Here is a 114,570-nt window from a genome sequence, read left to right as displayed (position 1 = left end):
GGTTGAATTGTGATCCTTTTAGAAGTTTGATTCATGTGCTCAATTTAAATTAACTCAAGAACGATATTGGTTTGATAAACAATAAAAGGAGAATGTTCTTCATTAGTAATATAACAATAAAAACTTCACGATGTGATCAATGTTAAGTGAGTGATAACTAAATGGAGATAAGAGAAAGAAAGATCGCATATAAAAAGTATATTGGTTCACCCAACTCGGGCTAGTCCGGTCTTCACAACCGTGAGATTTTCAATATGTGCTTCAGAACCAACAATGTTCTCCTTTACACCTTGATCAATTACAATCTTCACCTTTCAACCTAGAAAGGATTTTTACAATCACCTTTCTTCCTTGAAAGGATTTTTACAAACACACTCAATCTAACATAAAAGATAGACTTGAGTAACAAATGATGTGTATGATAAAAGTGTTTAGGATCTTGAAACTTCTCAATATTTGTTTGAGATAAAAGAAAGATAATTTCAGTAATTAATGATCCAAAGATATAGTGAAGAGAGCTAGAGTTTGCTTGAAGAGTTCTTGACTTGTTATTACTTAAACAAGTGTTGGTAGATTTGTAAAATGAACTATTGCCTTCATCTTCCAATTGATCTTTAATTTATAGATGATAAAAAGCTTTGAATATTCATTTTAAAATGAATATAGTCATTGGGCATACTTCCCAAGTGTTAGATATATTTTAAAGCAATTAGACATGTGTTAACTTGTTGTCCATAACGTTCTCGACAATCGAAGAACGTTATTGCTTTTGGGTTTGATGGAAAACATGAATGACTTATTTAGTAGTTGTCTAGTGTTAGTCATTTGTCTCATAAACATGATGTGTTTTCTATAAAAAGGTGCACCAGCAGTGTCCTTGTTGTCATGGTTGTCCTTGCTCATATCTCATCAATTTGGAGATCAATCTTGAGGTTGTTTTTCCTCATTTGGACATTCAACTTAAGTTATGGACTTCACTATTGATTTGAGCAATCTTGATACTCTTTAAAAGCGAATAACCAGAATGTTAGTTTGTAAAACAAGAATATTCTTCGTTTATATTTTGTATGAGTGTAGAATTTTGATACTTCTGATAGTTGTTGCATGCCAAGCTTTTCTGTTTTGTACGTGTGTTAGTGATGCGGTGACTTTATCATTTTTGTCTAGTTTGTACTTGCTTACTTTAGCCATCAACTTTGGGGATTAGTCTTGCTTTTTATTCTTGATGCATTATTTTGATTTTTTGTTGATCTTATGGAAAAAATATGTACAAAATGATATTGAGTATATAATTATGTTCCTTTGTAATGAATATTGATGATTTGCAATGTAGATTGATGCATTTTCGTAGCCCAGATCAATCTTGAATTATAGAAGACTTTGTTCTTTGTAAATCAGAATGTTCTTGAATTAATGTTGTCAAAATCAAAACATTCTTCGTTTTTCAGACTGTTGTCCAGAATGATCTTCATTTTTCAGACTGCTGTCCAGAATGATCTTCGTTTTTCAAACTACTGTCCAAATTGATCTTCATTTTTCAGAATGCTGTCAAGAATGTTCTTCATTTTTTTGTTTAATAACCAAAACATTATTCGTTTCTCAGATTTGATCTTGCTTATTTCAAATGATCTTGCTTTTGTGTTATAGCACAGTGAGATCATTTATTGATTGTTGTATGAATGTATTTGATCACCCACTTCATGAAGATGTTATCATGAAGATGTAATCATCATTCTCTTGAATGATTGATATATGATACATTTCTTTTAAGATTATTTAATTATTGAGTGGATACTTATGCACTTTGATAAAGTGAATGGCTTCTTGTTTGTTCACTTATGCAATTCATGTTCCTTAAACAAAACTCAAGTGCAATCATTAGTAGACCACCATTCATAAAACTTAATCATTTATTTCACAAGGTTTGTTTTCATTAAAACATACATCAAAAAGCTTTTTACCTCAACAACTCTTTTAATAAACCATATTTTTTAACAAGAAAGTTTGAATCATATAAAAGATTATCAAATTATTTTTCCATCTATTCACATAAAGGACAGAGTTCAGAGATGGTTACCTCATTATTTTCTAAGTTTTCCATTAAGCACATGTTGGCTTGTGACATTACTTTTTCTTCTTTAATATTTCCATTAACACTTGTTAGGTGCTCAACATTAGAGACATAGATCTAACTCCAATTGAAGTAGCAATGTCAATCACAAGAAATGAGGGGTTGAATTGTGACCCTTTTAAATTTTTTATTCATGTACTTAATTTAAATTAACTCAAGATCATTTTTTATTGAAACATAATGTTCTGGATATGTTATAATGAAATGTGATTTATGTGTGAAAATAATTAAAGATAAAGAATAGAAAGATTTCACACAAAAAGTATATTTGTTCACTCATCTCGGGCTAGTACAGTCCTCACAACCATGAGATTTTCACTATGTGCTTCAAAACCAGAATGTTCTCCTTCACACATTTTCTCTTGATCCCACATTGATCAATTAATATCTTCGCCTTTCAACCTAAAAAGAATTTTTACAATCACATTTCATCCTTGAAATAATTTTTACAAACACATTCATTCTAACATAAAAGATAGACTTGAGTTACAAATGATGTATACGATAAAAGTGTTTGGGATCTTGAAACTTCTCAACACTTGTTTGAGATAAATAAAGATAAATTCAGTAAATGATGATTCACAAATATAGTGAATAGAGTTGGAGTTTACTTGAAGATTTTTTGACTTGTTACTACTTGAACAAGTGTTGATAGATTTGTAAATTGAATTCTTGCCTTCATCTTCCAATTGATCTTCAATTTATAGATGATAAAAGGCTTTAAATATTCAGTTTAAATTGAATATAGTCGTTGAACACACTTCCCAAGTGTCATATACATTTTAAAACAATTAAGCATTTGTTTATATTGTTGTTTAGAACGTTATTAACAAACAAAAAATGTTATTGCTTTTGGGTTTGATGGAAAATGTGAATCTCGAGTGAGTAAATGAGCTATGAAATATTAGTTGGTATTGCTCCAAATCAGAATTATGCAGAGTTTTTTGCAGAATAATGTAAGTACAATGTACTTGCGCCATTGCTCACAACTCATCAATTTGGAGACTTTTTTTCCTCCTTTGGGCATTCAGCTCAAGTTCTGGGCTTCACCATTGATTTGAGAAGTCTTTATACTCTTTAAATTATGGTTTGGAATATGGAAAATGATTAACTTTAATTATGTCTTTAAAATAGAATAACCATATTGTTCTCTTGTAAAACCAAAACCTTCTTGGTTTTGTGTTGTATAGAAAATGTGGATGAGGTATTTTGTAGCTGTCTAGTGTCAGTCATTTGTCTCAAAAGTATGATGTACTTTCTATAAAAAGGTGCAATAACAATGTTCTTGTAGTCCTAGATGTCCTTGCTCACAACTCATCAATCTAGAGATTGATCTTGATATTGTTTGATTCTTTTGGCATTTAGCTATACTTTTTTGTCTTGAGTATTGTTTTGGGTAGTCTAGACATGTGTTTATCTTAAGGTGTGGACTATAGAAAATGATTCATTTTACTTCTGCTCATAAATGAAATAACCAAAATGATATTCATTTTTCCAGACTTCTGCTTTTAATAAACCAGAATGATAATGGATTTTCTAATATGGTCATTTGATAACTAGAATGATCATTTGATAAACCAGAATAATCTTGTCATCAATTTCCAATTTAGTTAAGACATGGTTTGTTTTGATTTATAACATGGTGTGATCATTGATTGTTGTATGAATGTAATTGATCACCTTTTCATTCCAAGATGTAATAATCATTCTCTTGAATAATTGATACATGATATATTCTTTTTGAGATTCTTTCATTATTGAGTAGATATTGTTGATACAAAATCTCAATTTAATGTTTTGATGAAAACAAACAAAAAGTTAATTAAAAATGTTAATTATGATTCTAAGTGTTTTGGTATTTAACATGTGTGTTTAAGTGTATTAATCAAAGATATGATCCAAGTAAAGCAAGAATACATCATCATGAAAAGCAAAATTTGAACAAACAAGAAAGGAGAAAATTCTTAGTAAAATCTGGAAAACGGAGAATGTTCTCCAGTTTCATAATAATCATCACAGCTCAAAAACCAATCAATCTCCACTAGTTAAAAGAAGTTTTAGTCTCTGGATTTTACATCTATATCATCAGCACTTGGCAAGGAACAAACTGAGATGATTAGATTCAAAGAAACTACTCAAATCACAAAGAGAGAATATCACGAATTAGCAAGACCAACAGATTTTTTACAACATTTTGATCAATTTGGACAGTAGTGGAATGATCGTCACAACTCCAAAATCAATCAATCTCCATTAGTTCAAAGAAGATTATGCCTCTAAATTTCATGCTAATGTTATCAATACTTGGCAATGAACAATTTTAGTCAAAGAAGGCATTCGAATCACAAAGAGAGAAGTTCACGAATTAGCAAGACCAGACAGATCTGAACATTCTTGACAACATTTTGATCAAATTGGACAGCACTACAACATCAGCCTCCAGACTGATACACATTCTTCATCTTGTTATATTTGATCTTCTGCAGCAAACATCTTTCTCCAGAATGACCAGACCAGTCTCCAGATTGATTATCAATCTCCGTTTCTGCAGAATTTCAGCATTGATCTCCTTACTTCTGCAGAAGTTTATAATCATTCACCAAACTATTTTGGATAGAATCAAGGCTCCCGATTGAAGCTGTAACATCAATGATTAAGTGATAAGCTTCAAAGATCCTTAAAACTGAAAGAATCACGAGCTAAGCAAGGTTGTAACAGACACAGTCAAACAGATTCAAAATCATTCAAAGGCTGGATTATTTTTAATCTCAAAATATTGGTTTGGTCAAATCTGACAGAGCACTACCAACAACTCTTTTGACCAATATTAAATGCTCTAAAAAGCCTGTAAAAGGAAGGCCAAACTCAAGGAAAAATCAGAGCTTCAAGTACTAAGAAAATTCATTACTCATTTCAATCACACTTGAATTTCTCTCACACACATACATTAAATCAATTCTGATTTTTCCCATTCGATTCCTAGAATCATTCTCGTGTATTTTTCTGTCAAAGAATCAGAACTCAAACAAGTATTGAGCCTTCTCAGATTCTACCAAAGCAATCTCATCATTATTGTAAAACTCAAACTATAAGAGTTTAATATAGTTTGAGTAGATTGTAAGAAATCCTATCAAGGTTGATAGGCGATTTGATTGAACTCCTTTATGGGTAGAAAAGTTTTAACTTTGTAGCAGATCAAGGTTGATCTGAACTAGGTGTTGTAAAACCAAGAAGGTTCTTTGTTTTAAACACTTAGTGGAAAATCTCACGGTTGTGAGGACTGGACGTAACCCGGGTTGGGTGAACCAGGATATATCGTTGTGTGGAATTTTTAAAAGGGACATTTACAATTCAAACCCCCCTTCCTTGTAAATCGACATTTTTACTTCAGATACTTATGTACTTTGATGATGTAAATGACTTTTTGTTTGTTCACTTATGCAATTCATGTTCCTTAATTAAAATTCAAGTGCAATCATTAGTCGATCACCATTCATAAAACGCAATCATTTATTTCATAAGGTTTGATGTCATTAAAACATACATAAAAAATATTTTTACCTCAACATAGTGTAGGATTTTATTGGCTAACGTTCATTTGAAGGTTAATATAGCAGATAAGTGGTCGAAGAATAATATGCAGGGATGATTGTATTAAGTAAGGGAGGCTTATTTTGTGCTTCGTAGGGAGTTTGTCGTTGGTGTCATCGCACCTCCATTTCAAGACCTAGTATGGAATCCTTTTGTCCAATCAAAAGTATCATTATTTTGTGTGGAGGTTGTTTCAAAATAGGTTGCGTACAAAGGATAATTTGTTCTGTCAAGTAATCATTTCTTTAGAAGATCAACAATGTGTAGCAGGGTGCGAGGAAGTTGAAACAACTCGTCATTTGTTCTTTGTGTGTCCTATGTTTAGATATTTGAGGTATGATGTTTTGAATTAGTTTGAACTATCGGGTGTGTTTCATATGGATGCAATCAATCACGCTGACAAATTTGATGGTCTTTTTCATGCGATCATATAATGCGTCAAATAATCAATTTAGTTTGATTTGTAGTGACGTGGACAATTTCAAAATCAATAAATGAGGCGATTTTCCGTTCACGTGTTTTGAATGTTAAACCTTATTATTGAGCAGGTTAAACCTTTAACATGGAGGTAAATCAAATTACATATAAAAGGATTTTGTTAGGGGTATAACCATTGGTGCTTTGGAGTACATTGGCATCGCTTCTAGTTAATTATTTTGCTTATTGTTGAGTAGTTTAGTTTTGTGATTCTGATTTGTTTTGGTCATATGATATAAACATTGTAAAATTTCATTTGTACTTATTCTAAGCACTTCTTGTACTTAGAATACTTCTTTAAGATATTCATTTTTGACTTGTTCAAAAGAATATTTTTTTAAAAGTCTATTTAGCTAAAAAGGTCAATAATATACAAAACTATAATCTAAAAAATATAAAAAAGAATTATTGTTATTAATTATACTTCATATTCTGTATTATATTGTTAATTTGGTAATATTTTTAATAATTTAAACATATTAATCTATATCTATTTTTGATATATTTATATAAAATTATTATGAAATAAAGTTTAAATAGAAGACTTTTTAATAATAAATTCTCCAAAATAATTTTCTTTGATTTTAGTTTTTTCATGAGAAAATATTATAAAAAATTAAACCAAATTAGATTGCACATTTTTCGTTGGTTCTAATTTTTTTTATCTTAAAAAAAAACAAACCAAACTATGTTGTTACACTCTTAGTCAAATTTTGTTGAATATGAAAAATTATAATAGATTAAAAAAAAAACTTTCATAAAACAAATTTTAAATTTGTATAAATGTCAATAATATTGAACCAAAGAAAAAAACTTTTTATTCAATAGTATGATTAGATCTGTATGAATAAAAACTTTTCGATACAGATCGATAGTATAGATTTTTTATTCAATAGTATGATTAGATCTGTGAAAACTTTTTATTCAATTGTATAAATGTCAATAAAATTTTAAATTTTCCATTCCCCACAACTGTAACCATATTATCAACTAACGAACTATTATGACCCCTTCCACCTCACTCCAAAATAGAAAAAAAATATTTCTCCACCACATCGAATTTTTTATCCACTATTAGAGGTGGGAATAGAACAAACTAAATTAGATTTTTAAAAATATTAGTCTAATTTACGATTAATTTTTTATGTCTAAGTCTGATCAACGATTCTTTATTTTCGGTTTAGTTTGATCTTTTTTAAAGTTTGACATGACCTAAAAATCTATTTAAAAATCTATTTTATATTAAAATATTTAAATAATATATTTTATATTTTTTAATTAGATTAAACTATACCTTAATAAGCTTAAAGAAAAATAAACATAAAAAAAAACCAATAAAATTATACCTTCTTTTTACTCAATAATACTAATTCTCTAACAAATAAAAATATTAATATAATCAAATCTTTATAGGTGATTTATAATAGGTATTTTTATAAGTATGAATACATCATATTTAAATTAATCTAGAATTTTTATTAAACGAATCAAGTTAGATCCAATAACTTATTTAGTTTTATCCAATAAATTTTATTTCCTTATTCACCCCTACACTAAAATTGTTTTAATAAAGATGTATACGAGAACTTCGACATTTTATTATTCCATCCTAGCAACTAAGCAACATGGACTCTTTAAACCATACTTTTTAAGAGTTGTCAAAATAGGTTAGTTTTAATGGGTTAGTCCTCCCAGCCCGTTAAACACACATGGCTTGAGCTTAATAATTTTAGTTTGGTTTTTTCACGACTTGTTAACCCGGTCCAAATAAACTTATTACCCATCAGATTAACCTGTATGAGTATGAGGTAACCCGCTACCCGCATAACCAATTTAAAAAAAAGAAAAAAGAAAAATTGACCCATTAAAAAAAGGTCCAAAAGATATTCAACCTATATATATATATTATTTTTAGTTGGTTATATATTTTTAACAATCGATTTTTTTTATTTTTCTAAGTGGACAATCATCTAACACTTTGGAAAATGTTAACATTTCTCTAGGAGTCTAAAGACACTTATTTTAGAGTCACTTTAGAACTATTTAACAATTTATTTGAATTTAGTTTGAGTTTGGATTATATTAGACAAATCTAAATTCATTTGGGTTACCCGCCCAACCCGCAAGCTGTCTAAGGCCGAGCTCATATAGTATTTTATCGGTTCATATTAAAATAGGGTTTTTTTTTGTCCAATCCGAAACAACCCGCAACCCTTTAGGGCCGACCCTATATGGGTCGAGTAGCCGGTTTTGACAATTCTATACTTTTCCATATTTTAATACTATCTTTTCTTTTTTGTTTTTCATTTATCTTTCTCTCTTATTTATTTTCCAATTTTTAATATATATTTTTATCTACTATTTGTATAAAATAAAAACATTTAAATATATCACTTTTTGATTTTAGTCTATAACTTTTTATTTATTTAGTCTTCGTAAAATCAGAGACAATCAATTTTAGACCCTAAAAAGGAGCTTATAAAATTAGATGATACGTAGGCTTATAAATACACGACAACACATAATTTTTTATGATATATTAAAAATTAAAACATTTTATATTATTAATTAGTACAATTATTTTTTGATCATTTAATAATTAGTGTTATTTTATAAAGAAAATATAAATAAAAATTAAAAAAAGGATTTAGGAGTTTCTGAAAAACTCTTCATTATTTTGATTTTTTTAATGTTCATCTTGACGTTAGGGACTAAAGTTGTAAGACCTTAAATTTTCTAAACTCTAATTTATGCAATTTTATTGTTTTTTTTTTGTTGAACTGCTTAAACTATTAGCCCAATTTTTATTTTATGAAATTAAGTACCAAAGTATAATTTTATTAGAGTATAATTTAACTAAGTTACGAAAAATTTATTACCGAACAACATTTTAAAATGTCACTTGTTGCTGATAAATTCATCTGTCAATTGAGTTGCGACGAGAGTATATATTTTTATTAAATTAGATTGAGAAATTGAGAGGTCTTTTGGAGAAATAACCGAGAGGAGAAAGTTAGAGCATGATCTTGTGAAGCTAGTGGTGTTCTTAAATTAGTGAGTTCCACTTTCCTTCTCATTTTCTTATGCTAGGTTGAATCACCATGGGAGATGGGTAAACTTCCAAATTTATTCTTCAGAAATCAATCTCCACAATTTTTGTTAGATTAAAAAAAAAAGGAGGGGTCATGTGTTCTTCTATTCTATTTGGTGCTTGTGTTGTTGTTGTTGTTGTGATTGATGTTTTAAAAAAAAAATATATTAATCCTTGTTGTTAATGTTGTTAGTAATGGTTAAAAAAGAAATTGATTTTTGATGTGTTTGAGTTATGTAATGAGTTATTTGTCAAATAAATGAGTTTGAACTGAAGTTGAAATTTTACAAGAAAATTTAGAGTTGTGAAAAAGTTCAAATTTTAACTAAGTAATGAGTTTGAGCAAATAGTTACATTGTGAAATTAATATGTTTAGAGTTAAAAATGTTACTCTTTTAATTACTTTTGGACTGAGCTTAATGAAAAAGTTTAAAGTACTTTATTAACTCAAATTTGTTTATGCTCTAATGGTTGAGTGATATAACTTGAAAGGTAAAAAAAAAAATTGAATTGTCGAGTATGTGTGGTTTGGAAAATATTCATTTTTATTTAGTTTTATATAAATAATGTGTCGCTTGGTTTTAAAAGTTTTGTGTGGGAAAGATATTTAATTTTGGAATTATGATATAGTTGGATGAATTTTGGCGGCAAATAAATTTTTATGAATCTTTCTCTTTATGTAGTCAGCTTATTGAGTCTCAAAAAGGAATGAAGACCGTTGACACTGAGTTAGCGGTGGGGAGAACTCTGAAATATTAATTTTGTTGTGGTGATTAAAGAAAAATGATTTTTCTTAGTTTATGTCTTTCCAAAAATAGTTGTTATGATTGATGATAAAAAAATGTATACATGTGGTTATCAAAACTTTGAACTTGTATTTTAAGAAAAATTAGTGAATTGTGATTTCAAGTTTTTATATGTATACTTTCAATTTTTATAAAAATTTGCATGATTTTAATTAAAGTTTCAAGTTTATTAAGTAAAGGTTAAAGTTTTGAATTAGAATTTCATTTTTTAAGATTCCAAGTTTTATGAATTAAAATATAAACTTTGTTGAATATATATATATATATATATATATATTGAAAAAAAATGAAACTATTTCAAAGAGTTAGAACTTTGAAACTAGAAAAATATGTGTTGATATTTTTTTATGTGGTTATGTTGTTATGAGGTAAATACTTTGATTGAACATTTAGTCTTTAAAAATGTAGTAGATCAAACTTATAGTTATTTGAAAAAAAAAACAAAAAAAAGAGTTATGACAAATTTGAGAAAATTTATAGTTGTGTGAAAATTTTTGAGAAAAATAATTTAAAACGTTTCCAATAAATATTAGTGAATTCTTTGAAAAATTGAAGAATGTTGATTTCTAAAAATATATTTTTATATGTTCAAAGTGTGTATTGTGAATAATAATACTATTAGTTTTTACTCGTTATAAACTCTTTTAGTGAAATATACTCTAAGGGGGTTAGGAGTAAGAAAAGATTTGTAAGGTAGTTAAAGTTTCAAAGATTAATTTGACTAAGACAAACACTATTTGATTGAATGTGTCGACACGAGCAAGATTTTTTGTTGTGTTTAATTGTGGTAATGATAACTGTTGAAAAAGCTATAATTAAGGTAAAGGCTTCTTCCAAATTTTTAGTTTGCACATAGAAACTTTATATGTGTGGTTGATGTGTGAATATGTGATGATTAATATTGATGCGATTATGCATTCTTGAATGATAGTACGTGTTGCTACATGTTATGAATTTTATTGATGAGAATATGTTTTGAGTATGTTATGTGAAAAGTATGAAAAATTATTAGTGTGTAATGAGTATTAAAATGGGATTCTTTTAATAGTTGTATTTACATAATAATTGTTGACAAAAAGTCACAGTATGCATTTCATAGTTTGTGGTGATCGTGATGAGCCACATGATGGTTCCATGAGTTGATTGGTCCACTTATCCTTACGAGGATTTATTTGTCGTGTAGCTCTGTGATAGATTGCACTCTAGTAAATTGTGTTCGGTAATTAGTATTATTCTGTGAGAGGCGGTACATTTATGATTTACGTCCCTCAAGGAGGGTTTGGAAATTCTGAAATAATGTGCATTGGCATATAAGCATTGCATTAGGGTGTTTGACGTACGAGTCATGTTTGTTATAATATGATATTTGTATATACATACTTTGTTATTGTTTGTTATCATGCCGTAATTGCTAAGTGTTATTGTTTGTCTTTATGACATAATTGTTAAATGTTATTTGTTAAGTTTGGTTGGTGACCCTTTACATTATTATGAAAATTGGGCTTTGCCCTCAGATGATACCCGAGTTCGTTCTACCGATTATTACCTTGACGATGGAAACATCATTAGACTTTCTTGACTGGCATTCGCCGACTACTTGAGCGTTCGAGCTCATCTCAAGCAAGGCTACATATACGGGTCGAGTTAGAGCTCCCACTTTCGGTAGTGAGCTGTTTTGAGATTCATGCGCCGCTTATGTTACTTATGTTGTGGGTGGAGCTGACTTCTGAGGAGCCTGATCCATCTATGACTGACGATGAGAAGGAAATTACTTAAAGGAGAGATATTGCGTCAAAATGAACTTGTGCAGTGTGTGGAGGTCACCCTTGTTACTGTAGTTGTTAGTGGATGATCATATTAGTTTTTTTGTTGTATGGGGTCTTAATATCTTTCTTTTGGTGGTTGTAATTATTTTGTTTTGAGATGATTGTGTCTATAACATATATTGACAATTGACTTTTGTTTGGTGGATTCATGTTCCATTTTTTGACGTGATCATGGGGAGATAACATTCTTGGAGCAGTACTTCTGTGCAAGTGTCTACTGAGAATACCCGATGAGTATGAGTGTTATCTGATATGTCTCATAGCCTCGATGTATTTTCTATTTGTATACTTTGGATTATTGTCCCAAAAACTATTTTAGCTTGTTTGTATATATGATGTAATTATTTACGACTTTTGTCGTTTTGTGTTATAATGTATTATTTTATTAAGTTGTTTTTTTTTAATGCAGTCGCAAAGTTAAAAATCGAAGTGTTACAAAAATCGATCGTCTTTGATTTTATAGGAACTAAATCCAAACAAAAAAATTTAAAAAGACTAAAATCAAAATCTGACATATTTGCATAAACAAATACATATTTAAACCAAATAAAAACTATGACAAACAAAATTATAGATAACATTTCTTCAAATGTTTACATGTCTAATTTTTAATTTAAAATTGGCTATTCATATTATACTCAAATTATTATTTTAAACATTATTTCTCATAATTGCATTGATTTTTCCTCTCTTCTAAAATCCTAATATTATTTTTCTTATTTGTTTATATAAGATATGTTTGTTACTTTAATAACATATATTTTATTATTGTCTTTGTTTTTTCACTTCTCTTATTTTCCTCTATTTTCATTGCCAATTTTTATCATTTTTATTTTTTTTTGTATTTGTACTAAAATAAAAATTATCATATAAAATTTATATCGAATTATCATAGAAAATTTATATCTATCGGTTCTTCAAATATTTAAATGTCTACTTTGCAAGTTAAAACTGGCAATTTGTATTGTACTCAAATTATTAATCGCAATACTATTTCTCACAATTGTAGTCATTTTTTTCTTCTCTTCCATCATTTTAATAATATTTTTTTAGATAGAATACATTTTCTCGTTACTTAAATAAGATATATTTTATTGCTATATTTCTTTTTTTTTTTCACTTCTTTTCATTTGCACTTTTATTTCATATCCAATTTTTATTATCTATTTGGCATAATTGCTCCAATTGTCTCTTAACTTAATTTTAGTAAATACTTCAGTTCTGAATCTCTTTTTTTCTTCTCGATTTGGTTCTTTATTTAATTTTAAGTAACATTTTGATCATTTATATCTTAAAATGTCAGCAATATTATCATTTCTTTACATAAACTTAAAAAATTCATCAAAATCTTCCAACAAAATCTATAAAATTCAATACTAATTTTAAAAATAAACTCATATTTCCATCTCCAACAACATCAAATAAAGAATAAAAATATGAGTTTATTTGAAAATTTGAGTATTGAATTTGATGAAATTTGATTTTATATTGAAGATGATAATTAATTTTATGAATTTTATTTGAAAATTTAGATGAATTTTTATAAAAAAAAAGATAGTTGATATTTTAAAATATCAAATATCAAATTGTTACTTAAAATTAAATAAATGACCAAATAAAAAAAAATAAATAAATGATTGAATGTTAGTTAAGGAATGAAGTCTTACCTTAAAAGAAGATAAATGACCGAATAATTCCAATACATCCCATTTTTTACAACAATAATTTAAATATACGTAATTGGAAATTTATATATAAAAAAATATTTTTTTTTACTTTATCATATCATAAAATAGGGATGTGATCCTCTGAAATTTATTTTCTCCTTTAAGAAGTCGTATACCAAAGATGCAATCATGTGTTATATTATTTATATTTTTTTTAATAAATGTTAAATTAACAAATAAACTATAATAAAAATCATTAAAAAGATTAAATTATATTAATAAAATTAAATAAAATATATTAAATAAAAAAAATACATCAAAGTTATGCGGTTGAGTAGATGTGCCAAATAAAAATAAATACTATAATATTTTAACAATTCCCTTTTATTTTTGCAGTTTTGCAGCCTATTCCAAATAAATTAACTACTTTATTCTATTTTGTTAACCATTTTTTATTTTATTTTCCTTTCTCACATCCTATTGCAAATAAATTAACAACTTCATCTTATTTTTAAAATATGAATTAGCATATATGTTTGTTTAAAAATAAATCAGACACTGAGAATAAAACGCACACATATAGTTAGTGGATTATTATCGGGTAGTCGATATAATTTATGTATTTTATTCTTAACGTCTAATTTATTTTTAATATAATAAACATATCTTCTTTTTATTTTATGTAAAAAAAATAAAATTTGAGTATATTTTATACTCAAACAACGTGAACATGCTAAATTTTTTGAACGTAAATAACCATATATATGTTAATTTATATTTTAATAAATGAACTTGACCGTAAAATACGAGACAATCAATTTGTAAAACATGATGAAATTGCTAATTTTATTTATTAAATAAAATTGAAAGATACGAGAAAGTTGATTGCATAATAAAATGAAATTGCTAATTTATTTGTAATAGTATACAAAATAGGAGGAATTTGTTAAAATATTATAACTTATTTTTATAAATTTTTTTTCATCTATGTGCACTTTGAAACTCATATAAGAATGTTTTTTTTTTACATTCATAAAGTGGTTGCAAGGCGAGAATGTGAACAAAATCAAAAGTCACATTGTTTTTTATTTATTTATATATTTATTTATAACAAATGAAAAATATATTGTATATTTTTTTTCAAAAGAGGATATAGATAAAAAAAAGTCCAAATTTTTTACATGTCTAATTTACAAGTTAAAATTGGCAATTTGCATTGCACTCAAATTATTAATCTCAAGACAACTTCTCACAATCGCATCATTTCTCTCTTTCTCTCACAATTTTAATATTGTTTTTCTTAGTTGTTTTGATGGAATACATTTTCTTATTATTTTAGAAACAAATATTTTTTGCATGACCTACATGGAGTCAAATAATTTAATTAATTAAATAATTTTATTTCATCATATTGTGTCTATTGAATATCTTTATAGTTTAATATGTTCATGAAAGTATCCCAAAGAATATTGCTGTGACATAAAAAAGTGCTGATTGACATGTTTATATAGGATTATTGTGAATAGCTGAATTTTAGTGTCGATAAAAGATGAAGAAGATAATAAATGTTGATGTGTTTTTTATTTTCCTAGGTTTGAAGAATCTTAATAACTAAATGTGTTTTCTTTATTAAAAAATATTACTAATAATCCTACACAACTTGTTAATTGAAGTTTTGTAATGACACATACATGTTTTTAAAAGATGATTTTGTAAATATATTAAAATATAAAAGACCTAAAGAAGAAAACAAATTAGATAAATCATAAATTTATGAATATTTTAAAAGATAAATAATCCAAATAATAAAAAAGAAGATAAAAGACATAAGTATTAAAGTAAATAAGATAAAAGATCCATCATCTAATTTTACATATAATTTATTATATAAATCATAAATAAAATAAAAAAGTTTCATGAGTCAATTTGATAAAAGTTGATGTTTCATACTTAAAAATACAAAATTTAGTTTTTTTTTAATTTATTTTAAACTAGTCAAAATTTATTTTGACAAGAGATTAATTAAAAATAAAAAACTTTTGTTAAGACTAACCAAATAAAACTTGAATTTAAAAATCGAAATAATAGTCCAATCTATATTTCAAATTACCTTTCAATCGTATATTATTACATATAAATTTAGGTATCGATAAATATAAACCTAGATTAACTTATAAAAAAAAGATAAACCTAGATTTATTTTAAATAATTAAAAAGATACATTTTTTATTTATAAATATTATATTTTTCTTTGGTATTAAATCGAAGTTGAAGTGAACATCTTCAACAAGTAACAACATTTAAATAGCTTGTTTCCTAGCAGTGAGTCTTTCAATAGTCTTTACTTTACCCACTTCAAACTACAATCGAAATCCCCAAAAACATCTCCAACATGAAGATCACTGTCATGACTTCCGATGAACAAATTCTCACCTTGGATGTGGATCCTAACGAATCTGTATTCATCAAACTTCTTTTATTTTCTCTTTACTTTTTATCTTCAAATTTTTATTTTTTTCTCATCACTGATTTTAATTTGCCCCTTTTATTTGATATAGGTGGAAAACGTTAAGGCATTACTTGAGGTTGAGGTGAGTTAGTTCCCCAATATTCATCTTGTTTCCCCCCGTAAATTAACAATTTTTTTTTTAAAATTTTTTTTATTAAAAAGTTTATTTTTTGTCAGTTTTCAATTCTTATGTTGGTGCCAATTATGGGTCATATGGTTTTTTTTTTTCTATTAAAACCTAGAGATGAAATCCTATATGAGATTATGTTTTTCATCATGTTGGTGGTTGGTTGATTTATGTGTTTATTAAATTTTAGATGACAAATGTTGGATCTGATATGGTTTTAATTTGTCTGTCTTTTTTTTTCTTTTTAACTTTTTTTTGGGGGTGTTTGTTGCTAATTTGGTTGGTTTTCTTATTGTGTTTGTTTGATTGCTAAACTTGTGCTTTTGAATTTGAATAGACAAGTGTGCCTCTTCAGCAACAACAGATTCTGTTCAATGGGAATGAGGTGAGAAATTCTCAGAAGTTGAGTGCCCTTGGTGTTAAGGATGATGATTTGCTAATGATGACGGTCTCTGGCGCTGGTGCTGCTCCTGCTTCTAGGTATACCTTTTCATTCATGTTAGTTAAATTGCATCCTTGTGAGATAATGCATTGTTTACCGGTATTCTCAAATCAGTATATTCCCCATCGTCTTTATGATTTCTCCAAAAATATGAGATGGTAGCAATGTCTGCAAGCTGTTTGGTTGTTCTTAGATGTTAATTGTGAACTAACCTAGTTAGACATGATATACTTTAATCGTTAAGAATACCAAGATTATCTTGTTAATTGATGTAACCAATTGCTATTGTTCCACGATATGCTATTAAGTACAAAATATTGTCAAATAGAAACTATAGCGGCACTATAACGAATTGCTATTATACGCGATTGACAACACTAGAATTAGGGATATAAGGATGACTTGGTAGTTGAGGTGGAGGAGTTAAAGAGTGGAGTGATAAGGAGGTTCAGAGTTCTATTTCACCCACAAAATAACACTAGCATACAAACATTTTCCATTTAAAAAAAAAAGTGCATGAATTTGGAAATCAAGTAATACTTTTCCAATTAAGGAGGGGGAAGTATGCAAGGTGCTTAGTTGGTATCCCTTGAAAATGGGCTTATTATTATTTTTTTCTTCAAAATTTTAACATGTTTCTATAATTTGTTCTGTTTTCTCTTTTCCCACCATCCACGTAATGTGAATAAATGTGAAAATAATTAACAAATAAATAGAGAAGTCATTGATTGCTGTCTGACTGGTGGGCTATTGACATGACGCTCCTCTTTCTTTATATATTGTATATAAATTTTTGGAAACATGTTATTTTATATTGAAAACTTCAATAACTTGATAACTTTTTTGATGAATTTAAATTATTTCAGTGGATTATCATCTACCAATGATTTGAGCTTCAATACTGATGGATCTGCTGTAAACCCTGGTGCTTTTCAGCAGCACTTTAGACGCGATTCTAATTTGATGGGTCAGCTCTTTCAGGTAAATTGATGTTTCTTTTATTACATATGCGGTTCTTATCCTTAATAAAATTGTTGAAATATATTCCTTTCCTATTGATTAGCTATTTAAATGTAAATGTAAATGTAATTCAATTTCAAATATTTGATAGTTTTAATCATTTTCAATGCTTGCTCGTTATTTGGTTCTTTCGTTTTTGGTATTGGCTATATTCTGACCTAATTTATAATGAAACATACAGAATGACCCGGAGTTGGCACAAGCTATTCTGGGGAATGATCTCAATAAAATCCAAGAAATTTTACGTTTGCGTCATCGCCAAAGAGATGAATTACGGCGTCAGAAAGAAGAAGAGATGGTAAGTTGACTATATGAATATGATGACTATTGCTTCTCTTCATTTGTCAAGAGGTTCAATTGTATCAATACAAACTGCTTCATTCTTATTCCTTGTGTTTTTCATTATTCTGTTGTTATATTTTCCTTGTAAATTTATTTGAATTCTTTTTTACAGGCTCTTCTTTTTGCCGATCCTTTTGATGTTGAAGCACAAAAGAAGATTGAAGCTGCCATCCGCCAGGTCACTTTTTTCTCTCGTTTTGTTAAGACATTCAAACAATTTATTAGCCTCCACATAATAGCTTCAGTATTTTGCCTATTTGGTAAACATTTGGCATAATATAAGTTTCACGAGTAATTAGTTGTGATTTATTAGCCTCCGCATAATAGCTTAAGTATTTGTTAATGTTTTCAACCACCCTTTCCCAGTTCACTGTATTGTGGTTGTTTTATTATGAAATAACAGCATTTCAACTATTTTACAGAAAGGAATTGACGAAAATTGGGAAGCTGCACTTGAACATAATCCGGAAGCTTTTGCTAGAGTGGTATGTATGATTCTTTAACTTTTGTATTTAATACTAATAGATTTGTTGTTTTCACATAATAAAATCCAAGCTGTAATATTTCAGGTCATGTTGTATGTTGACATGGAGGTTAACGGCGTACCACTGAAGGTAAGAGGCCGATCACAAGAGCATTCATCTTCAAGTTCAGGGTTTCATAAGTAGATAGGTTAAAAATATTATAATTTCTTTTAGGCATTAATTGGATTTTCACTGTTTCAGGCATTTGTTGATAGTGGAGCCCAGTCGACCATTATATCAAAAAGCTGCGCTGAGCGTTTAGGGTATGCACTTCAGTTTGACTGGAATTTGCTTCCAAGACATCTATAAGACTAGGATATAATTAAGTTTAATATGTAGCATATATGCACGCTATTGAATTGAGGAAGTAAAATTTGTCGTAATTGCTTGTGTATTATGTTCTTTTTGTGAATTAAGTATAAAACAGATAGTTTAGAGAAGGATTAAAAGGAAAAAAATTGCAGTCATTCAAGGACTATTATATATGCCCATCCATTTTTGTAATTGCTGTATAAAAGAGCTTGAAGTATGATTTTAGAGTTTGTTAAGCCTGTGAGCTATGCAATTAAATTGACTAGGGGTAGTTGCAAGGTAAGTTCATGAATGACTTTGACAATCAGTACTGCTTAAATCTAGCAGATAGACATTAAAGGATCAATCTATTCTGTTATAATAAACTGCATCTTTTATGAAGTTTTATCTCTAAACCGTTGTTAGTTTTTGTATCTCTTAAGGATCTCTCTCTGGTTATGCTGTGTGCTTTATATTTTTTATTTTGATATGCAAAAGTGTTCGTAGCAGGATCAAACCCTGGACTTCCTAAGTAATACTTCTTAGGTGTCCAAACCAAACCATTAGGCTAATCCTTGGGGGATAATGCTGTGCTTTGTGAGTTGCCAGATTTCAGAATATTGAATTATTTTGATGGTTGTATTATGTTGTAGATTGTTGAGACTCTTAGATCAGCGTTATAGAGGAGTGGCTCATGGAGTTGGCCAATCGGAAATATTGGGTCGGATACATGTAGCTCCAATCAAGGTAATGTTTTAACAGATCTTATGGAGAGAGAATTTGGTGTTGCTGAAGTTGTGTGTTTCTTGTTGCTTTTTGGTATTGGTAGATAATTTTAAAAACTATAATCTATTTTGGAGTTCAATCATATTTGGTGTTGTATTTATTTATTTTTTCTTATTTAGCGAGCAAAATTAACAGAAGTCTAAACCTTTTGTTTGATATAACTTACTGATTCAAATTGTATTAATAATATATGCTTTCCTTATGTGTATGGATTTATTTCCTGCAGATTGGGAATATATTTTACCCTTGTTCATTCTTAGTTCTGGATTCTCCCAATATGGAGTTTCTCTTTGGTCTGGATATGCTCAGAAAGCATCAGGTACCATCCTCAGTTTCAACCTTGGATATCATCACTTTCTGAAATTACACCATGCTGTTATATTCTTATCGACGTGGTTCATGTCTGCAGTGTATAATTGATTTAAAAGAAAATGTTTTGCGAGTCGGTGGTGGAGAAGTTTCTGTGCCATTTTTGCAAGGTTGGTTATCCTATATGTGGATTTGTAACGATGACTATTTTTTTCATTATTTTGCATTCGATTTTCAACTCGATTTTTTTGTAGATTTATACATATATAATTAACCTTCTTTTCTGTTACGTTCAGAGAAAGACATACCATCTCAGTTTTTAGATGAGCAGAAGTATTCTAAGGAAGCTTCAAGCTCAGGAAACCCTCTCCCAGTAAGTATACTTTTAACTATATGCTTTTCTTAAAGCGACAGTGTTGATGAAAAGAATGATAATGCTGTGTTGTGGCATTCTTTCAGGTTACATCAGGTGGCAATAATCCATCACAAGGTGGCACATCTTCTGGTTAGTACTAAAGAATTTTTGAATTTGTACTGTGGGTGAAATCATTTTTATTTATTTTGGGATTGAAATATGCTGAAAATATTCATTTTGTATTAGTCCTATTTTGGGGTTCACTGGCTAGACTTCCATTAAAATTTCACCATAGAATTTTGTTAGGCTTCCAATTAATCTTAATAATAATTACTCTTTCTAGGATAGTGCTGGTTAGTCTTATTATTACACAATGTAAATGAGGGAGAAATTTGCTTTGTAGTTTTTATATAATCAAATTTGTTTTGTTTTGTTGCCTATGTGAAATTTCACTTATTTTGAACTCTGGTCAGATAAGAGCAGATGTTAACAACATGCTTGATTGTTATTGTTCACTTATTTTTCAGGTGGAGCTTCTGGTGACAGGTCTAAGGTATGCTGTTAAATATCAACAATTGTTTCATCTTTGTAGTTTATTATCCTTTTCAGATTTTGTACTTACTTGGCTATACTTATTGCTTTCATTCCATTTAGAGCTATTGTTTTTTTTAATGAGCACCTGCTTGATCCTCCAAAGATTAGTGTGTTATCACATTAATTTTTTGAAGATTTTAGTCGCTAAATTAGATTCAAAATTCTATAATGTCATCATATTTGTTACCGTGGAGGACTTAAGTGGTGAGGTAAAGCAACAAATTTGATGGCTATTTTATTTTTTTGAAGGACTAGTTTAGAGGTAAAAAAATCTTCCAAAAACTAATGTGATGGATGACATGTTGATCTTTGAATGATTAAATACATGATTTACTCACAGTGAGGTGTATATATTTTAATGTCGATCAAATTGATCTATAGTGCAAAATATAGTAAGCAGCACATCAAGATCCAATCTTAACAGTTTGTGGCAATCCTCTCTGATGTCACATGTTTATTTGCTTACCTAAAAAAGAAAAAACAGTACTTCAAGATCCAATCTTTTGAGATTTAAAATGGAAAGCTAGTTTTAAGACTGAATAATTGTTATTTTACTGTTAAACTTTAACCTCACTTGCTTGTGCTATAAACCAAAGATTTATTTGGCAGAGCTTATTTGAACTTATTTTATAACATTAGTGTTTAGAAGAGTTTCTGAAAATAATTTATGATACATCGTCACTAAGTTGTTTTTCAGCTTATTTTTATAAGTTTATTCTGCCAGGTCATTGTCATAAGTTGTTCTCAACTTCTACAAAGTTGACCCTATTTCCTTGTTGGTTATACTAATAACTTAAAACGCTTAAAATTAAGCTGTGTACCCAAACGCTCTCCAAATTCATGATAACTCCACGATTGAAACATGTTTGATGTGCGAACGTGATTTATTTTTATAATTAACAAATTATTTCACTTTGAATTAATGTTCCTTGATGTAATCCTTATGGTTAATTTGCTTTGCAGGACTCTGCATTTGAAGCCAAAGTTGCAAAGCTTGTTGAGCTAGGATTTGGAAGAGAAGCAGTTATACAAGCTCTTAAATTATTCAATGGCAATGAGGAACAAGCAGCTGGGTTTCTTTTTGGGGGCTGAAAAGTGCATTTCGTATTTGAAAAAAGGATTAATCAATTTATTACTTCACTTGATTTTTGTTTTTTGCTAATTTCATTTCAAATTGTAAAAACAAGTTATAGGCCTGATGATTACATATACAGTCCATTGTTCATACTGTAAGGAATGTTTCTATTTGATTGATAAACTAACTTATTGTTTCTCAATGCACTCCGTGCTCATTTTAGCGACCTAATATTCGAATAAGGTACCGATAATGAAAGTTTTTTCTCCACTAATAATAATAACAACTGCCACCATTACTCATCAGCTACCTATAACAACCGCCACTATCATCTTCCACCACTACCATCAGTTGACCACCCACCTTCGACCACTGCCGCCATCGACCGACCATTGTCGCCACTACTGACCATTATCTCCAATCATCTTCATCATCATCACTCACCTATCTCTGGTCGCTGCCAGCACCACCAACCACCACCACCATCAATCACTACAGTTACTGTCGATCATGCACCAATCATCACCTCCAACTATCAAGTATCTCATTTGATAGCTGCAACCATATTTGTCTGTGACCGTAGTGATGGACCGAACATGACCACTTTTGACTACCACTACCATCAATGACCACCCACCTCCGGTCACCATCTCCCATCTCCACCCATCATTATAGCCACTATCAGTCATGTTCTGATCACCACCTCCAACAATCAACTATCTCTTTTGACCGCTGCAACCATATTTGACGATAGATTACTACTGCGATAATCATCTTTCACTACAAATTACTAAAATTATTATAATTAAATAAATCACAATTTTACAATATTTAAATTATTTTAAAATAATTAAAATTTAATATTTTAATATTTCATTTTTAATTATTTTTATTTGTCAATATTTTTTTTATATGTGATGAATTTATAATGAGACATGATAAATAGAGATCAATTCAAATAAAATAAAAATTGAAACTTAACTAAAAATAAAAAATTAAACTTGAAAATTAAAATGGGAAATTTATTTTAATTTTTAAAAAATGAAAAACAAAAAACAAAAAATCACCCAGATCAGATCTAAGTGTTTTTCACTACATGAAAAATTTAAATTCCTTTTTTTATTAGAAAAAAATGAAGTTCCAAATCTTAGTTTGAAGTCATAATTTATCTATCTTGGAGACAAAAGTCTATTTCAAAAACATCTAAGCACTAAAATGATGATCAAATTAACTTGATGTTTAAAATCTTAATGCTCACAAAAGCGAATATTTGAACTTAAAGTAATCTCTTATTATAATCAGATATCATTTTTTCAAAACCTGATTATTTCTTTTAAATTAAAAGCTGCTTTTTTTTCCTTCATAAAATTGGAAGGCTTTTATTTTAATCTTTCATTTCTGGTTCGCATTTCGAGATGACAATTATATTGAGATTCAATAGGTATCTGTAAAAAAAAAAAACCATAATGGATAGAGTAAAAATCTGCATAATAGATATAGACACGTGAACGGATAAGTATCTCTAAAATTAGGCGGGTATAGGTGCAGGTACTGGTACTATACTACCCACCCCGCTCCACACCCGCACTTATATAAATATATTATTTATAATATTATATTAATATTTAGTTTAATTAATTGATTTCTTTTATGTTTTAACATATTTAGTATCGTTGAACAACTACAATATTTATAATCAAAAGATAAACGTTTGCAAACTTTTTAAGAATTTGATTTTGATAAAAAGGTAAATAATTATGACTTTATAACTAAGAGTTATGTCTTATTAATCGTGCCTTTATAATTATACTTGCAACTTTCTCTCAATTTTTCTAAAGATCTCAAATAATTATGCTGTATGACTTGCAATTTCATAAAATATTATTATTGATATTTGAATGTGTATTATAACGTATTCATTTAAAATGTTTTAGTTAAAAAATATTTTAGTTTATAATATTTTATAATTAAATTTAAAATATTTAAATAATTTTTAAATTTAATTACAACAATATGATTTATTTATCCAATAAAGTTCGGACACGAGTATAAGTATCTGCGATACTTTATTTTCCCTTTCAAATGCATCATTCATCAACCACGTTTCCTATCGAGACAAGCCAATAAATATTGGTGAATTTTGGTTGTAGGGCATCGGTGAGTAGAGATGACAACTAGACCCAGATCCAGTGGTACCCGCAAAAAAACCTACAGTGGGTAGGGATAAAATCCGCATAATGGATATGGACATGGGGACGGGTAATTACCTGCAAAAATAAGCGGATATGGGTGTTGGACATGGGGACAGGTAATTACCTGCAAAAATAAGCGGATATGGGTGTGAACACGGATACTATAGTACTCACTCCGCCCCACACCCGTACTTATATAAATATATTACTTATTTATTTATTTATTTATTATATTAGTATATAGTGTAATTAATTGTTTTCTTTTATATTTTAACATCTATAAATAATTGTGATTTTATAACTAATAGTTATGCCTTATTAATCGTGACTTTATAGTTATACTTGCAACTTTGTATCAATTATCTCAAATAATATTGTCGTATGACTTGCAATTTTATAAAATATTATTATGAATATTTAAATATGTATTGTAACTAATATTCATTTGAAATGTTGACTTAAAAAATATTTTAATTTATAATATTTTATAATTGGATTTAAAATATTTAAATAACTTTTAAATTTAATCACAAATATATTATTTATTTATTGATTTTTTTAGTTAAAACATGAGTAATGGGTTCAAATACTTAGGTACCAAGAAGATAAATGTACGTGTAATAAAATTGATACCCAAGAGGATAACGTCACTATAATAAAAATTGCTATTATAAATAAAAAATTAATTACACTTAATTATATTTCTTAATATCCATAAAAATATATATTTTTATTTATAACAGTGACAGCGGGAAGAATTATTTAAGGAGGAAGAATTATTTGAGTCACTATGTGTGGGAGCCTCAAATCCTTAGCACCTAGTTATAAAATAGTTACTTGGTCTAGAATACAATCACATAAAATTTGACATATTTTACCACTGTTCTCCCTTTTCAAAAAGGGAAAAATAATTGTCATCAAATACAAAAAAATAAATAAAAAAGAAACAGTAATTCTTTCATTACAAGACAGGATAAAACAAAATTTGATATTACTGTAACAATCACTCAGCAAACATTCCTAAATAACTCTATAATTCTTCACTATAAGATCAAAACCTCTCTGCCAGCCTAGCAGAAACCGCTCTCAATTTGGAATAGACCTTTCCTGCTGGTGATCCCATAATTAGGTAACAAAGAGAATCCCTAGCAATCTTGATGTTTGCAAAAGATCCCAGAATGTGAATTTTGGTGTCAGCAATCACAATTCTTGTCTTGGATGCATTCTCAATTGCAAACTTGGTTTTACCACCTTTTCCGGACAATCTTCCAATAGCACGGGACAAGTGATCACCTCGAAGTGTCTTAACATCTTTGATTTCAAAGGACTCGACATAGAGCTCATCCAAACGCAGAAGGGCAATAGCATCTATGACATCAAAACCCAACATGAAAGCATGAACAAAATCAGCACATTTTTGCAGGTTACTGATGTCAGGTGTATCATGCCTTGTCTTCAGCTCAACTTTTCGAGCCTTCAAATTCATTCGGAGGTCAATTTTCATCTGCTCATATACAGGAGTATAGATGTCCATCCAAACTTTCTTGAGAGGTGTATAACGATGTGGTGGAACTGATACCTTGCGGAACTGAACCTGACCACTAGACATCTCATGAGGTTTAAGAGGCTCAAACTTTGGTTTTGGAGGCAAAACTTTTTCTTCAGATGGGACAGCGTCAACTTCCATCGAAGATGATGCCTCGTTTGATTGCATTTTGCAACTGTTTAAAGAACACAAAAAACATGATTAAAATTCTAAAGATGTAATGTTAATAAGCAAAACCAACTATCTAAGTAGTTCTAGATATCAACAGAGAATATCAGTGAACAAACTCCTACTACTACTTGCATGATATTTGGGGAAGCTATTCTTTAACATAATTTTAAATTATTTTCATTACAGTAAACAAACACAAAATAACTTTTGTTTTCCTTAAAAATCCCAAATACACAATATCTAAACTATAGAACATCAAAATCACTTTTTCTTAGAATCTATACCAAACAAGTCTAAATCTTATGCTAAGATATAAAAAAAAATACATTTAACCCAATTTATAATTTTTGAAACATAAGACGGAGAAACCAGCATCAATTCAGATTCTATTAACAGAATAATTAGAAATATAGAGACAACCCAGAACCAAACCAACTGATCTCTCTCTTTCCAGCTTAGCCTACCGCTCCGTGGGCTTCTATACCCCTGGTGTACGAAAGCAGCGAAGGAAGAGGAGCTCAACACAAAGAAAAGCGGCGCTTTCGTTTAACATGCTATGGTCTCAACGCACTTATGAGATAGTGACGAGTTTCACGGGCTCTAAGCCCGGCCCGCGCGCGGTTAGGAAGATTGGCCGCAATCTGAGCGGAACCGCCCACCCTACCCTACCACCTATAGGCGGCTGTAGAACGATTTAGCAATAATGGAATTAAAAAAAAAACAAATGTTCACAACGAAAATAACACACCACATTTGGGAACTCAAAGCAAATCCTATATCAAAATTAATAGAACTTTGTAGTGTGAATTTCATCAAACATATACTATGCAAATTTTTAAAATCATCATAAAATAGAAATATTAAAAAGAAGTAAAACCTGAATAAACTGAATTGGTGATTTAGGTTGTGACGAATACGACGCCAACTGCGAGCCCTTTGCTTTCTTTAAAGCGATTTGATTTTTCCTTCAAAACTGGGCGAAGCAACAGAGAGAGGTTTGGTTGTTTAACTAGGGTTTTTGTAAAAAGCAACTGAATTGGGCTTGGATTGTTTAATCAGGTTTTATAAGGCTTCTTAAAAAGCAAGTAAATTGGGCTTGTTTTGTTTATTTAGGGTTGATAAGGCTTCTTGAATAAAGTTGGCCCCAATTAATTCTATATCCTTAAATTTGTTAAAAACACAAAATTATTCTTAAAAATTTCATTTCTTGAATGGTAAAAAAAAAAACTACTTTAAAATCTCACTCCTTCAATTAAATTTATATTAAAAATTTTCAATAAAATCTAGTACACAAAAAATTACTACCAAAAATTTCTTATTTCAAATTTTCGGTAGTACAAGTATATTATAAAAAATTTTGTCACCAAATTTTCGATAAAATATTTATAATACCGGAAATTTGTGTGATGAAATTTTCGATAGTTACATTTACCTTATCGGAAAATTCAAATTTTTAAAAATATCCGATAGTTATTATAGTTAACCGGAAATTTTAAAAATCCAATATGTTATTTTTTTTGTCTTCAAATAAGGATGAAAAAAACACAACCAATATGTATAGATTTGACTGAAGCATTCACTATTGGTCGATCGGCCGACAAAATCTGAGTAGCAGTTATCATTACTCATTTTGGTCCTCACTAAAAAAATTAAATGAACAAAATATAATTTTTTTTACAAATAATGTAAAAAAAATTGTGCCGGAAATTTCAATGACGAAAGAAATTTTTGGTGAACATCATGGAAATTTAAATTTTTCGGTAGTTATGAATCAATACCGAAAATTTTATTTTTGAAATTTCCGGGAGTGTCATTCAGAAATTTGAAATTTCCGCTATTGAAAACAAATACCTAATATTTCAAATTTATGGGTTGAACTCTCGGAAATTTGATTCCTCCTGAAATTTCTGGCAAACAAAATTTTGGAAAGAAAAAAACTCATTTTTTCGAAAAAGACAAGTTGTGGGGGTATGAGTCAACTTTTTTATTTTTACAGTTTTATTAAGGATATTTTAGATATTTCAAACATAAATTTTTTAAATGAGGGGTATAAGATTAATTGGAGGTGCAAAAGCAATATTTCCTTCTTAAAAAGCAAGTGAATTGGGCTTGGGTTTACCCTACACTCATACTCCTATTTTTATACAAACTATCCATTTTACTATTTTCTTTTCTTCTTTTTTTAAAGTAATTATTTTTACTTCACTAAATTCAATTTGAGTTTCGGAAAATTAATTATTTTTTTCGAAACACATATTTTTTTGATACACACAGATCAAATTTTCAAAAACACATTTGTGTATCGAAAAATTAAATTTTTCGATACACGAAGGTTATGGTTTAGAGTTTAAATAGTAAACTCTACTAAAACACACTTGTGTACCCGAAAGTTTAAAATAAAATTTAAGATACACAAAAATTTAAATTTTTAAAACACATGAGTTCTAAAAAATCTTATTTTAAAAGTTTTTTAGAACCAAGTTGAATTTAATGGAGTAAAAAAAATTTAAAATGGTAAAATAAATATTTTATATAATATGTGAGGTTGGAGTATAAATGTAGGAGTACATAATAAATTTTTTATGCAATTGTCATTGAACAGTTGAAACACTTTGATAAATTAAAATTAAAATTTTCAAAGACATATATAGAATTTTAAAGAAATAATATTAAAAAATATTAAAACAAAATATAATAGATCTTACTGATTTTCGTTCACTTATCCCAAATGGCTTAATCACAAATTTATTTTTTCTTTTTTACTATTCAAATACTAAAAAATTAAAAGATTTAGTGGTGTGAAATTATAAATATTATATTATTTTTTGTTTATTGTTACTTTAAATATCAAATTTTAATTAAAATTAAAATAGTTTTAGTATTTTTTTTTATAGATGAGATCGAAAGGAGTACGTAATTTTATATTAGAGTATGTATTACATTATAACTTTATAATATGTATTTTATATTTTATAAAAATATGTACTTACATAAAAAACATTTATACGTATTTTTTGATCCTGTATTTGAATTTTAAATATATTTGTTTGTAGTACAAATATGTTTTCACATTAGTAGAGGACACACGATGAATTCTTTAACTTAATTTAATATTTGCAAGCTTTTTAATAATTTTTTTATCAAATTAATTTTTTATTTTTAAAAATGTGGATGCGATAAACCAACTTTAACTTTTGGTTCATTATATGTGCAACATTATTTTTTAATTGAGAACGACAAAATATAATAAAATATAATAAATTATATATATATATATATATATATATATATATATATATATTTTGACAATCATTTAGATGTAATTTTAAGGAATTAAATATGTAACTTACTTTTTCTTAAACGTTCAAGTAAAACTTTTGATAACATATGTGGATGAAGGTAAAATTTGGTTTAATATTATTGACTTTTTTTGATATAAAAAACTAATTTAACATAATAAATGACTAATTTAATACAATAAAAAGAAAAAAAAATGTATAAATTTTTATAAAATAAAAATATCTCTCTAAATTTAAAATGAATTAATTGATCTCTAGAAGCAATTTTGCTTGTAACTTGTAAGTAAACAATACAAAACATTCATTATCAACCTAAAAAAATAATGTATAGTGAATTATAGTATTAATTTAATATTTATCTAAATATATACTTTTATTTTTCAAAATCTTCAAGCTTTACATAAATTCTTTATTCTTTAGTAATTAGAAAAGTTCTTTTTTTGTTTGTAATTAGAAATTACTTTAATAAATTAAAAATATAACTGAGATCGAGAAAAAAATTATTATTTATTACATTGAATATTAACACCAAAATATACAGCTACACACATTGTAAAATTAAAAATTAAAACTTTGGATTTAAAGATTATAAGAAATCATTATGCTTCAGTACATGTGGACTCATAACTTTGTGGCTTCCATCAAACCACCACAGGTGACCAAACACATAACCTAATGTCTTCTTTTCACCAACTCGATTAAATGTTAAGGATCTTAGCTTTCAACCAAGAGTTCTGATACCACTCTAATAAAGAATAAACACAGAAATACAAGTAATATGCGGCGGATATAAAATCACCCCAACTTGCAAGAGTCCGTGAGGAGCAACAGTAAATATATGACAACAAATTAATCAAAATAAAAGAGCGTAAAGAACACCAATATTTTAATGTGGAAAACAACTCAATGTAAGGGTAAAAAACCACAGGTCGTCCATACAAAACAAATAGCTATACTATAATCAAATAAGGGTACAAGAGAGTCTCAAAATGATGCACACATTGTGTCTATAACCAATCAAAATAACAAAGCACTAAAGCCTACAAATGAAAAGCAAGAAGAAGAAAAATACCAAAAAATCTGTTGTGCAAGCACGATATCTCCCACTCTAGACGTCATTTCGCTGATCCAACCGTGGAAAACGAAGACCTTAATGTTGAGAACATGTTGGCCAAATATCAGCTCGATCCAACGGTTAACGAATGCGCAATCGATGTTTTTCTGAGACTGATTTAACAAACTCGGGAATAGAGTTACTCTTCTCTTTTCTCTTTTGGTGGTTGCCTTTTATATCAAAATAGTTTCTTTCTTCTAATTCTAATTAGACCACTCTCCACTTAAATAAGTGAGACACATGAGCTATAATATTTTGGCATTTCTCCACATAGGAAGGGATTCCATACCCAACATATCTCCCTCTCACAAATTATGTGGAGACAATCGCCAAACCGGAGATATCACAACAAGTTTCAAACTTCCCTTTTGGTAATACTTTAGTCATCATATAAGAACCATAGTAATCAGTATGAACTTTAGCCAATTCCAACAACTAAGATTTCAAAACATCAGGTATCCAATGATATCTCATATCAATGTGTTTGGACCTGCTATGAAACGTTGAATTCTTACCAAAATGAATAACACTTTGACTATCGACAAATAATACATATTTGTCCTGAATAAACCAAAGCTCCTGTAAGAATTTATTCAACCAAATCAACTCATTGCATGCTTCAGTAATGACAATGAACTCTGCCTCAGTTGTAGACAATGCTACACATTTCTGTAATCTAGACTGCCAAGCCACAACTCCATCTGCAAATTTAATCATGTAGCCTGAAGTTGACTTTATCGAGTCAATATCTCAAGCCATATATGAGTCGGAGTACCCCACCAAAATAGGGTTGTCACCTCTAAAACAAAGCTTCATACATGTAGTACCACGAAGATACCTCAAAATCCATTTTACAACATTCCAATGCTATCTACCTATATTTGACAAAAATCTACTAACTGTACCAACATCATGCACATTATCTGATCTTGTACACACCATTGCATACATCAAACTACCCATAATAGAAGCATAAGGAACTCGTTTCATGTCTTTTTTTTCTTCTCATTTTCACTAGAAGGACTTTGTTTTGAACTCAACTTAAAGTGAGCAGCAAGAGGAGTACTTACAGCCTTGGAGTTTTCCATCTGAAATCTTTGCAATACTCTCTCAATATAGTGTTCTTGTGACATCCAAAGTTTCTTGTCTTTTCTGTCACGCATGATTCTTATGCCAAGAATCTGTTTAGCTACTCCCATGTCTTTCATGGCAAAGGGCTCGCCCAACCGCTTCTTTAAGCTGTCAATCTTGGAAATATTTTTCCCAACAATAAGTATGTCATCAACATATAACAACAGAATAATGAAATCATCATTAGAAATTTTTCTAACAAATACACAATGGTCAGAAGTAGTTTCATGTATCTTTAGTCATACATAACAGACTCAAACTTTGTGTACCATTGGAGCTTGCTTCAAACCGTATAGACTCTTTCTTAGTCTACACACATAGTCTTCCTTGTCTTCAACAAGAAAACCATCAGATTGCTTCATGTAAATCTCTTCCTCCAAATCACCCTGAAGGAAAGTTGTTTTTAAATCCATTTTCTCTACCTCTAAGTCAAGAGTAGCTGCCAAACTCAATACGATTCTAATTGATGACATGTTTACCACATGTGAGAAAATCTCAATAAAAACAACACCCTTTCTTTGACGGAAACTTTTCACCACTAATCTGACTTTATACCTTGGAGACTTTGAGTTACTATCGAGTTTCACTCTATAGATCCATCTATTTTTCAAAGCCCTTTTGCCTTTTGGCAATTTCACCAAATCATAAGTGTGATTATCATGCAAGGATTTCATCTCATAATGTATTGCATCCAACGACTTTTGACTTTCTTCACACTCCATGGCCTCTCGAAAACACTCAGTTTCCCCTTCATCATTCAAATTCACATACTCGTCAGAATCATACCTTGTAGATGGTTGTCTATACCTCTTAGACCTCCTGAGTTGGGTTAAAGATGATCCAGAAGCATCATTTAGATTCTCATCGGGTGACAACTCATGATCTTCACAAGTTGGAATATTTACCTCGTCTCTAAGTTAATAATCATCAAGACAATCATGTGGCTCATCATTCTCAACAATACCATTAGTAGTATCCAAATCAGGAACAAGTGAAGAAACTGGATCACCATCAGCTAAGACGTTATTTCTCTTAGGTGTAGTCTTCTCCACCTTATTAATGTCTTCAATAGTTTGGTCTTCCATGAACACTACATCACGACTTTTGATAACCTTTTTGTTTATAGGATCATACAACTCGTAGCCAAATTCATCCTCACCATAACTGATGAAGATACACTGCTTTGACTTTGCATCCAACTTTGAGCTTTCATCCTTCGAAACATGCACAAAAGTCTTGCAACCAAAGACTCTCAAGTGATCATACTTGACATTCTTGCCAAACCATACCTTGTTTGGTACCTCACCATTCAAAGCGACAATAGGAGTAAGATTAATAACATGCACTGTCGTGTACAGTGGCTCACCCTAATAGTGTTTAGGCAACTTAGCTTCAAAGAGCATACACCTCACTGTCTCAACAAGTGTCGGATTCATCATCTCTACTAAACCATTCATCTGAGAACTTTTAGGAGGAGTCATTTCATGTGCTATACCCCGTTGTTTAAAATAGACATCAAATGGTCCGCAATATTCACCATTGTTGTCAGTACGAACATATTTCAGTCTCTTGCTTGTCTGCCTCTCAACCAAAGCATGAAATTGTTTGAATTTCTCCAACACTTGATCTTTTGTCTTCAGAACATAAACCCATAGTTTCTTGGAAAAATCACCAATAAAAGTAACAAAATAAAGTGCACCACTAAAAGATTTTACCTTTAAAGGGCCACAAACGTCAAAATGCACCAAATGAAGCAACTCTACCTTTCTAGAGGGATGATGCCTTTTGAAAGATACTCTAGTCTATTTACCAATCATGCAATGATAATATTTCTCCAAATCTACATTCTTCATTTCTAGAAGCACATCTTTTCTAGCTAAGCAATTTAACCCCTTTTCACTAATATGACTAAGCCTTCGGTAAAGATGATTCCATATCCATGACATTCACATTGTCTTTTGCAACCAAAGCTTTTGTCCAATACAGTTTACTAATTTTCTCCCCTCTAGCCACAACCAAGTTACCTTTACTAAGTTTCCATTTTCCAGAAAGAGAGAGGTTTGGTTGTTTAACTAGGGTTTTTGTAAAAAGCAATTGAATTGGGCTTGGATTGTTTAATTAGGTTTTATAAGGCTTCTTAAAAAGCAAGTAAATTGGGCTTGTTTTGTTTATTTAGGGTTGATAAGGCTTCTTAAATAAAGTTGGCCCCAATTAATCCTATATCCTTAAATTATTAAAAACACAATTATTCTTATAAATTTTATTTCTTGAATGATAAAAAAAAATTATTTTAAAATCTCACCCCCTCAATCAAATTTATGTTAAAAATTTTCAATAAAATCCGGTACACTAAAAATCACTACAAAAAATTTATTATTTCAAATTTTCAGTAGGACAATTATATTATCGGAAATTTCGCCACTAAATTTCCGATAAATAATTTATAATATCGGAAATTTGTGCGATGAAATTTCCGGTAGATACATTTACCTTACCGAAAAATTCAAATTTTTGAAATATCCGGTAATTATTATACTTAACCGGAAATTTCAAAAATCCATTATGTTATTTTTTTTTTCAAATAGGGATGAAAAAAACACAACTAATATGTATAGATTTGACTGAAGCATTTACAATTGGTCGATCGGCCGACAAAATCTGAGTAGCAGTTATCGTTACTCGTTTTGGTCCTCACTAAAAAAATATAATTTTTTTACAAATAATGTAAAAAAAAAAAAGAAAAGAAAAATTGTGCCAGAAATTTCATTGACGAAAGAATTTTTTGGTGAACATCCCAAAAATTTAAAATTTTCGGTAGTTATGAATCAATACTGGAACTTTCATTTAAATTTCCGGAAGTGTCACCCGTAAATTAGAAATTTCCGATATTGAAAACAAATACCGAATATTTCAAATTTCCGGGTTGAACTCCGAAAATTTGATTTCTCTTGAAATTTCTGGTAAACAAAATTATAGAAAAAAAATACTCACTTTTTCGGAAAAGACAAGTTGTGGGATATAAGTCAACTTTTTTATTTTTACAATTTTATTAAGGGTATTCTGGACATTCACACATAAAATTTTTAAATGAAGAGTATACGATTAATTGAGGGGTGCAAAAGCCAACTTTCCTTCTTAAAAAGCAAGTGAATTGGGCTTGGGTTTACCCTACACTCATACTCCTATTTTTATACAAACTATCCATTTTATTATTTTTTTTCTTCTTTTTTTAAAGTAATTATATTTACCTCACTAAATTCAATTTGAGTTTCAAAAAATTATTTATTTTTTGTAAAACACATATTTTTTCGATACACAAAGGTTATGGTTTAGAGTTTAAATCGTAAACTCTACTAAAACACATTTGTGTACTGATTTTTTTTTTCCAAAAAATTCTAACATACAAAAAACACATTTGTTGTGTACCCGAAAGTTTAAAATAAAATTTAGGGTACACAAAAATTAAAATTTTTAAAACACATGAGTTCTAAAAAACATTTTTTTCAAAGTTTTTTAGAAACCAAGTTGAACTTAATGGAGTAAAAAAAAAATTTAAAAAGGTAAAATAGATATTTCATATAATATGTGAAGTTGGAGTATAAATGTAGGGATACATAATAAATTTTTTATGCAATTGTCATTGAACACTTGAAACACTTCGATAAATTAAAACTTTTAGCACACAATAGCTTGTATAAAATAAAAATGATTGTTTCATTGCTACTGAGTGGTGAAAGATTTATGGAGCACAAACTCCACTTTTGCAAGTATTGGTCATTAAAGTGTTGAGTCTGAAATGCAGTTCTTCATGTTGTGAGCGCAATTAGAGTACTTTTGAGCAGGTAAGTTAATACTTGTTATTAAGTTATAGAGTATTCTACTACGTAGGTTCATATTAATTTAGTAAATTAACATTTTAAATTATAATACATAGATTCTTTTAAAGAAGAGAAGTAGACTTGAGCATAAGAGATCAGAAGATATGGTTTTCGTTAAGTATAAGCATCAAGATTAGTACCGCCTTGAATCCACTTATTATCCAAGTAACCACCAGCCATATCATGATAAACCAATAATCTACGCCTATCAGCCAACAAAGAAGAAGAAACTGGAACTGAAGCTATGTTGAAAGGGTAATGGAAGGAATCGAAATAGGAGCGAGATTCAAGGTCCTAAAGGGTTTTAATTGGATATGAAATGGGGTGGAGGGTTGTTTTGGATCGAAAGGAGGAGCTTCAGAAGCAAAGGAGTCAAATGGGGTGGAGGGTAATGGAAAAAATCTTATTTGTTTTGAAGATAATAAAATATGTTTGTTGGAAACAATTTTAACTATAATAAAATATGTTTGTTGGAAACAATTTTAACTATTAATGTTTTATTTAAGTATGGAGTTTTAAGATTACATATAATATGCAAGATATTTCGGTGATTAGTAAAAAAAGACACTTAAAATTCCGCATTTAAAATTAGTGAAAAAACACTTATGATAATGCAAACATTAGATTGCCTTTATCTATGATGGTATAAGAAGATTCTGCCAAGATGCAATCTCTTTCTGAATTTAAAAAAATTAATTGAATCTAATTATTTTCAGAAAAGTTGTGAAAATAGTTTTTTTTACCCTATATTTGAATTTTAAATATATTTGTTTGTAGTGCAAATATGTTTTCACATTGGTAAAGGCAAAACTATATACGATTAATTCTTTAACTTAATTTAATATTTGCAAGTGTTTTTAATATTTTTTGTCAAAAAAATTATTCTTTAAAAATATTAATGCGATAAACCAACTTTATTTTTGGTTCATATATGTACAAATTTATGTGCAACATAATTGAATGATATATTATAAAAAATATTTTACCACCGTTAAGTATTACAATTAGATCTTCGTTGGCAAGAACGAAATAAAATAAAATTTGATAGATTTTTAATAAATTAAATATATAATTTACTTTTTCTTAACGTTCAAGTAAATTTTTTGGTAACATATAGATAAAAAATAAAATTTGATTTATTATTATTGACTTTTTTAATATAAAAAAGTTAATTTAACATAATAAAATGACTAATTTAACGCGATAAAAAGATAAGAAAACCTTTTAAATGTTTTATAAAATAAAAACATCTTTCTAAACTTTAAATTAAATTAATCGATCTCTAGGAGCAATTTTGCTTGTAAGTAAACAATACAAAACATTCATTATCAACCTAGAAAAATAATGTATAATGAATTATAGTATTAATTTAATATTTATCTAAATATATAATTTTGTTTTTCAAAATCTTCAAGCTTTACATAAAGTCTTTATTCTTTGGTAATTAGAAAAGTCCTTTTTTTTGTTTGTAATTAGAAAAGTCTTCATTAAATATAAACATAATATGATGATCTATATGCTATAAACATTGTAAAATTAAAAATTATAAGAAATCATGTCACAAACACTTCTCATGTTTCTCTAGCTATGCTTCACTACAAGTGGACTCATAACTTTGTGTCTTCCATCAAACCACCACAAGTGACCAAACACATAACCTAATGTTGGTTTGGTTACTTTCAAAACAACCTTGAATGTCTTCTTTTCACCAACTTGATTAAATGTTAAGGAACTTGGCTTAACCAAAACAGAAATTCCATAAGGTGTCTTCACATGCACATGATATGTACTTGGTGACCCAACATTTGTAACTGTACGAGTAACAATTTGTACAGAATGTAATTTCCCTAGATTGGGCACTGTGATTGAAGGATAGTTAAAATCTAACATGTTATAAGACTTTGGACAAGTGTGAGGTCTCTTAGAAAATATTTTCATGTTTGTTTGGTTGTAACCACGAGAACATGATAGGAAGTTCAAGTAATCAATGGTGTTTAAATCATAGATAAGTCCAGGGTCCATAGCAAGTTCTGGTTGTATGTGTCCTGCACCATAGCCAAATGGTGTTGCATCTTCTTTATTAGATTGATCTCTAATTGGTCTCTCATTGGTGTCTAGTATTTTTGCTGAAATGAGAGTGCATAAATTTTTTTCAAGTTAATTTCAATGTTTCTCATGTATGTGCTTGTTAAACGTTAATAATGACGAGTAAATTGTTGATTTATAATGGCGTAAATATTCAATTTAGTCCTTGAAATAGTAGGATTGTTTCAACCTAGTCTGTCACATTATCAATATTTCAAAATGATTTCAAAAATTGCATAATCAAGTTCATCCTTGAAACTCTAAAATAACTTGGTGTTGTTGACATACCTTAAGCCTGTTTAATAATACATTTTTTTGACTTATTCGAAAAAACAATTTGTCCCTTGTCTAGATATGCGATCAAATGCATTCATAACATTAATATTATTCATCCTTCACATTATCAATTTAATACTATTATAGTCCTTGCGGAGGAACGAACTTGATTAATATTTTATGATTTTAGAGATTATTTAAAATATTGATAATCTAATTGACTGAGCTGACTTAATCTACGCTTTCAAGGACTATATTGGGTATTTACTGTTTTCAATGTATGCCATATATATTATTGAATCAATTTCTAATTCATTAACTAACTGATATACAATATTTTTAACATGTGTATTTTATTGGAATGTCTTAAATGTAGGAATAACCAAGCTGCAAACAAAATGTAGTATATTTTGTGCCATATTAAGAAAACTTATGTAATGGATGTTTATTTACCTGTAGTCATGACTGCAGATTTAAAGGCTGCAGGACTCCAATGGGGATAGAGTGTTTTGAGAAGAGCAACAATGGCAGAAACATGAGGGCATGATACAGAAGTTCCTGACCCTATATAATATGGAATTCGACGATTATCTGATGCGAGACCGGTTGGACTTATGGCTCCTATGAAAGCATAAAGAATGTCCACACCTGGTGCACTGATATCAGGCTGAAAATCATGAAAACCAAAAATGTAATCATGTCAAGATAACAAACACAATAATGAGTGTAAATGGTGAAACAAAGAGTGGATGAACCTTGAGGATTATTGATTGGATTGGATTGGGTCCCCTAGATGAGAGTGAAGCTATTACTGGAGATGGTTTTGCTCCCACTTCAGTTTTTGCCTTACTCATGTAAGCCACAGGAGTTCTGTTTGGATAAATATCGTAGTTAAATACTTATAGTATAAACATAAAACACTTATATAAAATAAAGTTAGTTTTTTTTATATAAGTTGTTTTCATAAGTTATCATGGAGAGTTTGTGAAAATAAACTGAAAAAAATTGATGAATACTTCCTCCATCCCATGATACGGCGATTTTCTTTGACCAATGTTTGCTTATATTTTGGATGGAGGGAGTTTGTCATAAGCTGTTTCTGTTAGCTCTACTAAACATGAAAGAGTCTCACAAGTGCTTATGCTAGCATATAAGCTCACATATTTGAATCCAAAAGAATTGAGCGGGAGAGAAAGATGAATTACTTGGTGGCTTTGATGTAGGAATGAACATAATTAGCATCTATGTAATTGATATGTGAAGTTGGCAACAAATGAGGATATGCAATAATGTCATTACCACGTTGCTTATCATTTCCCAAAATTAGTCCTATTGCACCACCAGAAACAGCTTCCTCCTCAGCATAATATAATCCATTTATATCCCTTAGGAGGCAGAACAAGATTTTTCCCTTTACCTTGTTAGGATCAATAGTTCCTACCATACATATTTGGCTGCCATAAATCATAGAAAAAAGTCACATATATATACCATTAAATAATAGTAATTAATACAAACTAGATAACACAAACATTAACTATATTATTATAGGTCCTGTTAGGATAAATAACATATTTAAGTACTTATGTAAAAGTGTTTATCGAATAAGTACTTTTGTATAAGCTATTTCTATAACAAAAGATGAAATAAAGTTAAATTGTTTTAATATAAACCAGTATTAGTTATTCTCATAAGTTATCATAGAGAGTTTATGGAAATAAGATGAAAAAAAGCTTATAAACATGTCATGTCATATGCTCTTTCAAACATTCTTACAAGTATTCATGTCAATAGATAAGCTTAAATAAATCAATTCAAATATTTGAACTTACGCATCGTCAATTGTTGCATTACCAAGTTTAGCATCTACAGAACTGATCAAAGAGTAGAACTTGTCAGATGGCAAACCTGTTGAAAGACTAACTCCCTGCCATAAAACAAACATTTATGTTTATTTTGTTTATGTAATTAGATGCAACTTTAAGCAAATGTTTTAAAAATATACTGGAGATCGAACGGGTGATATCTCCAGATCATGGTTAAACCATAGTTTAATCAGATAGACAGTAAAAATGTAAATTGAAATATGTAAAAAATAAAAACCGGTTGAACCAATCGTAATTCAATTCAGTTTGGTTTTTAAAACATTGCTTGAAGCACACTCTAACTTATTACACATAAACAATAAGCCTAAATTGAAATAGAAGGAAAAAAATAATACCATTATGTGTTTGTTGTCACCACCAAGTTGAATATAGTTAACAAACTTCCTATCTATTGTGCTAGCCCCAACACTAAACAACCATGGTGCCACATTAGTAACAGTTCCCAATTTTGGTCCTGAATTTCCTCCAGAAGCAACAACTATAACACCATTTTGAATGGCATGGAAGGACCCTATTGAAATTCCATCTTCAAAAAACTCTGGAGGAGTAGTTTTACCTAGAGAACATGAAATTACATTAACACCATCACTTATAGCATCCTCAAATGCTTTCATGATATCTGCATCAGTGCATTCAATCTGAATTGTCCCAAGCCAGCACACTTTGTAGGCTGCAACATGTGATCTTGGTGATCCACCTTTAGCAGTACCATTTCCAAATCCAAAAACATTTGCTCCTGGAACAAAATTGCCTCCTGCAATCGACAGAGTCGGCGTGCCATGGCCTAATACATCTCGCGCTGTATATTCGGATTGATTCAGCCTGCCAAATTTTGACTCATAACCTTTACTGTAGAATCTTGCTCCTATCAATTTCCTGTGTAATTTTGTACACAATATATGTAAATAGAACATTGGAATACAACTCAGGCAAAACATTGTGTTTAGCTCCATTATAACTTGCTGAAGTGCTGCATGAATTTATCTTTTCAACTTGTTCAAGATTGTAACTATATAGAAACATATATGGTACATAAAGTTAAAATAGATAGCATGTATCATGAACAATTAAGATGACTTAAATGTATATATTGCATTATATATGTGCCAATACTTGGAATCAATCTATTTAGAGTATATAAGTACAAGATATATAACTTTGTTTGTCACTCTATCTTAGAAAGTACATATAATTACAATAACCATTTTAGAGTCAAAGACTTTTGTACTATCGACTGAACTCCATGATAAAAAATCATGTGTTCTTTGTTTCGCATTTTTGTATCGTATTTATTTTCTTTTGAACTGGAATTGATTCTAACAGTCTTTTAAATGTGATCTTCAGTGGTAAGAGTTTAACCTTAAAATTCAAGAGATAAAATTTAAAATCTCCGTAAGAGATTCTAAAACGATTGTTAGTATCACTTCATTAAATAAATAATTTATCATTTCCTAGCTTTTATTTATTTATTAAGTCAATTTTGAAGAAGTGAGTATGAAGGAGAAACCTATTGCAGTGAAAATTGTGAAGTTGGCAGATCCCACGCCACCTTGAGGGGACAGGACCCATTCCATGATCACTAAAACTTTTAGATTCAGGCCAAACACCTATTCAAGAATATTCAACAACAAAACAAACAATCTCCAATCATAATATTGACTAATTTAGAAGAAACAAAACAAACATGACATATCATAAGAGCAACACACCATTTTAATATTTAATAGAAATTTGACTTTGACTCTGTATGAAGATAATTACAAACTAACCTGTATCAATGTTAGCAATAATTGTACCTTCACCATATCTTGCCTTCTCCCATATGGAGTCTTTAAGAACCACTCCATTATTATTCTCTAGACCAAGAAATTCCCATGATCTTGTGGTTTGTAATTCATGCCCTTTGTTCACAAACACAGACACTACATTTGGATGTTCTGCACCCACCAAAATAACAACATACTACTTATCTTATACACATAAACAATTAAAAGTGAGTCCAAAATAGGAGATGTGATTTTACATACTTGCAATATTTGCTGCTTCTTCTACTTCAAGTACAGCAGAAAAACCATTGATGTGTTTATTATATGAGTAAAATATTGCTTCCTTAGCCTTCTCATGGCTGTGAGGTGATATTAATATATAAAGAAAGAGAGTTAATTTAATATCTCTCATAATAAAATTGTATAAAAGTTTTATTGAATTCTATAGACTATATACCTTCCCAAGTGTGAACCAAGTAAATTGTAATGGGAATTTGTTGCAGACTCTAAATCACTTGCTGAAGGGTTTGGTCCATGAGAATGTGATCCTAAGTACACAATATAAGACTGCAACACATAATTTTATTTTACAAATCATTCAAATGTTTTAAGCATATATATACCTTCATAAAAAAATTACTATATAATATTTTTTGAAATTTAAAAAGAAAAGTATAACATGATCATCAACTACAAATTGTTGAAGGGGATTGTATTTGGAAATTCAGAAAAATTAAGAAGGCACAAATTAAAAAAATGAATGGAAAAAAAATTTAAGCTTGCCTTTTTGATGGCATGAGAAGATTTCTGCAAGAAAGAACAAAGAAGAAACAATGAGATAAGGTGGAAAATAGAGAAACTCATTATTATGGTACACAAACAAAGTGATGTGTGGAGAAAAACTGAAGTCCATAAATCATCAACGACTTATTTTATTTTCCATAGCTTGATGAGATGGTTTTCAGTCTGAAAGCAACCTTGGTACAATCAATCAACTAGACTTATAGATAACCTTCAAAAGTCCTTAATCTTAGTCCATTTTCGTTTTTTTATTTATATGGTAAATTCTAAGGTGTACCACTGCTGTTCAAAATTCTAATTACGATGCATCTATCATAGTTAGAATTTTGAAAATTAAGAAATGACTTAATCTTCATCCATCAAGTTGCTATTTCAGTTCTAAAAGTGATGAGATAATAAGGGAAAATAAATATGCTGTTTTGTAAAATCGAACTTGTCAAACCGATGTTAAACAAGTCATCGACTCAACCGCAGGGATGAAGAGAGTAGTTGACTTCTACTATTAGAGTATAGTCGAGTTTTAGAAAATGTTTAAATAAGTATTGATCTACGGTGGACTATATGTTATGCAGGTCCACTTAATGCTCTTAAAATAATCTTTCAACCCTATCTTGACTGACAAATGCCGATATTGTTAGGTTTGATATCTTGTCTCGAGTTCGAATCTAATACCTCACAAAATCGTCATGGTTTAATTCAAAAATTTGGAGAGACAAAAATTGTAACTTTTAAGATAGAAGGACCCAATTCCGTAAATTGGTGAAAACAAAATGACCAAAATTGCAGTTAAGTCTATAATTTTCAAATATTTACGCTCACTAGCTCAAACTTTACTTTGCAAGAATTGATGTATAATAGTAAGAGTTTGATTCGCATGCAAAAATTTGTGTAAAAACTCTTTACAAAGATGACGGTGTATTAAATTCCAATAGCAATTGACTTCGAACTAATTATATTTTCCCCTTTTATCACTCATGTGATTGTCCTTAATACCAATACATCCCGTGAAAATGATTGATTAATTCGAAAGTGTATTAGGTAGACTTTTGAGAATATATGAGGTGGAAGAAGAAACTATTAAAAACTAATCATGCTCAAAATTAGAGGTGTAATGAGTCTCTTTGGTTCAATTTTTGAGAGAATATAAATCCAAACAAAAAAAAAATTATTGATTTAGTTTGATTTTGATAATCTTTACTCACAAAATCCGAACTAAACTGAACCGATGAAAAACAAATTGTTTTATTTGATTCAATTGGATTGATATTTTAAAAAATTAATTTAAAAAATTTAAAATAAATAACTTTTATTTAAACACTATAAACTTTTTATTCAATAAAATAAGTATATAATCTACGATGAAAAAAGATAATATGTAATTACAAAAAACTACGTAAATATAACATATTTTTTAAAATATAAATATACTAATACAGTGTAAAATAAAATATATAATAATAAAGTATAATAGCTTGGTTCAGATGATTAATTTTAAATAATATAAAATAGATACCAGAATCCATAAATATTAGACTTGATTGATTTAATTTGATTTAAACTAAAAAAATAAAATAAAACCAATTTAATCAGTTTGGTTTAAATCTTCGAGCTGCTTTCTGCACCCTCTACTTTTGTAATTATTTGACTATTTCAAAAGTAACTACCATTATTATTATTTTTTTATGTTTTATTATTGAAATATAAATTACATAAAATTAATTAAAAGAAACTTTGCCTATATATATGTTGTGATTGTGGCACTATTCTCACGATTGCCTACATTCTGTTGAACAATTTTAACCATATCAAAACAATATCTCACTTCTGTTATGACTAGCAAAAGTCTCGAAACAGAATAATTGAATTTTACAACAATATGTGTCTTTGTTAGGTCATTTTATTATGAACACAAATTAAAGACCCTAACTTATTTTAATTAAGTTGTTGCTACACTAGTAAACTAAACCATAGAAGAGACCAAAGTAATAATAATAATTAAAGAAATGTGACATATCACACATTCCCTATACAAACAGAAGATCCTAGTAATATTCCATACATATTCTTGCCAGAGCATCTCACATAAATTAAGCATAATGCAATTTCTTGTTAAATTCACATGTTCCTTCTATTTACTCTTCCTTCCAAGTTCTAGCTAACTATTAATTGATTACCCTGCCCCAAAGACTCTTGCTGTTGAAGGTGAATTGTTCATCAACCCTTTTTCTTTTACTCTACAAAGTTTCAATTGCCTTGTTTTTGTTTTATTTTCTTGTGTTATGCTTATTATTTTCTTTTTGGTGATAAACTTATGTGGAATTCAAAATAATCTATGTTTCCTTTTGTTACATGTATGTGAGCAAAACTTTGTGTTACACATGGCAATTACAAGGAAAAAATTTATTTACATATTTAAATGAAAGTGTGTATATTTCTTCTTAGCCATTATAGGTTTTTCATTATGTGGGAGACAATGGATGGTTTTTCTTGCCTTTGATATCTTTATGTGCCATATTAGTTTGATATATTAAGGAAAAGTCTTCTTCTCATCATTCCATTCAATTAATTTATTTCACTCCAAAGATACAATTGATATAAAGTGATGAATATAAGTAAGTAATGAGTGCAGCATAAGTAATGAAAAAAAATTGAAATTACTAATTTTTCAAGAGAAAAAATTCATTTCTTAATGGAGTTGACAGACTCTCACACCTAAATTTTGTTAGGCATAACTAGTTTTTTAAGCCATAAAATATGGTAATTTATGCTTTTAGTTGTTCAGAAGTTTGTTCATATCATTTTAATTTATCATTTTTAAAGATGTGTCAACTTTAATTTTGAATTATGTCTGTCTAAGAGTCTATATAAAAGTTATTGAATCTCAATTACCTTAAACGTGATTGTATATGGTTGCAAGCAAGAAATTTTGGCATATCTGTGATGGTCTTCTTTAAATCATTATTTGGATTCTCTTATAAAGTCTCATTTTTAGGATAAACTAATTTTTTTTTAAACAAATTATTAAATATCAAATGCTATGTACACTTTGTTCTCTCTCCAACAATTTGGATTAAAAGTTTGTTTGGTGTCTAACATGTGTCAAACACTGACACGAAACTGACATATGTAGTCATATTCAACAAATTATGTTTTGTTAAATTATAATTGATGTCTATGTAAGTGTAGTATGGTATTCGTGTTATTTGTAGATCTCAAGGTTTCATAGTGATGTATAATAATTTGGTAGACACATTTCAAATTGTTTTTATATATCTTTTGCATTATATGCACATCAGAAGACACTCAGAGTTTTGGCCCAATTAAGCTAAAATTATTGGACTATAGTTGATAAATTGAATCTGCAGTAAATTAAGAGAGTGATGATTCTTATGAGTCGTGACATTGGAAAATAAACTCTTCATCTCAATTTGTCTTATTCATGGTAACATAAATTGGTTCCCCAAAATCATAGGATATCAACTTTTTGCTTTGGATAATAATGTTACTCTAACATGTTTGATTAGCAGAAATAGGATCTGAAATTATATCAGATTGTTCTAACTTCTAAATAATGTACTAGTACAATACTACAAGGGTTCTCTTTCTTTGGTTTTATTAAATATTAAATGTAAAATCTAAAATGAAAGATTCTCTTAAACACAGAAATAAAATATAACAATAAAGTATACCATAATTCATAAATCATTTACATTCACAAATATATGTTCTGCTTTTTGTTTAAAGTACATGTTTTTTTGTATACAATACTACCTTGTGGTATATGTTTTAAAAGCATAACATAAATATGTACAAGGAAATCAGGAAAAAAATGCAATTGAGCAAAAGAATTAAGTTCATAAAGCAAATCAATCCTTCATAAAAGATTCAAATAATCTATTTCTTAGGCATAGCAAATAAGACCAAGCCTTCTAAATTATCTTTCTTTGAAGTTGCAAGATCTTTAGAATCCTTTCCAAGCACCAAGAACTTCATGGAAGACTTCAGCAATGAGATCCCTATCTGCATTTTGAAGAAAAGTACTGAAATCATCCCGAATTTCAAATATTTTACCAAATTTAACAAGATATTTGATACAGTTCATCTTTAGTTTCGTCAACCGATACAGTGATGCATGTTGAAGCCTTTCAAGTACATTTTTCGAATCGATATCTTCTAGCAGACTCTCATGGATGGCCTCTCTCAAATCAGATATGTCGTACTTGTCAGCCGCGTGCAGAAGGGCCAGCCTATGTGTCATAAACTCTTCATTTTTTATGATCCCATAAAGATAATTGAGAAACGCCTGACACGTTTCGATTGACATGTCTGTGATGTTTATGGTCGACAACTCCTTCTCTTTAAGATCATGTGAGAACATGCTGCAAAAAACAGGCGACCGGACAGCAAGAACAGCTCGATGAGCTCCTATACTTCCATTCGAAGCGTTGATGGTGATGTCTGTGTGAATTCCTTCTGCTAGCATCATACCAAGTGATCTTAGGGCTTTTGCATTTGATTTGTCTTGAGTAAATCCTTCACCAGCCCATATGGAACAAGGCTCTCCCCCCTTAAATAATGTATTGAAAAAATAACATTTCAAACAAGGTAAGATATCATGTATTCTCAAAAAGCACCAATTCAATATGATGTTGTCACATATTAACTTTATAATGAATCCCTCACTAGTTGGTCAGAGTAGAAATGAACGAGGATTTGGATTATGTGCACTCAACATCTTGGCATTCATGCAGATAGGACATCAGTGGTCGTTAAATCAAGATCAGAATGTATAGAAAACATGCAGATTTTGATTATTTTTTAGATCACTGATAGCCTGGCTGCATGAATACACATGATTCCAATGATCTTCTACACCAACAAACTTTACCAACAATGTCAAAGATTCAAATCCTAGTTTCATTACTAAGGAGAGAGCTTTACCTAAGCAACCCTTGACTTGAGGGTTAATGTTTCTACAACTATGTTGCTATGCTTATCAAGATAATGAAACCTGCCCTATTTGGTGTACTAATCTATTATCATTAATCATTCTGTTTCATCATTGGTGATTATGAACAAAGGATATAATTAAATGATCATGATTATAAAACTGGATTAGTACTAAATCCAATTATTACTGAAAATTGATTTGAGATAAACTGTAACAATGCAATTGTCCCTAAATGATTATCATCATTTGCAATGAATACCACAGAAAATCAATAATAAAGAGATACTCTATTGAGCATTTACGTTTGGTGTTGCAATCTTCAAATCAAGGAAATCTACATCAATAATGAATTTGCCAGACAATGGAACCTCAATTGACCAAACAAAATCCTCATTGCTCCTGATCACTTTGTCCTTGATCTCTGCATCATATAAAAAAAAAAAAACAGAAACTAATCAACACAAGAAATTGTTGAAAAAAACATAATGAACTTCACAATAGTTATGCAATTTTTTGTGTTAGAAATTATTGTGCAAAATTTGTTATGAGAACAACAACATAAAACTACATGCCAGAAAATCAAAGATTGATCATTCTCTATCCACAAGAGAAAAAAAAATGAAAAACTCAGAATTTTGATGACCTGGATGTGTGAGAGCTTTGCGATCTCCAACAGCAGAACTAACCACACGCATAATAAAAGAAGCAATTGGAGGATTGTCCCTTGTGACATTGGATATTTCAGGAAACAATTTAACAAACACAACCTTGTGTTTCTCCACAGACAAATACCTTCATTTCACACAAAACATGACATAGTAAGCAAAACTCACTCTCAAATTCAATCCCTCCTCATAAAAAACTAAATAAAAAAAAAGGGTCTTGCAAAAAACCAAACTTTGTCACATACCAAACATGTTATAACATATTAAAAGCTATTTAGCCATATGGGTTGTTTCTATTTTTCATTAATCAATAACACAAGAGTTTGTACAGTTTGTCAGAATCACGGTGCACCATCATGATTTGACAAAATCACGGTATCATCATGATTTTGTAAAACTCACCGTGATTCGAAACATGCAACAGTGATCTCGTCAAAATCACTGTGATTTCAAACATGCACTTAACAAGTGTTCTGCATTAAAAATGAAAAGATTTTTTTGTGAGAGAGAGAGACCAATTCCAATTTCCAATCTTGAAAGGATCTGATTTGCGATAAGTGCAAGAAGCCAAGTTTTCGATTCTCCATTGAGCAAGACGTGGTGTTGTTTCAACTTTGTAAACCGAATCACTCATTCTATTAGGAAATGAAAGTGCCGCTGTGATTTCATGGATGCAATCCAATATACCTTCCAACAAATACTCTCCCGGCTTTCCCAGGTTGACTCTTTCTTCCACAATTCTCGTTACTCTTCATAAATCTCTCTCTCTCTCTCTCTCTCTCTCTTCTCTATCACTTCATCACTATACTATACTACTACTTTCTTTTTCTTGTTCCTTACTTGTTATTCATAAAAATGAAAAATTTCAATCTTGGGTTTGATTCTTTTGTAAATTTCCTTCAAATGGTTTTGACAAGCAACAATTTTGGTGTTGCTTATACTCTTTTGTTAATCAAGTTGGTTGCTTTTACTCTTATTTTTTTGGATAAAAATGAGATTTTTTTTAGAGAGAGAGAGGGTGATTTAGTTTTGTTGGTTGATAGAACAGTTTTATTTTATGTTATTGGTATGGGATGGTGATGGGCCATATGATAGAAATCTATTGGTTGGTTTGGTTTTAGAAGGTTTAGATTGCTTGTGTCGACAGGGAAGTAGTAGAAAGAAGGTGTATGTGTTTGGTTTTTGTATACATTTCATTCATCATTACTTTATGGATATGTCATTTCTTTGGAAGGGAAAAGAATATTCAATTCAATTTTTTGTGCTTTCAAGCAAAGTATCTTGTTGCTTTTAATTTTTTTGACTAAATAATTTTCCTAAACTACTCACTTTTTTTTGTTCATTTATTGGAAAACCAATCCTTTGATCACCTTCTTGATTCTCTCCAAGTGTCCAATACATATTGAGATATTTAATTAGTTAGTAAACAATCATTTGAGTATTTTAATATGTCATTAAATGTATCAAAATCACCAAAATATTTTTAAATTTATTTTTTATTAGTCACTTTAAAACTTGAATATAAATTTTATTCTTTAACTAATTAATGTGTGGCTCTTGTGTTGATTTAGCATACTTCATGTGTGATCTCTATGGCATGCTGCATCACTGAGTAGCTAGATTCCATTATGGTAATAGTAGAGCTACAATTTGCAAAATGGGTCAGGCTCTATTTTAGAGTGAGTTGAAAAAATAATAATTTTATGGAGCATCAACCCATTCCTTTTTTCCTGTTGTTGTTGCAAGTGGATGTGTGACTCACTTGCAAGTTGACCTACTTACCATTAAATTAAATATAGTTCAACTATATAGTTGAATTTATGCATAAAAAAACAAGAATGACATTAGTGGGTTTATGCCTAATTCTTCACTCATATATTTGAAACTCACTTTAAGCACTAGTTTGGGTAATATTGATGGAAGAGTTTAGTACTAAGTTTTAAAATTAGTTGGTGTGATTTGAAAGTGAGCACGTCAAGATTTTTTATTTTAGAGGTTTGCAATAAATGGTGGCATTATGATGGGATATAAGAGACTTATATGAGTTTCATAAATACTAAGAGTTCTGAATTTGGACAAGTGTATATTTTGCATTAATAATTTAATATATGATTTAAGAGGTTTTCAAAAATTGCATTAATAATTTAGTATATGATTTAAGAGGTTTTTAATTTATAATTTTACATGACGGTATACCTATGTTTTTATACCATTTTATCTTTAAATATAACACTATTTTGATAAATTTTTCTGTGCTTTTTTATTAAATTTTAAATTGTATTAATTATTTTTTATTTTTTAATAATTTATATTTTTTTACAATTAATAATAAATGTTATTATAAAAGTATTAACTAATATTTTTTCTTAAAAGATAAAATTGTAAAAATAATATTCATTATCAATAAATTTAATATCAATTGATCAAATGTCTTATATTTAAACGCAAAAGTAGTAATTTGTTTTATTATTGTTATTATTATAAGTGGACATGTGAATTTCTTATTAAAATAAGAGTAGAGTATAAAAGAATATTGATCTTAATTATACTTTACTTACGACTCATTTAAATTCTAAATTATTAGATATTATTTTTCTTAAAATTAGGAGAGTTAAAATAATATTATCTTTATCTTTAAATATAAGTCTCGTATTAAAAAAAATTGGTAGTATAATTAATTGTTTATTTCGTATAGAAAAATGACTAAAATGTCATATGTGTATTGATGTATTCAATAATAATAAATGCATCTAACTAATTGAAAATTTGTTTATATTAAGTAAACAAAATTTTTGTCAATGAAAGTTTATAATTAGAGACAGAGGTGATAATAATAATAATAATAATAATAATAATAATAATAATAATAATAATAATAATAATAAAAGGACATTCAATAATTAATAGACTTAAAAATAGTAGAGTCGCTAATTTTGGTTTAAGACAAGATGATCCAATATTTTGGAGGTCATGTTCGAATCTAAAAATTGAACCTCTAAAATAAAATAAAATCATAATATCAAGATTCAAGATTCTAATATCTGATAGTAGGTGGCAGTATTTGTCGTCGTTGTCACCGACTCAGTGGTGAGAAACTGACTATTTATTACAAACATAAAGTATAAATATAAAATTTTAAAATATTCAATGTATAAAATTAAAGATATCAATATTTTTTTTCAAAAATTAAAGTATGCTATAAAAACAATTAAAATCATCCCTAATTAGAGACTCTATATCAATATTCTTATTGTAGAGATTGATCGACGGCCCTAGTTCAATTGACTCGTGTTTTAGGTTGAATTCAGCTATTGTTACATGAAAAGATAAAGTACGCCATTTTGGTCTCTCGGTTGAGGAACTGTGAGGAGTTTTTAATTTGTAATGTTTTTTTTTAGAGAATTTGATAATGAGAAGATTGAATATTTTTAGCAATGTTCCGTTTAGATGTTGAAAATAGGACAAGGGAAAGTATGGTGCTGATATTGATTGAATTCTAGAGACTTAATTGGTTTTTACTTCCATTAAAAGTCCAACTTCATTTTCTTTAGCTTATAAAAATAGACAATTGGCTGGTGGTGGGAATGTGTAATAATTTGTATTTGTTGCAAACATTTTTTTTTCTAGCTCGAAGGTCCACCATTACCGAGTTTTCTTGCATAATTTATTATTATTTATTTTTACAAAAAGAAAATAATATTTATTTATTTAAATCGATGGAGTATATTATATACAAATATAAATTCAATCTTGCTAAAAATAAAAAGAGTGGATTTACGAACATACTTGAAACATCTAAGTTAATAGCATAAAATGACATAATATTTACAAATAATATGATAAAATCAAAGTAATTGAAATATGCATGTCTTCATATCTACAATGTTGATGATTAGTCATTGGTTGAATAAATAATTGATTAAATTTGATTTATCAATCTAAATCAAGTAAACACCGCAATAAGATGAGAAAATAAAATAAACATCGCATCAAGACGACGAAATTACAAAAAAAAAATATCGAAAGAAATACTTAGTTTGTATGAAAACCACTTATTTAGATTAAAGTAGTAAAAAAAGAAGCACAAAGGTGATTTCAAGTCAAAAAAATGATTCAAAACCACTCATTTGCAATGAACAAATATGAAGAGAAACTTAGAGAATGTGAAGTTATCTCACATAATTTATTGACGGACACAAATTATACAATTGAAGAGATAAAATATGAACACTAACTGATAATTGTCTTAAGTTTGGGTTTACAAGGATAATTTTTCGACTCTTTTTTTTTTTTGTGAAGAGGAAATTAAATTACAAAACTAAATGAGATAACCCTAACATAATCCACGAAGATAATGTTTAAAATAAAAATGAACAATCCACTAAAAATATTGAAAAAAATGACTCTTATTAGATAATCAATCTGCACATTAACGAGTACCTCTCTAAAAATATGAATAATCATTAATAAATCCTCTCTAATCTAAATCCTGAGAAACACTAAATTTGAATTTAGTTGTACACTTTTTTATAACAAAAAGTTTAGACAAGTTGAATCAATAATTTATAAGAGTTACAATGTTAAAAAAAAAAAAACAAGGACAAAGATATATTTAGATTATCTACAAATAAAATTCTTATGTCGACAATATGAGTTGTACAATTTAGCTATTGATCTTCTTCTTGTGCTACAATGGGTTCAGGAGCTTCAGTGAAGATTTGCATTGCTATGAAAATATGATGTCGTGTTATCTATCTATCCTATGTTGATGTTTTGATGAATTAAGATTTCTTGCAGTTTCCTTTATTTAATGTTTGAGGAAAAAAAACATAAGGAGACTATTTTTCTCCACTCATACTAATAGTGTAATACACCTATACAGGAAAACAAAAACAAAAAAACCATAATATTCATCTTTGATTTTTGTAGAACGTTTTTAAATAGATTTATGAAATTATAAATATTTCAAGAAGATCTCTAAACAATTTTACTCACATTAATCTTTATAAAAATAAGTTATAGACTAAATTGATAATAAGTGGTTAAATATATATAAAGACTAAATCGATATTAAATTATTAAAATAAATGACATAATTGATAGTAAATAATTAAATATAAATAAATTTAATAATTTGTTTATTTTAAAATATTCATAATTTCAATGATTTATTTGAAAACACTCTATAAAATTAGGAATTAATTTAATAAGTTATAACTAATTTTATCCAAAATCTACTAATTCTACCGCTATAATTTTTTCTAATATCCCAATGCCTATCACTCCAACTACACTTGAGAAATTCATGTCAACAAACTTGAAACAAAACATATTAATTTTATTATTATATATGCCAAGTGTAGGAAAAATAAAAAACAAATAGGGGTTGGAGCCCCTGCTAGCTAGTAACTGAGGTTGACTTTTGTCAGAAAACCTTCTGAATTGAACTCATTATTGAAGATTGCATATTATTATTTTTTAATTATTGTATAAATTCTGATGTCGAGTTTATAGGGAGATAAGTCAATGAGACAGTTTATGTTCTTGTTTCAGATGACTATATTTCTCGCTAATTTATATGTATTTATTGCTGTTTTTACATTAATTCAACATATTATCATGAATAAAATATTTTAAACTCTTTAGTAAAAAAAAAAAGTTGTACAATTTGTTTTATTATGACTGCACTATTTTATTTTAATGAATACTTGATGATACTTTTGTAAATCATCCTCCATTACCCCTAAAAGAAATATTTTACTTAGAAAATCAAATGATATTTAGTTATTTAAATTAATAAATACATTAATTAAAAATAATACAAATCAAAAGTCGTTAAAACTTATAAAAAAAATATGAATTTGTAAAAAAGTTTGCAACATTCAAATTACTAATATAAAACAACAACTGACCTTCAAATATAATAAAATTAAAATATTTAAAAAACACACAAGTCTAAATCTGTAACGTTAATACTTTAACTTTATAACATAAGTAAAAATAGAAATAAGAGTGTTTGTATAATTTTCAAAAGAGTATAACTACAAAGTAATTCTTGTTTTTTTTACTATGGAGTTATTCTTGCATACTCACAGCTAAACTAAAAATGTAAATATTTTAGAAACACACAAATATTAATCATTTAACTTTTTCAATAATAATAAATAAATAAAATTCTCTCTACAATTTTTCATTTATGTGTGTGAATTTTATATTTATGTATGTGTCTAAATAATTTACATTTGTGGTTGTGGCCACACAAGTCTTGCTATCGAAAACTATCCAATCTAATTCGATGACATTATATATAGGGGTGATAATAGGTTAGGTTTTAAAATGTCTGAGTTTGACCTACGATTAATATTTTAGGTCTGAGACTGGCTAAGACCTATCATAGGTTTTTTTTCTTCTGACCTGGTCAGACCTTTTTTAAAAGTCTGGTCTGACCTGAAAGTCTATTTATAAGTCTTATTCATATTAAAACATTTAAATAGTATATTTACATTTTTTTAAATAGGCTAAACTAGGTCTTTATATATAAGAAAAGCTAATAAAAAAAAATAAACATAAGAAAAACTAATAAAATTATAACCAACAAGTCTGCAACAACCTTCCAAAAAAAAAAAAGAAAAGAAACAAAATGAACCCATAATTAGCAAACTCCAAAAAGTCATTGAAAAAAATTACAAATGAACAAAATGAACCCCATAATTAATAATAAACAAAAGACATTGTCATCATCTAGAACGAAATTTGAACAACTCTTTGTACAATGTACACATATTAACCAACAAAACACATTCAGAGTCCAAGGGAAGAAAAAAAAATGATACCAAATCTTCAAGGTGATTTGTATCTCTTGTTTATCAACCTTCAAAATCAGAAGAAAAAATACATATATGTTAGACATTGGGCTAAAAAAATACTAAATAAATAAATGAACAAATTCTTAAAAATAAATAAATAAATACTTGATAAAATATCATATAAAATAAAAAATATCAACCTTTGATATTTTCTTCACATTATACGTATGATGGAACAAATCCCTACCACAAACGAGAGCTTCAACAAACTCTTTGTTTAATTTAGAGTAAAATTCATCAATAACTCTACCCCCAACACTAAATGTGGACTCAGATGCCATAATTGAGATTAAAATAGCTAGTACATCAGCAGTTATCTTAGACATGATCTAATATTTCATGTTGTTGTTCCTCCACCAATCCAAAGCACTAAAATAGTTAGTGTTAGAAACGTAAATACCTTATTCAAGATAATCTTGTAATAATGATTTATTGGAGACACAATTTCAGTTTCACGCAAAATGCTCTTAATTTCTTTAAATCCAACGATGATTACAACATTCTCTTGGGAGGATGATAAACTATTACTATCTAATTTAACAATCGGAGATGAACACTCTTCCAAACATAAAACTACATACTCATTATATAATTCTTCTAATGAACTCCTGACCTTCTTTATATTCTCATCAACAACTTGTTTAGATTTATATATTAAGGGAAAATATATACGCACTATATGAAATTTGCATATCTAGGATCCAAAGCATTAGCAATAATCATCAATATATTAAACTCCCCCTAATATTTGTCAAACTTTATTTTCACATGACCTACCATTTCTTTCATCAAGAGATCTTCATATTCAACAGCCTTATTAAGTATTTGTTTAGCCTTCCAAACTTCTGATAAATACAAATTTGTAGTCGAATACTCACTACCTACATTTAAAATAATAGTGATATTAAATACTTCAAATAATAATAAAGTGACCTAATAAAGTATAAAAATGAACAGTTGATAAACTACCTTCTTGCATCGTTGTGGTTAATATATTTGACACTTTCACGAATATTGAAAATGGTATCCTTAATTTTATTAAGGTCATCTTGCATTGTGCACATCATCGGACATGAAAGAGCCACCAAGGATTAACTTACTACTTAGAGATAAATTATCTTTGAGATATCTTAAGTATGAATCATTGTAAGAAGTATTATCAACAAATAGTGAAAAAACTTTATTTTCAATCCCCTAAGTTTTCAAATATTTATTTATAACATCAACCACATCAATACCATGCTTTGGAGGAGACACTTTCACAAAACTCAAAACTCTTTTTTAAAGATTTCATCCTACGTCAATGAAATATCTCATGATAACCATATATTCAACTACTTGATGGCTAGATTTTTACATATTTGTAGTTAAACTAATCTTGCTCACACTTTCTAAAAGTTTCTTCAAAAAATTTCTTCTCCATCTCAAATAGTATCAAACAATCATTTCTTGTTGTTATATGAGTAATCTTATGAAAATATGAGTTTCCATATTGGAAGCCCCACATCCAAATTTCGTCCTCGACAACACTAAAAAGATATTTGTAACCATGATAGCAGTTGCAATTATATCCCTCATCTTTTCATTAGAGTATCTAACACTAGGACTAATAAAATGGTTACTTGACTTCAATGACTGAAATGGAATGGCAATTTGTCTTGTTTCAGCAGTCATCTGCAACTTCTTTTGATTGCAACCTGTAGCGTGTCTTTTTAAATGACTAGTCCTAGCTCTTAGTTCTCTAGTAGACAATTTTAGTTTATAGTATTTACAAACTGCTTTCTTCACACCTTTAGAGATTTCAACATCATCAAAATCATTTCAAACAAGTGATGTGTTTTTTCCTCTTTCTCCAACAATTGGACGCTTTGTTTTATTGAGCGATGTCATTTTCATTTGTCTGTGTGTTAGCCTTTACTTGAATTGAATCTATAGGCATATGTTCGCTGACCTCATTATTAGTCATATGAGTAGATGGTAGTTCACTTCTTTCTAAGAGAGAAGACATTTGTTGAACAAAATAAAAATGATAGTAAAATATATTATACAATTATACTAAGTAGAATAATGAAAATAAAAGTAATACAAAATAATGCTTTTAAAAAATAATATTAAAAAAGATTATTAATAACAAAAAAAATCTAAAATAACATAATGATAATAAGTAGTATAATGTTGAAATACTTCTTAAATTCATCCAAGCATTACATCAATCCCACAAAGCCTTGTAATAGGGGTCTTACATAGACAAACTCGGACATATTAAGTTACAATCATATTAATTAATAATAATATTACCAACTTAAAATCCTTCTAAAGGGATGACACTTATTTTATTTTTTATTTTTTTACAAATTCACATATATTGTTGTGATCTCAGATTTATTTTTACTTAAAAAATCTATAATTAGACAACTTCAATTGAGTTTTTAGAAGATTTTTATGATTTTTTTACAAATAAAATAAATTTTACTTGCATACTTACTAATGCAGCGTGCAACCGGGAAGGAAATTGCAAAGAATGGTTACAAATGCAACGTGAATGGAAATTGGAATGAATGGAGAATGACAAGTTACATAGTATATATAATAAATCAAACACAATACATATTTTGAAAGACAAAAGAAAATGGAGAGAGAAAACAACATAAATTTATTTAAAATGTACAAAAGCGTATTAAAGTAATTTTTTTATAAAAATGCAAAGGAAATGTCAGAAGTGGGATTTGAACCCACGCCCTCTTTCGAAGACCAAAACTTGAGTCTGGCGCCTTAGACCACTCGGCCATCCTGACTATTGATGATTTATTTGTGTTATGTTTTATAAAATACGAAACATTCTTCGTTGTTTATCACAACTTTAGCTACTCATTGGTCCATTATCTTTGACCCTACAAATGGATTGTGTTGCCAATGACTTCATTCTCCTGCATGTTTAAATAAATAATTAAACTAATTTAGATTATTGGTAATCCAATTTTTCTTTAATAGTAACAACCAATTGGTATCAGACATAATTAATGTTAATTCACTAAAAATAAAAGAAGATAAACATAATTTAAGTTCTGAAACCTTATTATTATTTTATTTTTACAAAATGGCCAACGCAAACTAACTGTAGATATTCTCTGACAGAACCCCTCAGAAGAACAATGGATATTGCTCCTTCCATATCTCATGCTGCTTGAAAAGAAGGCCAAGTTATTGTTTTGACATAGCAAGGCATGACTTAGAAAAGTACAATGCTGAAGTGCCTAGGAGAATTTTGAATAGAGAAATCTATGTTATTTAATGACCATGTTGATGATCTCATTTTTTTCTGTAAAGATATTTTATTACATACAATTAGCTAGCTTGAGTTGTGAAGCTGGTGATTTTGTTACAGCATTTAGCATATGTTGATCTTTTGCAGTATGCTATAAGAAACTCATTTTTTGTGTGTTAAATGCTCTAAATGGATTGATTAAGTAGACAGATTCATTATCATTTGTTTTCCATTTTTCGCATATTATTAATCGAATATACACTTGTCATACGGAGTATAATTAATGGTGGTTAGGCAGAAAATATACATAGATAAAAGAAATTATAGAGAATATTTCATTAGTATTTTGAGAGCATATGAATTTTGTGTTCTAAGTATTCAAAATTGTGCTCAAGTAACCAAAATGGTAACAGTCAGCACGAGAACCAACTATTCCATGTCTTTCTGTCACATTGTTGAAGTAGTAGTCCCTTGGGATTGTATTGAATCCATTTCTCGAGTCAAATTCTGGTCTCACTGGTTCATTCATTTTTGGAAAGTGACTTTGCTGAGGATAATAATCGAGTCGATTCGTTTTTGGCAGAAGACTTGTCTGAGGATAATGAACGAGTTGATTCATTTTTGGAAGGAGACTTGTCTGAGGATAATGATAGAGTTCGGGAGTGTTTGGTACAAGACTTGTTTGAGGATAATGATAGTGTTGAGGAGTGTTTGGAACAAGACTTGTCTGAGGAAAATGATCGAGTTGATTCATTTTTGGAGAGAGACTTCTTTGAGGACGATAATTCAGATTAACTGGAGCTCGTAATCGCTCCATGTTCTGAATATATTGTAATGCATTTCTGGTTTGAGGACCATAATTGAGATCAACAGGAGCTGGAAATTGCTCCATGTTCTTAATCTCTTGAAATGGAAGAATTTCATGTTGTCTAGAAACCTCCATATGATTTCTCCTCAAATGATTTTTCATACTTCTGGGATTGTGTATAAACTTGAACGTGCTGCACTCACCGAGAGGAAACGAGTCATCGCATCGATAGCTATCCCCTCGCTTGTTGTTGTAACCTGGATAATCTTCTTTCTTGAAATCAGCACACTCGATCAATATCAGAAAGCTTTGCTCGGCGAGCTTCTGTATGTCCCACCTGTCATAAGGAGGTGTAGTTTTGTGATTGACATGAATTTCACCATTGGCCCTAAGCATGTGACTTGCACTCTTGAAGAAACCAAACACAACATCCATATGCATCCTATAAATTCACAAGGAAACACAAATCACCAACAATCTGTATGTTAATCATAATTTCAATCTAAAAGCCTTAACTATATAATAACCAAATAAGATATTTAACATTTTTGAACATGCAAACTAAAAATTCTGTTCAAACTGAAATCTATTAGAAAACTCACTTGATCATCATCAAGTCATCTTCCTTCAGATGAAAACCTGCATGAGGAAAGTTGAATATAATGCGATCAAACTTCCGCATTTTTAAATCTGGATGAAATTTCATTTGGGTTGCATCCACTCCATGTAACAGGTAAGCTCCCAGATTCTGCAATTCAGCTAAATTTGATTTCGCATTCTTGTACTTCTTGATAACCTCATCTACATGAACATGAGTATGAGTGCATTGATGATAAAAACATGGCCAAAGCATTTCAATTTTGCAGTGTAAGGTAACAACATTTGATGGACAAAACCTGACAAAGTTTTGGGTTTTGAACACAAACAATTCTATGAAGCATCATTTTGAGTTTCCTATTTTCACTCCTAGCAAGCAGCTTCAAAACTAGATCACATTAGATATGAATAGTAAACAACTACAACAAGTACTACCAGAAGAAGAAAAAACCATCCAAGTTCATTGAGACATTCTACTTCTCAAAGCAATCAAAATGCATAATCATTCATGCATCACAAGCCCTCCCACAAATTGTGAACAATAGGAAAATAATTGAAAGCTTGAAACAAAAAAGGAAAAGGGCAAATTTCATAGCAGTTCATTCCTAACTAAAATACAAACAAACAAACTAGGCTTATAAATGGCTATACACAAACAAAATGAAGAAAAACCCCAGATGACAAAATACATTCTTTTTCAATTTTTACAAACTCATGACTAACTAGTTGTACTAGATTTATGGGGCTTAACAACTATGTAAGCATTTGACACTTCGGATTGAAGGCACATATGATTACATTCAACAGCTTTCATTTTCTTAAATTATTATCAGTGTCTCCATATTAGTATCAATGTCCCTATCTTTGTCGGTGCTTGATAGCATAACAAGATAGGGCTAATAACACTATGGTAGCAACAACTTTCTTTGAAAAATGAAGATAAATTCATTTTTTGTTTTACCATATTCAAAACAACCAACTGAAAAACAATTATTATATTTCAAAGGAAGAATGAAATCAGAAAAATGTGGTCCTAGATGAATTAAAAAAAAATGACACATAGAAAGGAAAACATCACGGGATCAACACAACCCATTATATTATTTCCCTCAAAAACATGAATCCAACTCCAAAGTTCAAAACTTTCACACTAGTAAAGTATAAAAAGAATAAAACAAAAACCCAAAAGTATCCTTTTTTCTTTTAAGCAACATACAAATAGAGAGAGTGAATGAGAAAGAGACCATAGGTGTCAAGAGAAGAAGCAACCATATTTGAAGCAGAACCAAAAGCTTTGGCTAGTGAAAGTGAGAATGAGAAATCTCCATCACCCACCATCAGTATTTGATGATCACTACAATAATATGTCACCCATATTGGATCTTCTTCTTGATTCCACCATTTTCTTTGTTCTTCTTGAGGTTGCATGAACCATTGTTTGTTCAAAATCCTTTTCTTTGATTTTAATGGGTTTCTCATGTTTCTTTTTTCAGATTGAAATTGAAATTGAAATAAAAGTGGAATTGTTATAGTCTTGAATGTTTATATATATATAATAGACATTTATCAATTCTTTTACTGTTCTTTCTTATTCTATAGAGATAAACATTTTCAAATTTCATTTAATTTATGCTTTAATTTACGGTAATTTAGATATCTATCTTCTATATATAATAATATTATAAGCATTATTTTCTAGCAAGTTTGTTACTTTGTTACTTATTGAGAGATTAATTTTACTTTAAGTTTCTATTAATAATAATTAAGTTCTTATTAAATAATAATACATTTTGTTTTAATTGAAAGTTGTATTTTTACTAGAACAATTGCAATTTAAAATCATATTGCATATTGCCTATATATTGTAACAAGATTAGACGATTTGTTTATGTATTTCTATTTTATCCTTTTAGCCTTTTTGTTGGTTTTAAAAATGATTAATGATTTGTTGTTGAAAAATGATTAGAATGGAACAAAATAAAACAATATTAGATCTTAACAATTTTGAATATATGAAAGCTCATCCTCCCATGTTGCTGCAAAATTGCCTAACTACAATTATTGATTAACATGGTCTTCTCTAAGATAGTATTTATTTATTTATTTTTGTTTCTATTTTTCTATTAACTTCTAAGTCTTCTGTTAACATAGTATATGTGAATGTGTGTCTCAAATCATAAAGTTAGTTATGTTTAAGAGTTGTTATAACTACCTTTGGCCAAGTTAGTTATGACAAGGAGGTTATAGTTAGTTAAGTAAATGTCTTTAAATACTATAATTGTAAATGCATTGAAGATATTGAGATGTAATAATGAGAGCTGAAAAACTAAGAGAGGTATATGCAATTCATGATTCATAGAAAATCAGATATAAGAGATTAGAGGGAGAAAAGAAAGATTGAGAGAAAGGCTAGTATTGCTGGTTCATAAACAGTGATAGATACTAGGAGATCAATCTTGAGAAAGCTATAATCTTGTAACATTAAATCATTCATAGTGGATTAATCTTGCTTGCTTGCCCGTGACGTAGGTCTCATCAATTGAGACCGAACACGTAAATTCTTGGTGTTATTCTTCTCTTATCCTTCTTTATTTCCGTTTGCATTGATAGAGAAAACTGGTTTTAGAAAACTGCAGAAAGGAAAACTGTTTTAGAAAACTGCAGAAAACGGAGAACGATAATCAATCTCCGTTTTCTGGTTTTCTGAACATTCTGCGTTTTCGTTTTTCTTCTGCAATTGTTTGTCTTCTATTTTGTTGGTTTAATCTTTCTTGCAGATTCCAATATTGTTTTAACAGTATACATCTTAGAAGTTAAAAGTTAAAAGTGAGTTTAGTGAGAATCAACATAGGATTCGAATGTGAAAGGAAAATCAAGTGATTCCTGCTATTTAGTGTTTTATGAATAGTATCATGTAATGATGCTTTATTAGAAATTCTACTTGCAACGCACTGCTTTTTAGAAAACTGGAACATCATTAAAAAGATTGTGTTACTTTATTATATTGATTGTGAATTCTTTGTAGTCATCTATGAATTTTTTTCTTCCATATTTTGGAATACAAGAGGAAAGCAACTATTTGTTATATAAAAGTTGTTTAAATGATGTCCATTTTCTACTATGTTTCATGAAATATATATGTATAGAAAATTTTGGTGTTAATATTTATCTAGAATATAACACACGTGCTGCACGAATGCAGTTTGTAATTTTTTTTATAAAATGTAAATATTTTGTTAAATATAAATTTTTAAAAGTTTGAAGGTGATATTGATGATGTATAAATATAACTATTATATAATAAAAGAATAAATAAAATAAAAATAATTAAAAATTTTATAATAAAATAAATAATTTTTATTATAAAATATATAATTAAAAAATATGAATTATTATTTGTATATACAAATTGGGTCTTACAATTTTCATAAAATAATAAACTTAATGGTTTGTAACTATTTTTATTAATTCATAATTTTGATTTCTTAATTTTAAATTAGATAATATAGTTCCTTAATATTTGAAAATTTTCCTTTCACTTAATTTTAGACTTACTTATTTTGCTGGTGTCTCATTTTGAATAGTGACTTGACAAATTATATTTTCAATGTAAAGATATATATTTTTGAAAAATATGATATTTATAAAACTTTACATTTCTTTCATTTTAAGATATATATCATTAATGAATTTTGAGGAGGAAACATTAATGAATTTTTAAATTTTATTAGGATAAATATCATTACTCAAGAAAGAAATTGAATCTTTTTTCTAATAATAGTGTTATTTTGAGTTGTATGAATGTTTTGTAAAATACTTTTAATTAATACCCTGTTTTTTTACAACACTTCATAGAGCACTTCACTTTAGGAATTGCACGAGTGTGAGCTAATGGGTAGGGGGTAAACATGTGAACACAAACTAATTCAACTTTTATTTTGATTAATGAAGTTTTTGAATTATCTCATTTAAATTCAATGAAGTTTAGTTTCAAAGCGGAATTAATATTTCGAACCCACAAATTCAACTTATTATTAGATTATATTTGATAATTTGTTGTTATTTTAATTGATTCAAGTATTTTATTGTATTTTTACATGTATTTTTAAATATTGAATAATATGTTGAAATATAATTTTATTATTTTTGAGATGTTCAAGTATTTAAATTTAATTAACTTTTTAAAAATAAAAATAAAAAATTCTTTACAAACCGCAAACACAACCCAACTAAATTCGCTCTTAATCGGTTGATTTGGGTTTTAATGTAAAAATAATGGGTTGAAGGTTCAATGTATCTCAAATGAAATTGATTGATTTCGAATGTCAGATTTGACAAAAAAACTAACAAACCCAACTAGTGTACACTCCTACATGTAGGCGTAATTGTGGTATAGTTTGAATCAATTTGAGAGAAAAATTCGTCCTATCTAAATATTAAAATATTTATAGTTCAGTTTAGATCCAATTAAGATTAATAAAATTTAAAATAGATCAGTTTTCGATTGATGCAAATTATAATCTTTAATATATTATTTTAATAATAATATTATAAAATTATATTAATGTAACGATAAGTAAAATCTATATATATATATATATATATAATATACTAAAAGTTAATATTATGGAATAACATACCTCAATTATGTTTGAACTATATGAAATAGAAATAAAAATACCAACTTAAACAAATAACTATTATTAAAAATGAATTAAAACTAATAAATAATAGTTTAATGCAATATTACATACTGATAAAAAATATATAAATATAGTTTAATTTTTAAAAATAAATCCAAATAGTTTTTATAAAAGAAGATTCAAATTCATCAAATACTATTAATTTTATGCAATTTTCGATTTGTTTTTATCAGTTTGCGATTTTTTTAGATTGGTTTGCATAAGTAATTTTAAGTGGATTAGTACTTTTTTGTTGTTGATACATGCATAAGTAATTGAAATATTTTTATTTAATTTTCTCTAATATATTTAATATAATTATGTTCTTAACTCTTTATGGAACTGACAAATTGGTGATATTGTAATGTTAGATATCATGTTTCGAATTCGAATTTAAATTCGAGACTTGCAAACTATTTTAAAAAATTACAAAGTTTTATCATTATCACACCATACAAAGTTATTTACATATATTAAGAATACATATATTAAGAAAACTGATAATTCTATGTTTTTTTTTATAAAATTAATAGTAATGTTTTTATAATACCTTTATATTTTATGCCAGTAAATTTATAATTGAACCAAATAAACCAATATAATTTACATTTGTAATTAGTTTTTTTACTAATACATTAGTAAATTTATACTATATATATTTAGTATTAAATTTATTATGTGTTTTTAAATGGGTTTTAAAAAAATGTTGTTTTATTGGTAAGTTTAATCTCATGATTTGAATTTGATTTCATTATTTATATTTTAAAAACTAAAACTAGTTTTAGTCCATAAAACATGTCCGAAATAAAGCCACGCCAATCAAATACGAGGATTTCAATGGTACATGACTCAATTCGATATATATCTATACATTTAGTTTTTAAATTAATACTTAAATATTTTTAAAAAATTATTTTTTATTATTTATATAATTCTAATAACTAAATATTATTTACTAAAAATATCATCGAAATAAAAGATAAATTTTTTTATGAATTTTTATCATTCATAATAATAAATGTTGAGTATTTTTACGATAAATGTAGAAAATTATTATATTATTTATAAACAACAAAATAATACTTTATCTTATGAAATAATTTTTTCTAAAATATAAAGTTTTTTATTCATAAAAATAATGTTAATATGTTTATTTATAGAAAAATAATTAAAGTAGATATAGAAATGTTGAGCACTCGAGCGGAATTGTAAAAAAGTTGAAAATACTACTAGTAACGATGTCATGGTGCAATCGATTATTAATCTTGAAAATTGAAAAGTGTAATTGTTTATTAATTATTAAGAAATTAGGGAAAGGTTAATCTAGTTTTTCTATTGCATAAAGCAAGGTAAAATGAAGGAGTATTATAGCCTTCAATTTTTTGCAATAAGAATTAGTTTGATTCACTTAGTTAAAAGTAACTTTTTGTTTTTACTAAAATATAATAATAAAAGTTCTCCATGCCTTAGAATATGTTAATAAAAACATCTTCGACACAGTGATATAATCTATCGACAAATGCATGTTGAATGTTGATTGTAATTTTGAGAAAAGTAACTAGGTGGAGAGTTTGAATTTAGTAAAACAGTGTACTTGTACTTGGTTGAGTCCCACATCGGAAGATGATGGAAAAGTGTTGATAGCACCAAGTGTATAAACAAAACTTTATTAGCAACTTTCTAATTTCTTCCCTGGATGAAGCCAATTGATGACCATGAAGGTCTCCACAAAGAGTACATCCTATGTCAAATGAATAGTAATGCTAAATGAAATATTACAACTCTTAGAACGAAGGTCTCGTCAGTTGCACAACCTCATTCATTCATCAAATAAATACTAAAAAAAATGTAATGTAACTTCACCAATATTGATATGATTCAATTTATGGTCCATGAAGAATATTCACACAAGCCTATGAAAATTGTAAAGGTACAAAACAATGATTAATAAATTACCTATGAAAATTGTAAAGGTACAAAACAATGATTAATAAATTATTTCCGCATTCTGCAGGTCATTGACTATATATATATATTCTCAAATCTTCATGAACATGTTTGTGGCATTCAATTTGGTGTTGCTCATAGAGACAAGCAACTTTTTATTTCTTTTGAAAATGTGAATGTTACTATATTTTGAGAATAAAATCTTCAAATCGTGAGAAAATATGGCACAATACAAATAAAAAGTTTAAAAGTAATAGAAAGTTCAAAGTTTATACAATTATCAGGATCCAAACATGAAAATTTGTAAAAATTGTGAGTCCCACATTGGAAGCAGCTAAATGGTATTGACATAGACATGTGTATAAAACAAACATGATTTGCAACTTTGAAACATACTTACCTGGACAAGGTCAATGGTTGATCAAGAAGAACCATGGCCTAGATTGATGACCTCCATTGCACTTTGGAGGGATGTCAGTCTAAGGTCTCCTCAAGAAGGAGAGCCTATGTCATAATTTGTGGTAGTGGGGGCTTGTGTTCGCGCAGCCCCTTCCAACTTGATTTCAAACTTTATTTTTGAGTTGTAATTGTAATGATAAATGATATCAAATGTATCTATTGTGGAACCTGATTCCTCTACAAAGCATGAAGTTGGACCAATCTACACATAAATGAAGTGAAATTCCAAAGAAAGAGCTCTTGTATTGAATTCTAATCAAAAGAGATATTGTATTTTTATACTCTTGTATTGAATTATATAATAAAATAGTATTCAAATTCAGAATTCTTTTGCATGGAAATTGATCTTTTGTGTACTTGTTAATTTTGGTACAACATGAGAGTGAAAACTAATTAAAATTTCAGACATTAAACCCTCTTGGCTTTAAACTAGGACCATGAATAATTAACTAAGGTGTTGGTCATAGAGTGTTCATTTATGGTATTTTTATGAAGAGGAAGATACCTTAGAAGATTTTTTGCAGAACAGCTTCATGTGCATTTTTGTGGGGCTTTTTAAGCATAATTTATATAAACAAACACTAATTAAAAATTAATGCATACTTATTATATTTTTAGACGTATGGAAATTCAAGGTTTTTTAAATGAAACTGAAAATTATGTGCAACTTACACTCAGAGATTTTTGTGAGTGTGTGAGCATAAAACATGTAAAAGTTGCAGATACAACAAGTAGAATCTATCTGCAAGAGGTAAATACAAATGAATGTGGATTGTAAATTTGTTGCTTGTTTGTTTTAACCTATGCACACACATACTTTGTTCTTATTTTGTCTTTTACTTTTTACTTATCAGGTTCTTTTCAATTTTTTCACTTGTATTTTTTGTTGAAGCACTAAAATGTAGTTTTTACCAAAATCACAATAACATGTTTGATTCCGCCAAATTCACCATGTGGATGATAATTTTTTATGACAATTTATGTAATAAATCATCCATTGTCTTCAATAGTTCAAAATCCTTAAAAGAAACAAAACAACTAGAAGATGGTTTAGTTGTCATTAGCCAAACAAGGTAGTTTAAAACTTATTCTTTGACCTCAAAACTAATCCGAGTGTCGTATGCTCGTTGTCTTGACCCAAAATCTAACTTAAATTCATTCCATAGGCAAAAGATTTATTTTACACACAGAGAGGAGTTTTCTTCCCTATATATATATATATATCCACTAAAATGGCCTATCAAAGCATCAAAATTAATAAGAACAACAAAGAAGAGAAACATATATAGAGTTGCATAAACATAATGAAAATGTTTACCTGCAAAGCTTCTTTTCTTTTGTTGATTATTCTTGTTTTAACAAGTTTTGTGTATTCAGAAGGGCACTTGTTTTTTTTCCAAGTGGTAGAATCAAAGGAAAGAAAGCTCCTCAAGAACAATGTAATCAAGAGAATGATTCTGATTGCTTCGAAAAAGAAAAAATGTACCCAACTTACAAATGTCTCCATCGGTATCTAGTCATACCAAAGCATATCTCACTTTTAACAATTTTCAAAAAAATCGAGATGGAGGTGGTCCTTCAGAATGTGACAACAAATATCATATAGACGATACTCCAGTGGTTGCACTTTCCGCTGGATGCTTCATCAATAAGAGTAGATGCCTCAACAACATTACTATAAGTGTTAATGGTAGAAGCGTGGTGGCCATGGTCGTTGATGAGTGTGACTCCACAATGGATGTGATGAAGACCATGATTAGCAACCTCCTTGTCAGAACAACATTGTTGATGCTTCTAAAGCAGTATGGAAAGCCTTAAATGTGCCTCATGATCAATGGGGTGGCCTTGACATTATATGGTCATTAAATGCTTGATATTGTATTGTAGAAGTTTATGCTTGTATGTTTGTGTTTCTATCATGTAATTAGGTGATATTGTGAGCTTTTAATTTCATCATACTTGTATGATATATATGTTGTAATTTGTGACCATTGTATATTATGAAAATGCAATATATATTTTTATTCAAAAACCCTCTCAAATCGTAAATTATACATGCTTTGACATTCCAAAATTTTCCTATATATATAAGTACTTTATTGTCAATGATGCAATTAAATTGATGGCATATTTCAGTCTACAGAATCTGTACTATCATGACTACCTGCAAATATTACTTAGTGGGGCATTACAAATAAGATTAGAGGAAAGTAATGAAATAGATAGATTGAATGAAGTAAAACAACGTCATTGGTGAGTTCTACATTGGAAGAAATGGAATGGTGTTGATAGAAACAAGTGTATAAAATAAATCTGATTAGTAATCTTTCAAATTACTTACCTTAGACGGAGTCTATGGGTGATCATAAAGGCTCATGGCACTGTAGAGAGGTATGACCCTAAAGTCTCTTCAAGTAAGGGACCATATGTCATAATTGCTTACATTTTTAATTTCTTTTAACAAAATTAGTTTTTTAATGTTTATGTATGAAGTGGAAATCTGATCTAAAGTGTCTTGTTTTGAAAATTACTATTTTCTCATATGAGAATTTCACTCAATGAAGAAAAAGTTACTGAGTTATTCTTTTATCAATAATGTAATATAATGTAAATTTCCTAAACACACCATTTTTGACATTGTTCAATTTCTCATTCAAGAAACATTTGTGATGAACCTTCACAAAACAGTTCAAACAAGCATATGTAAAGGTACTCATGGAATGATCAATAAACTTTTTCATAAGTCTGCACCATCAATGATAAAACTTAAATTGATTTTTCAAATGAATTGTCAAATCTTCATTATCATGTTTGTGATGATGGCAAACCAATATTTCATTGTCAATGATCTTATTAGAGATGTAAAAGTTAGTTTCAAATTAGTTACACTAGTTAATTACACCAATTAGAAGTTAGTTATTCTCATTGGCTATTCAATTATCATTTTACCCATTAGTATAATCTCATATATATATATATATATATATATATATACACACACTATGGAGTTCTTATCTAGTACAAAAGTTCAACTTTGTTATTGTTACTCATAATGCATATTTTAATTTTATTTTAAGCAAAAACACATTATGTCATGAGAACCACACTATGGGGGTCTTATCCATTACAAAAGTTCAACTTTGTTATTGTTATTCATAATGCATATTTTAATTTTATTTTAAGCAAAAACACATTATGTCATGAGAACCATTGTTTGTTTGAGGCATTTAATTTGATATTGCCTTTGAAACTGTTAATACTTAATCGTTTGTATTTTGAATAAAAACATATAAAATATGATACAACATAAATAAAATGGATCAAGTAATAAAGACACTTCAAAGTTTATACTACTATATGATCCTAATGAGAATTTGTAAAATAGTGTGCCTATTTGAGTCCCACATTGGAAACTACTGAATGTAATTAACTAATACAAATGTATAAAGTAAACATGATTAGCAACATTATTACATACTTACCTGGACAAGGTCAATGGTTGATCAAGAAGAACCATGGCCTAGGTTGGTGACCTCCATTGCACTTTGGAGGGGTATCAGTCTAAGGTCTCCTCAAGAAGGAGAACCTATGTCATAATTTGTGGTAGTTGGAGTTTGCGTTCGCGCAACTCCTTTCAATTTAGTCAAAATTTTGATTTTTGTAATTTATTGGATTACTGTTTTTATAATTATAATGTTTTAATTAACAACTATGTTTTCTATTGATTCTATCCATTTAATTTTTATGGTTTCTATTGAATTAAAGTTTACACTCCCACTAGATATAACTGAAGTGATTAGATTTTTACAATGTTTTAGTCTTTGGTTTTAAAATAAATTATTTTCAACATAGAAAATACATATTAAGTCATGTATTCAAGAAATAAATTGAGTGGAGCAAATAAATTACTTATAATATTGTCAAAAAATAAATTAAATAAATTACTTATAGCAAATAAATCTTTGCATAAATATTTGAGCAACTTTATAATTTATTTACTATTTGATTTTCTTTTATCTACCAAGTAAAAACGGTTTTGAGTATCAACAGTGTTAATGTTAAGTCTAATAAATGGATCAATACTCTTATAATATGGTAAACGTTCGAATTTTAATTAAAAAAAATACTCTTATTTAATATCCGACACTTCTTATATAGAATTAAATTCAATGAAGATAATTCGTAAAACAAAAGTTTTTTAGTATATATTTTTCTGATTTCTAGGTGCAATATATGCTTCCTTAGTGCATAAACAATCACACATACATAGTTTTGATGTCATGGGAAAACACTAGTCGTAAAGTATTCCTTAGTGCATAAACAATCACACCTACATAGTTTTGATGTCATGGGAAAACACTAGTCGTAAAGTATAATCATGATCCATCTTGATTGAATTATTAATGTACACTTTACAAATTTTACATTTACCATTTGATCCGTGTCAAAATTATTATAGTAAATATTGATTCATTCATTTGATTTTGCATCTCTACTGCTAAATATATGTAATATAAAATATACCATGGAAAACTAAAATCCAATAAAAAATCAAAAAATTGAGAAATTAGATGAACATTATCTTTAATAGTAAAACCTTAAAGTAAAAGTAATAAAGAATGCGTCAGTTCTATTCAATTTATTCTTTTCTATTTACAACTTTCTCAAACATTACCATATACCAATTTCATTTACATTCACATATAAAAAATAGTTGCATGTCACAATCTATTTATCTATTTAAGAATAAAGTGTAACAAAAGAACGCTCTTCAACTTTGAATATGTGAAAGGAATTTTGCTTTGTCATTACTAATTATATTATCCACAACCTTTCAAAGGGAATAATTGCCTGCACCAAGCTTCTATGGATTAACTTTGTTAAATATCCTTATGCAGCTTCTTCCAAACTCTTCCCTCTTTCCTCTTTCACAAACCCTTCAACTATCTATTGTTGAATCATTCTCACCGATTTAACTTCATAATCTTCTGGATATATTCCAAAATATAGCAAACATGACTTTAGATAGTAAGGCAAATCATCGTAACTTACGCCTATGTTAACTTTGCGGAGTCTTGTAAAAATTCTTCTTTCATTGAAGTGCTTGAGTTGCAACCTTTAACTGATAAACAAGTTTTGGAGTTGTTCTATAAGAAGGCATTTAGCTTTGATTATTGTGGGTGTTGTCTTAAAGAGCTCATTGATGTAGCTTATGACATTGTTAAAAAATGTAAGGGTTTACCACTAGCAATTGTTGCCATTGGTGCACTTTTGTTTGCAAAAGAGAGTAATGTGTTTGAGTGGAAGAGATTTAGTGAATATCTAAGTTTAGAGCTGAATACAGACAACATTTAATGAGAATAAATAAAATTTTAGGCTTAAGTTACGAAGATTTGCCTCACTATCTAAAGTCATGTTTGCTGTATTTTGGAATATATTCAGAAGATTATGAGATTAAATCAATGAGAATGATTCAACAATAGATACCTAAAGGGTTTGTGAAAGAGGAAAAAGGGAAGACTTTGGAAGAAGTTGTAGAAGGATATTTAACAGAGTTGATCCATAGAAGTTTGATGCAAGTATCTTCAATTAAACTTGATGACAAAGTTAAAAGTTGTCGTGTTCATGATCTAATGATCTAACGCGCGAGATGATCATTCAAAAAATTGAGATTTAAATTTATGCACACACCTGTTACCATTGTTTAAAGGAAATATGAAAGTGTAAAGACACCATCATGATTAATTGACATCTCAAATGTATTGACATTTCCATATACCTATAAATATTTAGGTATCCTAAAAATATTATTAATAAAATGAAAAGACCGATAACAAAAAAATAGAGGGAGAAAATAACTAAAATCATCTAAAATCAAATAACCTATTTATTTATATTGTTAAAATGAAATTAATTTTTAAATAGTAAAAGATTGAATCATTATAATAACACTTTCTTAAATATAATTAATTAAGTTGTGAACTTTTCTTTGCCAACATAGTTTAGCATTAACGCATCAAAAATCTAAAATTGATTATATAATTTACTTAAATTGTAAATATGAAAATATGTTATAGTATATATTTATTGTTATGAGAATACAACGATATTAGAATCTTTTAAGGGAGAGTTTTATCGTCTATTGTGGTCCAACTTGGTTCAAGAGTTTAATCTTTGCAATTTCTTAAATGTATCTTACACAATCACTTTAAAAAATGATTTGTACTTTATCATTTTGTGTAACAAAGATAAACTAATCATAATATTTTACATTAAGATCTTCGTACAATTATGCTTCAAAAATTTGTAATAACTTTTAGAGTTATTTCTTTTAGAGATGTAACATTTTATTTACATTTTGTCGGTGCTATTTAAGTGAGGGACATCAGAGAGTTCTAAGAAGAATGTTCCGAGTTCAAAATATGATAAAACTAATATAACTACTAATTCACTTATAAAAAAATATATTTCACCTATTAATAATGATATTGAATATGTCTTTGTTAATAATTATATTTTTTTTGTAATGTGTCGAGATGCTCCAGTTGCAATTTTTTTGTCTTTTAATATCGATAAAATATCTTAGAATACAAACAACATATAAATATATAATTATAGAAGTGTTTTGTGAAGTTGTGTGAACAATTTATAATTAGTTACATAGACGAAGATAAATGTATCGAAGACACAAAATTTCCAAAAAATGAACAGTGATGGCTTTGTGAGATCGGATTCATATATGGTTTTGTGAGATCAAATTCAGATATGACTTCCTGAGATCGAATTCATACTTGCAAATGATTACTGAAACGTTTGGGATGAGATAACGTCAATATGACTTATTTTGTTGCCAATGATATGTAAAGTTAGAATTGGAGTGTGAGAAAATGGTAGAATTATTTTTATGATGAGCTTTTTTGAAAGAATTTTTAACTTATGTATATGATGTGTGAGATGTAAAAGCTAAATTGAGAAATAGAAGATGTGAAATGAGTAGTAGAGACATATGAATGGTGCCACGTAAGAATAAATGTATGACGTGTCATTTAATAGGCTATGATGTGACACATAAATGTATGACATGTCATTCAATAGGGTTATGGAGCCTCCATGGTATGAAGCGTATGCCCACGGAACTTATGCCCACTGGCATACAATACTTAGAGAAACTTGAAGTTCTCTTAATGGTGAATATAGGAGTTTGATTTGTGAAACACGTTTCTATTGAAGAACATTGAAGAAAAAATTTAAATATTTGTAAGTTTCTTAATTTACAAGAATAGTAGTTCTATAGCAAAAGAATAAATGGAGTGAAAATAATTAAAAAGTTTGTAATAAAATAAGTGACTTTCACTCTAAAATATATGATTAAAAAATATAAATAACTGTTTGTATACGCAATTAAAAGATTAAAATAAAATATGAGTGATTTTTACTCTAAAAATATTATTAAAAAAATGAGTGATTTTTTTGTTTTGTTTTAAATATTCAATCACTATAGAATACTTTCTTCCTATAAAAAATAAAATATATATTTTGCAAGCATTTTTTTGAGATATATTTGTAAGCATTGATTTTTAAATGATCATTATTATTTTTTTAAATTTTTATCTTGAGTACAATTATTTCTTTATTCTTTTTTGACTAATTGAAAGTACTACTATTTCTTATATTTTATGTTTCATGTTTTATTTTCACTCAAATTTATGATAACTAATTCTTAATTAGAGGTATTATACCACATGAATTTTTTTAAAATATTTTAATTTAATTATTCTTTTTGGAGAATGTCTATAATGAACAAATTTAAAGTACTACTTTTTAAAACAAAAATACAAAATGATATTGAAAATAATAAGACATCACTGCTTCATTTTAATTATTTTTGTCATTAATTGAAACTATGATTTGATTAAATACTTTCTTTTATATTAGAGGAATAAAATATGTAATTGAACATTAATAAGAGAAAAATTAACACAAATTTTATATTTTTTTTAAAATATTTAATGTATAATTTAACATTTTTATTTTTTAATATATATGCTTGGCTGTTTTTTTTTGTTGTTGCAAGTAAGGCTGTGCAAAAAATCCGGTTATGAGGCCCAAATTCAAAACGGGATCCAAATCCATTTTATCCACTACTAATATTTTGTTAATTATGAGATTTTATATTTTAAAAAAAATTTGAAATTTATTTTTTTTTTGAAAAAATATCGGAAAAAAAAAAATTCTTAAAAAAATTTTATATCGAATTTTTTTAGAAAAATTTATCGAAAAAATCGATTTTTTTAAATAACCGATTTTTAAACTATGAATAAATATTTTTTTTAAAAATAATCAAATTTTAACCGAGTATGAAAAAAAAAATCAATTTTAAAATTAAAATTTTCAAAACCTGTTGTTTAATTATAAACCGGTTATTTAACCATAACCAATTTTACAATTGGTTTTATAACCAGTTTTAAACCAAATAATGGATTTTGTTATAAATCAGAATCTATATATTGGTTTTAAAATGGATATAGCTTGGTTTTTTTTTAAAAACCAACCATACACAACCCTCGTTGCAAGGACTTGCAAATTTAAATGACTGTATTTCAATATTTTTATATTTATTTTAATTTAAATTTCATTGAATTGTTTGTGCATACATTTAATTATTGATTTTTAATATGGGATGGTTATACTTTTATATATTTTGTGGTAATTTATGGTTGTTATATTTTAATAATTAAAATATAATTAAAATATTATGATATATATGCAATGAATTAAAAAAGTAAGTGACAATTAAATCAAATTTGTATTGACAATCATATTTTTTATTGTTGGTTTTTTAATTATAAAGATATATACAAAATATTTGTAGAATGAGAAATAAAAAAGGAATGAATTATAGAAGTGTCACATTATACTACTGAATAATATGACAAAATTAGTGTTTATGACATACAAATATGTGGTGTGTCAACATAATATTTTGGGAGGTTTGTTTTAATGTATTATAATGACATTGATTTTTTTTTTCTTTGATGCAATATGTGATACCACATGATTGCCAATCTACAGTTTATATTTGTGATTTAATTTGTATTATTAATTTTACTAGTCTTTATATTATGGATTTTACTTTCTAATTTTGGTACAACTTAATTAAACAAATAAAATTACTCAATTATGTGAATGTATTCAATATTTATTTGTAAGTTATTTAATTTTGTATGTTTCCATTTTTTTAATATTATAAAAAATAATTAAGTTTAAAAGACCTCAAATTTTACTATGAGTCAATTTTAAATGGTCTAATTTTAAATTTTATTTTATATCTTTAGATTTATTGAGTCGACTTTGCACAAACTTTTTTTTAAGAATTTTAACGTTGTATATTCAAACTCAATTCAAACATAAGACATTGATTAATATAGAAGAGATCTTTGCCATCTCATATAAACATTCTTTGATTTTTTTTAGAATAAATGGCTAACAAACAATACATCATTGTAATAAAATTAAGTTTTTGTCATTATACTTTGAGTTATGGGAATTTATTTACTTATATGCGATAACTCTTGCTTGCATATTTGGATGTTGAGACGAGGAACAATGGTTAATAAGTTCATTCTTAAATGAATTATTATGATTGTCAAGTAGTATATTTTTTTTCTTTAATCAAGTGAATGATGTACAGCTCATTTATAATTGTTTGTTTGGTTGAAAGCATATAGACAATTGATTGAAGAATAAATTATTTAGTGAATTTTTCTCTTGTAGACCAAATTATCACTTTTTGATTATTATTCGAAATTTAATTGCTTATTTTTAATTATTGTTAGAAATTTTATTATTTATTTTTTATGGTAGTTTAAATAAAGATTAAATTGTCTCGATTTTATTTTTTGTTGATTAAAATGTATTTTTATTGAATTTGGAAATTAAATTGGATCTTACAATTTTCATAAAATAATAAACTGAAAGATTTGTAATTATTTTTATTGATTCATAATTTTAATTTCTTAATTTTAAATTAGAAAATATAGTTTTTTAATATTTAAAAAATTTTCCTTTCACTTAATTTTAGATTTAATTATTTTGCTTGTGTGTCATTTTGAATAGTGACATGACAAGTTACAATTTGAACGTAATGATATATATTTTTGAAAAAAATATGATGTTTATAAAATTTTATATTTCTTTCATATATATATATATATATATATATATATATATAGATATATATTCCAACAATGTATTATCGCACCGCCTTGTGATTTGCCAAATTATCTATTCAACTTGACAAATTAATTATTTTAATAAATTTGTGAACTATATTTTCAAAATTGGAGAGACAAAAATCATGACTAATGTATTATGTTCTCAAATTAATACATATTGCATGGCTGTTCTACTATAATGATTCTTGCAAATTTAGAAAAATACAAAAACATAATATCACAACTTAACATATATTATGAAGACTAAAGTAACGTGGGACTACAAACCACACAAAATACAAAACTATCCGAGGTGCCAAAAGACCCTTGCCAAAAAGATAGGAAATGTACTTTTGAGCAATACTTTTAGTACATTTTACATAACACCTTAAAAAACATATATTTATTGCATAACATAATTTTACTTTTCAATTACTTCTCCTTGTTACTACTACTTCACCATTGTTCACAACATGCATTTCACTATTCAAGCTTCTTCTCCAAGGCACTTCATCATTGAAATCACGTTTTGTCTCGTTACTCATCCAAGACACTTCATCATTGTACCTCTCAAAATAATTAAGTCTTGTCCTATAAAAATCAAGGTTGTTGAAATTGCGTTGCGACTCGTGAACTTGTATACGAGTTGTGTCATGAGTTTGCGAGTTTGCGAGTTTGCGTGTATAATCGCCTGAGAACTTCTAAAAAGTTCTCTTTCCAAATATCTTGAGTTTTCTTCCAATACTTGGTATTTGTAGCCTTCATTTCTAGCACAAGGTGATATAGAAGGAGCAATAGCCATTTTTTTTCTAAAGGGTGTGATTATAAATTTGAAGGTGTTGCATTTACCAAGATGAAAGGGTTTATCACATCTATTACCATCTCCTCTCTTGTAAACCTGGATAATCTTCTTTCTTGAAATCAGAACACTCAATCAATGTAAGAAAGTTATGTATGGCAAGGTTCTCTATGCATCCTATAAATTCAGAAAACACACACATGACTTCTAGAATTGCAAATTCAGTTCTAAAATAAGAAGATAAATGCACAAGAACTTAACAATTGAACAAATAATTCAGCTAATTGCACTTATGTCTCTGACAAGAGATTGATTGTCCATTTATTAGCGAATATGTCATATTCACATATTCACCTACTACAAATCACCAACAATATGAACAAAAAATTTGTCATGTTTTTTCATAGGTAAAACGTTACGACTCAATTCGAGTAGAGTTCCACTCAATAATTTAAAGAGGAAATGTATATGTAAAAACTTTTTTTCCCGAGAAAATGAGAAAATATGAATACGTCTCCTTCTCTACCATTAGTAGGTGAGTAATTATTCTCATAGCCTCAAAGATCATATATCAGAATTAATCAATACACTTTTAATTTATGTGATCTTTGTGTTGGCCTCATAAAGCAGAGTTATTAATTAGTCATACAAATGAAATGTATTAGAAAACTCACAAATTAACCTCTTCGTGTTTAAATGTGAATGATATTTATTTTGGTTGCATCCAGTCCATGTAAAAGGCATGCTCCTAGTTTCTTCAATGTATCTAAATTTGACTTTGCATGGTTGTATTTCTTGATAACATCATCTACATGAACATGATTGATAACAAAATATATAAATGCAAATGCAAAGACTATAAATAGAGAAAAGATAGAAACTATAAATAGAGAAAAGATAGAAAGAGACCATAAGTGTCAAGAGAAGAAGCCACAATATTGTTAGCTGAAGCAAAAGATTTGGCAAGGGAAAGGGAGAATGAGAAATCACCTCACCCACTGACAATATTTTATGATCAATGCAATAATGTGTAATCCATTTTGCACCCTTTTGTGCAGAGTCGGTCCAAGGGTAGGCCATAAACACTTTAGGCCTCCCTAAAAAACAAAATTTTTTACTTAAAAAAAGGCCTCAAATGTTTTTTTATCTATGAAAAAGACCTCACATTTTAATATTCTTCAAACTAATTCTGATAAAATTTTATATAAATTAAATAAAATATTTTGTTTTTATTACAAATTATTTAATACTTATCTCAGTACAACTAAATTGGTTAATTAAGACAGTAGAGATGAGAGAAATATTAATTATAAATTGAATAATCATGAGATAAAAGGTGAGTACATTATAAATATGAGAAATACTAGTTATAAATGGAGAAATCATGAGATAAATAGTGAACATATTGTTAACATGAGTTACTATACACATTCTTTTTTTCTTCAACTAAAATTTGGAAAACATTTACATGAGTGCTTGATGTTGCAATATAAACGTTGAAATGTCTTATTTCATTATTTGAAAAATATAGAGAAAATAGATTTGAAAATGTCATTAATTTTATTTAAATTTTTTTTTATAATTATTAAATAAAATATTAATAATTTATTTATTAAATTTTGAAAAGGCCTTATCTAATTATTTCGCTTTAGACTTGATAACGTGTTGGGTCGGCCCTGCTTTTGTGATCTCTTACACACTCTTCTTCTCTTTTCTCTACTTGCTCTTTTCATCTTCTTCAAATTTAATGGAACTCTAGGACTCTTCACATTGCTGCTACTCGATCATCATTATATAGCACACCAAGCGTGCCATATGTACTTCAACATTTTAACTGCTTTTTTTCTTATTTCAAAGTGGTAACATTAATGAATTTTTACATTTTATTAGGATAAATATCATTAATCAAGAAATAAATTGAAAATTTTCTCTCTAATAATAGTGTTATTTGGAGTTGTAAGCTAATGTGTAGGGCTAAATATGGGAATACAAACCAATTCAACTTTAATTGTGACCAATATCATTTAAGTTCCTATTTAAACTCTAATCAACTTATTTAAACTTAACGAAGATCAATTTGAGTAGTGGATTTAATATTTTGAATTTGTAAACTTAATTGATGTATTAAAAATATATATTTCTTTATTATTGATGTATAATTAAAACTTGATTGTTCAATTATATTTAAGAATTTGTTACTATTTTAATTAATTTAAATGTTTTATTATATTTATCGATATATTTTAAGGTATTGAATAATATGTTGTAATATAATTTTATTATTTTTCAGAAGTTCAAATATTTAAATTTAATTAATTTTTTTAAAATAAAAAATCTTTCTTTATGACATGCGAATACAACCCAACCAAACCTGCTCTTAGTTGAATTGAAATGTTGGATTTGACAAAAAAAAAGACCATTACCCTTACATGTAGGGGTATTTGCAGTTATGTTTAGATTGATTTTGAGAGAAAAATTCATCCAATTCAATTATTAAAATATGCGTAGTTTGGTTTGGATGACAACTAAAGAAAATTGTTCCAATTCAAATTAATGCAATTTAAAATGGATCAGTGTAATACCCCAAATTTGATAATAAATTATTTTATTAATTAAATAGGATTTTAGATAACTAATTTGGTGTTAAAATTATTTTAGAATATATGTTAATTATTTTTATGATTAATTTTCTTTATATGTGTGTTTTCTATGATGTGTTAATCTTGTACATATTTGAATAAATGAGGGATATAAATAATAAATATTATATTTTATTATTTTATATATTTTCCTTAAAACAATAGTATTTTAGTGTAAATACTTTAGAGAATAAGATTTAGGCGATTTGTGATTAATATTAAAGGTGCACTTAATTATATTTAATTAATTCTAAATATATCTTATTTTAATTTTTTATTTTACAAATAATTATTTTGGGATAGTAGTATTAGCATGTTTGATTTCCTTTATTTTTATATACTGGTTATGACATTGTGATTATATATATATTTATTATGATTTAGTAATTAATATAAAATGTTGATGTTATATTTATTTATTTTTATAATTTTGAAAATTAAATAGTGTTTGGAAGGGTATTAAAATTAAAATTAAATAATTTTTAATTTTTTGTTTTAGCAAAGTAAAAATAGTAATAGTGAAAAAAAATAAATGAGGAGACTAATGGGCTTAACTCATGTGTGTGAAGGGTATAAGAGTTGATAAAATAACATAAAATAAATTTGAAGGAGAGCTGCATAATGATGCTACGACAATGGCTTGGAAGGATGAGGAAAATAGGAAACACAACAAATTAGACTATCGTTTGACACTAGTGATCGATAACTGTTTCAAAAAAGTTTCTCTATTTTCGTTCAAATTTTAAATTTGTTATTTTGCATCGTTCTAAATCACCGTAAGTCTGATTTGAGTGAAAACAACGCTAAAACGACCATGTGAAAATTGACTATATTATCCACTAATTGATTTTCTGATTTATGATCGATTGAAGGACAAAGAGTAAAGAACAAAGATTGTTTGCTTGGGGAATCGTATTCGTGTCAGAAAGTGTCGAAATAAGGTAATGGGTGAGAGATCGTTTGAATTCACGAGTATAATATATTGTGAGATGAACGAGAAAACTATATTTCTCAGCTATTCATCCGGGGCTCGCTACGTACGGTAATAACCATTTGAGCGATAACATACTTAATGTGCAAAATGGAAACTGTGAGATTAAAATATGAATTAGAGATACTTATAAGGTTTAGATTGATTCGTTAAATGTGTGATATTTTAATATTATTGTGATATTTGATTTAATTTCGCTAAATGTTGATCATTTGATATTATTGTGATATTTGATTTAATTTCGCTAAATGTTGATCATTTGATATTATTGTGATATTTGATTTAATTTCGCTAAATGTTGATCATTTGATATTATTGTGATATTTGATTTATTTTCGTTAAATATGTGATATTTGATATTATTGTGATATTGAATATCGAATGAATTTTATTGGATGTTGAATGAATCTTACGTTTGATTAGACATGATTAGATGATGTGATAATATAAGGTGGATGCATTTTGATAAGTTTATGTGATTATGATGATATATAATTAATAATAATGATATAAATTTGTGATAAATCTATGTGATTATGTATGATTGATAATATTGATGTTATAAGATTGTGATGAGTTTATGTGATGACGTGTGATTAATGATAGTGATGTCATAAATTATGATGAGAATATTGAAGTAACCTCATAGTTGATGAAATAATTGTGATTCCAATTTGTGTTTGAGATAACGGTCTTAATGGACTACCATATGTCAACGATGGGAGAAAATAAATATTGAAAATTTGTGAAGTGAAGATTATTTTATAATTATATAGGTAGGGTCTGACAAGTCTAATGATTTCGGGGAAGTACAAATGAATGAGTCTGATCGTGGCGGTCTGTTGTTGAGCCTTAAGGCAAGATTGTTAGACATTGGAGGTATTCGGATGGGGAATTCCTAGGTGACTTGGAGGTAGCACTCTAAATATCGGGAGTTACCATACAACACACATTTACCTCGATTGTCACGTATATGTGTCTTGTGTTGAGTTGAGGGGATCTATGAGGACATGACCAACTTGAATTGTCAGTCCACCGGGATGGTATATCAGAATTAATCAATACACTTTTAAGTTATTAACTATGTCACCATCCCGGTGGACTGACAATTCAAGTTGGTCATGTCCTCATAGATCCCCTCAACTCAACACAAGACACATATACGTGACAATCGAGGTAAATGTGTGTTGTATGGTAACTCCCGATATTTAGAGTGCTACCTCCAAGTCACCTAGGAATTCCCCATCCGAATACCTCCAATGTCTAACAATCTTGCCTTAAGGCTCAACAACAGACCGCCACGATCAGACTCATTCATTTGTACTTCCCCGAAATCATTAGACTTGTCAGACCCTACCTATATAATTATAAAATAATCTTCACTTCACAAATTTTCAATATTTATTTTCTCCCATCGTTGACATATGGTAGTCCATTAAGACCGTTATCTCAAACACAAATTGGAATCACAATTATTTCATCAACTATGAGGTTACTTCAATATTCTCATCATAATTTATGACATCACTATCATTAATCACACGTCATCACATAAACTCATCACAATCTTATAACATCAATATTATCAATCATACATAATCACATAGATTTATCACAAATTTATATCATTATTATTAATTATATATCATCATAATCACATAAACTTATCAAAATGCATCCACCTTATATTATCACATCATCTAATCATGTCTAATCAAACGTAAGATTCATTCAACATCCAATAAAATTCATTCGATATTCAATATCACAATAATATCAAATATCACATATTTAACGAAAATAAATCAAATATCACAATAATATCAAATGATCAACATTTAGCGAAATTAAATCAAATATCACAATAATATCAAATGATCAACATTTAGCGAAATTAAATCAAATATCACAATAATATCAAATGATCAACATTTAGCGAAATTAAATCAAATATCACAATAATATCAAATGATCAACATTTAGCGAAATTAAATCAAATATCACAATAATATCAAATGATCAACATTTAGCGAAATTAAATCAAATATCACAATAATATTAAAATATCACACATTTAACGAATCAATCTAAACCTTATAAGTATCTCTAATTCATATTTTAATCTCACAGTTTCCATTTTGCACATTAAGTATGTTATCGCTCAAATGGTTATTACCGTACGTAGCGAGCCCCGGATGAATAGCTGAGAAATATAGTTTTCTCGTTCATCTCACAATATATTATACTCGTGAATTCAAACGATCTCTCACCCATTACCTTATTTCGACACTTTCTGACACGAATACGATTCCCCAAGCAAACAATCTTTGTTCTTTACTCTTTGTCCTTCAATCGATCATAAATCAGAAAATCAATTAGTGGATAATATAGTCAATTTTCACATGGTCGTTTTAGCGTTGTTTTCACTCAAATCAGACTTACGGTGATTTAGAACGATGCAAAATAACAAATTTAAAATTTGAACGAAAATAGAGAAACTTTTTTGAAACAGTTATCGATCACTAGTGTCAAACGATAGTCTAATTTGTTGTGTTTCCTATTTTCCTCATCCTTCCAAGCCATTGTCGTAGCATCATTATGCAGCTCTCCTTCAAATTTATTTTATGTTATTTTATCAACTCTTATACCCTTCACACACATGAGTTAAGCCCATTAGTCTCCTCATTTATTTTTTTTCACTATTACTATTTTTACTTTGCTAAAACAAAAAATTAAAAATTATTTAATTTTAATTTTAATACCCTTCCAAACACTATTTAATTTTCAAAATTATAAAAATAAATAAATATAACATCAACATTTTATATTAATTACTAAATCATAATAAATATATATATAATCACAATGTCATAACCAGTATATAAAAATAAAGGAAATCAAACATGCTAATACTACTATCCCAAAATAATTATTTGTAAAATAAAAAATTAAAATAAGATATATTTAGAATTAATTAAATATAATTAAGTGCACCTTTAATATTAATCACAAATCGCCTAAATCTTATTCTCTAAAGTATTTACACTAAAATACTATTGTTTTAAGGAAAATATATAAAATAATAAAATATAATATTTATTATTTATATCCCTCATTTATTCAAATATGTACAAGATTAACACATCATAGAAAACACACATATAAAGAAAATTAATCATAAAAATAATTAACATATATTCTAAAATAATTTTAACACCAAACTAGTTATCTAAAATCCTATTTAATTAATAAAATAATTTATTATCAAATTTGGGGTATTACACTGATCCATTTTAAATTGCATTAATTTGAATTGGAACAATTTTCTTTAGTTGTCATCCAAACCAAACTACTCATATTTTAATAATTGAATTGGATGAGTTTTTCTCTCAAAATCAATCTAAACATAACTGCAAATACCCCTACATGTAAGGGTAATGGTCTTTTTTTTGTCAAATCCAACATTTCAATTCAACTAAGAGCAGGTTTGGTTGGGTTGTATTCGCATGTCATAAAGAAAGATTTTTTATTTTAAAAAAATTAATTAAATTTAAATATTTGAACTTCTGAAAAATAATAAAATTATATTACAACATATTATTCAATACCTTAAAATATATCGATAAATATAATAAAACATTTAAATTAATTAAAATAGTAACAAATTCTTAAATATAATTGAACAATCAAGTTTTAATTATACATCAATAATAAAGAAATATATATTTTTAATACATCAATTAAGTTCACAAATTCAAAATATTAAATCCACTACTCAAATTGATCTTCGTTAAGTTTAAATAAGTTGATTAGAGTTTAAATAGGAACTTAAATGATATTGGTCACAATTAAAGTTGAATTGGTTTGTATTCCCATATTTAGCCTACACATTAGCTTACAACTCCAAATAACACTATTATTAGAGAGAAAATTTTCAATTTATTTCTTGATTAATGATATTTATCCTAATAAAATGTAAAAATTCATTAATGTTACCACCTTGAAATAAGAAAAAAAGCAGTTAAAATGTTGAAGTACATATGGCACGCTTGGTGTGCTATATAATGATGATCGAGTAGCAGCAATGTGAAGAGTCCTAGAGTTCCATTAAATTTGAAGAAGATGAAAAGAGCAAGTAGAGAAAAGAGAAGAAGAGTGTGTAAGAGATCACAAAAGCAGGGCCGACCCAACACGTTATCAAGTCTAAAGCGAAATAATTAGATAAGGCCTTTTCAAAATTTAATAAATAAATTATTAATATTTTATTTAATAATTATAAAAAAAAATTTAAATAAAATTAATGACATTTTCAAATCTATTTTCTCTATATTTTTCAAATAATGAAATAAGACATTTCAACGTTTATATTGCAACATCAAGCACTCATGTAAATGTTTTCCAAATTTTAGTTGAAGAAAAAAAGAATGTGTATAGTAACTCATGTTAACAATATGTTCACTATTTATCTCATGATTTCTCCATTTATAACTAGTATTTCTCATATTTATAATGTACTCACCTTTTATCTCATGATTATTCAATTTATAATTAATATTTCTCTCATCTCTACTGTCTTAATTAACCAATTTAGTTGTACTGAGATAAGTATTAAATAATTTGTAATAAAAACAAAATATTTTATTTAATTTATATAAAATTTTATCAAAATTAGTTTGAAGAATATTAAAATGTGAGGTCTTTTTCATAGATAAAAAAACATTTGAGGCCTTTTTTTAAGTAAAAAATTTTGTTTTTTAGGGAGGCCTAAAGTGCTTGTGGCCTACCCTTGGACCGACTCTGCGCAAAAGGGTGCAAAATGGATTACACATTATTGCATTGATCATAAAATATTGTCAGTGGGTGAGGTGATTTCTCATTCTCCCTTTCCCTTGCCAAATCTTTTGCTTCAGCTAACAATATTGTGGCTTCTTCTCTTGTTGACACTTATGGTCTCTTTCTATCTTTTCTCTATTTATAGTTTCTATCTTTTCTCTATTTATAGTCTTTGCATTTGCATTTATATATTTTGTTATCAATCATGTTCATGTAGATGATGTTATCAAGAAATACAACCATGCAAAGTCAAATTTAGATACATTGAAGAAACTAGGAGCATGCCTTTTACATGGACGACTGGATGCAACTAAAATAAATATCATTCACATTTAAACACGAAGAGGTTAATTTGTGAGTTTTCTAATACATTTCATTTGTATGACTAATTAATAACTCTGCTTTATGAGGCCAACACAAAGATCACATAAATTAAAAGTGTATTGATTAATTCTGATATATCCGAGACTTCTTAAATAGAACTAAATTTAATGAATGTAATTCATAAAATAAAAGTTTTTAGTATATATTTTTTCCTGTTTCTAGCTGCATTATATGATTCCTTTGTGCATAAACAATCCCACGTACATAGTTTTAATGTCCTGGGAAAACACTAGCCATAAAGTATAATCATGCTCCGTCTTGATTGAATTATTAATGTACAATTTACAAATTTTATATTTACTATTTGATTTGTGTCAAAATTATTATAATAAATGTTGAGTCATTCATTTGATTTTGCATCTCTACTTCTAAATATATGTAATATAAAATATATTATGGCAAACTAAAATCCAATAAAAAATCGAAAATAAAAAATCAATAAAATTGAGAAATTAGATGAGCATTATCTTTAATAATGAAACCTTAAGGTAAAAGTAATAAAAAAATGTGTAGGTTCTATTCAATTCATTCTTTACTATTTACAACTTTATCAAATATTACGATAGACCAATTTCATTTACATTCAAAATCCAAACCACAATATTCCTCAACGTTACATGTCTCCACTTACTATTACTCAATTATACCCTTCTTTATCCCCCGTTCATTTTCCTTTGAGGAGTAATTTTATCCACCTTAACATGGTTTTTAGATTTTCAAACAAACATGCTGTTTGAAAATACACTTCCAGAAACATATGTGATTTTAAAGAAAATGTAAATTAAGAAAAATACCTCTATTTTCCTTAACCAATAACACCATCACTCTTTTTAAAATTAAGTAACATATTCATCTTAATCTCCACATACATCATTTCTTCATTGTTTTGCATGAGAGTGAACTTTTTCTACTCTAAAACATGCTGCTTCCTTCCACCTCCACCTTTGTCTCCAACAACAAATGAAACCAAACCAATCTCTCTAGACAAAATTGTCATATCAAAACATCCCTTAGACCAACTTTGTCAAGAATCAAATACATCAAAATCATCCATAACGACAACAAAATTAAGAAGGCGACTAAAACTAAGACAACCTAGATTTCAAATGACCAATCCAATATAATAGTTTGCAGCAATATTTTGTCTCATATTCAGCCTAGTATTAATTTTATTTGGAGTAACAACTTTAATAATCTTCATAGCCATCAAACCAAGAAATCCTACATTTGACATCTCTAATGCAAACCTCAATGTTGTATACTTTGACTCACCTCAATACTTCAATGGTGACTTCACTCTCCTTGCAAATTTCACCAATCCCAACACCAAAATTGATGTAAGTTTTGTGTCTTTGGAGGTTGAGCTTTTATTTTCAGATGCGATCATATCAGCACAATCAATTCAACCTTTCACACAAGGAAGAATGGATAGTAGGTTACAATCATTACACTTCATATCAAGTTTGATTTTTTTTTTCCTAAGGATCTTGGTGTGAAACTTCAAAAGCAGATGCAAAGTAACAAAATTAATTATAAAGTAAGAGGAATATTTAAAGTGATATTAAACTTTGGACTCATTCATTTTTCTTACTTGCTTCATAGTAAATGTCAGATGGAGTTGCCTAGTCCACCAAGTGGTGTCTTAGTAGCAAGAAAGTGCATCACAAAGAGATGAAGATGTAGGGTTAGAAATTCTTCATATGCTTGGTTATTTCTTTCAGTTCTACGTTGATTCATAGTTTATAGTAAGACATCAGAGACAAAAATTAACATTGACGCATAAGTATAAATAAAAAAATTTAGAAAAAAAATGATTGAATGTATTAACATTGACACAATTGGATTAAATTTTTTTTCCTTAAGTGTTCATCACTAAACAGTGAAAAATATTTTGAAAGATTAATGCATATTCATCTAGGATTTCAATATTATATGTCGATTTATTATGTCAAGACTTAATGGAGCATCTTCAAAGCACACAATCACATCTGTTATATATTATAATATATTAAAATAGAATCTCAACTCTATCGAATGACACGTCATACATTTATGTACCACATCATAGCATTTGCGCTACATTATTTATATTCTTATGTGACACTCTTCATATGTCTCTATTATTCATCTCACATCTTCTATTTCTCAATTTAGCTTTTGCATCTCACACATCATATACATAAGTTAAAAACCCTTTCAAAAAAACTCATCATAAAAATAATTCTACCATCTTCTCACTCCAATCAACATTTTCGGCTCCTCCGATTTTAACTTTATATATCCTTGGCAACAAAATAGTTTATATTGACATTATCTCATCCCAAATATTCCAGTAATCATTTGCAAGTATGAATCGGATCTCACGAATCAAATGTGAATTCGATCTCACAAAATCATATCTAAATCAGATCTCACAAAGCCATCTCTGTTTATTTTTTGGAAAATTTGTATCATCGATACATTTATCTTCACATATGTAACTAACTATAAATTATCCACACAACTAGACAAAACACTTTTATAAGTATATATTTATATGTTGTTTTGTGTTCTAAAATATTTTATTGATATCAAAAGACCAAAAAATTGGAACTGGAGCATCTCAACACATTTCAAACAAATAATTATTAATAATGACATATTCAATATCATTATTAATAGTTGAAGCATATTTTTTTATAAGTAAATTAATAGTTATATTAGTTTTATCAGATTTTGAACTCGAAACATTCTTCTTAAAACTCTTTGATGTCCCTCATTTAAATTGCACCAACAAAATGTAAATGAAGATCTAAATGTAAAATATTAAAATTGGTTTATCTTTGTTACAAAAAATGATAAAGTACAAGTCATTTTTTAAAGTGATTATGTATGATAAATTTAAGAAATCATACACCTTTTATTCAAAAATAATATCTTTTATTATGTGAATATGATACCCTCTATGAAAACTTGTAAATATTAAACTCTTGAAGCAAGTTGGACTATAATAGACAATAAAACTCTCCCTTAAAAGATTTTAACATTGTTGTATTCCCATAACAAGAAATATATACTACAAAACATTTCCATATTTACAATTTAAATAAATTATATAATCAATTTTAGATTTTTGATGTGTTAATGCTAACCTATGTTGGCAAAGAAAAGTTCACAACTTAATTAATTATATTTAAAAGAGTTATTATAATGATTCAATCTTTTACTATTTAAAAATTAATTTCATTTTAATAATATAAATAAATATATTATTTGATCTTAAATAATTTTAGTTCTTTTCTCCCTCTATTTTTTTGTTATCGGTCTTTTCATTTTATTAATAATATTTTTAGGGTGCTTAAATATTTATAGGTAAATGGAAGTGTCAATACAGTTGAGATGTCAATTAATCATGATGATGTCTTTACACTTTCATATTTGCTTTAAAAAATATTATTCGATCCCGACTCTCTAATTTCAAGTTTACAATACATTTGATTATATGGCATTAACAAACGATATAACATTATTAGTTACAAATGTTCAATAATTTTTCAACAACAAAAACTATGGTTAATTATTCAACTAAAATCGTTGAGCAACAATGGTGCAAGTAAACCAGAATTTAAAGTGTGTAATTAAATAAATAAATTATGTTTATGAAAAAAAAAGTCATTTCTATTTCCCGTTGAAATATTTAAAATTTTAACATTCTCCTAAATTTTGAAGATTACAAATAATTGTATCGTTAGTTATACAAAACTTTTATATCATTATTTTATCTATTTTTATAGTAAAAAGTAATTATATAATTTAATGAAAAATTATATATACACGTATATTAAGTAGTTGGGGGTCACAATCTATTTATCTATTTAAGAATAAAGTGTAACAAAAGAACGCTCTTCAACTTTGAATATGTGAAAGGAATTTTGCTTTGTGATTACTCACTATATTCTCCAGAGTCTTTTAAAGGGAATAAAAAATGCAATGTATCTACAAAAATAATTGTTGTGATTACACCATAAGATTGGTCAGTTCATCTCAAATGTGATCACTTCCCATCAAATAGCGTCTAAAATTTAAGACATTAAGTCATCTCTTCGTGGGATCAAGGAAAGAAGAGAAAGTTATGGCTTTCAATATTTTTCTGAACAAGGATAAAAAAGTTCTAGAGGAAGCGGTAATGCGAAACGGCACCCCTTCGAGAAGCTGCTCTTGACATTGAGGAAGCTGAAGTTGTGGGTTTGGGAACACCAAGAGATAATAAGGTTGTGCAAAAAATCCGGTTATGAGGTCCAAATCCAAAACTGGATCCAAATCCATTTTAAATATTCGGTTAAAATCATATGGTTATAATCCGGTTTATTTAAAACCGGTTGGATAACCACTTATGTTTTATATTTGGATTTGGTTTTTAACCGATTTTTATCCACTACCAATATTTTGTTAATTTTGAGATTTTATGTCTTGAAAAAAATTTGAATTTTTTTTTTCGAAAAAATATCGGAAAAAAATAAATAAATAAAACTTTTTTTTTTCTCAAAAAAATTTTAAATTGAATTTTTTCTCGAAAAATTTGGTGATAATTTTTTTTAAAAAATTTATCGAAAAAATCGATTTTTTTAAATAATCGATTTTTAAACTATGAATAAATAATTTTTTAAAAAATAATCAAATTTTAACCGATTTTGAAAAAAAAATCGATTTTAAAATTAAAATTTTTAAAACCGGTTGCTTAATTATGAACCGGTTATTTAACCATAACCAGTTTTACAATTGGTTTTATAACCGGTTTTAAACCAAATAATGGATTTAGTTATAAATCTAAATTCATATATTGGTTTTAAAATGGATATGATTTGATTTTTTTAAAAAACCAACCATGAACAGTCCTACCAAGAGACACGTTGATTGATTGGTTGGTAAAGGGAAGGGAAGAGCGCATCGTAGTTTCTGTGGTAGGAATGGGAGATCAGGGTAACACAACTCTAGCCAAGAAAGTTTTTAACAGCAAGGATTGCATTGGACACTTTGATTGTTGTCTATGGATCACAATGTCTCAAAAGTTGATTCCAGCACTTCAAAAACTTATTCTATGTTGGAGGTTACAAAAGTTGCCAGAGTGGATTCCAGAGCTTCAAAATCTTCTTGTGTTGAAGTTGATTTGTTCCAATTTAACTAATGATCCAGTGCAATCACTGGAAAATTTGCAACATTTGTCGATCTTCTACATAGGGATGGATGGTTATAACGGTTTTAGTTTTCCATTTCAAGATGGATGGTTTCAAAAACTAAAGGAAACTACAATATAACCCGCGTGCGTTGCGCATGATGTATAGACTTTAACATATTCACTTTGTTTGTAGAATATTATTTTCAAGTGAGTTTATTTAAGTAATTAAGCTTAATTGCAGTTTTGGTCACCTATTTTAGCTGAATTGCGAAAATAGTCCCCTCATTTTATTTCTCTTCAGCTTTGGTCCCCCAAATATAATTTTGGTTCAAAACTTGATGAAATTTCATTTGTTTTTTGCATTTATTTAAGTCACTCAGTACCTTAAAATCTCGTGGTGCAACAATTGTACTTGAAATTTATGATCATAAATGATGAAATACGGCTTTAAAATATGAAATTTCATCAAGTTTTGGACGAAAATTCTGTTTGGCGATCAAAACTGAGAGAAACAAAATGGGGGACTACTTTCGTGATTCAGCTAAAATAGAGGGATCAAAACTGCAATTAAGCCAAGTAATTATTATATATGAGTTGACAAACACACATTTGAGAATATGTAAAATGTTTTGCATAACGTAATTGCAACTAATTCATATATTTAGTGTTAAAAATCTTAAAATTATTTTAATAAATATTAATATATGTAATTATCTACAACGAAATTAGATTAGTCATACTTTTTTTTTTGTCAAATCTAAATTTATTGTCAAAACATTGTTAGAAAAATATAAAAATGATTTTGTCATTTGGTATTTATTTCATTCAACCATGTCAAAGAAATGACAAATCTAAATTTCAATATTTTGAGTATGAGACTTCTATACAACATGACATGAGAATTTTCAAAAACAACTCGTGACAAATCTAAATTCTAATATTTTGAGTATGAGACTTCTATACAACAAGAATTGAAAATTTTCAAAAACAACTCGTGACAAATCTAAATTTTAATATTTTGAGTACGAGACTTTTATACAACATGACTTGAGAATTTTCACAAACAACTCGTTTGTACGGTTGAGTAGAGGTAAAACAGATGTAGAAACTTAAAATTGGTAGTATTTTTTAAAAAAATTGACAACATAAAACATTTCCGTAAAAAAACGACAAAAATTTTTTTAATATAAATGTTAAATATTATTCTTTTATCTATAAATAGTAAATAATTTTCTTCCGAAGACACAATAATAACACTCATATAAAGCTGAATATGGATAGTTTTCTTTGTCTTTTCATGTCATAGATGAGATCAAATATGTATGCAAAAACAATACTCTAACTAAGAAAATCAAGGTTTTGAGAAAAATAAGCAAATATGTATAATGTGATATAAAAGTTAATAACATAAGGATGCGATATAAAAGTTAAATTTCTCCATAAATATCTTCAAATTAAATATTACATAGTATTATTACTGAAAAAAAATATCTTTTAATGAAATCTGTAATATCTACAAAATCTATCATATATTTGAGCATACATCTAATGACATATTTCATGAATCCGCAGTGGAAAGCATTTCTCTATCTCCACAAATGGAGTCCACATCCTTCTACACCGCCTGATCGTTAAAAATTCTTGATTTTGTATAGTTTGTGCTTCATTTTCACCTAATGACACATTTTTTTTAACTCCATATGTATGTCAGTTTAGAATTGGCAACATCATGACAGAAATTGACATCAGCATGTTCTTTTACTTCTTGATTGGTATATACTTACCAACTTGTGACTCAATAAACTCACGATCGCCATTTCCAAATTTTTAACAAGCCACTTAGCGAAAGGATGAATCACATAAAAACATGCCAACACAAGTAAGGGTGTGACAAATAGTGACAACAAAGAAGCATAATATAACTGTGTTAGAACCAACAAAAGGAGTGTCCAAGAGAACAAGTCATCAATCAAAGAAGAAGTTAAAGCCAATTGTCCAAGAAAACATAGTAAACAAGTATTACTGCTCCCCTGTCTCTAACGGTGACATATTGTAGTAGGGAATATGGTTTTGAAGATATTTTTCCATTTTCCCGAAGCAGATGGACATAATAAAAAACCAGTCTAGGAACATAACCACAAAAATTAATTACGGTATGCATTGTTGATCAGCAATAAACAAATTATTTGGATCACAGCATAAAAGAAATTGGTTTCACAATGGGCTATTATTTAGAACATGTTTGGATTGACAGTGAGATTTGACATAATAATAGTGATGTTTTTGTATATTAAAATTTACTCTTTACGGTAAGGATATAATTTTGTATTACAATTTATTTCTATATATAATATAAAGTGATAGAATAAAAATTTAGAATAATTTTTCTTCACTTATATTACGTAATTTCTGCAAAATAAAAAAAAAATAAAAAATAAAAAAAAATTACACACAAAATTGCAATACAAAAGTTATATATTTAAACTTTTTAATAATTATGATTACATCGTAATTTTATTAAACTTATCCTCTATTCAAATATATATTTAAAAATATTTTGGTAATAAATAATTGAAATCAAAGCAAACTGTCTTATAATGCCCTCACATATTAATTCTTTTTCTAGTAGTATTTAGTTTTGCTAATTACAGTCAATTTAACAAGAATAGATTAAAAAATAAACATTACTCCTAGCTAAGGGTTAGAACTTAGAGGTATATATTTACAAAAGAACAATGATGATCGTTACGAAAGTTAAACAAAACAAAAAACAAGAATAACACTTACTTTTAATTATAATTACTATTTTTACCATTCCATCACTTCATTATTATTACCATATCTCATGTATGGTTAGTGTTATTCTTCTTCCTTAATTTTCGTCTTTGTTGTATTCTTATTATAAAGCACAACTTCTTCCATAAAAGATAGAAAGAGTAAAATACTATTGAGTGCTAAGATAAAAGCAGGTTGAAGAACAAACAAAATATTGTTGTTTCTAATGAATTTTCCATACAAAGAAGTACATTGTAATTCTTTTTATTAAATATATTCACTACGCGAAAAAATACATTTTACAGCGCTTTTTTAAGCCATTTACAGCGCTTTTTCAAAAAAATAAGCGTTGTGGAATCGAGCGCTGTAAATGATACAACAACGCTTTTAAAAAAGCGCTATAAAACATGTAAATATAACGCGCGCTTGTTATGCACATTTTACAGCGCTTCTTCAAAAAAGCGTTGTCATATGCACCCCATTATATGAGTTATGGGTCTGCTTTTAGAGCGCTTTTTAACACAAGCGCTGTAAAATGCCCACCCATAATTTCATATATGGGTGTGCATTTTACAGCGCTTTCTCAAGAAAGCGCTGTAAAATGCCCACCCATAATTTCATATATGGGTGTGCATTTTACAGCGCTTTCTCAAGAAAGCGCTGTAAAATGCCCACCCATAATTTCATATATGGGTGTGCATTTTACAGCGCTTTCTCAAGAAAGCGCTGTAAAATGCCCACCCATAATTTCATATATGGGTGTGCATTTTACAGCGCTTTTGTTGTACATTTTACAGCGCTTTCTCACGAAAGCGCTGTAAAATGTGCACCATTAAAGCGCTTTACAGCAACATTTTACAGCGCTTTTTGAAAAAAGCGCTGTAAAATGTGTGTGTGTGTTTTTTTTAAACGCTGTAAATTAATTATTTGAAATGAAAAGCGCTTTTTAGCTTTTTATGGCATTTTTTTTAAAATGGATCCCGTGCACGGCGATTACACCAATCACCCCGGAATAAAGAATATGCTCGACACGTAAGTAATATTCATTTATTTCTTACATATATATATTTATATATATATATATATAAATATATATATGTAAGAAATAAATGAATATTACTTACGTGTCGAGCATATTCTTTATTCCGGGGTGATTGGTGTAATCGCCGTGCACGGGATCCAAATAGTATATCACTTCAGAGACCGCATTGATTGCAAATAGCACCCAATGTGCCCTACAACAACAAAAAATTGGTTAAGCAATTTTGTTTATAGACAACTAATAAATTAAATTCTCATCAATTAAAAAAGATAAAATTACGTACCCTGAATTATATGGTGCCAAGAACAATTTATCACTTTCTTTATTTCTTAAAAACATATCTACAATGTAGTGTTTTACATTGTCTGGATCGAGTTTGAACATCGACATCTTATGCGGAGACAAGAATGAGTATTTATTTGACAGTTTCCTCGTGCACACGACCTTCTCGTACAAAAACCTTCAATGAAAATTTTAAACTAGATTAATTACCAATACATTTAATTAATTACAAATAAATGCAATTAAAAGTATTTTTTACCTTATGTACAAGCTGATTACAGTAACACTCAGCTCCTTATGTTCGAGAAGATCGTACATTTGCTCCTTTTCGAGGTATTCAATATACTCATCTCCAAAGATGTCTTGATTCATTTGTACAATGGGCGAATCGTTGCTGCTGCCCATGTTCCTTTTTATTTGGATGTCAAGACACGCCCCGTATTTACCAAGGCGTGGCTGACTTTTATTAGGAGCAGCAGCAGCAGCGACCGATTTTCCCCGATCCAGATTTTTTGTTGCTGCAAGTTTTGCAGCTTTATTACCCTCCAGCCTTTGTAGTTTGGCAGCCCTATTAACCTCCAATTTTTGAGGTCTGCTGCCTTTTTTTGGCTGTAGGGGTGGTTTATTTATTTGGACCTACAAAAATGAGGTAAAATGTTAGTTTATTGAATCTGAAAAAATAAAAAACCTTAGGCAATAAATGTGACAAACCTTTTCGGGAGATGTAACTGATTTGTCCTTGGGAATCTTTTTTTCGAGGGCAACAAGGTGTGTGGGCCATGCCACGTAACTGCCAATAGCGTCGCTTAAGAACTTCATATCTCCATCGTTGTCCGGTATGGGCAACGGTGCAGTTGGTTCGAAAGCAACCGTAGGCGATACTTTGACATGGCCCGCGGGGATCGGAATATTGTGCAATACTTCTCCCGAAGTATTGTGCAATATTCCTTTTCCCACCTTCCGTTGAGTCGGCGAGGACAAGTATAGGACACATGTAGTGACACCCTACATCAATAGTTAAAACATAAGTACAGTTAATATATAAGTTTGTTTAATACATAAGTAATTACATAAGCAAGTAAGTAGTAAGTAATTAATTACCTCGGGAATACTCTTCAAACCGACGTTGCAACTCCCGGTTTCACTCTCCATTTGTATTTCAGGTTGGAGCTGAACCGGAAGTTGCTTGTCTTTATTCGTATTCACCAAGAGTGCCACTTGCTCCGATAAGATTCTGAGCTTCTCTAATACTTCCTCGTTGGAAGGTTTTTGGCGCTTCTCTTGAGGAAAAAAGCTTTTGGGAGTTACGCCAAATCCTTTCCCCCTCACTCGACCGGAATACTCAGGGACATTAAACACTTTCCCAAGAATGTCCCTGCACGTATCCTTGTTGCCCTCTTGAGTTTCAGAACTTTGTTCAATAGTTTCCTAAAATACATGTAACATTAAAAAGATAAGTTCAATAGCATTTTTAAAATACAATATTAAAAAATATTAAAGTGATAATATACTTACACAAAGTTCTACAACTTTCTTGACATTTTCATTATCAACCACTCCTTCTTTGTTAACACGCGCTTCCTTCCATAAGATATGACGACCCAAGGGTTGATCGGCTTGGGTGTCTTTTCTCTATTCGTTAAAATCATAAACAAAATAATACAAATTAGTTACACACTATAGTTTATAATACAAATTACAAGTGATGTTTAATTACTTACAATTTTTTGTTCAAGGCGTGCATATCCCATACGTGATTTCTTGTATGGGTGTTTTGGGTTGCTTGCCCGTTCGCGATTTGCCTTACTAATATTCTATATAAAAAAAAAATAGCAATTGTGTAAAAATTTAAAATACGCTACGAATATGAATAATAAAACACAAATGCTAATAAATTAATCACTTACGACAAACGCCGGGTCAGAACGTTTGGAAACAAATGCACTCCATTCATCCTTTGATATATAATGTTGATATATCTTTGGAGGTTCAGCATTTGTGTTTCCTTCTCTATCTTTTAGATAGAAATTTGAGAGATGGGATCTAAATCCACGATGGATTTTCCCAGCAACTCTCAAAACATATGACTTTCGTTCCTCATCAAGAACAAAAGTGGTCTGCAATGAAAACAATTATAAGTAATGTATTTTACAGAAAAAAAATTATAAATGACAAAAGAGTAGATCAAAATATTTACTTGAATGTCATTCCAGATGATATCTTTGGCATCCTTCAACGCCTTATCTCTCCAGTTGTCTATTGTTATTGGGACATTTTGACGAACAACAGCCCCAATGTAGCTTACAAACATGGAGCTGTTGGGGTCAACTGGCTGACCACTCTCGTTCCAGCCAACCTAATAAACTCATATAGTAAGTACATGCCCTAAACCCTAAAAAAAGATAAAAAAACACACAGCAAACAGAGTATATATAGTATACCTCAAATTTAATGCCACTGCTCCGTGCTTTAATCACCCTTTGCATGATAGTTGCACCACGTTTGACTTCTTTTTCGTAAGTCTTAGAGGTGCCAACTTCTTCATTTTGAACTTCTAAATCTTTGTTTGTATCCATTTAACTACAACAAGTTCAACATGCACTTTAGTATAACATCAACAAGCTCAACATGGATCATGCATTATTATAAACAAACTCAACATGTATCAGTATATCTTAAAAAAGCTCAACATGCATTCTAATGATTACAAAAATTTAATAACATCAATACCTGAATAATGATGGTTCGAAGAAAGACGAAATGCAAAGAAAAGAGGGTTTGCAGAAAGTTCACAGAAATATGGTTCACAGAAATACGGTTTGAAGAAATACGTAATGAGGGTTACGTATTTCAATGAAAATATATTGTGTGAAATGGGAGAGATGATCTTGGATGGAAATAAGGTTCGAAATGAAGGAGATGATCGTGGAAATAAGGTTCGTAAAGGACGGGATGATAGGGTTTGCAAAAGAAGAGAAGAAATGAAGGTTGAGATGAAGGTTACGTAATGAAGAGGAAACTGAAGAGGTAACTGTTATATATACGTAACACTTTTACAGCGCTTTTTATAAGCCTTTTACAGCGCTTATTTTGTAAAGCGCTCTAAAAGGCTTCTTTAGTTAAATTTTTAAAAGGCTCTTTTACAGCGCTTTTTTCAAATAAGCGCTGTAAAAGACCTCCGTGTGTTATTATGTTATTTGAATGCCTTTTACAGCGCTTTTTTCAAATAAGCGCTGTAAAAGACCTCCGTGTGTTATTATGTTATTTGAATGCCTTTTACAGCGCTTTTTTCAAATAAGCGCTGTAAAAGACCTCCGTGTGTTATTATGTTATATGAATGCCTTTTACAGCGCTTTCACACATAAGCGCTCTAAAAGGCTTCTTTAGTTAAATTTTTAAAAGGCTCTTTTACAGCGCTTTTTTCAAATAAGCGCTGTAAAAGACCTCCGTGTGTTATTATGTTATATGAATGCCTTTTACAGCGCTTTCACACATAAGCGCTCTAAAAGGCTTCTTTAGTTAAATTTTTAAAAGGCTCTTTTACAGCGCTTTTTTCAAATAAGCGCTGTAAAAGACCTCCGTGTGTTATTATGTTATTTGAATGCCTTTTACAGCGCTTTTACACATAAGCGCTCTAAAATGTCTCTTTATGTTAATTTTAAGAGGCTCTTTTACAGCGCTTTTCCCAAATAAGCGCTGTAAAAGACCTCCGTGTGTTATTATGTTATATGAATGTTTTTTAAAGCCTTTTACAGCGCTTTTCCACATAAGCGCTCTAAAATGTCTCTTTATGTTAATTTTAAAAGGCTCTTTTACAGCGCTTTTTCCAAATAAGCGCTGTAAAAGGCCTTATTGTTTTTGTGTTTTGTTATGTTATGTTATTTTTTAAACAAGCTCAACATGCATGCAAAACCCACATAGTAGTAACTGGTCACCACAAAAATCCCTTCCTCTTCACCAAACTCTTCTCCTTTTATGCATCTTCTTCACAAACATCAAAGCTTACTCTTTCACAATTCAATCTCCACCTCAACACCCTTTTTATCTCTTTACATTCTCTTTCCTTCTTAAATCGAAACTTAATTGGTATTCAGGATCATTGCCATGTTGCGAAAAATGGGTTTGTGTCTGGTGTTTTTGGGGATTCCCATGATGCGTACAAGGTGTTTGAAGAAATGGGTTTGTGTCTGATGTTTTTTGGATTCCCATGATGCGTACAAGGTGTTTGAAGAAATGGGTTTGTGTCTGATGTTTTTTGGATTCCCATGATGCGTACAAGGTGTTTGAAGAAATTAGGTGTCTGATGAATATTATTTTTAAAGCTTTTTTACAGCGCTTTGTCAAATAAGCGCTGTAAAATGTCTTTTTTACTCACTTTCAAAAGAGTCGTTTACAGCGCTTTGTGTGAAAAGCGCTGTAAAAGGTATAAAACACTCATTATTTTATTTTTAAAAGGATCTTTTACAGCGCTTTTTAAGATAAGCGCTGTAAAATGTCTCTTTATTTTATTTTTGTGTTTGGTTTATTTGGGTTGGGATGACATTAAAAACATTTTTATCATTGTTTATTGGATTAAAAATATTGTTATCATTGTCTTTATCACAATACTTTAGGAGATGATGAATTATTAGAAATGAGTATTCTGAAGAATCTATATATATATATGCACTGAGCAAAAGAGAATCTCTCTATTCAGTTCAGTTCAGTTCATGTAAATTACTAATTTATATTCAGTTCAGTTCATGTAAATCAAGCTAAATATAAAACACTCATTGTTACATGAACTTGGTATAAAACACTCAAATCAAGCTAAATATAAGCAGAAAATAAATTAATCAGAAAATAAATTAATCAGAACTTAGTATAAAACACTCAATTCAGATTACATGCATATTTACAATAACACAGTTCAGATTACATGCATAGCTTATATAAAACAATTAAACATATATATACATTAAGATGCCCTTCTTCTTTTCCTGGTGACATTCACATTTGTTTGTCCATTTACAATACGAAACGATGGATTAATCCAAATTCCCTCATCATGATCATCTCTAAGATATAAACCATCATCAGTTGAATCAATTTCATGTGGTTGTTGTGATGTTGCAAATAAAAGATCATTACCAACATCTTCATCATTATTGTTATCATCACTTATTTTATTGGTCGATAGGACAACAGACCATTTATCATTAGAAGGATCAGTGACATAAAACACTTGTTGAGCTTGCGACGCTAAAATAAAAGGCTCGTCTTTGTATCCCACCCTATTAAAATCGACAAGCAAGAATCCTGACTCATCAATCCGAACGCCATTATTATTATCGACCCACTTGCAACCAAATATGGGAACACGAAACATTGTGTAGTCTAACTCCCATATGCGCTCGATAACCCCAAAATATGATAGATTTGCATATATTGGGTTTTTGTCTTTTGCACTTGAGACATGCATCGCTTCAGCTACGAGAGTGACTCCACTATTTTGCATAGTGGTCTGATCATCTTGTTCTTTGGTATAAAATGTGTAGCCGTTAATAACATAACCAGTGTAAGAAAAGACATGTAAGCTCGGACCATTTGCTAGCCACCTCAATCTATTTGAAATTGATCCGGGGTCTATATCAAATTTTGACATTATGTGATTTTTTAACCATGTTACAAAACTTCGATTGTGCTCTCGAGTTATCCAATTTTGATTCCTATTCATGTTCAAACGAGATAACTGATCAATGTGTATTGTAACATACGGTTGAACCTCATCATCATTGTGCAGAACATACAATTGTGCCTGCTCCCATTCTGTCCTTGATATAGTCAGTAGTCTCCTTCCAGTTATCCCTTCTCCTGATAGTCTTCCCGAATGACGAGACATGGGAAGCCCTATGGATTCAACATTGGACAGATATTCAGTACAAAATTCAGCAGCCTCTTCAACAATGTATCGTTCAGCAATACAACCTTCTGGTCGACTTCTACTTTTTACGTACCCTTTTAATATTTTCATATATCGTTCTATCGGATACATCCATCTCATATAAGCTGGCCCACAAAGTTGTGTCTCCTTAACCAGATGAACAGTAAGGTGAACCATTATATCAAAAAACGATGGTGGGAAATACATTTCAAGCTCACACAAAGTAACAACAATTTCCCTCTGCAATGTCGGTAATTTCTGAGGGTCGATCACTTTACTACAAATTTCCCTGAAGAAGAAACATAATCTAGTTAAGGCTAGTCGAACTTTTTCAGGTAAAATGGAACGTATACCTATTGGTAGCAAATGCTCCATTATAATATGACAATCATGGGTCTTCAAACCTTTTAACTTGAGGTCTTTCATACAAACCAAATTTTTAATGTTCGAAGAGTATCCTTCTGGAACTTTAACTTCGTGTAGAAATTTACATAAAACAATTTTTTCCTTTCTAGATAGAGTATGAGCGGCTGGAGGTAGATATGTGCGATTTCCTTTCTTTACTGGAGCCAGTTCATTTCTTATTCCCATATCGACCAAGTCCAATCTTGCATTGACGCCATCTTTAGACTTTCCTGGAACATTGAGTAACGTACCAATAACACTTTCAAATACATTTTTCTCAATATGCATCACATCGAGGAAATGTCTTACATACAATGACTTCCAATATGGCAATTCAAAGAAAATTGACTTTTTCTTCCACCCAGTTTTCACCAGCTCTCCCGCAAAAGGTTTGCCAAATTTATTGGTCAAACCTTGTACTTTTTCAAGTATTTGATATCCAGTCGGTGCTAAAGGAGCTTTACCTTCCTCTGATTTTCCATTGAATGCATTTCTCCACCCACGATACTGATGACTATAAGGTAAAAATCTACGATGTCCAAGAAACACATTCTTCTTACAATGTTTCAACCGCATCCAATTTGTACTCTCTTCACATATAGGACATGCACACTGACCTTTAATGCTATATCCTGATAAATTACCATATGCTGGAAAATCATTAATTGTGCCGAACAACATAGCCCTCAAATTGAAACATTCTTTCTTATACCCATCATAAACTTCCACACCTGTCTCCCACATACTTTTTAAATTTTCGATTAGAGGAGTCAAGTATACGTCGATATCATTCCCCGGTTGTTTGGGTCCAGAAATTAACAGAGACAACATCATAAACTTACGCTTCATACATAACCATGGAGGTAGGTTATATATTACCAAAATCACAGGCCACGTGCTATGTGAGATGCTTTGAAGACCATGTGGATTCATTCCATCAGTAGAAAGTGCAAGTCTTAGATTTCTTGACTCTATCCCGAATTCAGGATACTCGTGATCAATTTTTGCCCATTGTGGGGAATCTGCAGGGTGTCGAAACATTCCATCTCTAATTCTTTCATCTGCATGCCATGTCAAGTGTTTTGAATCTTCTTCACTGCGATACATGCGCCTAAATCTTGGTATTATAGGAAAATACCACACGACTTTTGCTGGAGTAGATTCTTTCTTCTTATATCGAGAGACATTGCATTTCGGACACGCCTTAAGTAGTTCATATTCGTTTCGAAATAAAATGCAATCGTTAGGACACGCATGAATCCTTTCGTAACTCATTCCAATAGAACACAAAATCCGTTTAGCCTCGTAGGTTCGACTGGGAAGTTCATTATCATCTGGCAACATATCTTTTATGAGTGTTAATAATTCTGTAAAGCTTTTATCAGACCATCCATTACTCGCTTTTAAGTTGTACAACTTTAATATCGCTGACAGTCTTGTGAATTTAGTACAACCATTATATAATTCTTTCTCTGCATCACTCAACAAACTTTCAAACATTTTAGGACAATCTCGAAGATCTTCTTCAACTGCTTTTGCAATCTCATCAACTCGGTCCGGCTCATATGTATCTGTATCGAAGTCAGTTGAAGCATATGTCGAACTATTCTCAAAATTAATGTTTCCTTTTTTTTTCTCACCATGTCTTATCCAACATGTGTAGCTTTGATCAATTCCATTACATACTAGATGTCCTTCTAATTCATCTTCTCTAACACGTTTTCCAAAACAACATTTTAAACAAGGACAAACTACTCTATTTGGATCTTTTGCATTCTTCACTGCAAACTCAACAAACTCCTTCACTCCAATTTCATACTCTTTTGACAATCGATTGGCTGAAATCCATTTCCTATCCATATTATACCACCTATATAAATGCAGTAACAAAAATAATAAGCTTTCAAAACATATCAACAAGTTTCAAAAAGAAACCAATATCAACTAACAATTTCAAAACAGAACAGATCATGTGGTATGAGTTTTTGACAATTTTTGACAATTTCAAAACATAACAGATCATGTGTAAAAGAGATTTAATATATATATATATATATATATATATATATATAACAATTTTTAGTAGATTTAATATATATGTAACAAAATATAACAGATCATGTGTAAAAAATACCTTAGACAACGTAGATGGCCGCACAGTACGTAGAGGATATTAGGGTTCCCAACGTAAATAATTATTTGAAAGATGCAGTTTACAACGCTTGTGAGAAAAGCGCTGTAATAGGTAGTTAAATTCAATGAAAGCGCATGTATTTTACAGCGCTTGTGAAAAAAGCGCTGTAATAGGTAGTTAAATTCAATGAAAGCGCATGTAGTTTACATCGCTTGTGCAAAAAGCGCTGTAATAGGTAGTTAACTTCAATGAAAGCGCATGTATTTTACAGCGCTTGTGAAAAAAGCGCTGTATTAAGTAGTTCAAATATTTGGAAGCGCATGTGTTTACAGCAGCTTGTGAAAAAAGCGCTGTAACTGATACGCGAAAGCGCTTCCTTTTACAGCGCTTTTTTGACAAGCGCTGTAAAAGCCTTATAACGTTATGCGCAAACGTTATATGACCTACTACAGCGCTTGTCATCAAAAGCGCTGTAAAAGGTTCCGTTATTTTTAAAATATAATTACAACAGCGCTTGTGTTTAGCACGCTGTAAAATGGGCGCTGTTAAATGTCATTTTTGGCGTAGTGATTTTTTATTATAAAAGAAATTGTAAATAACATTATAATTAATTAATGCAGCGAGATTTTGAATTTAAATCAGGACAAATCATTAAACATTCTTTATTAAAAGTATTCTACAAAATATTATAAATACTTTATCGTTCTTTTTTCGTTTTTTAAAAAAAATCTCTTACGATTTTCCAACTGAAAAAAATACTGCTATGATTTTCCAGCTATAAAAAAAAAATCCTACTTATATAGCATTAAGCACCAGCACACTTATCCTAACCTTGGGCTTCAAGTTGCCGTAATAAGAGCGAAAAGGAAATATATATATATATATATATAGAGGTGTGTCGCGAAACCGAATGAAAGATTTATCTTCTTTATTGAATTTCGATGAATCTTTAGTCGCTGAATAGCCGATTCGAATTCGATTCCTCACCATTGCTGCATATTTTCGTCCGAATTCTAGATTCCATGAATTTCTAGTCTCTTTTTCCAAATTCAAGTTTTGCATTCAGGTTTCGATCTTCCAAATTTCAATTTCAATTCTTTATAATTGTTTTCCGTAGCATCTTCGTATTTGGCGTCAAATTGTTAGGCAACTTTTTCGGTTTTGATTGCGACGGTGACATCCCGTTCTTGAAAGAACGTTGGTTTCCATGAATTTTGATTATTCAAACTCTAAAAATCTTATACATGAATCTTGGTTATTAAAACTCTAGAAATCTGATCCATGAATCTTGATTATGAAAACCCCAGAAATCTTATTTAAATTAGTGCCGAAAAAGATGACCAGTCACAAGCTTTGTTATTCGAATTTTTGAGGTATCGATTTTTTTCTTCAGCGCAAACATTTTTCGTCCTCAAAACTGTGTTTGGTACTAATGTTTTGGGTAGTTTTTTGTTTGCAACATTTGTATTATTATAATCTTGATGATTCTTGAATATTTATGTTGATAAAATTGAAAAGTTTCAAATTCTATACTTACGATAAGTCGGTTGGCCCAATATGACCCAGTATGAAATTGATGTAGCATGCTGGATGACTATAAAATTTATCAAAAGAGATAGCTTCTTGAGCCAATAGGCTATTGTTGGCTATATGAATTTTTCATTTATATGAAATTGGGATAATATATTTGAATGATCCTAAATTTAACCATGAAATATATATTTGATTAAATATGTGGTTTTCAATATCAATTTTGTATTTATCCAAAATTTGAATGTATGTTTAGATAATCATAAATTTAATTACGAGATAGATATTTGACTCAAAATGTGGCTTTCAATATGATTTTTTTTATTCATTATATGAATTTTTGACCCAAAAATGTGACTTGTAGTATAAAATTGTGATGTATGCTTGGATGACACTGGATTTAATCATGAGATAGATACTTGTTTTAAAATGTGGCTTTCAATATGAATTTTGTATTCATATGAAATTGAGATGTATGATTGGATGATATTAAATTTAATCATGAGATAGATACTTGACCTAAAATGTGACCTCTAATATAAATTTTTTATTCATATGAAATTGAGATTGTATGCTTGGATGATCTGGGATGGATTCTTGACCTATACATGTGGCTTGCAATATGAAATTCATATGTATACTTGGGTGACCCTAAATTTAATCATGAGATAGATAGATAGATAGATATTTGACCCAAAATGTGGTTTTTAATATGAATTTTGTATTCATATGAAATTGGGATATATGCTTGGATGATCCTAAATTTTATCACGAGATAAATACTTGACCCAAAATGTGGCTTGCAATATTAATTTTTTATTCATATGAAATTGACATTGTATGCTTGTATGACCGTAAATTTAATCATGTGGCTTGCAATATGAAATCCAAATGCATACTTGGGTGACCCTAAATTTAATCATGAGATAGATAGATACTTGACCCAAAATATGGCTTCTAATATGAATTTTGTATTCATATGAAATTGAGATGTATGCCTTGGATGACCCTAAATTTTATCACGAGATAGATACTTGACCCAAAATGTGGCTTGCAATATGAATTTTTTATTCATATGAAATTGACATTGTATGCTTGGATGACAGTAAATTTAATTGCGAGATGAATTCTTGACCCGAAAATATGGCTTTCAATATGAAATTGGGATGTATGCTTGGATAACCCTAAATTTGATCACAAGATAGATATTTGACCCAAAATGTGGCTTGCAATATGAATTTTTTTATTCATATGAAATTGAGATGTATGTTTGGATAACCCTAAATTTACTCACGAGATAGATTCTTGACCCCAAAAATTTGGCTTGCAATATAAATTTTGTATTAATATGAAATTGGGATGTATACTTGGATGACCTTAAATTTAATCACAAAATGAATTCTTGATCCCAAAATGTGGTTTTCAATATAAATTCTTTATTATTCATGCTCAAAACATGACTTGCAATATGAATTTATTATTCATACTTACCTTAAATGATATGAAATTTGATAAATTGGGATGATGATATTGTGTCTCGACGACATTGGATGTGAAATTTGATATTTGAACATAAACGATCTTAATTTGATAAATTGGGATGATAGTTGTGCCTCGTAGACCATTGATGTCCAAGTATGATATTTGAGTTTAGATGTTCCTATTTTTGTTAAATTGACATGTTGGTATTGTACCTCGATAGTTTGAGTGCAAAATTTAATATTTGAGACTAGGTGATTCCAAATTCGTTAAATTAGGATGACGGTGTCGCACCTTGATGATATTGAGTGCAAAATATGATATTTGAGGCTAGAAGATCTTAAATATGATAAATTAGAATGATGGTTTTGTGCTTAGAAAAATTTGGATGTCAAATATGGTATTTGAGCTTAGATGATCCTATATTCCATGAATTGAGATGTGGTATGTTGCCTTAATGATCTTAGATCCAATATTTGATGTTTGATCAAAGATGATTTAAAATTCGTAAAATTAAGATGATGGTGTTGTGACACGATTATCTTGGATACAAAACTGATTTGAGTTAGATGATCTTAAATTCGATAAATTGAAGTGATAATAAATTGCTTCGATAATGTTGAATGCAAAATTTTATATTTGAATTTAGATTGTAATAAATTTGATAAATTAAAGTGATGATATGGCACCTCGATGACATTAGATACCGAATATGATTTTCAGCCTAGATTATGGTTTTGGGTTTTGATAACTTTGAATGCAAATTTAACTTTTGAGCCTAAAAAATATGAAATGTGTTAAATTGGTGCAGTACTTGAGAAGGAGGATTGACTAATTGAAGACTTTGTTGGGTTGTTCTTTCATAAAAAAAAACTTCTAATGAAAATTGAAATAATTATATTAGGGAAGGAGTGTAGTTTTTAACTGCTATTTTACAATGGGATACCTTATGAAACACCATTATAATGCTCATGAGATTATTAAGCTTCACACTACTTGCACGTCAATGGTGTTTTGCTCCTTGATGCTGTTCTTGCAAACAGAGTCCACATTCTTTTAAGATGCCAGATTTATATCTGATTCTTTGTGCATGTCATTTCTAGTACTGTAAGCATAGGATGACCAAGGATAAATGACTTTCTTCTTGAATAGGTTAAATAGTGAAAAGCATCATTTGACACATGTACCTCATTTTTCTTCAAACCACTCAACTGATTTTGTAATGCTGGAATTTAAAAATTCCAATTGAGTAACTTGATTTTCGACAATAGCCAACCTACTGCTTATCAGGTTATCAGCACTCAGGTTCCAAGAGTTCTTGTCCCCAAGCGAAGGGAATGCTTATCAGCACCTAGGTTCAATTCAGGAATGTGCTCTTCTATACCACATGAAACTGCTATATGAACTCCATATAGAAATGCAAAAATAATGTAAAAGCTTTCAAGAAAAATACTCGTCATCAATCAGAACTTCATGTTTATAGAACAAAACATCGGATTCATCATTTGCACGATGAAGATTAAGTGATCGATATTGCCTCTGATATTATTCATGTCATTGCACATAACATTATGAATGGCTTCTTTCACAGAAGGTTGGGACTGCTCTAATTCCTGGTCATCTAAAATAGCCTCAATCAACAACATCTCAAGGGATAACAAGATTCCTTCCAATAAAACAATCATTGTACCTATCATATTTTCATGTTCTGGAAACATCTATTAACATAACACTCCTTACACTCATACACTGTCAAAAAAGGCGATACATGTTATCATTTGGTTAATGAAACTTACCAAAGCCTCACTACATGAAACTGTTAAGTCTATAGGAAAGGTTTATGGTGTTGATGAACAAAGCATAATAGAGGCAAATGAGTTGCAAGTGCCAAGAAGTAGAAACAGTAGTGTGATCCTCTTTTCATTGATGCCTATATTGGTTCCTTTAAAGGTAATCTCAAGGAAGGTTTGCAGATGGAAGCAGTGATAAATCTGATGGTCAAAAGTTTCCTGCTAAATTGGTTGCTGCATTAGGTAATTTTATATAAACCTTCCTAGATAAGTTCTGTTATTAGGATTTTGGTTTTTGGAACGTAGTATGTTGCTGCAATGATTTAAGGTTTGAAATAATAAATTAATATGTATTTGATCTAATATTTCTTCATTTAATTCCTAGTATTTGTGATCAATTGTAATTTCTATGTACTCTCTCTCAACTAAGGGTGTAGTTGGAAGAAAAACATCAGTTAGACCTTGGATTTCTCAAACACCAATACTTTTCAAACAAAACTAAAAAGCTTAAACATCAATACATTATGGAATGAATAGAATAATAGATTAGACAGCAAGATGATCAATTACAATGTTAGGAACTCAAGAATTGGATTCCTAAAAAATTACACTTGATTGTATTTCTTTTTTGACAAAGATGGTTGAGTGCCTACTTCCTCTATATATTTCTTCCCTATTCCTATTTTTTAATATATGAGAATATAACATTTATATTCTCTTATTTACTACATGGTATCGGTTGTAAATTGATCCTTCCCATGACAAAATACGACATGGCTATAGAAATAGAAACCAACATATTCAAGGAGGACGACAATGGATCATAATGTATTGATGGAGACCACCACAAGTATCAAGTCAATTGATCCTTCTCACCTCAAGTCAACACCAATCATGGTGTATCATTGGAGACCACCACTCATTTTCCCATTACAAAACACAAACTGAATGGGAGCAATACGAGGTACAATGCAATATTCAGAAGAAAAAAAATAAAAAATAAAAAGATAATTGAAGAACAAAACAGATAATGTTTCTAATGAATTTACAATCCAAAGAGGTACATTGCAATATTTTTTTTTATTTAAAATTGCAATATATATTTTAGACATATTCTACAAAATATTATAAATATTTTTTATCAGAAAAGATATTATAAATACTTTAAGTTTCTATTTGGTTTTAGAAAATAAAATAAAATACTCCTACAATCTTCCGACTGTAAAAAAAAAAAAAAAATCTCCTATGATTTTTCGTTTGTCAAAAAAAATTAATTTAACGGTATAAATAAATAGGATACCGAGCCAGTAACACACTTGACCTAACAACCTTGGGCTTCAAGTTATAAGGAGCAAAAAAGAGATCTATTGGTGTGTCCCAAAACCTAAATAAAGATTTATCATCTTTACCTGCGAGTGCATATTTTCCTATGAATTCAAGATTCAGATGAATCTGCACCTCTTTTTCTGAATTCAATTTTCGCATTCAGGTTTCAGTTTTCCAAATTTGGATTTGAATTCTTTATAAATGTATAATCTTGGTGATTTTTGATTATTCATGTTTAAAAAGGTTGATAAAATTAAAAAGTTTCAATTTTAATACTTAAATAACTCACTCGCTATGATAGGATGGTCCAAAATTTAATAATGAAATAAATTTATGACCCTAAATGTGCCTTGCAATATGAATTTATATACTTATGAAATTGACTTAGTATGCTTAGATAATCCTAAATTTTATCAAGTGATGGATTCTTGACAAAAAACGTGTTTTCCTAAATATAATCACAAGATTGATCCTTCATTCAAAATTGGACTTGCAAGATGAATTTTTATTCATATGAAATTGAGATAGTAAGATCTGATGACTCTAAAATTAATCACAAGATGGATTATTGATCTAAAATGTGGTTGGCAATATGAAGTTTTTTTTTTTATATGAAATTGGGATGTAATGGTTGAATGACCCTAAATTTAATTAGAAATAAATATTTGACTCAAAATGTGGATTACAATATGATTTTTTTATTCATATAAAATTGTGATATATGCTTGGATGATCCAAAATTTAATCACGAGATGGATTCTTGTCTCAAAAAATGTGGCTTGCAATATGAAATTCGGATGTATGTTTGGATGATCATAAATTAAATTGTGAGATAGATATTTGATCCAAAATGTGGCTTGTAATATGAATTTTGTATTCATATGAAATTAGGATGTATGCTTGGATGACCCTAAATCACAAGATAACTACTTGACCCAAAATGTGGCTAGCAATATCAATCTTGTATTCATATGAAATTGAGACGTAAGTTTGGATGACCCTAAATCACGAGATAGATATTTGACCCAAAATGTATCTTGCAATATGAATCTTGTATTTATATGAAATTGGGATGTATGCTGTGATGACCCTAAATAACGACATAGATATTTGATCGAAAATGTGGCTTGCAATATGAATCTTGTATTTATATGAAATCGGTATGTATGCTTGGATGACTCTAAATCACAAGATAGATACTTGATCCAAAATGTAACTTGCAATATGAATCTTTTATTCATATGAAATTGAGATGCATGCTTGGATGACCCTAAATCGCGATATAGATACTTGATCCAAAATGTGGCTTAAAATATAAATCTTGTATTCATATGAAATTGTGATGTATGCTTGGATGACCCTAAATCACGAAATAGATACTTGACCCAAAATGTGACTTGCAATATGAATCTTGTATTAATATGAAATTGGGATGTATGTTTGGATGATCCTAAATCACGAGATAGATACTTGACCCAAAATATGACTTGCAATACGAATCTTGTATTCAAATGAATTTGAGATGTATGCTTGATTGACCCTAAATCATGAGATAGATATTTGACACAAAATGTTGTTGGACTTTAGTCCTCTTAATCCTAATTTTGACATAATTAACAAACATACAATGTTCATACATCATATGATAAATCTAACATTTTAACTGAGCAAGATTTCAGGAACAACAACTCAACCCTACATACTTGAGACAATTGCTTAGAACTCAAGAAATCAACAAAAGTTAAAAATCTACTGCATAAATCGATTAGGAAATCGATTTCGTAAAAGGGTTGTAAGGAAACATACTATTTGTGTTTACACAATCGATTAGGCAATCGACTGGCACAATCAGAAATAAAAATTGTGCAAGTCAGTGGCAACCTGATTTGCATGCTAATCGATTGTGCAAATCACAAAGTAAAAACTGATTGAAACAAATCGATTGGGAAATCGATTGGGTAAGTCACAAGGACAATCCATTTACTAGGCTAATCGATTGACAAATCGATTGCTTAAATAATATTTCAAAAGTAACATGACCTGTGACAAACACAATCGATTGGACAATCTATTGTGAGAATTTCAATCATGTTAAGTTTGGTATCAATCGATTGGAAAATCGATTGAACTAAACAACTGGTAAGAACTTTTCAGAAAAATACTACCAAATGGATTGGCACTCCGATTAACATGAAATTAGCTAAGTTCCTGTTTTAAACACAATCGATTGGCAAATCGATTGAAACAAATATTTGAAATCACAGGGAACTCTCAGTTTGTGGCCAAATCGATTATGTGTATTTGTAAATCGATTATGAAACTTAGTGAATCGACTACGTAATCGATTGATGTGATTTTATTTTTGGAACAAAACATCTAACATCGATTATGCAATCGATTCATATAAGTTTGCACATAATTTACTGAAAAGTGTTTTTAAAAGAATCGATTGGGAAATCGATTAGTTTATGTAGTTTCAAGATTCAAGAAAAACAAGACTTGCGATAATCGATTGACAAATCGATTAAGCCCGTTTTATAACTTTAATGAATCGATTGGTAAATCGATTTATTAGTTGTTTTTCAGAAACTATATAAACAGTTTTCAATCATTCTCTCAATAACACATCAGAATACTTGATAACACTTGAATATACTTCAGAACACTAAAGAATTCTTAAGAACATTTTGATAACATTCTGATATTGCTTTTTCAAATCAAGACCAAAAAGATTATTCATAATCAATTAGAGAGCTGAAAAAGAATTCTTGAGAGAAAAGACAATGTTCTCACAAACACTCAATTGAACAACCAGATTCTTGTGAGATACATTGATAGAGATTGAAGACAAACTTTGTACTTCTTTTATTTTGTTTGTAACAAATACTCTGTAAAGAAACGACTGTGAAAAATCCAGCTAGAAACTGGTGGCGATCTTCGTTGATGTAAAGATCATCAAGAAGGAGCTGGACTTGATCTTGTGTGAGTCTGACGAGTGACTGCAAGGATCAAGGGGTTAAGCAATAGGAAAGAGATTGAGTTAGATAGATAGGTTTCGAGGAAACTGGACAATCTGTAAACAAGTCTCAATTCTTTCTATTGAAGAAAAAGCTGAAATCCAGTTGGATTGTCAGGACTGGATGTAGGTTGTCATATTGACAGCTGAACTAGGATAAACCTTGGTGCATTCTATCCCTTATCCTTTTACTTTTAATTTTTAATCTTGTATGCCGTATTATATTTCCGCTGTGTATGAATCCAAATAAATCTTGCATCGTATGATTGTATGTTCGATCTTAATTGTATGCTAGACGTATTATGTTTTCTATATTGTTTTAATTTGATAACGACTGTCATATTCTGTAATTACGAGGTCATAATAATCAACAAATGTAACTTGCAATATAAATCTTTTATTCATATGAAATTGGGATGTATGCTTGAATGACCCTAAATCACAAGATAGATATTTGACCCAACATGTGGCTTGCAATATGAATCTTGTGTTCATATGAAATTGCGATGTATGCTTCGATGACCCTAAATCATGAAATAGATACTTGACCCAAAATGTGACTTGGAATATGAATCTTGTATTCATATGAAATTGATGACCCTAAATCACGAGATAAATACTTGATCTAAAATGTGACTTGCAATATGAATCTTTGTAACACCCCAAAATTTTCATATATATTATATGTGTATCTTTTAGTAATTGCTATTATTATGTGTAAATAAATTAAATTAAATTTTATCACACTCTATTCTACCTAAATAATTATAATCTTCATTTTTATTTAATTGTTTTGACGTGACAATTACATGGGGACTATTTATGATGTCATTATTTCATAAATGGACATTTTTATTTGATTAGTTTCGATAATCATGAAATTGATGGGTTAGATATGTTTGTTTTATTTTGTTATGTGTGAGTGATATTCTTGTCTTGCTTGATTTATTTTAGTTGATAAAATATTAGTTGAATTATTTAATTAAATTAGAATTTATATAAGTTATATTGTTTGTTAGTTTTATTTGCAACCAAATAAGTATTCATTTTAGGAGATATTATAGAGTTAGTGAAACGAACGTATAAGTGTTTTGAAAATTTTTTTGGTCCATCCTATAAAAACAAAAATTAGTTACTTGACTCATTCTTTTACTCTCATTTATGACAAGATTTTATGACAATTCATGGTGTTTTCTTGGAATAATGTGCATTAATTCATTTTAAACACCTTTAATTTATTTTTAAAGGAAGATTATAAATTTAATTATAAGTTTTTTTGTGCAATCAAGAGAGGACACAAAAAGACTATTGTCCTTTTTGTATCTCATGCATTCATCTCTTTTAAACTAAAATTATAATTTTATTATAATTGTCTACAAAAATAATTTTATGAAATTTTCGGTTTCGTAACTACTAGATAAAAAAATTAAAAGGATGATGTGACAATCTCAAATTTATTTATTTAATTTAAAATTAGTGTGTGACACCCTTCAATATATGATGAA

General features: G+C 28.8%; 6 protein-coding genes, 3 non-coding genes and 1 pseudogene across 10 annotated transcripts; 4 read left to right on the top strand and 6 right to left on the bottom strand.

Annotated features, from left to right (window-relative positions):
• The first annotated feature begins 15,874 nt into the window (after nucleotides 1–15,874).
• Nucleotides 15,875–22,165, top strand: LOC101491773 (protein DNA-DAMAGE INDUCIBLE 1). The gene is made up of 16 exons (XM_004500107.4): nucleotides 15,875–16,047; nucleotides 16,148–16,180; nucleotides 16,563–16,705; nucleotides 17,534–17,648; nucleotides 17,869–17,985; nucleotides 18,142–18,207; nucleotides 18,452–18,514; nucleotides 18,599–18,643; nucleotides 18,755–18,816; nucleotides 19,498–19,591; nucleotides 19,857–19,949; nucleotides 20,040–20,109; nucleotides 20,236–20,312; nucleotides 20,399–20,444; nucleotides 20,822–20,847; nucleotides 21,852–22,165. The coding sequence occupies exons 1-16, from the start codon at nucleotides 15,982–15,984 to the stop codon at nucleotides 21,978–21,980; spliced, it is 1,245 nt and encodes a 414-aa protein (XP_004500164.1). The 5' UTR covers nucleotides 15,875–15,981; the 3' UTR covers nucleotides 21,981–22,165.
• A 2,843-nt stretch (nucleotides 22,166–25,008) lies between these two features.
• Nucleotides 25,009–26,903, bottom strand: LOC101491456 (uncharacterized). Its single transcript, XM_004500106.4, has 2 exons — nucleotides 26,750–26,903; nucleotides 25,009–25,876 (listed from the first exon to the last, which is right to left on the bottom strand). Exon 2 carries the CDS (start codon nucleotides 25,867–25,869, stop codon nucleotides 25,207–25,209), a length of 663 nt encoding a protein of 220 aa, XP_004500163.1. The 5' UTR covers nucleotides 25,870–25,876; nucleotides 26,750–26,903; the 3' UTR covers nucleotides 25,009–25,206.
• Nucleotides 26,904–36,811: 9,908 nt separating this feature from the next.
• LOC101491145 (subtilisin-like protease SBT5.4) lies at nucleotides 36,812–42,618 on the bottom strand. Of its 2 annotated transcripts, none has more exons than XM_073368242.1 (11): nucleotides 42,091–42,618; nucleotides 41,765–41,874; nucleotides 41,569–41,666; nucleotides 41,338–41,478; nucleotides 41,049–41,148; nucleotides 39,877–40,417; nucleotides 39,488–39,582; nucleotides 38,861–39,109; nucleotides 38,411–38,525; nucleotides 38,109–38,322; nucleotides 36,812–37,420 (listed from the first exon to the last, which is right to left on the bottom strand). In XM_073368242.1, the coding sequence occupies exons 1-11, from the start codon at nucleotides 42,169–42,171 to the stop codon at nucleotides 36,876–36,878; spliced, it is 2,289 nt and encodes a 762-aa protein (XP_073224343.1). In that variant the 5' UTR covers nucleotides 42,172–42,618; the 3' UTR covers nucleotides 36,812–36,875. The 2 variants fall into 2 exon arrangements, with proteins under 2 accessions (XP_073224343.1, XP_004500162.1); XM_004500105.4 differs by having other exon boundaries at nucleotides 41,311–41,478; nucleotides 42,091–42,617.
• A 3,156-nt stretch (nucleotides 42,619–45,774) lies between these two features.
• LOC101490820 (BTB/POZ domain-containing protein At1g55760) lies at nucleotides 45,775–48,902 on the bottom strand. The gene is made up of 4 exons (XM_004500104.4): nucleotides 48,240–48,902; nucleotides 47,703–47,851; nucleotides 47,362–47,480; nucleotides 45,775–46,675 (listed from the first exon to the last, which is right to left on the bottom strand). The coding sequence occupies exons 1-4, from the start codon at nucleotides 48,356–48,358 to the stop codon at nucleotides 46,070–46,072; spliced, it is 993 nt and encodes a 330-aa protein (XP_004500161.1). The 5' UTR covers nucleotides 48,359–48,902; the 3' UTR covers nucleotides 45,775–46,069.
• Nucleotides 48,903–54,706: 5,804 nt separating this feature from the next.
• Nucleotides 54,707–56,264, bottom strand: LOC140920518 (zinc finger BED domain-containing protein RICESLEEPER 1-like; annotated as a pseudogene).
• A 1,037-nt stretch (nucleotides 56,265–57,301) lies between these two features.
• TRNAL-CAA (transfer RNA leucine (anticodon CAA)) lies at nucleotides 57,302–57,385 on the bottom strand. Its single transcript has one exon. It is a non-coding gene; the product is annotated as a tRNA-Leu (tRNA).
• A 772-nt stretch (nucleotides 57,386–58,157) lies between these two features.
• On the bottom strand, nucleotides 58,158–60,797 carry LOC101490496 (uncharacterized). Its single transcript, XM_004500103.4, has 3 exons — nucleotides 60,505–60,797; nucleotides 59,266–59,464; nucleotides 58,158–59,105 (listed from the first exon to the last, which is right to left on the bottom strand). The coding sequence occupies exons 1-3, from the start codon at nucleotides 60,737–60,739 to the stop codon at nucleotides 58,226–58,228; spliced, it is 1,314 nt and encodes a 437-aa protein (XP_004500160.1). The 5' UTR covers nucleotides 60,740–60,797; the 3' UTR covers nucleotides 58,158–58,225.
• Nucleotides 60,798–66,281: 5,484 nt separating this feature from the next.
• On the top strand, nucleotides 66,282–66,442 carry LOC113783937 (U1 spliceosomal RNA). Its single transcript, XR_003473114.1, has one exon. It is a non-coding gene; the product is annotated as a U1 spliceosomal RNA (small nuclear RNA).
• A 3,380-nt stretch (nucleotides 66,443–69,822) lies between these two features.
• LOC113786811 (U1 spliceosomal RNA) lies at nucleotides 69,823–69,982 on the top strand. The gene has a single exon (XR_003473125.1). It is a non-coding gene; the product is annotated as a U1 spliceosomal RNA (small nuclear RNA).
• Nucleotides 69,983–73,420: 3,438 nt separating this feature from the next.
• Nucleotides 73,421–87,883, top strand: LOC101498749 (uncharacterized). The gene is made up of 3 exons (XM_073368224.1): nucleotides 73,421–73,497; nucleotides 87,365–87,545; nucleotides 87,692–87,883. Exons 1-3 carry the CDS (start codon nucleotides 73,421–73,423, stop codon nucleotides 87,881–87,883), a joined length of 450 nt encoding a protein of 149 aa, XP_073224325.1.
• Nucleotides 87,884–114,570: the final 26,687 nt, after the last annotated feature.

This window comes from Cicer arietinum, chromosome 5, assembly GCF_000331145.2.
Source record: "Cicer arietinum cultivar CDC Frontier isolate Library 1 chromosome 5, Cicar.CDCFrontier_v2.0, whole genome shotgun sequence".
NCBI lineage: Eukaryota > Viridiplantae > Streptophyta > Magnoliopsida > Fabales > Fabaceae > Cicer > Cicer arietinum.
This window is presented reverse-complemented; position numbering and strand designations above follow the sequence as displayed.

Coding starts and splice junctions, on each gene's coding strand:
- LOC101491773 (XM_004500107.4), top strand. CDS start 15,982: ATGAAGATCACTGTCATGACTTCCGATGAACAAATTCTCACCTTGGAT. Junction 18,817..19,497: donor AGCTGCGCTGAGCGTTTAGG/GTATGCACTTCA, acceptor ATTATGTTGTAG/ATTGTTGAGACTCTTAGATC. Junction 19,950..20,039: donor ATATGCTCAGAAAGCATCAG/GTACCATCCTCA, acceptor TCATGTCTGCAG/TGTATAATTGATTTAAAAGA.
- LOC101491456 (XM_004500106.4), bottom strand. CDS start 25,869: ATGCAATCAAACGAGGCATCATCTTCGATGGAAGTTGACGCTGTCCCA.
- LOC101491145 (XM_004500105.4), bottom strand. CDS start 42,171: ATGAGTTTCTCTATTTTCCACCTTATCTCATTGTTTCTTCTTTGTTCT. Junction 41,479..41,568: donor AGAAGCAGCAAATATTGCAA/GTATGTAAAATC, acceptor TGGTGGGTGCAG/AACATCCAAATGTAGTGTCT. Junction 39,583..39,876: donor GTGACAACAAACACATAATG/GTATTATTTTTT, acceptor GTTTTATGGCAG/GGAGTTAGTCTTTCAACAGG.
- LOC101490820 (XM_004500104.4), bottom strand. CDS start 48,358: ATGAGTGATTCGGTTTACAAAGTTGAAACAACACCACGTCTTGCTCAA. Junction 47,481..47,702: donor CAAAGCTCTCACACATCCAG/GTCATCAAAATT, acceptor TATATGATGCAG/AGATCAAGGACAAAGTGATC. Junction 46,676..47,361: donor TGAAGATTGCAACACCAAAC/GTAAATGCTCAA, acceptor ACATTATTTAAG/GGGGGAGAGCCTTGTTCCAT.
- LOC101490496 (XM_004500103.4), bottom strand. CDS start 60,739: ATGAGAAACCCATTAAAATCAAAGAAAAGGATTTTGAACAAACAATGG. Junction 59,465..60,504: donor TTCTTCTCTTGACACCTATG/GTCTCTTTCTCA, acceptor ATGTTCATGTAG/ATGAGGTTATCAAGAAGTAC. Junction 59,106..59,265: donor GATGACTTGATGATGATCAA/GTGAGTTTTCTA, acceptor GTGAATTTATAG/GATGCATATGGATGTTGTGT.
- LOC101498749 (XM_073368224.1), top strand. CDS start 73,421: ATGTATGACATGTCATTCAATAGGGTTATGGAGCCTCCATGGTATGAA. Junction 73,498..87,364: donor CACGGAACTTATGCCCACTG/GCATACAATACT, acceptor TCTCATATTCAG/CCTAGTATTAATTTTATTTG. Junction 87,546..87,691: donor ATCCCAACACCAAAATTGAT/GTAAGTTTTGTG, acceptor TTTTTTCCTAAG/GATCTTGGTGTGAAACTTCA.